At 40.3% G+C, this 144,179-nt stretch overlaps 4 protein-coding genes across 18 annotated transcripts; 1 reads left to right on the forward strand and 3 right to left on the reverse strand.

Moving 5' to 3' along the window:
• Positions 1-641: 641 nt before the first annotated feature.
• Positions 642-48,006, reverse strand: ccdc102a (coiled-coil domain containing 102A). 4 transcript variants are annotated; one of them, XM_069524869.1, is made up of 11 exons: positions 47,819-48,006; positions 39,672-39,764; positions 29,209-29,679; positions 27,109-27,498; positions 21,389-21,627; positions 19,678-19,786; positions 16,762-16,878; positions 14,769-14,978; positions 8,536-8,706; positions 8,073-8,176; positions 642-3,498 (listed from the first exon to the last, which is right to left on the reverse strand). In XM_069524869.1, exons 3-11 carry the CDS (start codon positions 29,569-29,571, stop codon positions 3,369-3,371), a joined length of 1,833 nt encoding a protein of 610 aa, XP_069380970.1. In that variant the 5' UTR covers positions 29,572-29,679; positions 39,672-39,764; positions 47,819-48,006; the 3' UTR covers positions 642-3,368. The 4 variants fall into 4 exon arrangements, with proteins under 4 accessions (XP_069380970.1, XP_019935879.2, XP_069381008.1 ...); XM_020080320.2 differs by lacking the exon at positions 39,672-39,764; XM_069524907.1 differs by lacking the exons at positions 39,672-39,764; positions 47,819-48,006 and adding an exon at positions 47,399-47,549.
• A 6,067-nt stretch (positions 48,007-54,073) lies between these two features.
• Positions 54,074-66,436, forward strand: LOC109624982 (gamma-taxilin-like). Of its 10 annotated transcripts, none has more exons than XM_069524966.1 (11): positions 54,074-54,211; positions 55,653-55,761; positions 56,753-56,927; positions 58,536-58,627; positions 59,437-59,607; positions 59,922-60,116; positions 60,481-60,600; positions 61,379-61,453; positions 61,785-61,877; positions 61,963-62,058; positions 63,553-66,436. In XM_069524966.1, exons 2-11 carry the CDS (start codon positions 55,669-55,671, stop codon positions 64,012-64,014), a joined length of 1,572 nt encoding a protein of 523 aa, XP_069381067.1. In that variant the 5' UTR covers positions 54,074-54,211; positions 55,653-55,668; the 3' UTR covers positions 64,015-66,436. The 10 variants fall into 10 exon arrangements, with proteins under 10 accessions (XP_069381067.1, XP_019935505.2, XP_069381172.1 ...); XM_020079946.2 differs by having other exon boundaries at positions 56,753-56,900; XM_069525071.1 differs by having other exon boundaries at positions 54,152-54,284.
• On the reverse strand, positions 66,327-78,598 carry rbb4l (retinoblastoma binding protein 4, like). Of its 2 annotated transcripts, none has more exons than XM_020079956.2 (12): positions 78,417-78,598; positions 77,654-77,798; positions 76,476-76,621; positions 72,451-72,624; positions 72,232-72,347; positions 71,395-71,555; positions 70,588-70,714; positions 70,394-70,471; positions 68,503-68,579; positions 68,308-68,365; positions 67,848-67,958; positions 66,327-67,408 (listed from the first exon to the last, which is right to left on the reverse strand). In XM_020079956.2, the coding sequence occupies exons 1-12, from the start codon at positions 78,430-78,432 to the stop codon at positions 67,337-67,339; spliced, it is 1,281 nt and encodes a 426-aa protein (XP_019935515.1). In that variant the 5' UTR covers positions 78,433-78,598; the 3' UTR covers positions 66,327-67,336. The 2 variants fall into 2 exon arrangements, with proteins under 2 accessions (XP_019935515.1, XP_019935514.1); XM_020079955.2 differs by having other exon boundaries at positions 72,451-72,627; positions 78,417-78,587.
• Positions 78,599-81,803: 3,205 nt separating this feature from the next.
• On the reverse strand, positions 81,804-92,773 carry hdgfl3 (HDGF like 3). Of its 2 annotated transcripts, none has more exons than XM_020079715.2 (6): positions 92,435-92,773; positions 91,668-91,744; positions 90,577-90,715; positions 90,160-90,321; positions 88,181-88,312; positions 81,804-86,549 (listed from the first exon to the last, which is right to left on the reverse strand). In XM_020079715.2, exons 1-6 carry the CDS (start codon positions 92,516-92,518, stop codon positions 86,523-86,525), a joined length of 621 nt encoding a protein of 206 aa, XP_019935274.1. In that variant the 5' UTR covers positions 92,519-92,773; the 3' UTR covers positions 81,804-86,522. The 2 variants fall into 2 exon arrangements, with proteins under 2 accessions (XP_019935274.1, XP_019935273.1); XM_020079714.2 differs by having other exon boundaries at positions 81,805-86,549; positions 88,181-88,315; positions 92,435-92,768.
• Between the last annotated feature and the right edge of the window lie 51,406 nt (positions 92,774-144,179).

Below are 144,179 nucleotides of genomic sequence, written 5' to 3' on the forward strand. Positions count from 1 at the left end.
TGGCGGGTGCTCACTTTTTTAGATTTGAGTGCACACACATGCCAAGTGCAGAGCTGAGTTGTGTTTTTGATTTCAGTCACTCTGACTACACAAGGGTAAAACCTTCATTATACGTCTTGGCTTCTCTCTCAGACACAGTAATGAATATGATCTCAGAGGGAGATGTGAGCTGCTCCCCCATCCTGTGTGGGGAGTTAGGCTGAGCTTCAGTCTCATTACTGTGTCGACTCTAAAGTACACCACAGTCTGCACTGCCGAGTTCACCACAAGAGTGCGTGGCTTTATTACTCTCACTTGTCCCAACCCCTTGTCTCTAATCTTCTCACTCTATTCTTCTTACCCTCGCTGTAATTACTGTAATCATTCTGCCTATTATTTTACCATATAGGTGTTACTTGTATTTATTTAAATGGAATCTTAAAAACATAACTTCCATTTTTTGGGGGGAAATACTAACATTGAATCACACGATTTTGCATCTTTCAACTCTCCTATCAGCTGTTTTCAGTGGAAGACTTTGACTGTCTGTGAACATGGAGCCCAACATGCCAATGCTTGGTTTACAGAGAGAAGACAGTGCTCTACAAATAAAAGATATACAAATACACACACAGTGGAGAAATAAAAGACACTTGACTCAATTTCTTTGTATGTACAGTTGACATTTATAGAGCTAATACAAAACCACTGTGGTACAGATCATTTATAAAAACTAAACCATAACAACATAAATAGTTCAGAATCCTAAAAAACATCTTAGTCTCTCTCCAGCGTCAGAGATGGTGGTGGAGGATTCATGAATGTTCTGTTGATTTTACAACTGCATCCATTCACTGGAGCTCTCTCACAGACAGGAGATTTACCCCAGCATCATTACCACCTCAGTCCAGCAGCCAGCGAATCCAAAACTCCTCCTACTGTTGAATACGTGGCTCGTTGTGAGAGAGCCTGGGCTTTAGTGAGAGTTTTCATTATCCCATAATGCTCTAAATGCTGCCCGGAAGGCTTTTACACCCAGACTGATCCTGAGGGATTTAATGGACACAAATATTTGGGATTTCAGGTTTTTCTTTTACAGGAAAATTTAAATATTTTGTAAAATACTAAATATCAGCATAAACAGTGCATAAAGCATCATCCCTGCACATTCCAATTCAGAACAGAACCACTGAACTTTGGATGTATAACTAGTCTTTGCTGTCTGGAATACTGGTGTGTAAAGTGTAGATCAGGATGTGGAACACAACAGTGAGGCCAGTCTTGGAAAAGGCGAACATCTGTGACTGACTCCCTCGGCGTTGAAGTGACACAATTGGTTTGGCTAGTTGGAGTTTCCCTGCTCTTTCAAAATGAATAGGTGCATAACAGTTTATATTACATTATCAGGAGTTTACAGGCACTTCTGCCAACTTAGCACCTTTGTCACAAGATTTACCAACTTTTCGAACTCCTCAAGTGACTTTTTTTCAAAGCACAACACTAAAAATGTAGTGACCGGACAAGGTCATCAGTACTGACCCACAAGCTTGAGGACAGCCCTACCTTCTCTATGCATCTCTTTCTACGGACCACATGGCAGCTGACATAGACGTGAATGAGCTTCTAATTTCTCTTTATTTTGTAAGTAAATACAGATGGAGCTGTGGTCCTTAATTTATCCGTCTGTGATTTTCGTCGGATGAGTTGTTGTGGACATTAAATCCAAATTTTATCAGAGTGGAGCAGCAGCTTGGAACTGTGTAGAAGTGACTGCTGCCCAACATGTCGTCTTAAGGGGCCATGTCTTAGTCACACTTTCATACTTGTTCTGTTGTCTGACAACTGAAACAGACAAAATGCAAATATGACACAATAATGCATGAATAGACTCGTTACACCATCTTGCAGCATTGAGCCACTGCTCAGGACTGAGCCCCTTTCTATTGAAAGTAGTTGTTGATAGTTTTTTACGTCCTCAATGTGTCACATTGACCACACACGGCCCAGACATGTAGGTTCTGACATGATCGTTATGCAAAAAAGGAAACTTCTATTTCAACAGTACTGGATCACACTTCACAGGCTGAAACTGAAAATTCAAACCTGACTTTGTTTGAGTGGAGTCTGATAGGTGACTGACAAATAAAAAAAACCTAACAGGAAGCTCCTGCTCCACACATCCTGAGGTCGTAATTCCTTCCATGTCACAGCTAAAATGAGGCTAATTGTTGTGTAGTGTGCTCGGCTGTGAACTTAAAATACATCACAAAAAGACTTTGAATCTTCTCCTAAAACATTAGGAGCTGTGTTAAAAGTTTTATATCGCTGATGGATATGTGGGGTCTGTTTGGACACAGGAGGACAGTTCAGGTTAGACAGCAGTAATGTTTGTGATATATGAAGTAAGAATGACTGTTAACACTGATGTGTGCGATTTGTTGGATGTTTGTCAGCAAGTCACTTAAAAAAAGATCCTCTTATTGAATGTAACTGTTCAGACGTCCTCGTAATCTCTGTCGCACCCCTGGTGGGTTTTACCCTGGTGTTTGTCTAATAATGAATATGGGACATTTTTGCAGTAAAGCTATTTACAGCCATTTGAGTGGAGTGTAGTGTTACTTTATCTCAATCCATGTTATTTATTTATATTTTGGTTTTTGTTCACATTTCTACATCAATGAATAGACACATGTAGCCTACTCTGAATACACGTTCTGCAGAATCCTGTACACATTCATAAAACATGTGTAATCAGATATGTAAATGTGTAAGGGAATCTCTAGTGTCCATTGAATGGAATCTTGAAATGTGTGTATTCAGAAAACAAGAGCGCAATCACATTTGTAAATGTGGAAAGAAATCTGATTACACATAAATTGATTGAGATACAGTTACACAATATTCCACTCTCATAGCTGTAAAAAGCTATACCAAAATAATGACCCCATACATGTCCCAGCATGTGTGAGTCTTAGTATGTTATTAGTCTATGTAAGGGTAAGGTATGTTTTACTGCTGCTGTGTGGAAACCTATTCATGTTTAATGCTTCATTGCTTTCTTGTTTGGTCTTTAATAACTCATAGATTTGTGATCATTATCATGGCCAGTTGATGAAATCACTTGATACTGCTCATTTGATTAGACACTGAGTGCAATGTTTAAAACTTTCGGATTGGTCCTTTAAACACTCACAGGCTGAGCTCCTTCCATTTGTAATACAATTTGCAATTTTTGAGTATAAAAAGTTTTTCATCCAGAGTAACAATATTTATCTTTGTTACAGTATATGATGTATCACAGTATGTGTGTGTGTGTGTGTGTGTGTGTGTGTGTGTGTGTGTGTGTGTGTGTGTGTGTGTGTGTGTGTGTTGAGTGGTGTGTGTCTGTGTCATGGGATCTGGAGCTGTTCCTCCTCCTCCTCATCCATATCGCTGCTGGGACTGTCAGGGTTTTCAGGAGTGAACCGAGCCGTTCGGATCTTCCCAAACAAGCCAGGACTTTGCTGCTGCCGCCGCAGTCTAGGGAGCAGAGGGGTGGGGGGGTGTTTAGACTTGTAAATAACTCATCTAACAGCAGAAATTTAAGGTGTACTGTCAGAGTACATGACGCAATTTCTTCAACGAACAAGTACTGTATAATATTTACAGTTTGATGGTTTCAGACAAACTATTGCACTGAACATGCAAGAAAACATTGCATTGCAAAGTTGGTATGAGCTTCAAATCCCCCCATTAAACTTGGACAGACAGTGCTGCATCACAATGTCTCCTGAGAATGGAAGCTATCTTAAATTCAGTTATAAGAAAAAAACTGAAATATCACTTTGACACAAGTATTCCTGGATTTTGTAAAGGAGGTGACCACGAGCCTGATGGTCCCTCTGTCGTAAAGCCCAGGTCAGTGGAGTGCTGCAGTAATGCTTGTCCTTCTGGACGTTTCTCCCATCTCCACACAGGATCTTTGGAGCTCAGCCAGTGACCATCGGGTTCTTGGTCCCCTCCCTTACAAAGGCCCTCCTCACCAGATGGCTCATTCTGGCCAAGCAGCCAGCTCTAGGAAGAGCCCTGGTTGTTTCACATTTTTTCCTTAAAGAATTATGGGGCCACTGTGCTAGCTCATAACTTGAATAACTGGAACCATGAAAGCGTTATACATTTCATGGCCTCCGTCCAACATTAGCTGAAAATGTTCAGCTGGACCAATCAAACTAAAGAGCACAAGCGTGGCTGAAAACAGTCACAGTCAACCTGTGTGATCAACTTAATAGCTTTTGTCCTCAATGATATCAGTTTTATCAGGTTTATTTGTGCTGTGGAGAGATGAATAGGGGTGTGATCTGCACCATTGATTATTTAAATTATATATATATTTTTTTTCCAATTGATTTACAACATTTTTTTTTTTTTCAAGGCAGGAAGCTATCTCTCTATTATGAAAATTTGAGGGTTTGAAGCTTCAGTTCTAGGTAAAGTAGACTGAGCTAAAATCCTCTTACATGTGTCTCACCAGACCCCTTATTGTTGAACACACTCTAAATAAGCCAAGGTGTTCCATATTTCCATACTTCACTGTGTCACTGTGTAAGAGAGGTTTTGAGCTGACCATGATTCATGTGACTTCAACCTACCCATGATGGAGGGAAACACAATGAGAAAGAGCCTGGCACAGAAAGACTACTCCCTAATGCAACAGAGTATGAGTACGCAGTTTGTCATTTCAACAAATGGATAAAATGACAAAAAGAAAAAGAACATGAAGAAGTGGAGATAAAACCTCAGGGCCTCAGACAAAAGCTTTAGTTGCTTCATCAGTAGAATTCTGACTGAACTGCTCTTTATTCAAGGGACAACTTATGATCATGAATTTACACATTTTGGTTGAATGAAGCTGCCTCCGCTGTGATCACATCATCACACCACATCAATAAAGGATAAAACCAGCAAACCACTGTTAGGTAGGTATGACTGGAGTCTGGACAGTGGGGGCTCAAATCCAAACTTCACGATGCAGGGTGACAATCAGTTTAACTGTCAAATGAATGAGTCAGTTCAGTGACACTATGAAAGAAGGCTGGTTTGTGACCGAAGCAGTGATTTTTCCCTGAATACTTAATACGAACTGAAGAGGTAAATCTACTTAAAAAAAAGTTTCAATAGAGAAAAAAACAAAGACAATAACTATACATAGTTTGAACCTGCGTAATAGTTTTTCCTCTTCAACTTGTTGATCATGTCCAGGGTCTGCTAGAAATTAACTATCTCATCATGATTGATGATGCACACTTTCCCATCTTGGCACACCTGGCCATTCGCTGCATGAAGTGAGCGTGCTTGTTGGATTGCTGACCCCTAACTAAGAGAGCTTTTGGTGACAAGAAAAAAAGTGACAACATAAACATGTGATCTCCTCAGCGGAAATAATACCTTACTCCCTGCCTTTGTCTGTTGCACCACCCCTCACCTTGATGCTCCAAAAATTCCTGTGCTGTTGTGAATGTGTCTGAGTGGACCATCTCCAGCTGCGTTAATCATAAACGACAGGCAAACTCCAGAGAAAGTCCTGACCCAATGCTGCGGACATCCTCCGGAGTTCATTTCTAAGATTTGGTGGTTTGTATGTTGTCAGTATCAAACATAACATTTTGTCACAGAATCATAAATACAATTGCTGATTGAACTTTTCATGATTGACTCAAAGTACTGTAGATGAAAATCATGGTACGTTCCTGGTAACCATGGAAACACGTCAGTATATGTGGGTCCTTGTTAAACTGATGATGCAGATTGACAGTTACTGAAACTGTCCCATCAATAATTTACATGTCAGTATATGTGACTTACCACCTCCTCTTCTCCCTCTTTATCACATTAGTGACTCATCAATACATATTGCTGACTTTACTTCTTCCTCAGAGTCCTTGTGCCTTATCGTTTTCAGATCCAGGGCTGCAGCACATCGAGGATCATGATGGTGGATCACAAATCAGAGATTATGATCACATAGGTGGAACATGTTGGCTGATCGTGATCTTATTGGAGGATCATATTGACAGATCCTGATCGTGGTGGCAGCTGATCGTGGACAGGGGTGGTGGATCATGACGATGGATTGTGGACTATGGTGGCATCTGATTGTGGGGGTGTGTCCTCATTGTGGTGGCAGCTGGTCATGGACTATGAACAAGACTGCTCGATATACAATATGTCTACTCAGATATTCGACCATTACCATTGGTTAATTGAATGATTGATTGACATGTTATCACTCGACACCAAGTTCCAAGTCAAAACTAAGCCATTACCATGACAACTCTGCAAACCATGTCCACATAAACAACTTGGGTTTCTGACTTTCCTCCACCACAGTATTTCTCGAAACACTGCTCTTTTTGATCTTTTCACCTTTTCTATCCTTAGAAATCAACAGTCAAGGTCAGAGCCAACAAGTATATTAACCATCATAACATTCATCCCACAAAACAAGCTCACTTCCTAAAAGCTTTCCAACTGAGCAGGAAGAGAGTGAGTCCAGAGGGAGAATGGAGAGACAGAGAAGCTGCCATCCAATTGTGTTGTGGTCACTTTTTCAATGAGCAATGACGAGAATGAATGGCTTTATCAACAGTGCAACCACGATGCACCAGATCATGTTTCCTACACCACAGATGGAAACACAAGCAGCTGCTGTATTGCTACAACAAAACGAAAAGTTTGCTTTCACTTTAAAGAGAACTTGCAAAAGAGAAAGAGTTTCTATAAATGTTGCTGCCGTGCTTGAGATCGGGAACCGCAACGTTCAACCAGAGAATGTCTGTTTCAGGGAAACAGGATTTGGACCCGAGGTTTGACACAGTTGCTGACCACTGCTGTAGTGTATCAGAGGACATACAAGAAGATATGCAAATGTTGGAACATCTACTTTCACTACTTCAACAATTCAGCATCACAGTTCCTTTAGGCTGAGGAATTCACAAACCCTAACCTTAGTCAAAGTCCACACGTCTTTACCTTAAAATCCAATGATTTGCATTATGGGGACACACTTTGTGTTCCCATTGGTAAGACACGTTCCCCCTAATTCCCACAACATGAATAATGAGTAATACCTTTTTTTATATCTTATATCTTCTTATATCTTTGTTAGGACACTCATAGCCTTAACCACCACAATTAAATGATTACTACTACCTCTAAACTAAACCTTATTCTATCTACCTAATCCTCACACACACACACATGCACATACACACGTGCACACACACACAAGCTGTTTCAGAGAATCGAAAGCTTAAGCTACAACCTTTACAGGAAAACACACAGATTTCAGTCAGTCTCTGAAGCTGTTACTATGCCGACACGCCTGTCACTCCTCCACACAGCCAAGCAACAACAGTGCTCCCTGTTACTATGCTGACCTGCAAATGGGTGCTCAGCAATTGGCTGTCGGGAGCAGCGACGTGGAGAGAATGGAGAGAAAGCAAAGGGAGGGGCAGAGAGCAACGAGCTGAGGACTGTGCAAAGCAGATAGAGTGTAAGAGCTAAAGTGAGTGACAAGTGATACACATACAGAGCAGAAGAAGCTAATCCCTAAATAGTAGGACAAGTAAGTACTGAGGCTCACAGCAAGCCTGTCTACTACAAGCAGGCTGTCAGCTTCACATCACATCACACACACACGTCTCTCTATAGTTGTGAGGACATTGACATAATGCATTCCCTAACCTTAACTATCACAACTAAATGCCTAACCCTAAACCTTATTCTAAACCCTAACCCTAAGGCCAAGTCTTGACCCTTGAACATATGAAGCTTTTTTCCCATCTTTATTCAAGAGCGTGGTCTTTCAGTTTGAGTGCATGACTTGTTGAATTTATGTTCAGATTGTGTATTACTTTTCATCAAAGCCCAAATAGCCCCTGTTTGCACTTAAATCTGCCTCTGCTCAAACTGTGTGCTTGCACTCAGATATTTTGGCACAGATTTCATATAAACAGCCCATTGAATTTGTGAGTCTTAGTTATTATTTATCTGAGTTTTTATTCCAATGTTCTGATATTCAGTGAGGAAACTTAAAATGTGTGTGTGTGTCTTACCTTGACTGTAAGTGTTCCAATTGTACCTGCAGGTTCTCAGTCTGCTCCACCTGCTCATCCAGAGACCTCTGCAGCTTCCTGGTCTGGTTATGAGACTCATCCAACTGCACACAAACACACACACACACACACACACACACACACACACACACACACACACACACACACGCACACACGCACACACACACACACACACACACACACACACACACACACACACACACACACACACAGATAATAGATATTATTAGATATATTCAGTTCTACAAGACAATCAAACAATTGTGGGTGTTTTCTATTATGTATGTAACTTCCATGGGAGTAAAATGATGTTACATAACAGTTGGTTTAATGAGAAGCAAGGTTTTGCATTAGTGGAGCAGTCAAACACAGAGAGCACAAAGACAGACCAACAGCCTGAATGTCTGACCGTTTTGCATTTTGAACAAACACATGCTCCTACCTCATCCTCAGCTTGTCCTAACTCTTTCTTAAGCTCCTCCACCCTCAGCCGTAGCTTTTTGACTTCAGTCTCATGACTCTCCACTCTCCGGTTGGCATGGACGAGCTCCGCCGTCTTCTCTTGGAACTGCTTCTTCAGCTTAGCGTGAATGTGGCGAAGGTCGTTCAGCTCCTAAGGACAAAGCAGACGGACAGAGAGGACAGACGCAGGCTTAGATAAGCCTCCATATTCACATCTCATTACTGCTGAATCAGCTGATTAATCAGTTCGTCCATCAGTTATACAAATTTAAAAAAAGAAACCTTGAGTTTCAGCAATAATATTTTCATTTGCATCATCTCCCCACACATGGAACTTTTCCACAGAATACAAATACATGTCAAATGATACAAACTGTAATATGTCTAATAGAGCCTGACTGAGACTGACAATGATAAGGATAAGGCTGAAACTACATTTTTTATTAAGCCACAAAGACCATGTTTTACAGGTCAAATCAGAATCTTTAGGATGTTGACTACATAAAGTCACAGATTCATTCTGTTTTTGTCTTTCCCCCCCAGAAAAATCACTACATTCAAAAGACTCAAGTTACTTAGATTTAGCTACACTAACAATTATGAGTGACATACAATTTGTCAATTTCTCATTGACATTTGTTGTTGCCTGTTGGTATCAGTTGACAGACACACCTTTGTGAAAGTGAAATCTGGGGATTGACCTGGGCTTATTTCCTCTCTGATATACTCAGATAAAGTGATTGCATGCCATTGCATGAGTCATCTTTAAAATAACAACAATAATAATATTAATAAATTATATGAATAAACTTTGTTTCTACAGTACCGTTCAAAACAATGTACAATGTACTTTACGATGGATGGATGGATGGATGGAAGGATGGAAGGAAGGCCAATCATTGTTCCAGGCTATGTGAGAGGCATTTTTTCTAGACGCCCCATTGGCAGATTAACACATTGTTCATATATATATATGTGTGTGTGTGTGTTTGTTTTGTAATGGCTCACTCTGGATGAAAAGCTGTGAGAAATGCTTCATGTATCCAGAGGAAACGAAAAGGCTGTAAATAAGGAAGGAAGCACTAAAAGTAAAAAAGCACTAAAAAGGGACTCATGGTCTCTAGATGTTAATGTCTTAATTGAAACATTTGGTTGTGTTCCAAACTATTTTAAAAAGGTTTTATGCACATCTGTAATTTCAGGTAATTGTGTTGCTGGTCATGTCTGAAACAACAAAAAGCCCTTTCCCACACGTTTGCCTTGGAATAACTCTGGAAAGGCTGCACTTGGAGCTAATGGAATTATCAATAATGCACCATTGTCACTCACTGCACTTTCATGTACAGTACTTTGATGGCAAAGATTCAGCCGGCCTCTCAGCTGCCTCACACTTAATGGCTCCCCAGACAGAGTAGCTTCCAAGAAGCTCTTCAGAATTTATACACCAATAGCGGCATATCTACAGGAACAATAAAAGGCCAAACCCATGCAGGTCAAAGAAATTGACAAGAATGCAGCCTTCATATGAGAAGGAGACATGGAATCCAGGAAGAAAATCAGATCTCCAGACCATCTGAAATTTGATGTTGGTTATGACGGTTTAGTAGTAGAGGCAGAAAAACGTAGAGGAAAAGTCTGGTGTTATTCTGTGTTTGTCTTAGTGTCTGTGACAAAAGAAAAACTAACAATGCGTTTGTGTGTTCCTCAATATTTTCGGACTTACCTACCCTGTCTATCTCTTAAATTCAAGCCCATTGGTGCTACTGACTTTTAAAAAAAGGCAAAGAGGGCTGTCATGCTCGAGTCAGATTGTGAAATAGTCCAGTCGGCTGATTGGTGCGCCTCAGATGAGCCTAGAGTCCCTGTAGACCAAACAGTTCCAGAGAATAGCCAGCTCCATTACGAATGATGACTCAAATCCTCTGCATGGGGAATTTCAGCTTCTACCCTCTGGTTGAAGGTTTGCAGTCCCGAGGGGTAAAACTAAACGCACAGAAATAGTTTTGTTCCATCTGCAATTGTTCACTTGAACGGGTTATAGCTATATTAGCACAATTGGCATTATACAATTTTCTATTGATAGCGAAGCACTTTAGCACTTTTTGTCATGGCCTTTTGTGTTCTTCTTTTCTGTCAGTGTGTTTGTCATTTTGAACTGTGTTTGGATGGATGCCTCCTCTTTTTTTTGGCTGCAAAACAAATCTTCCATATAAAGTACATATAAAGTAACCTAACCTAACATTTTCCTGAAACAGCGGGCTCTACTGAGAGCCTGCTTAAGTCTATCGGGAGGAAGTAGTGGATTTGTTGGACATATTTTCATCTATGAATTAATACACATTTGGGACTGTTACTCATATCTGGGATATCAACCACCTTTTTAGGAAAAAACTCTTTTGCATGGATACTCTATGAATATCAATTTGATAACTGAATACTTGACATAATTTGCGAAATAAAAAAGCAAATGATGATTTCATGAAATACTAATTTAACACAGGCTAAAATGGGGACACAATTCATATTCCACTGGTAAGTTTTGGTTACACAAGGCCTGTTAGTTTGGTTTGAACATATTTTTAACAGTAATTGTGGTTTTTCATGTATTTTGTCATTAATCATATGAAAACATGGAAAATAAAATTGAAACTAAAATGGCACATACCTCCACCAAGGCCGAACAGTCCCCTTATGAAACCACATTTAAATGAACTAGATCTGGATTTTTCTTTGGATCACTAAACATGCAGCAAATCTATATATCTTAGAAATCAATGAAAATGTTATAAAGCACCCTCTATTGCAGTGTTATAACATGCAAAAGATGCAAAAATGAAAAATAAACCATATCTCCAGGTGAAAGCGGTGACACACACCTGTAGAAGACACCAGCAAAGATGTCCCGCTGAGTTGTACATGTGTGAAAGGCAGACTGCCTGAAGCCAATTCTCCGGATTTTACCTGCTAGTCAGATAGTTTGTCTGTCTGCCTGTATGTTTGTCTGTCTACATGCCTGTCAGCCTGCCACATCTTTCTTTTGGATCAAAGTCCTGGCGGTTGTGTCTGGTGTGTAATCTGTCAGACAAAAGGTGCAATAAATAGAGCAGCTTTCTACTGTACGCCCCGCAGCAGACATGTAGAGCAGAAACCTCTGTATTCCCTGCAGTTTCATCACTTGAAAACAATAATGAAGAGGGCAGAGTGAGAAGGAAGAGACAGGAGCGAGGAGGGAGGATAAGACGATATGGGGGAGAAGCTGGGAGTCCCTGACTCTATTAAACGTGAGGGATTACTGAATGATCTGTGAACAATGAGTCTGTGTAAACCTTGGACCTATGTTTGAGTGAGTGTGAGTGTGTGTGTGAGTGTGTGCAGATTGAAAACAATCTGGATCTAGTGAACTGAAATAGTAGTATGAGCTCTACTGAGTGTTATATAACAATAACAATAATAATATTAATAATAAAATGTATTTATACAGCTCCTTTTGTACATAAGATGCACCACAAAGTGTTTTACAATAAATTCAAAGATATGAAATAAGATAGATCAATAAAAACAAGCAATTAACATTATTCTAGTTCATCTGGCCATGATATAGTCCTGCCTTCTCCTCTTACTGCACTTTCAATGGTCAAAGTATTTTAATTATGTATCGAAAACATTGAAAGTTATTTTTTTCATCTCCAGCAAGCAGGCAACATAATGCAGTAAATGCAAAGACATGATGACAGAGGGAAAATGAGACTGTTGGAATATCAATATTTTCCTCAGATATATTTATGGTATAAAATGTGTAGAATTTTGTGATATCTAGTGTTGAAGTTTCATGTTGCAGCTGAACACCCCTCACCTCACCCTTCCAAAAGTGAAAAAGAACCTGTGGTAGCCTTTAATTATAAAAACTCAAAAGGTGTTTAGTTTGTTCAGTCTGGACTAATGTAAAAAACATGGCGGCCTCCGTAGAGAGGGTCCCCTCCATGTAAACATAAAGTATTTAAATATAAAGGACCTTTTCTGGGGTAAAGAAAACTACAATTCATACAATTTAGATGAAACCAACTAGTGAAAACATCATGAGGATTATTCTACATTAAATTTCTGCCAATAGATCCCTTTCACCTAAATCTTACACACTGGACCTTTAAGTCTGAAGAAAACTATAGGAATAAAATGACATCATAAACTCAGAGCGCTTTTCTACTCAAACATAATGTATAGAGTAATCGCTGCCCTTCTCACTTTGATTCATTCTAGTGTGTGTCTGTGTGGTGCTAATTGTAGCATTAAATAAACCTGAGTGCTTCATAAATAACCCCATGGGGCAGGTGGTAATGGGGCCATTTACATTGACAAACACTTACACACATTGTACGTGCAAGACTGTGCCACCCACTCTGGGGTAATAGGCCCATTTAAAGAAGCAATAGATCATCACACACACACACACACACACACACACACACACACACACACACACACACACACACACACACACACACACACACACACACACACACACACACACACACACACACACACACACAGCATATTGGATAAACAACCCCACCTGGTGACTACAGGTGTCATAACAAGACATATACTAAGATATATATATATTTTCAAAACCTGTGTTGCTTTTATATGATTCATATCCAGGAATCATGATGAAGGGTGTCAACAAGGCAGTAAATCGAGAGCTTCGCCTTCTGGCAAACCTCATGGGGACCATAATACCAGTTCTGTCCAGACATCAGACTTCACTCAAATTTCATTTGCTGCACCCATTGTCTCATTTGCATGATCTGTGTTTAAAACATGATAATAACCTCTGCCATAAACACAGTATCCAATGGGAAACTTCTGGGTGAAATTATTCAACCAAGAGTGGACAACAAATGGACAATAAAAGAAAAATAAACAACAAAAACAAATGGTCCTACTGTTATTGTAAGTGAGATGTGCAGATAGACAGATACACAGAAAGAGCTATAGTGAGGAAAGTGGATGCTGGTTTCTCACTGATTTACACTGACTGTGTATCGCAGTGTGACAGCGAGCATCAATCTGTGCAGAGGCAGTGATGCCCAAATCTGTGCCTGTGGCTGAAGATGATTCTACTATCAATCAACCAAGTGTGCATCCAGTGTCTTAATCGCTTGTCTTGTTTCTCATTCTCTGTTCGGATCAATACTATTCAACACTGCTTTCATAATACAATCAATCTGTCTCTGTATTTTCTCAAACACACGGTCGGTGCGCAAAAGAGATTTCATCAGCATGTATGTACCAGTGTGGTAATAAAATGATTGTACAATCTGAAGTTCATCTCTCTTTTGTTGCTGCATGGAATATAAAGAATAACCCAGTTGTGTTTAAAAACCCTGCTTACTTGTTATTATAGACATGACGTACAATAGAATAAGACCAAAGTTGTAATACAATGGGATTTTCTATTAACAGCTTCATAGTTGGTAAAACTGAATTGAAGGAAACAAGACAAGAGAGCAGCTGCTGGAAAAGGTTTCTCAGCATAGTGAAAGCACAGGGAACTGAGCACTTCCCCACCTCTCTCTGCCCCCCCACACTCATTAATTTATTTTAATACATGTCAATAACTATGTTTCTTTTTTCTCCCATAGTCTCTCTCTCTCTCTCTCATTTCAGATATCCCTGATCACGGAACTGCAGGACGACATATACTACTATTATTACTATTATTAACAACAATACTTCAGTAATTAATTATTATATGAATTGTTACTGTTATCAATAATAATGAATAGTCTTTACACTGTTACTGTTTACATTTGAACTAGTCAGATCTGATACCTGATGGTGCTCAAGTGTTCCCGGTCTCTCTCGCCTCTCTCTCTCGCTCTCCTCCCCACTATCTCTCTCTCTTTTCTCCCCTCTTTTCCACCCATCTCTCCTCTCCTCCCCTTTTTCTTTGCTCCCCCCAACCGGTCGATGCAGATGATCGTCCACATTGAGTCTGGTTCTAGAGGTTTCTCTCTGTTAATGAGGGAGTTTTTCCTCCACAGTCTCCAAAGTGCTGCTCATTGTGGGAACTGTTGGGTTTCTCTATATTAATACGATTTTAAGGTCTTGACCTTCTATGTAAAGTGCCTTGAGATAATGTATATAATATGATTTGGTGCTATACAAATACAATTGAATTGAAAAAGAAAGTGTAAAAGAAGTCCTGCCCACCTTGTTTCTTTCGAACAGCTCACTCTGGATGGCCTTCAGGTCAGTGTCGAGTGCAGAGGCAGCCTGCCGGCGTTTCTTGGCCAGTTGTTCCTCCAGGTCTTCAGCTTGAGCCCGCAGCTTCTTGTTGTCCCTCTCCAAGGCCAGTTTCTCAGTTTCCAAACACTCCCTGCGCCCCCACTCTGCAGCGTTCTCCACCTGCAGCCTCTCCATCTAAAGACAATGAGAGGAAGAGGCCGACATGATGAAATGTTTTCTGGTGGTAGACTAAAAGTTACCGGGGGGCTGTATAACCTCAAACATCATCTCCAGTGGAAAAAACTGAGGATTGTGTGCAGAATAACACAAGCTGTTCATTTAGATCACGTGCAACAAAACGTGCAATCTTTTATAATGCACATGCAATTTGGAACTCTTTATTTGGGATCTTAGTAGATCAGGCCCTAAGTCTAATGTGATTGTGAGTAAGCCCAACATCCAACATTCAAACCTGCCATTGAACTGTCCCTGATTTCAGACCCTGATTGTATCAAGTTTACCCCTGGTGTTAATATGAGTGCAGACTGTCCAAACTGAGATACTTTTTAGATCAGACTGAGATCCATGTTCATGTCAGAACCTCCTCTAATTTGCACAGGTATACAAAACAACAAGCAGAGGAAAGAAGAAGAATAGAGGAAGATGGTAGCCATCCGTGATGTAGTGTTGTGTTTTTTTGCTTTTTAATTGGTCTCATCTTTACACAGGTGCCCTGACTGAGGGGAAGACTGCCTCCTGTGTTTACTGACTGATAGCTAATAGCTTACTGATAGATGTGGACTGACAACACAATCTAATTGAAACTTGTGTTCAACAGGGTCATGATGTTTCACTGACCACCTTCAGAGGTGGTTGGCCGATCGCATCACTATCTGTCCTCAATGTGACTTACTGATTTACACCTGAATGTTCTACCCGACTGTCGTCTGATCACCAAAAACAATTCTAATGCAGGTGTTTTCCTCCAACTACTGACCATGAAAACTACTTGTCTTTGCTATGGGCAATAGTGGAATGTTCATGGATGACATCCAATGTCCACAGATCTACATGAGTTATCATGTAAAAGACTAAGAGCATATTTATCTGTATATATTTACAGTTGCAATGCCCTTGTACTGTCACAGCAGCAGCTCAGTTCATTGCTGTCCTGCTCCATTCATTTGTTGTTATCTGTGAAGCTCCCGGGGATACTAACAAAACAATTCCTGTGTTAATTTCCTCTGGGTGTTTCACAAGAAATGCATTTTAATATCAAAACAGAGGAGGCCAGACCACTATGAAACACCCAGAGGAAATAACACTATAGCAATGCTCACTTGACTCCTTTCTCTGTAAATCTATATTTGCAGTTGTTGTAAGGGGACAGAGGGAAACTCTCATCCACACATGTTGTATCACCTCCACAATGCGAGAGGCTGTATCATGTTCCACCTTCCCAATAGAAAGTGTATTTGTTTATTATTTACTTATGATAAAGATCAATAGGAACAACATACAGTTTTAGAACTGACATCCAGGTGATATGTAATATAATACACAGTTAAGGGGCCACCCCTAAAAACTAGCTGTCATTAAACACTGTCTATTTTACTTGTATACCCAGCTGCGGTAAGAATGGATCATATAATAACCATTAGATGACAACTTAGGCAAGCTAGTAAGAGTGAGAATTGAAATCTCTATTTAATGTGAAGCAGGAGATTGCAATGTAGTTTCTTCAAATGAGGGTAAATAAACCAGATGGTTGAAATTAAGTCAAGTGATTTGACAAATTAATGGTAACAAATGGCACTGAATTAAGTTAAAGATGGCGATGCTAATGTAAGAAAACGGGTCTGCTTTCATTTGTGAGGGGCTGATATTTTGCCTGTACCTGCCCACCACTCACCTGTTCTTTCTTATGTTGCCACTGTTAACCATCTTCACCTTGTTCTCTGCTCTCCTGTTTCCTTACCTCAGCTCGTAGTTCAGCTAGTTTCCTGTCCATACTGGTCCGAGCTCCCAGCTCGTCCTCCAGGTCTTCAGATATACGGCCAAGTTCATCCTGGTGGATTTCCTTCAGCAGATTCAACTAGATGGTGTTAAGAAGAGGAGGAAAGACAAATACTGATGTGTTGCTGGGATCAAAATAAAGACTTAATTCAAAGAACAGGCCATGAGTAATACTACTACTACTTCCTGAGAACTCATGTGACAAAGCAGCAATGACTAGTCGGCATGGAGGCAGGTGTGATTACATCACAGGGTGGTCTCTAATTCAACTCTACAGTCAATACAATCTCTGACATATTATAATCTTAGTAAAATGTTATGCATGACAGGGAACACAACTTTGTAATTGCTTGACAGTTTTTGTGATTTGATCAGAAAGAAGAGACGTCTGGTCACTTCAAGAACAAAATGTCTGCTGTGATCTTGAATATCTGGGACCAGAGGGTAGATAAGTTTGACCCAATCTCCTCTCCCATCATCTTTCATCCCTCCTTGTTAGCACTGCATCCCCGCATCTGCCTCCTCTGCACCTTTAGCATTTCACCCTATCCTGCTTTCATCTTTATCTCCTCTATGCTGCTTATCTTCAAAACACCCGTCATCACGGTCCACACATCTCTCATATCTTCTGACCCACTCCATTCCTTTCTTTGCCTCTGTTGGTTTTATCAGACTGAATCTTTCATTTTTTGTTTGTTGTACCACCACCTTACCTCTCTCCTCTCTGCATGACTGGACTGCCCTCAAGTGGATTACCTCTGTCATAACATTAACCGCATTTATGGCCTTAGTCCATGAGCGACCCTACAGTCTATGAATTCTCCCTTGGTTCTAGACAGTAACAGTAAAAGAAAGTGGGCATTGTCAAAACCATATTTTACTACAATATTGCAGATTGTACTATACTATCCCACCTTATAATGTTTGTGCAAATATATATTACTGTTATGAACACACTGAGGTACCATCTTACTGGGTTTTGTTTTTCCTACTTGTCTGTATCCAATTCCAACCTAACTCTGGTCTGCTACTTATGTTACTGTAAAGCTTTCACTCCTGGCAATCCTTTAATTCCTGTCTTGTCTGAACAGCTTCTTGTCAGTGGCGGGTTGTACACAGTCTTATGACTGATGTATATGGCGTCACTAGCCACTCCCCACTCGCAAGTCTGGAAGATAGCAAACCATCTGTGTAGAAGCCTCACCCAAAAATTAGGAGTGGCAAAAAAATCTATTTATTTCAGTCAATTAATTTAAGCCTTGATCCACATAAATACAAATCCAGCAGATGGGTCCCTCATCCATTTTGGGATAACAAGCCACGGAAATGCTGTAAGCTGACCTGATTCATAAGATTGGTCTGGATTCTAGGATGACTGTGACAATTTGTATCATCTTTCTTTTGGGAAGTCTAAAATATAAATTTACTTGACTTTTGACTGAAAGATCTGACATCAGCCTAAGATAAGATGGACGCTTTTTCATCCCTCACTTCTTACTGCCAGATACAACTAAAGTTTTAAGTTTGGTTCATATTTGTTAATAAGAAGATATGTTTGTTTTGTATTAGGCACAAAGACATGTATGCTCAATCTACACAGAATCAAAGATTCTAAGACAATAAAATCTGTTTTTTTACTAGTGGATTGTATATTCTATAGTTCGGAGCAATTTTGAATAAATAATAAATCAAACATCGTTATTATGTTGATATTCTGTTTAACTTTGCTGTTCAAATGATTGTAAAATAATCCTAAATGTATTTCAGTCAGACAACTCATGTTTAACTGTTTATTGCAGCAGTAGAACATAGTTTGTGTTTGGCGTCTAGGCTCCGACTCAATCACTCCCCCGATATGATTTCACAGATATGATGGGAGTGACGAGCAAATACTTGTGACCCCCCCCGGTGGCTACAGGTGGCTGCTGGGGTGGTGGAGGGGCTGAAGCAACTGGTAGTGATACTGCAGCAGCAGTGCAAGCGAAGGGGTTTATGGGAAATGTCTCTCTGCTTAAATAGGCTGCCTAATAAGATGGGTGTGTCTAATAGATGATTGTGGAGAATGATGTATGTCACATGATGTGTGTCACATGATTGGAGCAGAGCAGCTCGAGTTGGCTGCCTGAACTAACTCGCAGGGTTCGCTCCATTAACACACCTTCTAAATGTTGCGATGTCCAGGGGAGCACAAAACGTCTTTGTGCTGCAATATTGTGCAGCATGCGTCTTGCATAGGGGTACACACAGATGACTGGCTGGACTTAATTTTCACCATGAAGCTATTCTCAGATAATTTCCCTAAAATTTACCATTTTCATATTGAACCATTTTTTCTTTATTTCACTGACAGTGGGATATGCAGGTGATACAGCATTGACAGTGCTACATTAGTCTGTCTCTTAATGATCTGCTGATGCTGCTAAAAAGTCTAGAATTTCCTCTATGCATCATTGAAACCAGGACTTTGATATTATATTATGCTATAATTCTACATCATGGCATTCATCATGTACCCACAGGTCATTCATACACTTTTCTGAAGTAGTGTCATGTTCAAATAAAGTCACCATACAACCTAATGTAGGTGAAGTTTAGGATAAGAATACGGACATGTTCTTCCATGAGGTCCAATAATACTATCTTTTTGAATTTAACAATAAACGTAGAACCTTGAATGAGTTGCTTGATTTAATCAAAAACTTAACAAACTAATTTGTTTGTGGAACCACCATCTACAGTTGGTGACCCTCTGTCAAGACAGAAAGTATGAACTAGACTAAACGCAGCAAGAGTGGGAAAATGTCTTCTGTGCATATACAGTAATCCAGACATTCATTGTAGCAGGCAGGGTGGCAGCCAGACGACACAGATAGCTTACCTGTTTGAGGGCCTCCTGCTTGCTCTTGCTGAGCTCCTCATATTTAAGTTTCCACTGACTGAGTTCAGCCTCCAGCCTCTCAATGCTCTTACTCAGAGCAAGTTTGTCACTGGAGAAGAGAGAAGACATCTCAGTCAGACTGCTATAGAGTCTGTGCGGTTCCATTTTTCATTTTGTACATTTTCATTCATTTTGTTTCATTTTAACATTGTTATCATCAGTGTTAATATTGTCCACAAATAATCACACTGAGAAATACTATACATATACAGTGTGAGAATACTTTGGTCTATTATGAAGCTATAGCAGGTCAGAGGATGTTAGCTGAGCAAACATACTTTGTGAGCCACCGTGACCTTTGACCACCAGATTCTATTTAGGTAATCCTTGAGTCTGAGTGAATGTTTGTACCACATGTAATGAAATTTAATTCGGGCATTCCTGATATATCGAGTTCAAAATGCACGATCATGTGACCTTGACCTTTTGACCTTCGACCACCAAAATCTATTCAGGTCATCTTTGAGTCCAAGTGAGTATTTCTACCAAATTTGAAGATATTCCCTCAAGCTGATCAAAGAAATACATTAGCATACTTTGTGAGGCCACTGGGACCACGGTGATTGAATCCTTGAGTCCCTGTGAATGTTTGTGCCAAATGTGAAAGGATTCCTTGATGGAAAGATCCCCTTCACAAGGCAAAATATTAACTTATGAGGTCACCATGATCTTGACTTTTGACTGTCAACCACCATTTAATCCTTGAGTCCAAGTGAATAGTTGTTCCAAATTTGAAGTAATTTCCTCAAGGCATTCTTGACAGATTGCATTCAGGAGAATGGGATGAACAAACAGACAACCCGAAAACGCCTCCAGGCCACTGGCTGTCGCCCGCACTGAGGCACACAACACACAATTGAGTGCAAAATAACAGTCTTCAACGAACCCACAAACATGTTCCCTGTCCATCCAGGAAGCATCCCCAAACAGAGCACTCACACATAGCTCCCAGAGAAGCAATAAACCAAGCTCAGCTCAACTACAGTGCCAAACATGGGTGATGGGAGTAAATTGTAAAACAAATTGACAGTCAAAAGTTGAAGTAAGTCATTTGAATAACAAAATTACAAATTGTGTATCATATGGTAAGGTAACCGTCTGTATAATTACATCTGTAGGAACTGTTGGGTTTCTCTATATTAATACGATTTTAAGGTCTTGACCTTCCACGTAAAGTGCCTTGAGATAATGTATATTATGATTTGGTGCTATACAAATAAAATTGAATTGAATTAAAATTGAATTGCAGCGTTGTGGGGAAGAGGAGATTGTGCTCCACCTTGAGCTCCCAGAGTGCACTCAAGATCTCACTGAATTCACGTCGCTGCCATATTATCTCAGGCTTGTTGTCTGCGATAACAAAGACCTTTTAGCCTATTTACTCCACTGAGCGTCGGCTATCAGTGAGAAATTTCCCTACAAAGAGTAACCATGACCTTGATGAGTAAAATGTAGTAAAATGAGTAAAATGTCCTTCAAAGTAAAACTACTCATCGCTAAGAGTAGCCTCTTTCAGTGTTCAGTGTTATATATAATTCAAATCAGAGTAGCCTTTAAATGTTACAGGGGGTGTGCGTGGAGATATTTTAATTGTCCAAAAAACAAAGATTAAAATTATTTTTTATTTCATGTAGTCATAGTTTTCTCTTACTCTCTTTCTTTCAACAGGACTTTCTGGGACTCATCCAGGCGAAGCTGGAGGGCGTTGAGTTTGCTGGAGTCGTCCTCCACTGTGCTCATGTCCTCCCACAGCTGCCTGCTGCGCTCCTGCCGGCTCATACCGCAGGATAAGCGTGAGCTGGCGGCGTTGACACCACGTCCATCCCAGGCCTCCTGACTGTCGGTGCCTGGGGCCCTGGAACGTAGAACAGACTCTAGCAGCTCCAAATCCTGACAGAGACAAAGACAAAAAATGTGATGAAAATACTAGTGTGCTGATATGAGGTGCATACTATACGCTGCGCTGTATAAAATACTGCTTTATTTTGTAATCTTAATGAATAATAAGAGCTTTACATTACGTTACCTTCACCCATTCATATGCTTCTAAGACTACATCATGGCGTTCATCATGTACCCACTGTAAGAATTTCTCTATCACACATTCCAGTCACACACTGCTGACGGTCATCAATGACAGTTTTGGGTTTCCGTGTCCAATGACAGATTACCATGCAGACTTGAGTAGTCAGGGTTCTAACCCCTCTACCCTCTGAGCCACAACCATTTATTAAACAATACTGAAAATCACTGAAACAGGTCAGGTCTTGTTTTTGGTGAATGTAGAGTCACCATAACCAAGGTTTAATAAACCCAAATGACCCTTTAAGCCAAACAGAGAATATAGGGTGATATATACAGTGATATATTAACAGATAAACTGGTTATATGAAGAAAATGGGAAACAGGTTAAAAAAAACAAAAAAAGTTTTAAGCAAAAAATAATTCTCTTCATGCAGTGCAGTTATAATGTATAGTGTACAACAGTATGTCATCAGGTAGTTTGGATCAGTGTCCCTGCAAACAATTCCAGTGAAAACAGTCATCTCTTGTAAGGTTTCATCAGAAGCTCTGTGTTTTTGAAGAGGCTGTCTGCTCTTATGTCTTCTTTTTCTACCTACCAAACTGTTTTACCCAGTGGGTCATCTAGGCTTTGTGCTGGAGTGTACTTACAGCCAATCTAAATATAATGGTAAATGTAGATTGTTTACCCCTTTTAACTTAAATCTGTTTGCTTTGGCAACAGTTTCCTCTCCCTGTGTATTTGATGACATTAACCTGATGTAAACAGTGAGGTGTCTGTTTGCCACAGGCTCCTTAGACCAAATTAGAAAATTGAAATAAAGCAGCAGTGTGGTGTCATCCAAGTTCCCCGACATTCATGCTCGACTCGAAACAAGGTAATTTCCACTGTGTTTTAAAGGTACAGTGTGTAGAATTTTGTGACATCTAGTGTTGAAATTGCACATTGCAGCTGAACACCCCTCACCTTAACCTCTCCTTCCAAACATGAAAAAGAAACTATGGTAGGCTTTAATTATCATAAAAACTCAAAAGGTGTTTAGTTTGTCCAGACTGGACTAATATAAAAAACATGGCAGCCTCTGTAGAGAGGGTCCCCTCGATGTAAATATAAAGGACCTTTTATGGGGTAAAGAAAACTACAATTCATACAATTTAGATGAAATGAACTAGTGAAAACATCATGAGGATTATTCTACATTACATTTCTGACAATAGTTCCCTTTCACCTAAATCTTACACACTGGACCTTTAAGCCTAAAAGTCCACCAGGTGTTTTTTTACGTCTGAAGATAAGTTACTAATATCTTCAGTTGTATTGGATTCTGCTGCTACACTTTTTTGCCCCTGAAAATCCAGAGGGGTTTTGTGGACTCAGACACTTCACTCACCCCTCCATCGGCATAGTGGTGAGTAGATAATGAGAGAATTTTCATTTTTGGGGTCAATGCTTAATATTTACTTTATTCACAAGCAAAAATCTAGCATGTTGACCTCGTCACATTGCTAATAAACATTAAGTACACAGTCTGGAGTATTGAACAAATATATTTTTGATGGGCTGGTGCCACAAGGGGAAATGTCAGAGAATCATCCAAGTCATTAGGACTTGTTGTGTGGTAAACTTGACATAGATTCAGATTGTTGAGATATGTAATATGATATATTATATATACATATACAATATATTAAAAATGAAGAGAACCTTCAGACCATAAAAGGAACAAAAGCTCAGAGCTGGCAAACAAATGAATCAACCAATAGTCTACAGCAACAATCGTTTTTTACCATGTTGATTTTGCATTATTTTTCATTTCATTACTAATCTTTTAGCAGAGCAACAAAACATGATGATTCCTATGTCAGTAGCACTTTCCTCCATGCTCCGTTACTTCCAGAACATATTAACGTGTGACAAAACAGCCCAGCATCGGGCTTAGAGCCTGACTTAATGCAAATCACATGAGCTGTGGCTGTGAAGCTGGTCCAAAGAATTTTTTCCCAACACACATGAATAGATTTATTTAATTTAAAAGACAGACTTGACCCAGATAGACCTGAAAATCATTGGACCTAATCCAAACTGCAGTGGATCAGAACAGGCTTAGAGAGGACAGAGGGAACATCAACAGTGGTAGTGGCATGATGATCATTAGTTAACAAGCAGCCACAGCATAAAGGAAAATCCGTACAATAATAATAATAAAACATAAGGACTTAATGGAGAAACTACATCCTTATTTATTGGTATGGCATTTTCACCTCTTCCACCAACAATGACAATAATCTGTAGCCAACTGTGGTGGACAAACAGAGGAGAAATGTGTTCTGACCAATATCTGTCCATCACATTTTAAATTACCTGTCATAGCACAGATCTCAGATCACTGACATAAAGGTTAAGGTTTGCCAAACTAATATACGACATGTCATGCTTCTGCTGTCATTACAGGTAACCCCCAACAGAGGGACCCAGTGTGTAAAGGATGCTGGTAACCAATCACACTGTGCAACATGTGGAAGTACTCAGTGTGTGTGGGAACCAGAACAATTGAGGGAGACAGGAAACGAGGCTGTACTGTGTTTGAGCAACAGTCAGCTGCTGCTCTAAGACCACCTCTGCTGCCGCTGACACATATAATCATGGTTTACTTGGAGCACCACAGCCTAAACGTGTATAACTCAGCCAGTGCATTGTATGTATGTATATGCATGTGTTACCATGGCAACGCTGCCAGAGGTAGCTGAAGGTTTAGTCTGACAGGCAATGATGGGAATATTTATTCTCTGCCCTTTTTAAACAAACACCTTCATTATGAGGTCAGAGCTCATGTACACATGGGTATGTATTGGTGTATTACTGTGTGTGTGAGAAAATATGCAACAGCCAAAAAAACAAAGGTACGCACTACTGCTAAAAACATATTAAAGCTCGGTGTCATCCAGCGTAACTGAAAAACACAGGAGGTCAAAGCAGCATCATCATAGGAACAAGTTCTACATTTGGTGACTGTACCAGCTCATTAAAACACATCAAATACAGTGGTGAACTTGGTTTTACTCTGAATGTTTCCAGAGACGGCAGCTCAACAGCAGTCAGAGGGGTGAGCATGCTGGAGAGTCCTCAGAAGAATGATTAATATAGAGTGATAAAGGCCCACCTGTTGAAGGCTTTTGGACTTTCTCACTCTGAGTGTATGGAATGCCTTTTTTTAATCAAAATTAAATAAATAAATATGGCTATGAAATAAACCCTGAAATAAAAATATATGGCAGTAAATATGCCTTTTTTTTTTGTTTATCTGGATGATATACTGGTAGCCAGGTCTACTAAAACAGAACACGTCTCTTGAGCGACTCGGTCCGAATGGCCTGATCATAAACCATGTTCACGTTTGCATGCACACACACCGCACAGAAAGAACTCAACACTCTTTCTTTTCTGTATGAACTACCTTCGACTGAGCTTTTCATTTTCAAGAGACTGCAATATGACCTTTCCCAGAAGTTTATGCCAACAACCTGTGTGCAAAGTAAGGGATCAATTGACACTTGAACTACCCCTGAAAGCCTCAAATTCTGGGGAGAACTCTGGAAAAAAGATTTACAAAAAGATTTCTCACTATAACTGTCATTACAATGTATTTTAAATGCGGTCTATATCCAGTATTGGGTATGCAGGGTTTTCACTACGTTTATTTTGCAGATGCAAAACCCTGCAACATGACCTCACTGACCCACTGACCTGCGCTCGCTTTACATGTTAACAATAAACACCAACACTACTCAGAAGTTAAGGACCACCACAGTACTGAAGTTTACTTTCATTTGATTCACTCTAGTTTAAGATACACGTATTTATACACAATTTGCTTCTCATGATCTTGTGTGTCTGAATAAATATAGCTTAGCAAAGCAGCAGTTCATTGTTTGTAAAGAACCATTTCTGCTTTAGGTTTAGTATGACCTGCACAAGCTGACAGAGAAGAACTACTGCAGTATCACTGAGCCCTCAGGGAGATGCCAGCATGGTGTGTGCATGTGTGTGTGTGTGTGTGTGTGTGTGTACCTGGTTAGCCATACTGTCTCTTAAATAGGACACCCCCCAACACATACATATTCTTCATGAGTGAGCTCACAGGGTGTGATTTTATTATCTTAGGGAAGACATGGGAAGACACAGCAACATGGCTGGCTTACCCTTACTCTGTCCATTAGAGATGCACAGATCAAGGTTTTTTATTTCATTTTTTAACCCTAACACAACATACCTACTCACCCACTATGGTCTAAAGACCAGGGAGGTTTGGCCTGCTGATGTGTGAACTACTAATGTCTACAACAAGCTGTTTCACTCCAATCCACCAGGCAGCAAGAGACTACACAACAATAATGATGCTATATGTATAAATAGAGCTACACTATAACAACAATAAACAGGGACGAGACACAACTGGAAAGAACAAATTTGATGCGTTTGTAGAGGCTGGCCATCTGAAATAAAACACTGCAGTACCCAAGTAATCAGGCTTCTTCAGCACTGCAAAGCCTATTGTTATTTATAACAGTCTAAGAGCTGCTTTGTTACTTTTCCACACCCGCCTGCAACAGTGTTTTCTGAAAATAAGTATCCAACACTGCACTCATCACTACCGTCCATATAACAGCTGACGACATGAGCTCACTGATACTGAAACAGGATCTCAAGCTGCAACCTTTTCATTATTTATTCATCTGTTAATCAATTTGAATCTTTTTTCATTTATGAAATGTTTGGACAAATGCAAACTTCACATGTCACCAGGCTGCAATTATCAATCTTAACATTAAGATTAAAGTCTACAGCCGATCTAGAAGCTCTTGGGGCCTGTGTTTAAATACTAAGGTCAGTATGCTAACATGCCCCTGGTGACATTGTTAATCAGCTGATGTTTAGCATGCTCACAATCTTAGTTTAGCATGTCTGGATTTGCTCAATGGCAAGAGATCCACCCAGAGAGTGACAGGAGTGTGTATTTGAATGGGAATCGAACCAGTGGTTGTAGGGATTTTTCAGGAAAAAAATGATTTGTGGTAAAGCAAGAAGAAAGATCAGGGGATGACCAATCTCATTAGGGTTCACATTTAATGACAGTCCATCCAAAAGTTAGTCCAACAGGTCACCTTTAACACAACCAACAATATTTTAGGTCAATACATCTTCCATCTTATATCAATCAGTCTGTTGCAAACAATTTAATCTACTTATGTTTCTGTTCTCAGGTCTGTGCAGACAAATACATTCCTGAAACTGATACTAGTTGATCAAATTAAATGATGAATTTAATTTAATGTACAGTGCAAACTCACCTGTTGCTGACCAAGCTTATCTCTTTCCAAGTCCACGTCCCTTACTGGTTCTGGTTCTGGAGACCCTGGGGCTGCCTCCCCCATCCGGCCCAGCTTGCTGTCGTCCTGAACCTGAGATGAAGAGGAAGCAGGGGAAGAGGGAGGAATGGATGGAGATGAGGAGGAGGATGCACCACAGGGGTGTGCAGGGGAGCAAGAAGGGGAGGTGGCGGATGGAGGACGAGCCGTGTGGTCGCCACGAAGATGCAGTGTCTGCTGCCGTAGCGCTTCATTCTCCGAGGCCAGTTCCTGCCTCTCCCGCCGAACACTTGTCAACTCTTTGGTGAGAGTGTCCAGCCGCTGTCTCAGCTGACGAACCTCGTCACGTGCTCGGTTACGCTCTGCGCGAACCTGCGAAACAAACAGCAATTGATACAGGATACACTGATCAGCCCCAGGCTCACTGCTTTCCGTGAAGATATAAAGTCACCAATATGTGGTTCATTGTTATTTAAGGTTCTCCTAAATACTTTCTCAGCTGAACATAATTTTTTACAAAATTTTCACATATGGTGCTCTTGTGAGTATTTCTGGCAGCAGGGCATAGTACAGAATAGCCATTTTCAAACATGACCTACAGAGGATGTCCGCAAAATTGGGTCAGAAGTTTGTCCTTCACACAAGAACAAAGCAGCTCAGACTCATTCACAAGAACACAGAAATGTCCAGAGCTTTCATCTGAGGGATGGTGCAGCTGGCAGAGGCAGGACTTTATGTTTTAATTCGGATGTCATGTGTTTTTCTTTACAAGCACATCAACGCTTGAAGCAGCTTTATCACCAAAAGCTCTCGACATTACTGGTGGTGTCTTCTACATGTATGGCACAGCTTTTTACGCCTCCGGGCCAGCGACAGCCAGGGGTTGCAGGCATTATGTTTTCTGGTTGTCCGTCCGTCCGTATGTCTGTATGTCCCATTCCTGTGAACACGATATCTCATGAATGCCTTGAGGCAATTTTTTAAAAATTATGTACAAATCTTGGACCCAAGGATGACCTGATTAGATTTTGGCGGTTAAAGGTCAAGGTCACTGTAACCTCACATAGTATTTTTTTCCCCCTCGCAAATGGGATTTCTCCAGAGCGCCTTGAGGGAGTTGTTTCACATTTGGCACAAACATTCTCTTGAACTTGAATTTGGTAGCCATGTGTCAAAGGTCAAGGTCACAGCCTCACAGAGTATGCTTCTGTTTTTCTTCAGATCAGCTTGAAGGAAATGTCTTCAAATTTGGTGCAAATGTTCACTCAAAGATGAACCGATAAGAATTTGGTGCCTAGAGGTAATAGGTCAAGGTCATGTTGTTGCCCTCACATCCTTGTTAATGTGATATATTAAGAGTGCCCATAGGGAATTTCATTACACCTGTTACAATTTACTTGGACTCAATTTTGGTGGTTAAAGGTCATGGTGACCTCAAAAACACATTGTCCTCTTAAATGTGATGTCTGAATGCTGCTTGAAGGACTTTCTTCAACTTTTGATCTGTTGTCACTTGGACTCAAAGACAAAGTGATTATGTTTCAGTTGTCAGAAGTCACAGTGAATTTATATGAATGTGGAAAAAGAAAAACTGAACATAACCATATATTTCCATCATACTTCAGTTCCAAAAAATGTCAATAGAAATAAAGAAAATTCAATTTTTAACATTAAAAAAATCAGTAGATATGTTGCGTAACTAACATTTTGAGATTGCAGATACGTCCAGTATATATTTTCCTTGATGTACCTTAAAAACAGTCGTTGATTATAATCACTGCAGAATGTTGTTACAGGACATATTTGTTAATGCAAATGAAATGGATATGAATGGTATGATTCAGGAACAGCATGATGGTGGAAGAGTTGTCAAAAAGTGTATTGTATGTAAGAATTAACTGACTGATAAGCTGGAACAGTGGGTTCACCTATGGATTGAATCATAAAGCTATTAAGTTAAATGTGTTCAATCCATTCTATCAAATAAATCCAATAAACGATTAGGATAAAAGCTTTGACTAAAATATACATATGCCTTGATAAATACATGCACAACCTATTGTTTAGTAACCAGCAGCCCACCTTGCTCCACTTCTCTCTCCAGTTGGCGGTGCAGTCAGACCACCATCTCATGGTCTTCTCCATCTGTGCTGCTCGGGCCCGAGCCTCCTCCAGCTCCCTGAGCCGCAGCTCCTCCCTGCTCTCCCAGTCGGCCCCAGCTCCTTCACCCATGGCACAGAGGGATCCTAGCCCAAGGCCTCCGAGCCCGGGTGACAGCAGCAGCGGGGGACTGGAGCTAGGGGTTTCCCCTGTGGGGCTGGGGGTGTGGGTGAGGCTGTCCGGGGAGCGGATCCCCCTGTCGGACCCCAGACCCAGGCTGCATAGCAGCCCGCCTCCAGCAGACCTACCACCTTCAGACAGGTGGGGGCTGGGAGTGTGGTTCATGATGAAGGCAGTGGTGAAGGCAGGATAAGGGCAGTGAGGAGAATGAAGGGTTGTGAGTGGGGGGTGGGTTTAGCTGAACATCCTCATCCTCTTCAGTCACTGATCAACCTGGGGACAAACAATCAACAACAAGCAATCAGAATAGTAAACACATGCATGTACGTATGCAACCCTCATGTACCTTGGAAATAAGCAATGTTCGAGCAAAAAACTATTCAAACAAGATCAGAAGAAATATAAATGTATTTTAAAACAAAGAAAGAAACCGGGGAAATCACTGCCAGACACTGAGCTGCTTTGGGGCAGAGACAGTCCTGGTCTGATATAGTAAATACAAAGACAGGCTGGGCAACTGCATCACATGTGGCTCAAACCACTTCTATTGCTTGATGCGAAGCAGCTCCATGTAAAATAAAAACCAAATGACCATGAGACGACAAACAGAAAGGAAGACATGTACTTTTTCAAATCTGAAACTAAGAAAGCGACCAGACGCACTTACAAAGGCATTACCACACACACACACACACACACACACACACACACACACACACACACACACACACACACACACAAACACACACACACATTGTTTTAATACAATGTTCGAAAAACAAATGTCGAAGGGACGTAAGGAGCAGAATGTGGCTGTGTCATATTGGCTGAGATTTAGATTAGATTTAGATTTACTTTATTGTCCCTCAGTGGGGAAATTCACGTTACAGCAGTAGCACAAGATTTAACTCCAAAGAGAGGACAAACAAACAAACAAACAAACAAGCAAACAGAAACACACAATATCAGGTAGAGAAACACACAATATCAGGTAGCTGCTTTTATGTGAGGTGAACTGTACTGGATCATGATGAACTGGGTTAAACAATAACTCTCACTATACATCGGATATTATTTCATAGTTTGTTTCCCATACTTTAGTTTTTTTATGATTACTGGAACTGTATTGATTCAAAAAACATTGAAACACCAGGTGGTTGACACTGGAACAGACCTGGTCCAACAGTGTGTGTCCACAGTTTAAGCATTCAGCTAAAGCTTAAACAAAGTAGTATTCCAATTATCGACAAAAGGAAATCATTAAAACAATTAATTAATAAGAAACAAAATTAAATAAATCATTTAAGGGTTCGAGGTTCTCAAGGGTGAGGATTTTCTGCTTCTATGGGTTTTAAATAATTGTATATCCTATAATTTAAGGCTGGTAATTTTATGCAGACTTCCTGCTTTGGGATATTGTGATTTTTATCTTCTTAGGAGGATGAAATAGAATTAAGAAGAAATTAATTATTGGACTCTGAATGCCAACCTCCTCCTAATACATTAGCTATGACTTTTATGAAGTGAAAATATATCAGTGGTGTATTTGCAGGTTGTTGCGCTGGCCTCAAGCTACTACAAATCTATTAATGTATCTTTAAGTATCGTGCATCTTATTTCACAAAAAAGAATACAGTATAGAGTTACATTAAACTGGAGATATACTGAGCTTGGCTTCTTCTTCTCTTTCAATAACTGCCTAGACAACATTCATAAATACTTAAGCAAAACATTGAGGCACTATAGATTTAATATCATACATTTATTTTTCATATGGGTTTAATGTATTTATTAGACATTGTGCAGATTTTATGTTTGTTATTTTACTTTTATCTTATTATAACCTACCAAAGTTGTTTTTCACTTTTCATTCGCATATTTATTTTGCCAATACTCAATAATCCCTTGCCAGACAACCTGTTTCTGTGTGCATGCTTTTTTAGTGGACCCTAAACACTAGTGAATCTACCCTCCGTGATCAGTGGGCTAACTTTGTTTATATGGCCACATATACTGCCAGCTTTTGGTTGAGAATATCTGGAAAGAAATCCAATTTCTGGCTGTGGTGAAGTTTGGCCTCAAACTCTCTGGGCCAAGACAAGCTCTCTTCCTTCCTGTTCCCCTTCCCCTGCGGCCTCCTCCCTCTCCTCCAGAGGAGGCAGGGGAGCTCTGGAACTGTGGGAATTCAAAGGGAACCAGAAGGAAAGAGGAAATTAAGGTTTTGCATTCTGGCCGATCAGGATAGGACACAACTAAGAACTTTTTTGCCTATGTTCCTTGACACAAATTAACAGGATTCAGTCCAGTTATTGATAATTATGAGTCTATATCGGACAGAGAGCTGATCAGCAGACATTAAGGAGTTAAACTTGATGACATACTGGCTCTAGTGTTAATAGCCTGTTTTTATGCCCATGCAAACAATATGTAGTTCTGGCAGAATCTATGCTATATATTATTTTGAGAGATCTGTTCCTTTCCAAAAATGATCTCCCAATTACCATAAAAAACAAGATTGTGTCTCTTGTGTACACTATGTACACATGACTTAGATGTTTGTGGAAAATTAAGTTAAATTGCTTTCAAACCCCATTATGTTGAACCTCTCAGCCTTGTTTTAACGGTTATCTAATTGTTACTGCAATACCATATGTGCACATTCACATATTTGTTTAGTTTTACCTACAGGATTTTCTTTCTCGCCAATACTCTCCCATATCATGTTTCTTTGAGTTATATTCATATTTCTTTGCTGTTGCTCAACATGTGTGTTTGCCTCTTACACTAACACCTCCAATTCCATGGCATTACATTTTGCTTTGCGTTTGCAGTCACTCTTCTCTCCATAATGCTCCATGGCAGAAACCAGTAACGCAAAACACTCATTTCAATACTACTGCCTCTACCATGTTTGCACCTGTTATCATATGCGCAATTATTTTTAATAAATCACCCACAAAACGCCCACCAACCAAACAGGCAATCTGTTATAATGCACATGCAATTTAGTACTCTTTATTTGGGATCTTAGTAGATCAGGCCCTTAGTGGCTTAAGCTGATCGATGAGACTGACACTCGACAACAGGTACATGAGCACAAACACATGAACAACACAATCAAATACCATAATGTTCTTGACTACCTTGATCAATAGTAAATCAACATTACAGAGTTTCATTATGGTAATTGTAGGATTTAGCAATTTGGGAGTCATCCTTAGATAGATCTATTTTGTCCATTTTATTTGTCTTGTGTGTGTACTCAAACATTTGGGTATAATTCTAAGTGAAAAACTAAATCACAGACACACTTAAAATGATAATGGTATTCCCATGACCATGAGTGAGTTGACAGAGTTATTGGTTGCTGTAAATGTTCCTCCTGTCCACACTGACCCAGCAGAGCTCCTTTTCTAAAGCCACTCTAATGCAGGAGATGGGGGACAATATACACGGTCCTCGCTCTGTGCAAAAATGCATTCCAGAGGTCAGCCAAAGGCGGTTTCAGTACAAAACACTGCCATTACATAGAGACAGACACACCCCGACTTTGTGACAAAAATAAGTGAAAAATTAAAGGACCAGAAAATTCCACATTTAAATGCAACAAATTTGCAAAATAAATTTTGTCCGTAGCTGCAGTTAAAAGACAACTAAAATCCATGTTCATCCACCATATTCAAATCTACCAGACTAGAGGTTAAACTCATGCATCAGTTTCCATATGAGAGCTGAATGGGGACTCCTAACTTTTATTCTTTCTTACCTTGATGTCTCTGTGACTTCAGTTATCACAGCTGAAGATGAATCACAAAACACAGCTTTTGCTGTTCATCCAAACAGTATTTTTTGTGAACTACACTTCAACTCTGTTGCTGTTCCTTTGTCTCTCAATTTGCTATTTCTCCCCTTTATTTGCCCAACCTCCATTTGAACCCCACCCTCACATGGGCCAATTAAATGCACAGCCAACCAGTGCATCAGGCTCCGGGGTAATAAAACTCTTTGACAGAACATCTGCCCTCACTGACCATATGTTATACAGCCCATACATTGACTAATGTTCAACTTCAACTCACATATTCTACATTACAAATAAATCATCAGATCATAGTTCTTGTGTTGGAAAACAGCATTGCGTCCACAACAATTACACACATCACACTTTATTTCACTTGTCATTGAAAATGACTTCTTTGTCGTCTGTTGTTGGAATGAGCAGCTGTCATGTCTGAGCAGAGTGGTCATGGCCAACACCATAGGCGACAGAGCGCTTGTGTGTTCACGGCAACTGATTTATGTGACTGTGACCATAAAGAGAAACAGCATGCTGCTACAAAGGATTTCCCCCAGTGCTAGCCAAATTCTGTGTGTTTGTGTGTGTTTGTGTGAGAGAGAGAGTAAATCTCTTCTCTAAATGAAAACAAATGAGCTCTGGTAGAGAATCACACTGGTATCTGACTTGCAGACTTCCGTCAATTGTCACAGTCTATTGGTAAATGGTTTGTATTTACATACTTATAAATATATTTATATACCTCTCAAAGTGCTTTAGTTTTCCATTCACACTTCGGCATGCAGATGGGGAAGACTGGGGATTGAACTGCCGACCTTCTGGCTGGAGGGCTCTACCCCTCGGCCACCCCGCCCTATTGTGTCTAATGTTGTGAAATACTCCCCTCGAGTAAATGGAGAAATATGTGAACCCATCACTGTCTGTCATTTCTCTATTTACTAGAAGCTTGGTATGTACAAATCCTGTGACCTTAACTAATTGGCTGTTACATGGTAAACACAGATCTGTATATCAGCTCATTTCATGCTGATGAAAGGTTTTTATCTTACTCTACATGAATTCCCTGTGGAGCATGTCTAAAACATGGTGACTAGGTCTGAAGGTTGTTGAGTTGCATCAGTGCAGATGATACAAGAAGAGGGGAATTCATTTCTTTGTAGAGGCACAGAGGGATGAGTGCAGGAGTGTTAGTGACGTATTGCGAGGAGAAGTCTATTTGTTTCACTCTCTGTGTAGGCTGGTATATCTTCTGGAGGTAAATTAAGAAAGTTGTTCAAACAGTTTTTAACTTTGGTTGACCCTGAAACTCAACATGACCTCCACCTTAGTTTGTGTGCATGATGTTGAAATTTGTGATTACAGCTGCTTTCAGACATGCACTTAACTCCGGAGATCCTCCGTGGTTTCTCGGAATTACGTGTATGTGTCAAAGCAAGTGTCCGAGTGAGAGCCTCTAGACTTTGTTTGGACATTCTCCATTTGGCCCCCAAATATAGAGCGCAGAAAGTCCAGAGGAGCTGATGTGACTGCACAGCAGATCTCCAGCAGAATATCCTGCAAGTGAGTTGGGGGGATAATGACACTTTTAAAACGTGACTGACGCAAAAAAAAAATGAAAACAAATATATCGGGATGAAAAAGTGGAGCCATATATGTAGAGGACATCGACGAAGATGTCATGGGAGTTTAAGGGTAGCAGATGAAAGTAAATTAAAATATGCAATCTCCACAGCGGTGTTAAACATTACATCCTGCCTCTGCCTGCTGCACCATTCTTCATCTCGTTCCTGCAAAGAATCTGTTTGCTGTTGAGAATGAGTCTTAACAGAGAACCCCCCCGCTGTGTTGTGCATGTGTGAAAGGTAAACTGCAGAGAAAGACCGGAACCAATTCTACGCAGTTCTTTCATAGGGCAGAACACAGTTTTTGAATGAACTATGACAACATCAATAACATAGTCTTTCAATTTACTACAGACATTCACATTCCACACAGGATAAATTTTACTTATCTTGGCAATCCAAATGTGAGGAAATTCCCTGAGAGGCATTCCTGAGATATCACCTTCATGAGAAGAAGAGAGACATGTGTGACCTTGACCTTCAACCACCAAAATGTAACCAGTTCATGTTTGTGTCCAAGTGAACATTGGTGCCAAACCTGAAGAAAAGTGACACTGAAAAATCCCATTTACCATTACATCCGTTTAAGTACATCAAGTGTTGTGGTTGTTGTACGCATGAGAAATCCACTATTGAGCAGTTTAACTCCATTCAGTTACACTGATCTGGCAACCTCATTATCCCAACATTCTGTAGTTACAAGTTGGCCTTTCAACACACGTCCAGTCTGTCACAACTACATGTCTTTTCCAACTGAATTTTGGACCAAGTATGATTTAGTCTCCTGGATTAATCTGAAACTGTCAACACTAACATGAAGCACTAAAGAAATATGCATAGCATATGTGAGATGGCCTACAAAAGACATTCATGAACTGGACTTGGTATGCAAGTGTTTCCAATTGGCCAAACTGCTTTGCATGCTTGGCACCATGCCAACCTCGAGCTTAGACCCCTAATAAAAAATGTCTGCCTCCCATTATAAACAGAAACTAATTCAGTTAGAAATAATGTAAGAAACATACAATTATCTGAGTGACATTGGTTCGAGGCAGTCCACAAAATGAGTGAAATAATTGACTCATTAAGATGCAGTCAGGTCAGTAAGTCAAGTAGATTAGAAAGTACAGAGATGAATTGCCATTTTCACAAACAGTATGACTTAGCTGATGTTTCTTTTGATGGAACAAAGTTTCCGGAAGCCCTCCCATTATATTTCAAATGGCAGTGCAGGTCCCCAGCTCTAATGTTAGCCATATCATATCAGTTTCAGCTTCAAACTTCTACTTTAAAACTCTTCCCTTTCTAACTCAGAGTTCTTGAAACAGAGCCAGTGGGAGATTTCCAAACATCAAAGCAGAGCTGGAAGAATTTTTCTTTTTTCCCCCAAATAAAAAAAACAGAGGTTTCCACAGGACCAACTCAAGATATGTAGTCTTGTAAACATTCTACTCGGTGAGATGACTAAGGCATAATCTTCTTAGTTACAATATCAAACAAAAAGATCTGAGAATTTTGAGCTACAACAATGTGGTGAAAAATAACTCACGATACCATACTTTACCCACAAAGGAAAACACCTGAATGTCCCAAGGCCTCAACTGTTGTGACGCAAGGTTTTATCATCTCTCTGTGTAAAGTGAAATGGTCATATTTGATACAACAATGTTGCATTGTTAGAAACGAACAAACTCTTTGTCCCTTCACCAATGGAGTGGGCTTGTTCTTCAAATGTCTTTCAATGTGACATTTCTTGTTGTTTGTCAACTTTTCACAGCAGTAGATCAATCTTGTAAACCCGGATGAAGTTGTGATGAAAGCAAACATATCTGTCCATGCACTATTCGATTTCTTTTCAATTCAAACATTCAAATGCAGGTGTAAATGCACCAAACAATAATTGAGGCGAGACAATGATCTGATTGGTGGTCAGGGACATATTGTGACTACATTCAAGTGTAAATGTACCTCCATTGTCAGTCAAAATACAACAAGTATGCGATGAAGTACGGCAGGAATAATAATCACACACAGCTGTTCAACAGTAGGCAGCTTGAGGCCGTGAGCCTAAACATAGGATAGAAGCTTGCGAGACTAAGTGCTTGCTTTAAATTTGGAAATTCATATAGCAACAGGCTTTTCCCTTTTAAAAGCAAGCAGACAAAATAACGCAGCTTCACAGATGGTGACAGTCTTCTTTTATTTTTTGATTGCTCTCTCTCTAGCTCATTACTACCCCTGCCAGCAAGGCAGCCAAGCAATGGACACCATACAAAGCAGCAACACAATGAAGAGTATGGAGTCCTGGACAAGAGTTTTATTACAGCTATCAATCACACGATTACAAGTGCTACAATTTACCCATTCCATACCTACTACCACAAAAAAACAGTCCGCTAGTAAGAAAATGTGTACACTTTCTGCTGTCCTGATGACAATGGGGGGCTGGTTCCACCATTTAGGTGCCAGGACAGCAAACAGTCTGGGGTGTAAGGTTTGACCATGTCCTGGATGTAGACTGGGCCCAATCCATTCACAGCATGGTAAGATAAATGGTTTGTATTTATATGGTGCTTCTCTAGTCTTGATGACTCTACAGTTAGCCATTCACCCATTCACACACACATTCATACAAGCATCTATTAGCATCACTTTTTGTTCGATGAGGGGCAATTCAGGTTTCAACATCTTGCCCATGGACACTTTGACATGCAAATGGGAAGCCTGGGGATCGTACTGCGACCTTCTGGTTGGAGAATGATCGCTCTACCCCTCAGCCACAGCCGCCCAAGTACTAGTGTTTTGAAACGGAGGTGGGCAGCCACTGGTAACACTGAAGGGAGCGGAGGAGACAGGTCTGTAGTTGATTACTTCAGACAGGTTGAGGGTGGGTTTACTTCAGGGGAGGGTTTACTCTTGCCTTCTTCAGAGAGTTAGGGAAACAGTCAGCTGACAGGGAAGTGATAATAAGATGGGTGAGAAAAGGAAGAATGTTGGGAGCAATAGACTGGAGGATGTGAGAAGGGATGGGGCAGGTGGTTGGGAGGGCAGAGGTTTGAAGGGTGGACGTTTCCAAGGTTTGCAACTTATCAGAACAGTTTCTCTCCATGGTGGTAGCTGATGGGGAGGGGTTGATCATTTTAAACTTAATGAACTGAACTTCAAACAAGATATACTATGGGTGTATGTAAGTATATATATATATATATATATATATATATATATATACCGTATATATGCACATGGGGGGCCCAGGTGTTATTGAAGCTGACGGCTCCACAGAGCAATTCATAGAGGACATTCCTGAACGGTGACTCTTCCTCCATCTCTCTCTGCCTCTACCCCTCTAATACACACTCTCTCTCCCGTGGTTCCACACAGCATACGCCCTATGTGCACAAACTTAAATCAAACATGCGCTAAACACACAGACCATGCAAGTAGCTCACAGTTTCACACAGGGTCAACTTACTAATCTCCTACATTACAGGACAGAGTGAGTGACTTCAAGGATAGAGTAGAATTTCTTTTAATATAAGTGAGGTTCGAGTGTAGTATCAGTGAGTTAGTGTCCAGCTCAGCTCAGGTTGGTGCTGCAGCACAACATTGCCATAATTTATTTAACAGAAGTGTGAAAGACAGAGTAGTGAGAAGGAGATGAATGTAGGTATAGTCTGGTGAAGGAGGAGGAGGATGGAGGGGAACATAAAGACACTTGCTGCATTTTGGTTTATGAGGCTTCAGGAACCAATAGAACAAATAACATCAGATCCTGATAATTAAGGTTAATCAATATGGCTTAAAAAATTATATTGCCATGTTTTTAGGCTGTATTGCGAAATACAAAACATTTCCTGATACTTTAACATCTCATATGGCACATACATACTCAATTTGACAACCATCAATATGATGATTCTAGCAGTCCCTGCAACATACTGTATATCCGTCTTGTCAATATTCATTACTGATTTTTATTGGTACTATTTTGAACTTTATGCAAAGAGGTGGAAAGTTTAATTGAACTAAACACTAATTATTCAAACCAAGCAGTTGCACAGATTGGCTTTCAGCTGATATTTCAAAAATAGATATCTGTATGTAATTGGGAGAGAGCGAAAGAATGAGATAATAAATCTAAAGCCAAAACAAGGAGAGGAGCCAAGCAGACACAATTGGAAACTAGAAAGTGACATTAAATAAAAATTTGCAGGGTTTTTACTGACATGAAACAACCAGACACAGAGTTTGTTAACTTAGACAATATATGGAGAGCTGGAGGAGATGGCGGGGTGCATTTGGTTTGGATTGATTCAGTTGGTAGAGCACAGAGCGAATGATAGAGACAGAGAGGAGCAGTAAATTACTGACAGTGCCAGTAAAAACTGTAAAACACAACTTTTTTGTATGAGAAGACCAAAAATTTACACTGTAAGCGAACATAGTGCATGGCTCCCTGTGTGTCTACCCCGGGCCTGGTACCCCCTCCCCCCAGCTGTTGAGAAGGCCAACTAAAAATGGTTCATTTCTGCAGGGCACAGTGGCTTCAAAGCTTCTCTTACTCTGAGAAGAGCAGAGAGATTTGCATAATGCAAGCTATTAGGTAAAGAGGTAGAGGATGTATGAGCATCTTCTTTTTCGGTACAGAAGTTTCTGAGGTGAAGGAGATGATGAAATTCCAAGAGAGAAATGGAAAGTCAAGAAATGAACGGTAGAGAAGCTTACATCCTCACAATAAAACTTCCCATCTTCCATAGTCATTGCCTACATGCCCGAAAGGATTAATGGCAAGTCTGTGATTTCCACTGAACAATACTCAATTGATATTTTTGTTAGTGTTACATTACCAGTGACGGGATGTGAAGCTCCCCTCAACTTCCCAGCTTTGGGCTGCTTATTGGTGAGTCTACTTTCTTCTGATTGGCTGCACACCCGGAAGCCTGTGATAAGTTGACATTAGTAGTAACCTGATTTAATGAGGACATTTGACATTGAAAGAAAAAGCATTACAGCTTGCCCTTAAGAATCTTCACCTCAGCATGGTTTCCAAAACAGTCATCCTTTAGGTTAAGTATAGTTTTTAGTACATTGCCTTAAAAGAGGTTCTCAAATTTAACTGTGCATGTAAGCTCATGACTCTATATAAAACCCCAATGACCTCAGCATTCTCTGCCAGCTGTGGCTTTTTCAACCTTTTCCCTAATGTGTGTTATAAACAGCACCAACGGTGGAAGATGATGTTGCAGATGAACAATTTGAACATGATATTAAAGCATAACATTTAACAACTGCGAATAAGACTGACAGTCAAACAGCCACAGCAAACACCCAAATATTTCCTCAGTATAAGTTGAATTGTCTGAATATCCTAAGATGACCATGTAATCTTTCTTTTTAATCTTTCACAGTCTGTGCAATGCAAAGCTCAGTGGGCAGCTGGACACAGTGGGTTGGAGGGGGGTTAACTAACTACTCTAATGAGCTTCAACCACTTATTAATGCAAGCAAATCAGCCAAACGGGCTAATACTGCAACGTAGGGACACATGGGAGCTTGGGCAGTCAGCTTATGATCTTCAAAACAGGGGGAAACACTGCCACCATGCACGGCAAGGGTAGTTCCTTACCTCTGTGGGTTCACTTGAAATGCACCTTGTTTTCCCCTTTGCTTGTTGACATGGAATCAAAAAAGCTGTGAAATGATGCCCCTGGAGGTTATTATAGATAGCATGCTCCAAATCAACACAACCGTATCAGTGTCCACAGGCATGAATTTGGCTCTGTGAAACCTCCACTGCTGGCATAAAGGTGGAACAACAATGTCATCTTATTCTGTATGGTTAGCCTTATATCCAGAATGCGAGGAGGAATAAAGGCGAAGCATTCCCACCTTGAACAGGCTGTGTAAAAGAGGTTTAAGTCATTGAGAACAACAATCATAGAAGAGTCGTAAACCCTGCTGTCATGCAGATGAGTGTGAAAGGGCCCTCTGAGGAGTCATTAATTACAAAGTGCTTTAAGGTTAATTAAGCATTCCAGTAGGTGAGGCAGAAAGGTCAGGCCTGAGCGATGCATCACAGCAAACATCGTCTCTCTGTCCCACCCACTGTTCATATTCACATCACATCGGACTCTCATCTAAATATGATTAAAGCTGGATTCCAGTGTTTCCCCTGCATGCTGATGAATTATGACTGGCGCTGCTGAGCTGACCTTTCTGTCATAACAACATAACAAGCACAGAGTTGGCCTGTCGCGATAATTACTATATGGACTTACGATCGTACGATAGATAAACATCAACTCAACAATTTTGCTGACCTTGATATATTGCGCATTGTGTATACATGAGTGTGAGTGTTTGACATGACATAAGAATGTCAGGACATTCAGTGAGTTGTGCCACTTCTCTATGTATCTGAGAGTGAGACAGAGTTTACACTCACACAGCTGGTCAGTGACATTGTTTCCTCTACGATCCAGATCTGCTCAATGATCAGGAAGCCCCGACATTTATATTCAATTCGAAACGAGGTCATTTACACCGTGTTTTAAGCTTAATGTCTGTTGATATCTTCCGATGAGGTGAATTCAGGGACTGAAATGCCACTTCCTGGGGACGTTTATGAATTAGACATTTGTACAGCAGTAGAGCTGCCACGGAGAAGAGACACATGAAGAGAGACAGGGAAGATGACACGCCAGAGCTGAGCTAACCCGAGAAAGAAAACTGCTGGTCGACAGTAATAACCTCCACAGAAAACGATAAAGCATTACCGTATCTGTTCATTCTGTTGCAGTGGTAACTGAATACTCCATAGAGGTAAGTAAGCTTGGTGTTGTCTGAGTACCAACAGAGATAATTCAGGGTTAAAGCCAATACGTAACCGATAAAGAAAGTTCAGATGGGTTCAGATACAACTTAATAATTATTCAAATTGGAAAAAATCACTGGGCCCTTCTGTTCTGGAGCTTTAGATCATATTGTATTCTATCACACATCCTATCAATAGATGGAGTTGGTCACAGTGATTTATTTCTCTCCTCTCTTTCTAGTATTGTTGTATATGGCATGGCAGTGATAAAGTGGAGTGACAGCGGTGTGGTTTTGGGACGTGCTCCACTAGCGCTGGATGCCTGCATGCGAATGCAGATTGCCACCACATATGAAAATATAACACTTGTGTTCCCATCCTTTGCTATCACAGAAAATGTGAGCTGCACTCTACAGCTATACACTGTAGTTTGCTCTATGTTGAATGATTTACCGAACCCCTTTTTGGGAAAGAAGGGTTTCCTCTCCTGTGGCTACTTCGGTCTGGTTTGCCCCGCACCTATCAGTGAGAAGTATTGAAATTCAATGTTACAATTTATTGCAATTTTTGTTTGCACTAAACTGTGGGATAAAGTTGAGTCATACACTTTAACATTTCCACTGTCCTATTTCCAAAAGCACATCATGTCTCAGTCAGTCTTTCTTTCTTTCAGTCTTTCTGAGTTTTATTTCCGTTTTCTGATAAATGAAAAAGTAAAGTTAAATAATGCATTTTTTTTAACCAAATAAAGAACTGTTTAAGCTTCCATTCAATCTTTGAGTTTTTGAAACACTGAATGCTTGTAATATTGTGCAATATTGGATCAAAACTGAAAACAAATAGATAAAACTTGACAAATATCTGTCCCTTTCAGTTGAGACCAAAACTAGGCCTAAACCAGGATGACCATGACCCCCCAACTGTTAGTGAATCAGAGCATTCCACTGACTCCACCCACCACAGCCATCTGTTGCTTCTATTCACCACATCTGGAAGACAGATCACCTAGAGGCCACCAGAGGCAACCACTGACATCATCTGGTGGTTCCACCCAAACAAGACAGCTGTGTGTGTGTGTATGTGTGTGTGTGTGTGTGTGTCACTCAATCAATCCAAACTGCACACTCATACCACAAAATATACGTCATTAAACACATCCACACAAGCTGGATCTAGTATTTATAAAGCCCATAGTTAAGTCTCAGTGACAGGAGCAGACTAAAGACATTCCTCTGCTTGCCCTAACTCAAACTCTGCTTCCAGCCATAATTACCAAGTACTAAACAAACACAGCTAAACATAGACAGACACACACAAACTTCCACTCAGATGGAAACACACACCCTTCAAGATTAAGACACTGCCTACACTCACAATGCGGCACTCTATTCTGCTTCTGTTTCTGTTTATCAACATTTGATGCAGTCAATAAGACCTCTGGGTTTCATCTACATCTACACTGGGCCATACACTTCAGCGTTACAGTGAATCATCTTACAGCTAAAAGGCTCAAGGTTCTAAAGCCCAGCTCCTGTTGGTGTGGGACAAAGTATTTTCCAGTCTTGATTTGAGCAGCTATATACTGGAATTACCCAGCATTCAAAGCAGTGCCGCTAAAGCAGAGCACAATCCCATTTCGCCCCTTCTCCATACCCCTTGTTTTCGAGGGTTATCTTGCCCCTTGAAACGGAGTCACAAGGGGAGTGGTTGAAATCTTCCTCTATGAATTGGGACAGCCCTTCAAGAAGCCATTACATCATCAGCACACTTCTACGAAAACCTGACACATCATCAGTAGTCGTCGGTGTAAACAGACGAGACAAAGTTATGGCAGGAATGTCATTGTAATAACATTGTTGACATCTTAAATAAACCAATGCTATTGTTTGCAGTTACTAAAGTGACAATCCTATAATATCCAAATAAAATCTGTGCTAATGCAGGTGAATAAATTACATTCAAAATCGAAAAGCTTGTATGCTCTGCATAATTTCACTTATGAATCAAAAGCACACAGACATTTCTTAATAAACCACCTTAGGAAATAGCATAACTAATAAAAATAACTAAAATAATAAATCTGGCTCAGACCTGAAGAATTGTGTGACTAAATGACTTGAACCTGACCCCAAACCCTGACTTTGTTAGAATCATATCCTTATATTAATGTTGTTAGATGATGGATGGACCTCAGGGGAGTTAGTCAATGAGAGCAACATCAAAAGTAAATGCAATAACGTTAACCCCAAATAGAGCTAGAAGTGATGTCATGTACCATTACTGGATGCATCCTTTAGAGTTAATGGTGAAGCTGAAAGTGTGAATGAGTGGAGGCCAGGATGCACTGCAAGGTCATTCAAAAAGCAGTTTTTGGATCACACAAGTCAGTTACGAAAACCTATGCTGACAAAGACTTGAATGCCAAGACTGGAAAGAGGCCTGACAGTCACTGAGCTGGAGAGAAAACACACAGAGATGGGAAGGGAGGGTGCAGAGCAACCAAGGAGAGACTGATTGAGAAATTGGAGGCAGAACAGTAACAACAAGTGAACTGAGGGAGAGTAAAAAAACAAAGAGGATGAGAGAGAAAAGAGATGCAGAGAGTAATCTAAACAATTTGAGAGGATTGGAATGTGTTTAACTAGGCACAGTGGCTGAGGGTACACCATCAGCCTGGCATACAAGCTCTCAGCTACATACTAACCACACCAGAACAAATAAGACCGCATTCTTACCATGGTGCAGTCCTAAAGAGGCTGATCTGCTTCACAGTTAGAAAAATGCACAGACTGTCTTCCACAGACATAAAAGGCGCAGTTTGAACGGACAAGGATTAGTTATGAGACAGAGAGTGTGTTGCAGCAGACAGAGGTAGTAAAGAGATTTGGCTACTTTGGTTTCACTGGGTGGGGTGAAGCATAAGAGGATGTTGATATTCCACACAGGAAGACAGACAAACAAAAGGTCTGGTGGATATTCACAGGCCACACAAAGACCAGACACGAAGACAAGCAGTGCTCAGAACTGTGTAGTTTTCATGGTAGAAACGTCTCTCAGTGAGTAATGACATTCTGTCCCATACATATAGCAATAGGCATGCAAACATTACATAAAAAAGAGTGTGTGAGTGTTGTTTGATGCCCACTTGAAGTATTAAACACATTGTGTCACCAAGACCAGCAAGTCGAGCACAGTTTGACCAGTTAAAGCTAAAGGCAGAAACCTGGTTGCAAAGGTGCCCAGCATACGGACTCTTGAGTGCTCCTGCAGCGGCCGCAGGTTCAGCTCCAACCCGGCCCTTTGCTCCATGTGTTCCCTGCCTTCTTACAGGCGTAAGTATGTTCATGGGAATAATACTGGTACAGAGAATATCTCCCAGCAGAGAGAGACTACAGTACGTCACCCAGGACAGCCTCTGAATTTAACACATTTGCTATCACCTCAGATTTATCTCATGACTTTTTTGGAATGGCCCCTAGTTTGTGAACTAGTGGACTGAACAACTACATAAATATTAAAGTAGATCCACTTTGATGTGCTACAACCTAATATTACTGCTTTATAATCACAAGGTACTTCTGTATCAGCTACAGAAACATCTATGATAGGAAATATATAATTACTATAATGTCTAATGTACATTTTACAAAGTATGAAAGCGTTTGACAACGCTAGCTACCTTTCCTAGCACTGGTACTTCCACTAAAGTTAGCGCTCTGTGTCTTCTTCCATCACATAAAATCTGCACCAACATTCCTGGAAATCCATATTTCAGTCAGCACACTGAAAATGTATATTAGTTGCAGCCTTATTAAAATGAATGTATCCATGGGCAAAAGCCACAATGTAATTCCTAGTAGTATTATGGTATTTTACTTCCAGGAACAAAACACATCAGGTAAAACTGAGAAAGACAATCTTCTGACATCACAACAGAAGGAAATAGTAGCTAACATAGACATCAAAAAGTATTCTTGTTGAGCCCATGTTAAACTGTCTATCCTGCAGGGGACCAGTCTATAATAGTACAGACAAAGAGAGAGATAGAGATCAGACATGGTGTCTGAAGAAGGAGCACATGTCTATTGCCTTCAGAGACTGTTTCCATGACAACCACAACTCACACAACAGTCTGAAGCCTGTGTGTCTGTGTGTCTGTGTGTGTGTGTGTGTGTGTGTGTGTGTGTGTGTGTGTGTGTGTGTGTGTGTGTGTGTGTGTGTGTGTGTGTGTGTGTGTGAGTTGCCTGCTCATTAGTGTATGTGTGTTTACAAGAGAGACAGATAAATAAGGGAGATGAAACTGAATCAAGTGGAGGACAGGAGAATGTGAGAGAGCTGGCGGTGGAGGATGAAATCGAAGACAGAGCAGCGCAGACTGTCCTCGTAGTCACACAAACACAGCAGTTAGCTACAGGAAGCAAAACAGATGGTGCTGTCTGCTGCGTTAAACCTCAGGACACCGTAGCATGATATACTGTGAGGAAAACCCCCACAGCTTCACGATCCATCTCGCATCTTAACATCAAATATTCCGATTAGAAACTAGCCTAAAGTTACTTTCTGTTGTTCTCATGATGCATCTTTTCCATTCCTTTTTGGTTAGGAGATGATGTAAGGACTTTTTTTAAACAGTCAGAGGCAAATCTAACCACCTCAAAAGCAAGGGGGTTTGGAAGATCAATATTTCAACAGCTGTCTACAGACAATCCGGTCTCCCAGGAAGTGACTTCAGCTGAAGGGTCGAGTCTTACTTTCTCTTACTAAATGTAAATATAAGCACTCGAGCAGAAATTGGTGGCAAGAAAAGGGGAATAAACCTGCAGTTTAATTAAATCTAGCAGTTTCATTGACACCTACAAAAGAACATCATTCAACTTAATCTGTGTATACATACTAGTATACATTTACCCAAAATATTTCATCACATTAATCAAAAGGTCAAAAGTGCCAAGAATTTTTAGACAACGTTCACACATACCTAATTTGCATTTGACCATGGTCCAGATAAAAAGTCCAAAAGTTTGTCCAACCAAAAGACTTGGTCTTGGTCTGGATCAAACAAACCATCATTCGGATCATTTACAGTGTCAAAACACTGTTTTGGATAGTTTGGAATTTGGACCAATTGCAGGAAGTTGAGACATTACGTAAGAAGAGAACAAGTGGAACCAAAGTGGCTCGCAGGATTGCTTGTGCCTGGACTTTCTACGGAGGTTGCCTTTCACATATAAACGACGCAGCAGGAGATTCTCCACAACACAGAAATCTCTGTCCAAGCATGGAGATTTAGGAGCAAAAAAGAGTAACCCGGATCATCGGAGTAAACCTGATTTACACCCTTGAGTGGAAACGCAGGGTTCCTGCAAAGGTTCCTAGCTCCTGGGGGAAAGTTCTTGTGGTGGAATTGCAGCTTTGGTTTTCCAGAGATTGATCTTGAATGTTAATGAGAGGCATAACATGGGGCAAGCCCTGTCCTACCTCCTTCACGTAAAAGCTCGTCCAGGACCACCACAACCGAGAAGATGGCATCTCAGCATATTTCCAATCATTGAAGGTGGTTTGCTCTGTTTTTTAAAGGAGCTGGGAGCCCGTGGTCAGGTTACATTTCACATTCCACAGTTTAGACATTCTGTCTTCTGGATTATTAGTGTAATTAACTCCAGCAGCTCCGGGAAAAATCCCTCATTAAATGCTGTCAACATTCGTGCACTGTTAGCCATGAGACTTTATGCAAGTAGCTAATGATTAAGCTACACTTACCTTCCAGCAATGGATTTTTCAGATTGTCTCTTCTGCAGAATAAGGCAGCTGTGACAATCTAACTGTGCCCTTTCAGGATCCACTGGACTCCCCCACTTTAACAACTACTATAGGCTACTCCTGGAACTCCCTGACCATGCTCCTTACATTGCAGGTCGACTTAAATCCATTAGAATGACTTCATATCATTCAGTAAAGAAAGGAGCCCGAGTGTGTAAACTTCCCAGTAGCTTCAAAAAACAAGAAAGGGCTGTCCCTGCACAGTTATCACTACAATCAAGGTCTGGTCTACACATGAATGTTGCATATATAGGAAACGAGAGGAGGATGATTCTCGTGTCATCTGACACCAGTGGGTCTCGGAGCAGAGGGCTCAGTCAAACTATCAAACCACTGAAACACAAGTAGGGGACGACGTACCGTGAGAGAAGTGGCGGTCCTGACAGCTGTGATCTCCCGCTGGAACATGAGTTTAATCCCGGGGAAGCAGCTCGGGATTCCCCTCTTTTCTTCCTCCCAGCCTTCCACCAGACTCCTTGTTTCCTGCTGGTTCCCCTTTTGCTCTGGATGGAGACAACGTCCTCACCGACTGGGAAAAAACAGGCGGGTCTCCAGCGTCAGCATAAGCTGACTGACCAATAGGCTGTCTGCATGGCAACAGTCTACTGCTTTCAACCAATCGGGTTCTGCTCCCAACACACAGCTCTGCGATAACTGGCTGGTGGAGCAAGGACCACCCTGTTGAAACTACTACAGGAGGAGGACGAGAGTGAGTGCAACGTGATATATACAGTATGTATATATATATATATATATATATATATATATATATATATATATATATATATATATATATATATATATATATATATATATATATATATATATATATATATATATATATATATATATATATATATGTGTATATATAACTCAATTAGCAGATGCTCCTTATTCTAGTTTACAGAAGAAAATTCAGAAACTTGACCAAATTTTTATTTTCAATTAAGAAAAATTCAATTTATAATTCTGGGTATATATTTTGTTTAGATTTAGTCATTCCAATTTTTCCAGCAGTGAACAATACATAATTAATTTTCTTATTACTTTGGCTGGATTTAACACTCATAATATGGCTATCCTACTAAACTCTTCAGCATTATGTGAATTTGGGTAATCTGGGAAATCTTTTGCAATTTTGACTTCTGTGACTTAATCTGGGACACTTGTATTAGTTTAAATCACCTTTTGCATTCCAAGATCAATATTACCAATTTGTATGCAAAAATGAATAAGTATATTAGTCATAGAAATGTCATCAATTCATATTAACACTTTAAAGTCAAATTACTTTTCATAAAGATGCCTATTTTAAATAAAGAAATTATAAAATTAAAACAAAAAAATTAAACATTATAGTAAAGGTGTATCACATTTAAAAAATATCAGTTAAAATGCAATCAACAGCAAGCAACAATAACAGATTATTAATTCAGTAATTCACCGTTCTATTGGGTCTACTCAGAAAACAAACAGTCCTTGGTGGGAGACTGTGCTTCTTGGATCATCTCTGTCCTAGAGAGCAAACTGTAATGTGCTAGTTAGTGAACCAGACAATCAGTTTAAACAATCAGTCTTACCATCAATCCAAATCCCAAAGATCTTCAGTTTGCAGAGATACAAACCATACAAATCAAGCTGGACCTGGGTACCACTTCATCAATTCACCCATTAGCTGTACCACTTATACTTTGAAGGTCGCAGGGGGAGCTGGAGCCAATCCCAGCTGATATTCAACACACATACTGGCCAAGTTGTAATCAAGTGCCACTCTTACAATTAATAAGTAAACACTAAACTACTAAGAGGACACAGCTGTTGTTGACAATAGAAATGTGTGAGATTCAATTAACTAAAACATGTTTGTCAAATGCATTGCAAAACACAACACTGGTGCCCCCTGATGGCAAACTAGGGACAGTGGTCAACAGTTCATATTGGATTTTATGCATGCATACCAGTAGTGGTCCCATTAAAATCTGTATAACAACTCATAATCCATGTCATGTTTGATTTTGATAATTGTTTAGGGGACTGATATGTATGAGTGCATGAAATTTGGTGTATATCTGAAAAAAAATCTGGATCTATTAAAATTCAGTCAATATTCACGAATCAGTTTTCCTCATAGGGCTTAACAAGGTGTGACAACCTCTGTCCTTAGCCCTCAGCAAGAGTGAGGAACAACTACCCCAAAAAAGTGTTTTCATGATAAGATTTGATGAGTTTCACAATCAAAACTGAAACTGTGTGGTTTATGTAGTAAGATTTGATGATTGTGTCGAATGGATATCCGAGTTCTGAAAGCATGGTCCCTTACAACCTCAACTTTGTCTAGTGACATAACTTTTCTGTGAAGTTACCCATAACTGTTGTAAGTGTTTCTGTTGAGTGATTAGCCCAAAATCCAAACTTACATTGAGTGCAGGGGGAAGGAGCTATTGTTTAAATAAGTAATGATTTGTTTGCCAACCTGTATTTTATATCCATTCCATACTATGGGTAAGACACTGATGGACCTGCAGTTGAGAGTCAGAAGAGGGTCACCCCCTATTGAGGGATTGATCTGTTTCAGCATTTATGTGTCCATACCATATACATCCATAGCCCTTGATTGCTTACGAAATGCACTTACCTTTAAAACCTCTGTCTGAGATACAGTTCTTGGTAGAAGTGCTGGTTTGTTGGTAGTGATGGTGCGTACATTGCTTTGGACTTGGAAACTCCAGGCTATGGCGGCCACTGACTCATCAAACAATTGGCTTTGTTAGTTCTCACCAGTCCGTTTGAATCAGACACCAAACTTTTTTAGTTACAAGCAGAATTTTCAATGATGTGATGATGTCTCCCTTCTCTTTTCTCAGTTATCTTATTACCCTGTCTGTTAGCATTGTAAATGTAGTTTAGTTTGTGAGCATTATCATTCATCTGGGAAAGAGTCGGTTTCATGTTTGTGTGTTTCATCTTAATTGAAAATTCAGTGATTATAGATTGTGATAGATATTTCTGTAAAGTTTTGACTTTTATAACGTTTAAAAAGAATTGAAATAAGCATTAAAGTTGTATCAACACTCAACCCTCTGTGTGGAAGAGACGGCAGCACCCGGAGTAAACCCACAGGTACCTGTATTTAATGATTTCACAATGTAGTGGGACTATTTGAAGGTAGCTTTTATTTCCGCTTTTAATATTAAAATGTGACAGCACATCATTTCAACATTTTTGGCACCACAGCAAAAAGTACCACATTTAAACATCATGAAAAATTACTTATCAACCTTTTGTGCTCGGTACAACACGAGACGCTCACAGTCAGGACAAATAAAAATGACCGGAGCGACATGCACCATTGATTAATAATTGAACACATGATTGTGACTTTGTTTCTAAATCATCCCATTAAAAAAAACTTTGAACTCGTTCTTTCTAAGTGTGAACTGGCACAACACTGCAAACAGCCACTTGCAGTGATGCTGCATTCAAGACCCAATTGTAAAGACTTTATGGCCAGGTACCATGTAGTTTAACCATCAGACATATGAGAGAATATCACTGAATTTAAAAATAGCAATGCACAGTCAGATTACAAGTCATTCCTTATCATCCAAACAGCCATATTTATTTCAAATCAAATTAGCAAATGATTGGGCAAAATAATGTCATGTTCGTGTCTCATGTTCCATGAATGACATCTTATTGGGTGGAGGTTCATTCATGGTTCAGAAATTCACTTGATCCACTTCCTAATTCACTCTCTAACTCATGACATGTAATTAGGTAATGTTTTGTGTTGACACCCTCTGTTTGTAACTTTGAAATATGCAGATGTTCACCAGAGGAGGAGGGTCTGACAACAACATGTGATTGATTACATTATTTTTTACCTCTGTCTGTGGACCCCAGAAATGGTATTTACATACTAATTAACTGCCACGTGTTTTCAAGGGGTATAACTCCAAGATATGTAATATCTGTTTCTGTCTTTGTATCTTAATGTATGGAGATGTGTACACACCTCTGTCTAAACCAATCACTTTACCATCAATAATGGAAAACAAAGTGAGTTATCACACCAGGGTCAGCACATATTTTTCATTATCTAATGACTGTGATGATAACGTGTTCTATGAAGCTGGTTATCAATTGTTTCAGTTAACTCTGGGTTTTCCGGCAAGAATTTGTTCATTTGACAGAGGTGAGGTCCTTAATTATGAGCAACAATGTCAAGATCATGAATAAATCATTGATATGAAATGCAAAGAAATTCTGATATCTGCACCAGTGGTATTTAAAAAAGTGAAATTTAAATACTGATCATATAAGGAGAAAAGGCAAGAGATACAATTAACCTGTATAAGCAACGGAATTTCATTAAGTTTAAATATATTTGCTCTTTAGACTGATGTGTAACATGTGATGCAGATAAATAAAGTTAAAATAATGTTATAGTGCAGGGGAGAGAATATACATTTGTGATGAGATCAGTCTGTCTAACATGTTCTTTTATAATTTTGAACAGTATGTGAATCATTTTTTTCTGTCATAAAAAATGTAGTTAAATTCAAATGAAGCTAGTTGTGATGTATTCATTTAATGAGATAAAGTCTCCTTGGCCATGGTCTACCTCCTGTGGCCATAATGATTTCACTACAATTTCAAATGAATTTGCTGAAACTTGATATGATATACTTGAGATATGTGCCCTAATAATGTAAACCACCAGAATAATTATTAAGTTGTTGTTCAGTTGCATGATAACAACATTGATGATGGGAGGATTTCGTGGTCCTTAAAACTGAAAAATCTAAATTTTTTCATAGAAAGCTCGAGTGAATCTCCTGTCAAAATTTAGGCTGGTAAACCTAAACACAAATAGCTCAAGTTAATGTCCGACTCACATTCCTAATGAAGGCTGAACCCACACAGGTAGTATCCACTGCAAAAGAGTTCAAAATATCAAACATATGGGATTGCTACCATTAATCTGATAATTCATCAGACCATTATGCCTAACTTCTTATGATTATTTGGATTATTAAAAAACATCCCTAATTCATGCATTTTATATATAATGAACATTTCTGTTTGTTCATACCCAGTACACAAAAAGTAGCTTTCATGCAGTCGTCTTTTCATTTTTCATATTGTATAAATTCCTGGAAAAAAGACACACAAAAAAGAGCTGGAAGTTAAAGTACTTATTTTGCAGCACAATGCCCGTCTTCATGTGGCCAGAGTGTGTAGGCAGTTCATGGATGACAAAGGCATTGATGCCATTGACTGGACCTCTCGTTCCCCTGACCTAAATCCAAGTGAGCACCTATGGGACATTATGTATCCGTGCATCCGATGCTGCCAAGTAACATCACAGACTGTGCAGGAGCTCACTGATGCCCTGATCCAGGTCTGGGAAAAGATCCCCCAGGACACCATCCGCCAACTCATCAGGAGCATGCCCAGACAGTGTCAGGAGTGCATACAGGCACGTGGGGGCCATACACTCTACTGAGTAACATTATGAGTTGGATCACCCTGTGATATCAGTTTTTATCTTTGATCTTCAGTGTGGTTTGAATCTAACCCTCAATGGGTTGATGTCTTTGGTTTCCATTGACCGTTGTTACATCATTTTGTTCTCAACAAATTATAGAATGAACATCAGTCAAGATTTTCAACTTGAATAGGTTGCTCATCAAGATCTGATGTGTGATTGAAGTCTTCCCTTCATTTTTTGAGCAGTTGTACAACATAACATAATTTTTTATGTCCACATCATGATCATCAGGAAAATGTTTTCATATATAAATTAATTATAGCTCCCTGACCCACTGTCTTTCCCAGAGTTCAGTCTTTGAGCTAAATGACTGTCAGAGGCTTTAAAGGAGGAGTTTGTTGAGGGACCCCAGCCACACTTTTGATGCATTGGCCAGTGACACATTTGATTGTAGTTAGTGACTTAAAATAAAACTAATAATACCACGAAGTAGAATTCACCAAATCTGAAAATCTTACTTAAAGAAAAATGTAATAATATTCAAGCTGATAATCCGATGTGAATTAAGTATTGATACTGTTCCTGATGACTTGATTCTATGAGTTGAATTATTGTCAATTAACAGATTGTTTCTTCTCTAATTGTATATACTGATAGTGTTGTCTGTGACAAAGCTCCTCTAATGACTTTTATATAAAGTTGAAAGTGTTATTGGAAATATGCAAGTTAACACAGGGTCAACAGTACAACGAAAGGTCAGGAAGGACAAGAAGCTAGGTAGAAAATGCTGACTGTAAAAAAAAGTCAGACACAATACAATACTAAAAGGACATGCATTCAAAGGTGCAGTGTGACATTCGATGCATATGTAGTGACAAGTTTAACCAGGAGCTAAACTATGGCTGTCTGATAATCAAAGTACAGTATAAGTAAAGTATGAGCACGAGAGGATAACACTGATGTAAAAAAAGTATCTTATATTTGAACTTTACAGTAGTATTCTGCTAAATGCACTTATTTACATTACAAACAGTAATCTCTTTTGTAGTCTTCTCGGCAAGAAACGGATACAAAATAATTGCAATGGCAGTGCTACGGAAGATGACAACAAACGGTATTTTATAAACGATAGAATAAAAAAAAACGTGTAACTCCTGTGTTTTATTGTGAAAGGTTTAACCGGACGTCGGGCTGTGTATGTGTCAGTTTGCCGCCAGCTTGCCATCGGTGTCCTGGCGGTGTCCACAGTGGAAACCCAGGTAAACGCTCTGCCTCCTCCATCAGCACATCTCACCCACTGGTGCTGGACCGCGCTGATTCGACCTCAGTGCTGTGTGCGTGTGAGACCTCTTCACTCTCAGTCCTTAGCTTCCTGTTTCCTCTCGCACATTTCTCAAAGTTTACTTCCAGTGTTAGCCGATGGGGGCTAGCCAGCAGCTAGCGTAGCGGTTAGCACAGGATTAGCCCTGCTAACAATAGCGAACCAGTTCCACGGCTAATAACAGTGGCTTCAGCCGCCGGGCTCTTTGCTGTCCGCGCTGTGTCTGAGTGGATACACTGACACCGCAAGTGGTTGCGTTCGTTGGTTGAGGGGGACAAATGCAGAAGTGCGTGCTGTGCGTTTAGCCCCAGAGCTAACACGACCCGAGTCGAAGGAACGTCATACCAGACTCCATTAACAGCTTGGAACAGTTAAGATTACCTTGTTCGTCTGCAAAACCACTTTGCTGCTATCATTTTAGTACATGGACATTGAACTGTAAGACGAGACATGCTTGGATTCGGCTCACGTAGCATACTTGAGTTTCTGTGAATTTTCCCACTTTGTGAAGTTCTACAGACGCAGCCAGCGGTGGTAGTACCGGGGCTTCCGAACGCTGGATGTTAAGTAACACGGCCCGGTGTGTGTCTCTGCTCAGTGGGACACATGTCAGGAGACAGCTGCCTCTTGTTCTCTAAAGGACACGGAGGGAGAAAAACGAGGGAACCACACGTAGTAATGCAGCGAACTGCGCGTTCTGCGCACCCGTCTGCACCATGTGGGTCAGTAAGCTATGCAGCGAACTAACGAGGTTCGCTCGAATATCAGACGACTAATCGCATCTGTTCAGAATCCATTCCGACAACTTCTCTTGACTGGAACTGTGGTCTCACACTCATCTATTCTTCAGTAGGCTGCTGTCATCCAGCGTCGATATATAAACAGTGTTCCTTTAGGTTAGCTTGACGTTGATTAGCCTGCAAGATGAGTTAGACTGTCCCCGGCTGTTGCTACTCACCTGTCGTGTGTGCCAGTCCACCGGCTCAACAACATGTAGCTCAGCGCTCTTCAACCAGTTGGAGTAATTGTGCATGAATGTTAGTGTGAGGCTAAAGCTAACCTGTTGTCGTGGAGAGGGAAGGCCCCAGACAGCTGACAGGGTGAGGTAGTGGGGATCGTTTGGATTGTGTGTTGTTACCGCGCATTGTGTAACTACAGTCAGAGGGTCACTCACATAGTTGAAGTGTGTGTGAATGGACACGAGTAGACTTGCTCTGTGCTGCGCTGACATGCTTCACTCCGGCAGCATGTTCAGGGCTGCTGCCGCTCTCCACACGTGGCTGACTTTCGCTGTCTGCTGATGAATTGGTGTTCTTGCTTATCTAGTGGATGGCCAGGCTGAGATTTTCTTCCAATTCTGGTTTTCTGTGAATGTGCAGGTTGTGATCAAGACAAATGGAGACAACAGGAGTTTGTGACATTGATTTGGCGTCCAGGAGAATAGTGGGAGGCAGTGATTCTCCTACAGACCTGGACAGCTCTTGTCAGGTAAACACTATCACTAAGTATTGTAAGGTGTGATGTTCTGTTTTTTTTGTCCTACTACAACTGTGTTACTGTCAGCCTTCCGGTTTTAATGTCTCCCAAGTGTCTTGTAAATAACAAGAGATTAGCTGGAACAGTGTTTTACGAATAGCAGGATTACAATTTTTGTGCCAATAACAAAGTGATACTTTTTCCCCAAATCCTTTTGGCTGAACCACAGCATCAGGAGCAGCACTACAAACATAACTGTCTACGTCTGCCTCACTGAAGACGTTTTCAGACATGACCTCTGGAGGAACATAGAGGGAGATTCTCTGCTCAGACGCGTTCACAAGAGCATCAACATCGGCTTCTGCTGACTTGATACTGGGGGGGGGGGGGGGGGGGGGCAGGCAGATAAAGTCCACAGAAACGTCAAAGGCTCTCACTTGGACATTTGCTTTCACACCTACAGTCCCTGCAGAGAAAAGTTCAGTGCATGTCTGAAAGCAGCTTGAGAGACTGTAAAGGAGTCCTCCGTGGTCAGCTGTTTTGCGTTGGACTTTTCTCACTGGCTGTTGCTCTGTCAAAAATGATTTTATATCAGCAGTCAGTATTATGCCTAAGGAGAGCAACTACTTTCTGTTGGACACAGTGAATGTCTGAGCTCTAGTGACAGGTGTTTGCAGAGTTCTTCCTGCCTGCTGACATCTTGATGCCTGTCACATTAACACCTACAGCAGACAGAAATCAGAAAACCTGTCAACAATCTGAATGTCTTTAATTGATCTTTTAGGATCCATAGCGACAATACATTTTTGAAATATTGTGCAGCCCTAAAAATGTCAGGAACATAAACATCTTAGTGCTCTGTGGCGTCACCTCACAGACAGATGGAGCCAGTCGTCCATGCATGGATATTCACCTGTTTGAAGCCTCAAATGTTGGAAAACTGAGGGAGGGTAAGAACTTATACCTGGTGTGTGTGTGTGTGTGTGTGTGTGTGTTTTAACAGGAAGAGGTTGCAGGGTTTGATTTGGGGTTGTGCTGTGCTGAGGAGGAGAGAGGGGAAACTCCAGGCAGAGAGGATAGTCCCAGTGATCTGGGGGAGGCTGAGCTTGATCCCGGAGGAGACCCCAAGAGTGGAGAGGACAAGGCCTTTGGTACGAACACTCCCCTCATTACATGCTGTATGTGTAATGGCAAATTTTTTTAATGTCTTTGATGTCCAAGTCATATCCCTGTTAAATGTATTGTAAATGTATCGTGTACCTGTCATTACCCAAACAGACAAAGCCCACACTGTATGTGAAAAGTGTTGCACAGAAGAGATGGGTCCAGTTATACTGGATAGGCAGGGCTCTGTGTCTTTCTGTGTCTTTCTGTAAACACATCCTATGTACTGACTGTGTATATCAGCAGCTTTAGTTTTCCAAGACAAAGATTAAAACGTCATTCCAAAATAATTTATGTACATTCAATGAAGACATCATTTTCTTTATTCAGCAACTCATATCTTAATCAGTTCAACATTGCTTATACAGTAGTTGTCTGATATCCTCCGTCTTTGTTCTATTTGAGTCATAAATACGTGACCAGAAACTACCTTTTGTCCACGATAATGCTTCGGTTTCAGGTTTTCCAAATTACTTATCTTTTACAGTCCTTTGTCAGTGCTGTTTCCACTGACATTACGTTGCTTTTTACAAAGCTTGTCAGGATATTTGATTATTATAGTTTAGCTCAATATTGGCTTTGCAAGGTTTTTTGTCGAATGTGGAGCATTTCAATATAGTTATCCACAAAAGACAGCAGTATGTCTTACACCATTGTGTGAGCTTTGACGTCATACTAGGGGTGGGCGATATATCCAATATACTCGGATGTATTGCCGCTTGCTCCACGTGCGATGTATGAAATGACTATATCGCGAGCATCGAGCATAAATTGTCACGTGATTGTTTCAAGCCGTCATCATGAAATTCTCTCTGAGTTTCCATTCTCTGGCTCTCTCTCTTCTCCCCCCTCACAGCAGACTGCTCACTCCCCCGCCCATCCAGAAAACTCTCCTGCCTGCATGCAGATTTTAGTATCAGGAGTAGGGAGAGACTCAGAGAGCATTGAGAGAGAGAAAGAAAGAGACGAGCACCAGCGAGTAGACGAGTGTTCAGAGACGGTTATTGACAGTTTGTTTAAATTCTTTTTGAACCCTGGACCGAACAAATCAGTTAACAAATGATGAATGTGAGAGTAAACGTCCCCACTCACTCCGCTGCACAGTGAGGCACCTGAAGTGAGTTTGTTGAAGAACAGTAGAAACAACATTCACGGACCATCGGAAATGCTAACACCCGCTAGCTTCACCACTTCCTGTGGACTTTTATGAATTAGACATTTGTACAGTGATTTAGAGGAGATTTCAAAATATCAAGAGATATATATCATGTATTGCAATATAGCCTAACAATATTGCGATACTTCTTTTGGGCCATATCGCCCAACCCTACGTCATACTGTTTTTGGTGTAGACATAACATCTGAGCCAGACAGGGATGTTGGTTTCTTCTTAAGACAATACTGTAGATTGACGGAAATGTTAGAGGCATCATTGTCCATTAATACAATTAGCAAAGTGATTCTGTATTGCTGACTACAAGACAGACACCTGTCCACCTAGTCATATATGACAGTATCACCACTTTAGCCTCAGGTTGTAGATTCTTAGGTTGTTGTATTCTCATTGAAAATCTACTTGAAATAATTCTCCTGAATGTTTTCTGTTGTGGTTTATGTTCCAGGGAAGGAGGTCACTCTGTTGATGCAGGCTCTGAATTCTCTGGCCACTCCTGAAGAGAAACTGGCTGCTTTGTGCAAGAAATATGCCGACCTGGTGAGCATCTGATTTAAAAAAAAAAAAAAACATGAAGCTGATCATCTTCTCTGCATTTGGATGCATAATTGCTCAAAATACTGCAAACGAAGAACAGTCATGTTGAAAAGTTCCGGGATTTTCAACAAAAGTTAATGCACCAATGTCAAAGTGTTACTGATATTACTGTTAGCAATGCTTAACATCTGCCACTGGTAGTCGAGGCTGATTTGGTTTTGCTTCTTCTGGAAAAGGGTCATGTACTATGAAGGTGACCAATCAGGGAAGCGTATGTCCTGACCGATGAGCTAAAACACAACTCTGTAGATTTTAACTCAAAATCGGGCCAGCAACATTCAAAAGTTTGTTTTAGGGGCTGGAAAACTCACAAGTAGTGCGGATGCCAGATGTAAAGAAAAGTGATTTCTTAAAACTGAAAAGTATTTGTATTTCTGCAGGTTCAGACTGCAGTCAACTGTTATTTTTTGATAATAAGAATATATAAAAAAAAATAGAAAAAGGCAGTAAGTCAGAAATGATTTCACAACTGGTCTATGACAGGATGTCAACTACATATCTTTTATGTTGTTCACCTGGACACAGTCCAGACAAATACTAGGTTGTTACCTCGTCTTGTGAAAACACAACGCAAACCTTGTCCAGATGTCTACTTTTTCATCAAGTCAGTTTCATTAAGATTTGTTTTGGAGCATGGGAAGGATATCAGGCTTTAATTGTTACCCCTTTTGTAATTGCAACATGTACAATCTAAAGACTGGAATTTCCCAAATTAATGTTGCGTGGATGTAATTTTCTGTGTGTGTGTTCAGCTGGAGGAGAGCCGTTGCATGCAGAAGCGACTGAAAGCTCTGCAGAAGAAGCAGTCTCAGATTGTGAAGGAGAAGATCCACCTGCAAGGGGAGCACAGCAAGGCCATCCTGGCCCGCAGCAAGCTGGAGAGTTTGTGCAGGGAGCTGCAGAGACACAACAAAACTCTGAAGGTACAACTCAACCCATAGCAACCACACTCCTCTGTGTCATTCCTATGTTTTCATCTTGTCTCGACAAACAGCATTATCGCTTGAGCATCAGGAAGTTGAACATATCTTTATTCAAACTGCATTCAAATAGTAGTTTACTGTCAATATAATGGATAAAACACAGTGTTTGTTTCAATGAAAAGGATACTATTTTATTTCTTGGCACTGTCAACTCTCTTGGACAAATTAGCCCTCGGATTTTGATAATTATTTTTTTTAATTTACCCCTGTGTTTCACTCTTCTCCCCTCAACGTCCACATGTGTCATCTGATAGGAGGAGAATGCTCAGCGGTCCAGGGAGTACGAGGAGCAGCGGAAGGAGGCCATGCTACACTTCCAGATGACCTTGAGCGACATTGAGGTGCAGATGGAGCAGCACAGCTCCCACAACACCAAGCTGAGGCAGGAGAACATGGAGCTGGCAGAGAAGCTGAAAAAGCTCATCGAGCAGTATGAGCTCAGAGAGGAGGTAAGATGTCACAAAAGAGCTTTTCCTTACACTGTTGCACAACTGTAGTCTGTTGCCATTGTGGCTATGGCATCAAGTACAAACCTCTGCAGTCATACTTCATCATTTGAGGTATCAACAAATGTCTCATTGTGGTATCGATAACTGGCATATGTGTAGAGTATCACCCCTGTGACAGAACAACCCTAACTAAACAGGTAGGATACATTTGTCAGTTCAGAATTCAGGTTTAAATCAACTGGTAGAAAATATTTGGAGTCACTGTTCATTAAAAATGTACAGCAGTTTAAAAACATTCAGGATAATGATTCTTTTATCGCATGTTGCATAGTCTAATGGAGATGTGATTGTGTCCTTCTTGCAGCATATAGACAAGGTGTTCAAGCACAAGGAGCTGCAGCAGCAGCTGATGGACGCCAAGCTGCAGACAATCACAGAGATGATGAAGGAAGTGGAAGAGAAGCAGCAGAGAGAGCGGGACTTTGTAAGTACTGTGTTCATTATATCAGCTGTAATGAGCACAATAAATTCATGTTTGTACTCAAACAGGGTTCCTGCGGCTCCTTAAAAAGTTTTGCATCGATATCAGCAAAATCTTAAATTGACCATAAATAAAGTCTTAAATTTACAGGCAGAGCTTTTAAGGCTAATGGGAAAATTTGAACGCACAGTGTCCTACCATTAAAAACTTTAGTCCAGAGACTCCGACAGTTTTATGTTTCTAATCGCAAAACACTTGATGGGTGTTGATTTCTAATAAACAAACAATAATAGCATAATAGTAACAATAACAAGAATGGTAATAACAATGATAATTGTAAATGAGCAGGATATTAACTACAAAAAGAACATAACATATACATGTGTGTGTATATAAACACTTATTTAATGTGTATAAAGTACGTTTTGCTTGCAATGTCACTATAATGGCGATTTGTCCTGCAAAAGAATAAAATAACACAAACAATATGACTGTTGTAGTATTATTTTTTATTAATATTGTTGTATACGCAACATAAATGCTTAATCTAACTAGTTATATCAAACAGCACTAAAACAAAAAGTTCACTCAATTTTATTATTCTGATATCTTACTAAGATTATAAATATGTTTAAATAAATTATCTTCTATCAAAGAAGGTGTTTCAAACTTTTTTGAAACACCTTCTTCAATTTGACTTTTAAAAATGGTGCAAGAAGCCTGTCCAAGTGTGTGTGCAGCCTGTGAGAGCATTACAACTAAATGTGCTGTTATGTTTCAGCTGCTGAAGGATGCCACTGAGTCCAGACGCAAGTGTGAGTTAATGAAGGAGCAGGAAACACAACTCAAACAACAGGTGAGCATGCACACACACACACACACACACACACACACACACACACACACACACACACACACACACACACAGAGACACAGTCACGGCATCAACACTGTATTTCTCTGGTAACATAAACGCTTGGTGTCCGGGGGTTGTGATTGGTCCATGTACTTTCCAGGCAAAATATAGAGATTGTGACATTTAATGACGTTCGCACTTTGTCTACTCTAATAGCATAGATCCAGGCTATGTTTACAAACCAACAAAATGCTGTCGGGCAGATGCCCACTACTGCTCGTGTTACGTTTGTGCACATCAGTTCTCACAGTTCTCGTCTTGTCCCTCTTAGCTCTCCTTGTACATGGACAAGTTCGAGGAGTTTCAGAGCACTCTGGCTAAAAGCAATGAGGTCTTCACCACTTTTAGACAAGAGATGGAAAAGGTAAGAATTGATAACCTGTTAGTGACAGACTGACTTCCTGTTGTTTGCCTTCATCAGTCATGAATAAGTGTGTTTTAATCTCCAGATGACAAAGAAGATCAAGAAACTGGAGAAGGAGACGACCCAGTGGAAGACCAAATGGGAGAGTAACAACCAGGCCCTGCTGCAGATGGCTGAGGAGGTGACTTTTAAACACACTGTCTTTTCTTTCAGAGGGCGATGTGTAAAGCGGAATCAGTGTCCATGTTTGTGGGTGTTAAATACTGATGTGAGATCAAGGAATGCATAGTCAAGCTTAGCACAGAGACTGGAATCAAACAGCCAGTGTTCCTTCCCTGGACTTCTCATCTAACTGTGGTTTACCAAATAGCTGCTAAACTGTTTACAGTGTTTAGTACATTTTAGCATGATAGCAGGCTACTAGTCACTTCTCTTTGTTCATTCAGATCACGCAGGTTTGTGGTCCCGGGGTTGTGATTGGATTGGAGGGTGAATGGTTTGGGATCATTAGAGCCCTGGTTGCAACCAGAGTTAAGTGTAATGTTAAGTAGACATGTGTGTTGATGTTTATGTCACCTCTTAGCAAGGCAACTATTTCAGTGCAGAGCTCAGGCACTGAGATGAGGCACCGAAATCTGCGTTGTGATTCGGTCCGGTTGCTACAGGCTGTGTGGGGACCAGTGCCTGGTTGGAACACTAGATATCAGCACCTGATCCTTGTGGTCAGTGTTAATATTGTGTTTGTGGCCACAAATAAATCAGGGGGTGAGAAACTGAGAAGTATAAAAATGCTTTGGTTCATTGTGAAAATGTAGCAGATCAAAGCAAGTCAGTTGAGTAGGTGGTCGCTCATACGCGGCCCGGGAAACAGCCACGTGTCGCAGACCACCTCTGAATGTGGACTGATTAAGTTTGATTTCAAATGTGTCCTCTATGTGGCTTGGCTGTGTTCAGACCTGAACTTGCGATCAGATCATTCCAGACAGACGTTAGTGTAGCTGAGACTGATGGACTGAATGGTAAAACCTCTCTCCTTCGGTATGTGTGGTCATGGTGGTTAACAAAGCTCGGGGATGTGGGCAGATGTTTCGCCAGAGTTTTTATGAGTCTTTTATTACAGTTTGTCTTTTTTCTCTCGAAAAGGGGATTCTGTTTGATTTCATTAAATTCCGTGTGTCCTTTCATATGAAACAATTTGACAGGATAATTGTTAGGTCAAGGTAAACTTTCTTATCCCAGAGGGGCAGTTTGTGTTACAGCCAGCAGAGAATAAAAGAAAGTAACACAAGAATAAACACAATGCAGTTGTTACTCAAAGTGCTTTACAGTACAGTTTGCCATTCACCCATTCATACAGTGCATCTATTAGCAGCACTCTTTTTGTTCTATGAGGGGCAATTCAGGGTTCAGCATCTTGCCCAAGGACACTTTGGCATGCAGATGGGGAAGCCTAGGATGGAACTGCTGACCTTCTGGTTGGAGGACGACCGCTCTACCCCTCATCCACAGCCGCCCACAATAACAATCCACTTACTTTTTTCATAGCTCTAGATTCTCATGCACAAGACCAAGAGATGTGGTTCTGATTTAACAATTTCTCATTCTATACTTTCCTCCAAACGCCCTGTCCAGTGTGAGAAAAATGACGCTAATGAAACTTTGTGTTTTGCTGTAGAAAACTCTGCGTGACGGCCACTTCAAGGCCCTGCAGGGGAAGCTGGAGCTGCTGGAGAGGCTGTGCCGAGCTCTGCAGAAGGAGAGGAACGATCTGAACAATCGGCTCAGCCTCCTGCAGGAGCAGGAAGACAAAGGGACCACAGCACCTACTGAAGACCAGCGACAGGAGCCTTCAGAGGAGGAGCAGGGGGAGGAGGAAGGGGATAAGGAGGAAGGGGATAAGGAGGAAGGGGATAAGGAGGAAGATGATAAGGAAGAAGGGGATAAGGAGGAAGATGAAAAGGAGGAAGGGGATAAGGAGGAAGAGAATGTGGAGGTGGGCTCGACACAGGGCGTCAGACAGGAGGCAGAGGGCATTCACCAAGATCCCAGTCTACCTGGACTTGACTCCTCTCCGGCTGCTACTGACAAAACCACTACTGCTACAACAAGCAGCCCTCCTGCAGACACACATAACTGAGCAAACCTACATGGTGTGTGTGAGTATAGATGAGAAGGTGCGATAGTAGGGCTCCACACGCCTCCAGCCTAGTTCCAGAACTAGCCAGACAAACCATCTTCAATGGAGATATAGATTTCCTGTTTTTTAAGTCTACACTTGCCTCTGCAGGTTTCTACACAGAAACTGAGCCTATATCTTTTTGTGTAATCGTTTAAGAAGAATAAAGTGACTATCAAAGATTCTATTGTAAGAGTTAGCCCACGTTTAGGTTGGTTGTAATAATTGGCTTTGTGGAGAGCACTTTGTACTCCATTTTCTACCATACGTGTATTTTCATAAGAAATTTCCATGCAGTCTAACTGAAGCAGTTCAAAGTCTTTAATTTCGTTCGTCAAACGGTCCATCCCTGTGGTGTCACGTCTCATCGGAAGTTCTCCAGTGATTCAGTCAGAATCACATGCTTTTCTTCACAGGTTAGTGTGTTAATGAAGCTCACAGTGAGAATGTGATCTGAGGAGGACGTAGTGTAGAGCAAGTACAAAGACTGAGTTGGCTTCTTTTTTTGTGTGTGTGTGGATAAGTTGGTCTTTTGGAGCCAAAAGTATCTTAGCAAAATGAATCTGTAAATCCATATAAAATGGCTACCTTGACCCACCTGTTTGTTAATAACTAGTTAGCAAGCTCCCATCACCACCAGGACCATCACGTTTCTGTTTAATAATGAAGTCTGAAAGCAAAATTCTGAAGTGTACAAGTGGAACAAGCTGCACAGTGTCGCTCTGACCTACACACCCTGTCATTATACCAGGCTAATGTTGCTGATGATTAGAAGGTTCTGCACATATCTCTTAGAGGAAAGTGATTTCATTGAACTCTGTTGTTGGTGTGAGAAGAGATAAGTGGAAACAGCTGACGATTACTAAAGGTAAATGACAGTATGTCACCAGAGTCTCAGGATAGTTAATGTAACTTGACTGGGCAGCTTCCAGTCAAAATCCTTATGAGTCATTTGTATCACATCCCTTTTTGTTGCTAGTTGTGGTTGGGGTTTTTCCCAGCAACAACACAATGTGGTTTGCTCAGTATGAGAATAAAGTCATAGAATAACTCCAATAACAGTGTAAAATGTTAGGATCAGATGTGATGCATTAGATAACAATGCACCATATATATTTCTGTTGTTTAAGCAAAAACCAAGAAAATGTTGATTTCTTCAGTTTTCCTCATTAAACTCCTCCTGTCGCCAAAGGGCTTCATTTTTTTTACAGAGGCATCAACAAGTTGAGAACGCCCTGCTAGACAAAACATTTGAACAGGTCGTCCAGTTTTGTTTGAATTTAAATGAGAAGTAATGGCTCAGGCCATCGTATCAACTAGACTCACTTAAACCCATGTTTCTCACTAGATTTAAATCAGCATCTCCACAATCCCCCTTCTTTTGAAATGAGCCCTGATTTCGATATGATCCATCATGCAGGGTGCGCAGAGAAGAGCTGAGTCGGGAGTGAAACGGCTTCATCCACTGGCTAATAACTTCCTGTAAATGTGTGAAAACTTAAATTGTGTTGATACATCAGAATAGAGGGCCTTAGCAACTTTGAAGCCTGAAAGTGGAAGAAAACCAAATGATTTGGTTCGAATACAAAAATTTTGTGATTCATTTTAACTAACAGAAGCTGCCAATACTGTGTGAGTGGAGTCCTGACGTGTAGGAAATGGGTCATTGGCAGGATGTATGATCTCTGTGGTTTTGAAACAAAAAGAATTCACACTTCATTCTATTCTCCTTCGCTCAGTTTGGGTCTACACTGCCTCATTGCAGCTGGTGTTCCAGCTCTGATAACTTAAAAAACATCATTCCCGATGCACAGCGTATCGCTCGGCCCTAAGAAAAGTTGAATTACTTATTTGGAATCCCAGTTTGTATAAATCAGTAAATAAGAGAAACTAAAAAGTGCAACGATTTGTCACTTGTCTTTTCTGAAATCTGCATCAGTCTGAGTAATGTCAGTGAGTCAGGTAGGGTTGTTTCAAACAGTTTTCCTTTAATATGTACTTGAACAGTTGGCCTGTTAACATGTCAACGAAATGTTCTTGAAGACGTTGCCTTGCCGTGCAGCTGACTTTCTTACTGAAGTTCTCCTCATGCATTTACCTTCACATTGTGTGGAGATGTGAACTCAAAGGTGTGCGTACTCCTCTGGTATTAAGTGGTGGACAGTTGTCATCACACCCCTGAGCAGCATGTTTCCTCTTTGCCCAGACTGACACTCAGGTAATGTCAGAATCTACCTCTGTAGAAATTGTGAAAGAAGAGGCACGAGTCACCACAGCTTCAGAAGGCTTTATTTTTACTGAAAAAGCCCACACCCTCTCTTTGATTGTACAATGTTCTTATATTCCTGTCTTTCTTTTCAATAAACATTTTGTAGAATTTGCACTTGATCTTTACAATGGATTTATTTCCTCTAACTAATGAGTCATTTTCTCAGAGGAGAGGAGTGAAGATTGTTCTGCCTCAGTCAAATTGGAGCCGAGGAGAACTGTAAATTTGACATTAATGAGAAACTTAGTTTTAAAAAGTTACAAAAGTATTCTTGTGATTTCAGGTTCAGGACACAGGGTGATTTATCATGTAACAAGAGAAGAGGAAAGAAAGGTGCACTTGTCAAGTCCCACACCTTTCACTTGAGTCACCCACTGAGCAATGTATGATCCTAGAGGAGAAAAACAACAGGGAATGTTCACAAGACAGTGATGTGTGCGCTAAATGCAAGGAAAATAACAGCCAACAATACTCAGGTGAAACACTAAGGTATGAAACTAAGAAAAGCTGCTAAACACTCAGAGTTCAAAGGGATGTAAGTCAGGTACTCTTCTGTTGTGCAACTTCTACTACATATTTATATCCAGGGAGTCTGTTTAGTGGTTTCCTAGATATTCATGAGTCCAAATGTAAAATGACACATTTCTTTGCATGAGCCCTCCTGACATGAACAGATTAACAGCTCTCAATGACTGGCACATGTTTTATGATCAAAGCACCGTCACCACAAAAATCCCCAGACACAGCGATGGTACAGAAATGGTCGAGTGTCGGCCTGGTCTGAGTGCTTACATGCTTCCGAGTACCTGAGCCATGGTGCACAGTAAAGAAGGCAGACTGAATCCATCTGTCTGTTAACAAGTCCACAATGTCTCTGACTCCACACTGTCCATTCCTGTGGAGAGCAGATGTTTTAATGTTGCACTTGAGTGAAGTAGAGAAGAGAGCATTAGGTGGGGCCGGGTTTTGGAGGAGGGGTCGTGCCGCGAGAGAGAGATGTGGTGCAGCACTGGGTTATGATCCCTGAGCCTCCAGCTCTGATGCAGGGGTGTTGTCTGGTTCCTCATCATTGTAGATGTTCTCTGCCTGGAAAATGGAAATATAAAATCACTTTTGAGTGGTCATCAAGACTAGAAAAGCTCTATATAATTACAGGCCATTAACAACATGAATAATCTGGCTCAGTTATGGTTCTGCAACAACACTTGGTGGATGAGTTTCGGTCCAAACAATCCTATCACACTTTTAATGTTTCTCAAGCTGCAGACAAAAACAAGTCGAAAGTTCTAACTAGTCCAATTCATTCAGACCCAGCTGCTGATTGATGAATTCAGTGTAATGTACTAAAAAGCTATCATGAATGAAACTAAACACTTCACATTGAAAGTCTTGCAGCCTCCTGGCTCCTCCTCATTGTATTTGTCCTCTGCCTGGGCAAGCTTTTTTAGGTGAAAACATGTGTTGGGGACGAAATCTCATAATGAGACAATGTGTGTGAGGCTTATGTGAGAGCAGCTGCACTCACCATCTGCCAGACTTGCATGATGTTGTCCTCAGACACAGAGCAGATAACCCAGGGTTCATTGGGGTTCCAGGAGAAGTCTGAGATCTTGGCGGTGTGGCCTCCGTGGATGAACTGGTGGAAGAAAGATGGAAAAGACAGGCGTGTTAATAACTAGAGGTGAAGTGGTGAACTGGAGAGTGTCACCACAGACATGTTCAAACTCCACTAACATGAAAGCTCAGCGCTTTGAAACAAACTAATAACATCTGTGGAGCCATTCAATTTTGAATGTGTTAATTCAGTGATGTGACGTTCTATTACTGTGCAGCAGCAGCCTGAAAAACCTGATCAACACATAATCACATTGCCTGCACAATTTGTTGTGTAAGAGAACACTGTAAGAACAAGGACCTGATGATGAGTGAGATGTGAAGGGAGTTTCAATGAAATCCCAGCTATTGCTTGTTTAGACATCACTTACCAGCAGTTCTGGTGGCCCATCCTCTGCATCTTCTGCCGACTGCTCCTCCCCAATTTTACTAGAGAAACAACAGACATTAACTCCACAATCAACTCTTAGTGCCAATGCCAATACACATACACACACACACACACACACACACACACACACACACACACACACACGTGTGGATATAAAGCGTTCAGAGGTTTTTACCTGAGATCCCAGACGTTGAGACGCCGGTCGGTGCCACTGGAGGCCAAGATGGTCTCATTGTGAGGAGACCATTGTACCTTATGAGTGGGACAGTCAAATGACAGCAGGTTAACATAATGCTCAGCAGCAAATAGCTCCCTATACTAAGGGGGGAAAAACACAACAATAACAATGGTGTTAATTTTGTCAGCTATTTAAAAATTTCATATAAAGTGTTTTTATCTCAAACTCACACTAAAAAAGAAAGAAAAACTTGACCAACAATCTGGAAAGATGCAGTAACATTCACAAAAGCAATGAAACTTAACATTTAAATTGTTGGTCGTGATGAGGAAAAAGACCCTTCCACTGAAATCACATTAAGGATACGGTACTAAAGCAGACTGAACACAAATGTCTCAATACACCTGCTAGATGAAGGTATTTACTCTCTGAGAGCCTTGTTTCATTTTCTATTTAGTCAAATTAGATTCAAAAATGACAATGATGTCATAGTGCTTTGGTTTTACTTCGGCATTGCTTCTAAGGGTAAATGATAAGAGCTATTTATGAAGACAAGTTTTTTTCCTTTTTCCCGTATTTTGTTCAAGAAACTGTACCTAATGCAAGTCATATGGCTCGTTCAGACTTAACATTATGATACTTATTTTGTCTCTACGTGGGAGATTTGTTCAAGAAACAACAGTCCCCTAAAACCCACAGCACTCGCTGTTAAGACAGGCAGCTACAGTAAAAGCTGCCGTTGGCAAGGTTTGCGGGAGCTCTCTTCAGTCAATGACCACTGAGCAGTTTACACGCTTTCTGGTGATTATGTTTTCTGCCATAAAGAAATCAAATTTCATTGTGGATTATAAAATATGCTGCATAGCTATGTGTAATGAGTATATGATCGTGTCATTATTTAATTTTTTTATGTAAATATTAGCACAAGACACTTAACCCTTAGCCTCTTAGCTAAACGTGTATCTAAGCCAATCAGCCAAGTGTTGCATTAGAGCAGCCTCAATAACACTCATGTTTTGGGTCCAAGCACTATCATGGACAGATTTATATTATGACTGGCTGGCCCCAGGTCATTGGTTATATCAGACCCTGCCTGAGACAGGAACAATGGTTCACGTTTTAGAATGGTCATCACCAGCGGCGGCTGGTCAATAGAGGGGGCTAGGGCGCCGCCCTCCCTTGTGGGGGGGAGTGTTTTGTTTTCATAGTGTTTGTTAATAGCACTGTGTATGTTTCAGGAATGTGTTCCTAGTAAACACTAGTAACCAGACTCAGTCTGTAGTCTAATGACGGACACTGTACTTACTGCCTGAACACAAGGGCAACAACTATTAATCATTTACATTATTTATCAAACGGCTGTTATTATTATTTTGATTTCGTTTTCAAAGTTTTGTTTTTTAAGTTCATTTGTGCAGTAGGCTTAAGCAGTAAACTGTTAGCTATGTGTTTTTGTATGAAAATGACTGACATGTTTATTACTGTTTATTGATTCAATAATCACCTACTGTTTCACAAAGAACTGGTATCCTGCAGTTTGTGTTAAATCGTAGTGGGATGATTACTGAAAACTGAGTATGGCTCGGCACAGCCCCACCAAGAATATTTTCACCAGCAGCCACTGGTCATCACCCAAAACAAGCAGCTAAGCCAGTGCTGAGTGTGTCCTGAAGAGTGGGGTGTTTTTACAGCCACCATAGACATCAGTATCCCAGAATCTACATGACACATACAATATGCAAAGACTTCTAAAAAAAAAAAAAGAAAAAAAAAAAGCGTTTTTTCAAATTTAACAAAATTGTGTAATTGTTTGTAATACATACAGTGTAGAGGATAAATGAGACAATATAACTTAAATTGTGTTTTCAATAAAAGCAGTTGAGGTTACCTGGAAGATTTCATCTTTGTGTGACTCAAAGGAGTGTAGCTTTAGCTTCAGGTTTCTTAGATCCCACAGGGCAACAGTCTAAAAAAACAAAGGAAAATTTGTCTTACATATTCCTTAATTTGTATTCTAAGGTATTGTTGTTATTGTCAGCCTGAACCTGACACAGTCCAGATGTGCTTTTGCTTTGTCTGTACCTTATCAGCAGAACCAGTGGCAAGAATGAACTCGCTGTAGGGGTTGAAGCTCAGACAGTTGACTTCAGCAGTGTGAGCATCTACCGCGTGGCTGGCTTTGGATGTGTTATTGGACCGAGTGTCCCATCTGGTGGAGGATGAAGAAGGGTGAGGAGGAGGCAAGGGCATAACTCACATACACTCGCCAAGCACTTTAATTGTACACCTGCTTATTCATATAGTTATCCAGTGAGAAACTGATCTCCAGAGATGTTCATACACAACAATCTCTAGAGTTTTTACTCAACATGGAGCCAAAAACAACTCCAGTGAGCAGCAGTTTTGGGCTGATGAGAAGTCAGAGAAGAATGGTCAGCCTGGTTGGAGCTGACAGAAAGGCTAAGGTAACTGAGATAGCCATTCACACACTTTGCGGTGGATGTTTCTAAAAGCACTGCAGGTTCCTCTCCTGTCAACCAACAGAAATGTGAGGCCGCAGTGACACAGACTCCCCAACACTGGACAGTTGAAGACTACTGTAGCCTGGTCTGATGAATGTGGATTTCTACTGAGGCTGTAGATGATAGAGTCATAATCTGACTGATGAAGGTAGAGTAATTGTGTGGGAAATGTTTTATATCAATCAATCAATCAGTTTATCTGACCAAATGATGTCACGTCAACACGCAGCAGAATCTCAGAAGAAAGTTTCCTGCATCTTGTGGATATTGATCCATGTGACAAGAAACTTAAAGTTGTTTTGAGAGCAAAGGGAGGAACGCCCTAATAAAAAATATATAAAGGAGACTATTTGTATGAACCACTTACATCATGAGCTTCTGGTCGTCGGCCACTGAGCCAAACAGGGATTCATGGAGCAAATGCCAGGACACATCTTCCACCACTGCTGTGTGGCCTGTGAAGATGGTTTTGGCATCCACAACCTTCCCTTCCTTTGGACCAGAACCGATGTCCCATAGACAGATGGTCTGGTGGGGAATGAAAGGGAGGGCACATTGTTATACACAGTTTATATTTTGTACATCCTCTTGCTTGGATTGATCTGTTATAATCAGGTAAATGCACAATTTATCCTCACAACCCATTTTCAAAAAAGTGCTGTGCTGTGCTGTGCATACAATGTTCAGGTGGAATAATGTAGGCCCTGATCAGACCTGGTATTACAATCTGTCCAGAGAGATCCCATCACAACTGGACTTGGTCAATTAGATGTGTTCACACCTGGTAAAAAAAATTGTGTTCTGAATGTGTCTCCTGTCACCACTTGTGATCGGATCTCACTTCCCTTCTCTATACGCAAATAAATACACATTTGTTAATTCCGTGCTCTGCTTTGTGAAAGCTGACACCCACCTAAAGGCCTGCAACTTTTGATTTGATTTAGCTATTTATATCAGTTTCGCCTAAAATGGTTTAAACCCAGAATCGATGCTTGTGACAATATGTTTAATAATCAATTAATCAATTAAGCCATTTTTAAAGTTCCTGATTTTCAAAAGAGCGCATGTGATGATTTTCTCTGTCTCACAAAACAAAACTTAAAGAGACATCATCTTGGGCTCAGGGGAACTATAACTGCTCACGTTCCAACCTACTCTGGATAACTCTGGTTATCCTGGTATTTTTCTTGTTCTCTTCACTTACATGGTCATCAGAGGCACTGAGAAGGTTGCCGCTGAGGTTGGGATTCCAAGAAAGACCATACCCTTCTTTCTGGTGACCTTTCAGCCTCATGTCAGGATTACATTCCCCGCTGGGATCTGAAATGCAGAACTACATTGAGCCTTCACCTAATGATATGCAATTCGCTGAAACATTCTGAGGCACATAGTCATAAGTTCATAATCACAGCAGAGATCCAACCTGGCTTAGGCGGGTGCTTTGTGTAGTCAAAGACCAAAACATCACATGTGGGAGTCTTGGTGGCGATGATGAAGGGATTCTGGGGCATGTAGCGGGCTCGGTTCACCTCTCCCTCGTGGTTGATTTTGATCTCGATCTCTATTTTCCCACTCACTGAACCAAATCCACCAAACTCTGGCAAAAGAACAGAATAAAACTGTAATACATCCATTGTAAGAAATGGTAAATGTACTGCATTTATAAAGCTGTTGTTCTAGTCTTATTGACTGCTCAAATCACTTTCCACTTCAAGTCATGTTCACTCATTTACTTTTCCATCACACTATATACACACTCTGACAGAATAGCCATCAAGTGCAATCAAGTAATAACGACGCATGCTAGTGTTAGCATGCATTATCATTATTTTTAAATCCCTATGGAGAAAATACTGTTCACACTTTGAAGGGTTTGGAGTGTGGTTCTGAAAAATGTCCGTTTCTAGGGTTGTAAAACCTGAACAGTTGGCCCTACCCCTCCATCCAGACAAGAATCAAGACATCCCTCCCCCACGTGTTGATACGCAAAACAGAAGGGAAGGACTAAGGGGTAGGGAGAAGGGGTGAAATGGGATTGACTGACTGCTCATTTAGTCTTTTACCTTTTCCTTTAGGGATGTTGCAATATGATGATGATGATGAAGATATATAGATTACTGGCTGATGAGAACTGTGGTTATTGCTGCAACAATATCAGCCAATAGCTCTGTGATGACACAGAGCCTTGGCAGAGAAGGCACACACTCCAGTTCTGAAAGTTGATTTCTGCCTCTCAGCCTTTCACTATATCTGTCTGCCAACATTTTACTCAACAACGTTGCTTGTGATCCAAACCTACAACCAAATCCCCTGATAAGGGAGACAATGCAGGCAATCGATACATGCCCTGCTAACTAAGCAGCGCATTAACATAGGACCAGTGCAGACTACAAACTTCGATATGACTGTCTGAATTAATTTCTGATATGACAGGGAATTATGAGAAGGGTACTGATCACATTATGAGCTGCGGCAGACACTGTCCATTTCACCAAATCATTTCATCAAAGCCCAAAACAAATTGCACTTTTACTGTTTGTTTGTCAATACGTAGATATTCTATCATTTATATGCATCTTTAAAAAATAAACAAAAACGATGATATGATAATGATATTTGAACATATGATTGTAAAGTTTGGTATCCCTAGACAAGACTCTTTTTCGCTATTTACAGATGTGCCACTATTACCATTACATGACAAAAAAAGCGGAGCTGCGGCAATGGAGAGTGACCTAAACTACTTTTGAGGGGGTAAAAAGTAGAGTATATAGTATAGTTTTATAGACATAAAAGTTGCAGAAGTGAACCAAAATTTTGGTTTTGATACTAATACCAAGTCATGAGTTTCAATAGGGATATTTGTCTTTAATACAAAATAAAGAGAGTCGCTCTATCTGAGCCATTGGCTTTCTGTCGTAAAAGAAAAAGGGTCAGAAAAATTAAGGGACAAATTTGTCATAGTTGTATTTGTTTGTGAGGCCACCAGTAGTGTGCAGGCTAATCCTGGGTTTGAGCTTCCTCACCATGAAATGCTAGTATTACAGTTTGATTTATGCTCATTATTTCCATGCTTATCTGTAAAGTTTTCTTGTTTGTTTGTATTCATGCATGTAGGTTATATATAATTATAGATTATTTTAAAGATCAAGATCATAACTTGTCATCTTTAATGACGTAACCATAAGCGGTTCTGCAGCCACTGTGTGCCAGGCATCATTCATAAAGTACTGATACCAATAAAATTAGGTATTGTATCTTTTTAACAAGTGATCCCTTTCTAGTATCGGTATACCGTGCAACACTAAAAGTGATGCCGTTTAAAACTAAAAGGTATTTGTGTGGATGGAGCCGACTTCTTTGCCTTCTTTGTTCTGATATGGATGCTGACTAGGTGTATTTATGATCAAGAATTTGGTATTTACCTTCAAATTGTTGTGGCCACATTAACAAACTTATACATACAAATGGCACCACACCAAAGGAACAGAGTCTTCAGCACACAGCTGGGCACCAATCAACATACCTGCTGGAAGAGAGAATATCACAATATCAGTATACAGACTAAATTCAATATTCAATGAGTGTGGACTCATGAATTAATTCCTTCACTTTATATACAATGGTCGCCTTCAATATTTTAGAAATTGGACATGTTATTGTGGGCACAATTAACAAAACCACTGAATGATTTCAATGTTTTTTTTGCCCCTTTCCCTCAGCGTGTTACAGCTGAATAAATGGGCAGATTGTTTCTCTCTCACTGCAGTTGAATTGAATCCTCTAAACCCACAACTCTAAACACATTCCTCCAAAGTTACTTTAAAAAAATCTGACCCTAATTAATATTACTTTACTGAATATGATCACTCTATCATTATCATCAGGATATTAACCTCAGTCCTTTAAGCTAGCCGTAATCAAAACCCTTCTCAAAAAACCCAGCCTGGACCTGGAGGTTTTAGCCTGACTCTAGGAAAGTCATGTATATGAAGATTTCAGTCTGGGTTTAGAGCTCATCACAGCACAGACACAGCCTTGGCAAAAGTCACTGATGATCTTCTAATAGCTTCAGATCAAGGGTTTGTGTCTGTCCTTGTCCTGTTAGATCTTAGTGCAGCATTCAACACCATTGATCATCAAATTCTATTACAGAGACTAGAACAGTTATTTGGCATTAAAGGAACCGCCCTAAACTGGTTTAAATCCTATTTTTCAGATTGATTCCAATTTGTGCAAATTAATGATGAGTCATCTGTGCGCACCAAAGTTAATCACGGTGTTCCTCAGGGTTCTGTGCTCGGCCCAATACTATTGTCATTATATATTCTTCCACTAGGAAACATTATCAGGACACACTTAGTAAATGTCCTCTGATATGCGGATGACACCCAGTTATACTTATCAATAAAACCAGAACAGTGTAATCAATTAACAAAACTTCAAGTATGTCTCAAGAACATAAAAAACCTGGCTGACCCAGAATGTTCTCTTATTAAACTCAGATAAAGCCCTAAACACCTTAGAGAGGACATTGCCCTGGCTTCCAATGAAGCAGTCAGGTATTTGGGATTCATCTCTGATCCTGATTTGTCCTTTGATTCTCAATTAAAAAAAGGACCTCCTTCTTTCACTTTCTTGTCCTGTCTCAAAAAGATGCAGAAAAACTAGTCCACGCCAAGCACCCTGCAGCTTGTCCTAAATGCTGCAGCACATGTCCTGACAAGAACCAGGAAAAGAGATCACATTTCTCTTTTATCAGCTTCAATGGCTACACTGGCTTCCAGTTCAATCAACAATAGAATTTAAAATTCTCCTCCTCACCTACAAGGCAACTTAATAATATGGCACCATCTTACCTTAAAGAGCTCATAGTACCATATCACCCCACTATAGCACTGCGCTCCCAGAATTCAGACTTACTTGTTGTCCCTAAAGTCTCTAAAAGTAGAGTAGGAGCGAGAGCTTTCAGCTATCAAGCTGCTCTCCTGTGGAATCATCTCCCAGTTTGAGTTTGGGAGGCAGACACCCTCTCTATGTTAAAGAGTAGGTTTAAAACCTTCCTTTATGATAAAGCTTATAGTTAGAGCTGGTCGAAGCCTATCTTAGACCTGCTCTTAGTTGTGTGTCAGCTCGAGGAGAAGAAATGAAGCTGGATCAGAGAAACATCTGGATGTGACATCAGTAAGTCTTGCTCTCAAACTGGAAAGTCGCACAGGATAACTTATGTAGCAATGAAGAATATAAAATAAACATCTTGAAACGGAGGGTGGGCACTGAACAGCTATGACTCTTTCTGTGACAAATAAATATTACATCATCCACTTGTGAGAATGCCATGTCTACAGCTATTCCCCTGTTCTTATATAGACATTCATCACAGAGCAATCAAGCATTAGAATGTATGTGAAAAGTATTCCAGTGCCGGATGACTCCTGGTGTATTTACCTCCTTTCTCGCTGTCATAGTGTGAGGCATCAAGCTGGGCATCATCATTTGGCACTTGGACGCTGGCAATCACAAGGTGGTTCTGCTCATCTGATGTATGGGTCCCTAAAACCAGCCTGTGGACAGCGTAGTCCTTGCCTTCTGGCCTGCAGAGATCCACATAAGAGAAAAAGGTTAATCTGTACTCAGCAGCAAATAGCTTTGCTGTCTAATTTAACTTTAACATAATATAACCTAATCTAACCCATGGGAGAGTTTGTGTCTGTTTGTCTTTATTAATGATAATAATAATAATTAGTGTCAGCCTTAGTGGGAAGCAGGAACTAACTGCTGTGACAGATAATCCATTGTATTGTCTCCATGACACACTGCAAAGAGAGTGGATTTGTTTTATATAAACACTCATTTAGCTCTAATGTCACATTTACCTTCCATTAACAATACCACTGTAGAACAGCTCACTTCTGTGTGACTGCTGAACACTGCTGCACTACCCTGGGCATATACTGCAACCGTACACTATCATTTGTTATAATTGCACTCAAATGTATGCTATTTTTTTTATACATATTTATTTTTATTCAATGCTATTTTTGATGTTGTTGGACACAGGCACATACTGGAATGGCCATGGTTTGTCTCCAAGACTCCTGTGCAGGAGCTGGGTTCAGCCCATAGACTGTATATAAAGAGGTTCAGCCACATCTGTAGGTCACTGCCAATAAAAAGCACTTTGAAGACAGCAGTCAGTAGTGTTGTTTAGATTTAAGTGTTTAATGTTTTAAAGGTTCAGTGTGTAGAATTGTGTGATATCTAGATATATTGCATGTTGCAGCTGAACACCTCACCTCACCCTCTCTTTCAAACATGAAAAAGAACCTGTGGTAGCTTCAGTTGTCATAAAAACTCAAAAGGTGTTTAGTTTGTCCAGTCTGGACTAATGTAAAAAACATGTGGGCCACCGTAGAGAGGGTCCCCTCCATGTAAATATAAAGTATTTAAATATAAAGGACATTTTCTGGGGTAAAAAAAACTACAATTCATACAATTTAGATGAAATGAACTAGTGAAAACATCATGAGGATTATTCTACATTACATTTCTGCCAATAGATCCTTTTCACCTAAATCTTACACAGTGGACCTTTAAGACGAGTACCATGTAGATAATGGAAATACCTGCGGACATCTGGGAGCCACTGGACAGTGAGGCTGGGCCACTCGAGTGCATGAGTCATCACCAGGTCGTACAAGAAAGGCGTGTTTTTCTTCCAGATCTTGTACTCTTCATTGATGACCCTTTCTTCCACTGCATCATCATACACTAACAACAAACAACAAGACCACGTCTTTGGGTTAAACGTGTAACTGGATATAACAGAAGCTACTGTGCATTCACTCTTAGTTGGGTGTGCAGTACATGTGCATCAGGAAGTTACGGCACAGTGAGGCAGTATGTGTAACTGTGATCCTCTCAGGAAGAGACGACAAGGCTGATGTGCGTCAAACCAAACTCCGTTTAAAAACGCACTAGTTTTCATAGCAACATGCTGCGACGTTACATGAACACAGAGAAAGGAGTGATAAGCCATCGCAGCTGGCTGGTGTTGTTTCTCTTCCTGGGTACAGAAGAGTGTATCACTCTGCGGTGTGATTAGGTGCAGGAGGTTCTGGCTGCGTAACAACCACACAACAATGTCTGAAGTTGAAAGAAGTTTAGTTTGATGGATTGGACATCTGGAAACATCCCGAAGTCCAACAACCAGTGTCCGACATGCCATTCTCTAGCAAGTTTAAAACCAAGAGCCACACAAAGGCAGACTAAGACCAGAGAGCCTACTGACAGCACTTAGCATGTCATGCTAGCACCCATGCCTGGGCTAAAGCAACACACGAGGAACACAGCCACCGCTTTGGAAGCTCAGTGGTTCGGGTGACCTACCTTCTTTATCCGCCATGTTCCAAGTCTGTGTCACGACGCTGGACAGCAAAGGAGCCGGGTGAAGGTTGGTTCAGGTGAATGCAGCTGATGCTCTTCCTGGCAGTGCTTGGCTTGGTCCCTGTTCAACTACAGTCCTTCCTTTTCACCGCCGAATCACTCTGCGCACACTGCGCATGCGCCAGTGCGCGCACACCTAATGGGACAAAACTGCGCGCGTAACCAACGAAACCAACTCTCCGAACACACACACACACACACACACACACACACACACACACACACACACACACAGTGAGTCTCACTCTGACAGTATCAGAGCATGTATATACAGTCTATGATCAGAACTGTCCGGTGTATAATTTCAAATTAAAAGCCCTCTTAATGATCATATTTTCAGTGTTTTTCCTCTATTTTCTAATTAACCTGGTTCCACTTACTTATTTCACTACAGAATGACAGATCATCGAATCAGGGTATCACTCTTACAATATCACAACCCTCCGATGTATAATTTCAAAGTAAAACCCCTTACAATTCCTAATGGCGTTTCAGAATACTTTTACAAAAGGCCCAATTTTCATTATCCCTCAATCTCATATATGTTTGACCTGAAATCACTGGAAATCAAAATAAACCATATAAAGGCAAATAAATACATGCATAAATAAATACACAAACACATGTACATTTATAAAAACTACCTGAATTGTAAAATATACAAACAGTGAAAATCGATGGGTTACTAAATGCAATGCACCTTTGCATGATCAACTATGGAAGCTCCAATGACACCATGTCTGTCCTTGACAGACAGGTCGGCCAGTGTGAGAGGACCGCCCACTCATATTATCACAGTCAGCCAGCCCCTTTAAACTGTTCCCCAGATTAGTATTACTTTAGAGTTAGGTAGTGTGTCATAGCATCATCTGATGTGCCCAGCTTGCATGCTAGCTAAACATAGTCACACATCACTGGCTAACCCTCAGATATGTTCACAATGTGTGGCCTAGCAGAGAAAATATTGTAAAAGAGACTGACAGTGGCTGTGGCTAACAATCACGACCTGTGTTTATCAACAGACCCCCCTGTGGCCACAATAAGCACCCATTTAGCTAATGCGAGCTGGGTGCACATGATGTAAATAGAGTCCCTGGACTAATTCCACATTTTGAGTTCCGAGTTGGAACTGGGCTGTGAGAATGCAAAGGATGATTCTAACTTTAACATCCTCAAGATAAATGATATGGAGGAGGACGACGATGACACTCCTTTTTAGCATGAAACCTCATTTAACTATAGTAAAGTCTGAGAAAGGAGAGTTGAAATGAATTAAGCATATCAGATCATTATTACTTGTACAAAATTTGACATACACTGTGACTCAACACTTCAGATTTATTTGTACAGTTGACTCTGCTATTTGTAGAATTATCTTGTTTAAATATGCCTGAGGGACATCATGAATTGAGAGAGGAAGGGGGCCCACAGACATGGATGTGTATAGGGCCCAGAATTTTGTGCTATGCCCCTGCCCACAGGGATCAAGAGCTGGCTTTGCTGCTTCAGCTGCAGCTGTGAGAGAGAAACATCGTGGCATCCGTCCACAAACACAACCGGGCCTACAGGCTAACTAGCCTGGCTGAAGCCATGAGGCACACACTCCTTTGCAGCAGAGGCAGCACGAAACCGCCCCTCCTGCCCCAGCAGAGGAAAAAAGAAGCGGGCAGCCAAGCGAGGTCGGCCTTTCCCTCTCCCCCTCCCACAAAGAAAAGGAGAGGAATGGAGATGGAGCAGGACTCCAAAGTTCAGGGCTCAGTGACCCTGGTCATTCACAGTTCTCCAGAGCAACTCATTCAGTCCAGATTTCCTCAGTTCCAAGACTCAGGGACTTCATTTCACCAAGCACATCCACCCTGTTCAAGAATAAAAATAACAGTGTTGTAGCTGGGCCCAGAGCCAAGGACAAAATGTTGACTGCAAATCAAAATAAGTCAATGCCTTGTCCCCTTAATCCCTACAGGGAGAGCTCATGCTCTTCTGACAGCGAACATTTCCCTCCGTGTCACAGAGATGACATCATCACAATGCGACAACCCACTGTCTGCCACGGCACACCAATGGTGCGCATACGAAGTTCACCCGTGGGTTTTGTCAACTATTTCCCTTGGTGTGACAAGTATTTAAGGATTGGTGTGAAGCAAGGCAATCAATTCCTTATCAGTGTTCAGTTGTGGATCTGTTGTGTTTTCTGCAAGAACTGGTAGAGAAGAGGAAGGCCTTTTATATAGTCAAAGTGTAACTAGCTGCCATCTCAGCTCATGTGGGTTTTGGGGATAAGCCCATGGGGGAGCATCCCTTTGTTTGTCGTTTCATGAAGGGGACACGCTACCAGTTTCCAGGTCCCTGGTTTCTTTGTGGGATCGGTCAGTGGTGCTGGATGCTTCTAGTCTCTAGTTACCCATTTGAGCATATAGAGGCGTTGGAAATAAAGTTTATGTCACTGACGACAAGAGGTGTGGCTCTTGGCTTTGACTACTGCAAAGCGGTTGAGTGACCTACAGGCTTTGTCCATACACCCCTTCTGTTTGCAGATCAGCCCAGGACTCTCCAAGGTCTGTTTACAGCCCAATCTAGCTTTTGTAAAGTGGTGGTCAGACTACAGACCCCCCAAAGTGGCTCCTGCATCCATTCTCCTCGCGGGAGGACAAGGAGCTCTGTGTGGGCTATTCATGTATACATGAGGGTTCAGGAAAGGTAATCGATTGTTTGTGTCCTGTACTACTCCTCATAAGGGAAAGCCATATTCCTGCCAGAGGCTGTCTCACTGGATTGTGGCGGCTATATCTCTGGGCTACAGTTGTAAAGGTTTGCAACCCCCTCAAGTCCTTCAGGGGCGTCCCCATAAAGGACATATGTGCTGCGGTGAGCTGGGCAACGGGCAACGCCTCAATCTTTAGTAAGGTTTTAGAGATTGGATGTCTCCGACCATCCCTTGCACAAGCAATGATAGAGGCAAACACATTGGGGTCTGGGTAAATGTTTTTACCTGGATTATTATTGTAAATGGATTCAGGACACTTATGCAATCCAGGAGTGGTCTATATCTATACAGAACGTGGGTTACTTAACAAAAGAAAGAAAGAAACCAGTCTATAATGAATCAAGAGGGCCTGGCTGACTGTGATAATATGAGGGGGAGGTCCTTTCAATGGTTGACCTGTCTGTCAAGGATAATATGATAATTCCAGGGGCTTTTACTTTGAAATTATACAACAGAGGGCTATATTATTAGAGTGAGACTCTGAGGTGGTGATCTGTTATTCTGAAGTGAAATAAGTCAGTGGAAACAAGTAGTTTATTTTTAATATCAATCTGAAATTAGAAGAACAAACAGTGAAAATATGATCATTCCAGGGGCTTTGACTTTGAAATTATACATCAGAAGGTTCTGATATTGACAGAGTGAGTCTCTGAACAACTGAAATAACACTGGACAGTTGAAGACTGAAAAACATAGCCTGGACTGATGAGTCTGGATTTCTGCTGAGGCTGCAGATGTAGAGTCACGATCTGGAGTCGACAGCATGAAACAATAGAGACAACCTGCCTCCAGACTCAACTACCAACATTGATGGTGTGGGGAATGTCTTCTTGACTTATTTTGACACCAGTCAGTCTTGGTTTTGAGTGTCACAGTTTATTGGACTCACGCTGCTGACCCTGCATAGCCACAGTTTACCGTCTTCTAATGGATAATGTGTCGAACTGGTTTCATGAACATGACAGTGAGTTTGGTGAACTTCAGTGACCTCCACAGTCACCAGATGTGAATCCAGTACAATCTTAAGGCTGTGCTAGAGGAGCTCGGCAGCATGAATGTGCAGCTGACAAATCTGCAGAAATGATGGGATGCAGCAATGTCAACATGGAGCAGAATCCCAGAAGAGAGTTTCCAGTGTCAAGTGAATTCCAAAGTAAAGGGAGGAACTACCCATTTTAAGTATGGTGTTCTTAATATAGTGTGTGGACAGTATATCATACTCTATGAATTATGTTATCCTGACTAATATACATTGTGTATTATCAGTAATGTCCAAAATGTGATGCATATATGACATATTCTATCCCTCTTTAAAAACAAGCTATAGTCCATAGTAATGGTTATTAGGAGTTATGAGCATGCTAATGTTACCATAGGAACATGGTAGCAATTAGCATGGTAATGTTAAGTGTCAAAAGTCTTTTCCTTTGGCACCACCCATAGGGAAATCTTATATATATTATCTGGCCAAAGTGGCAATATATTTCCATTTTAAACCCATGCATTAATTTAATTTTATAGTGTGTGATGAGCATTACAGCTTTTCTTGGAATTCCAATTAGTTTATTTTGTAAAAGTCTCCTCCATAAACAGCAAAACAGTTTACTGTAAATTACAAACCTTGAAAATGCAAAACATGTTTAAAAAATGAGCATAACAAAGGTTTAAAGGGAATAAAAAACATGAGTTTACATACAGAAGTTTTCTCATTCAGCAGTCATCAAAAATAAATAAATCTATATCTCATGACAATAGTTGGAGTAAAATAAAGGCAAGTTGCCCAGAGTGAAAGTCAAAGTAGACTGGTGTCATCAATCTAACAGGCTTGGAAACTATAAAATGCATTATCACACAGCATGTTGTTCACAAGGTTTGAGATAGAAAATCATCTCCACAACCGTGGTTCAGTTTACTGTCAGCTTTAAAAACTGAGACAAGGCAACAGAAAAATGTGGATTGTGTATTTTTACCTCCAATTCAATCACATACCAACAAATATCAGATTTAGACACTTTCATAAAAGAATGGTGTAGAGTACAACAGCAGAGCATGCCACTACAAAAGCTTTGAAATATACAGTGATCTATTCCACAGATACACAGAAGAACAGATGTGTCACTTGTTCCATAAAAAGATGAGCTGTTACCTAGCGCAGTCCCAGTAGAATAATGGACCTTTATTCTACAACAAAAGTTAAATATACATTTATAGTTAATATTGAGTTACAATGTGTAACCCAGTTGTGCACAACACTTCATACATCTATCCATGTAGTTCCATTCATATTTTTCTGGGTACATAAAAGAGTAGTATAGTGTGATGGATAATGTTTAACCGTTTCTAAATATTCCAGAAGTCTATCCCATGACACCCATGTAAAAAGACTATTTCCAGCTACATCTAGAGTGATCAGTACACCGCAATTCCCAACATATATATATGTATGTGGAAGTCTTATCAAATGCTTTTGTACACAGTGACAGGTGACCATAAGGGATACAATACAGACAGGTATGCACCAGTATAAATACTGACTGATGGCTATCTACGCTGTTTGATTTTATGAAGCCATGGAAAGAAGATGAACCACCTCAACCTCCTTATATCTGACCAACATATGAATGCAGTGTCGTTATGACATTATACTGTGTCACATACAGAATTGAGATACACACATACTGTGTTGTTTACTGGGACACAGACCTCACAAATTACTGTCAAGCTGACCTTCTGTGCAGATATATTAATTCGTTTTCAATACGAATCCCTGTAAAAAATAATCAGTCATCTTTTTTACTGTTCCAGAGCACACAATCAGGTAGGGACTGTCAGAGCTGTGGATGAAATGAGGTTCAAATAGCTGAACCAGGTGTGTGATGAAGAAGAGGTACTAGTAAAGATAAAGCAAATGATATCACATTTAGTTACAGAACGTTGGAGCCTGTATTGACTTTAATAATGCAAGTGGCCCAATATGTAACTGCATTACCACAAAGTTCTCATGTTATATTTTTAAGTTAAGCTTAAACAGCAGATTTTTCTAATTCAACTAACTTAGTATTAGTCTTAAGCTATCGAAGCTGTGTTACCGTCAGTGGAACAAAATCTTCTGTATTCGTGTATTTATTTACATAGGTTAGCATACCATCCAATTTTTGCTAATATACATTTCCAGTCGTCCTTTAAGACAGGGCGGAGAAACTCTACAGAAAATCCAGAAATCTAATTATGCAATTATCTGCAATTACAGAAACTGACAGAATATAATAGACTGAGATGTCCTTTAGGGTGGTGCATCATGACTGTATGAACCACTTCTGGATGAGTTTAGTTGGAAACATGCAGCTGAACTACATCATTTAAAGTTAAATAAATCTTATGTGAAGTTTAATGCTGAAAAATCAGCTATCACGAGACCACAGTCTGACTGCAACAGTGTGCAGGCATATTTTGTGGTGAGAGATCTAATAGCTAAACCTTATACAGAAGAAGAACTTGTGAAAAAGCCTTGTTAATGCTGTGGATCATTATCATCACTATCATTTCATTCCTCACCAAAAAAGCTGAACAGTTTATTATGGCACACAGAGGATGTAATAAAAAATGGAAATGGCCCCTTAAAGGGACAGTTCATTGAGAAATGAAAGTTCACTCATTATTTACTCAGCACTATGCTGATGGAGAGGTGGGTGAAGTGTTTGAGTCCACAAAACACTTTCGGAGTCTCAGGGGAAAACAATACAATTGAATTAACTGGTGACCACTTCTTTAAACTTAAAAAAATTACGCCGTTTTAAGTCAAATTTGAATGTCTGGATGAAACCACAGGAAACCAGAGGAGCAGCATGGAGGTATTTTCTGTTTTTATTCTGTTCATTTTTACTTTTGAAGAATCAGTCAACAGGTACTTTAATTGTATTGAACACTGTTTACCCCTGAAACTCCTTAAGTTTTGTGGACTCAAACACTTCACCCACCCCTTCATCAACATAGTGGTGGTAGATGATAACTGAATTGACATTATTCTGTGAACTATCCCTTTAAGAGGAAATATATTCTCTACCCCTGCTTTCAAACTTTAAAATCATTTTTTTTGTGAAGACAAATCCATGATGGATCTGTAATTGGGTGTAATTTTGGGTGTAAGCTGTGTTTCAAGAAAAGGTACCTGACATGTTTTGTCCCAGGAACTTTTTCGAGGATCTAAAAGTTTCCTAAAGACTGTTTTCACCTACATTTCCACAGCGGTCCAAAGACCAGGGCAGATTATAGGCAAATTTACCTTCTGAAGTGAACAACCATGGCTATAACAAGCTGTCCAATCCACCAGGCTGTGTTATGCAAAGACTAAACAACAATGACGCTATATATTTTTAGAAACAATACAACCACAGTAGACATGGAGGAGATCCACTGATAGTGTCGATCATAATTTTCAGCTTTGTCAATGGGATTACACTGGAAGAGATAAGCACTAGTAACAAAGTATCTTCAAAAACACCTGAAATACTTGACTTGAAGAAAAGACAATAAGAAATTGAGGGGCAAATCAGGCATCTCCAGCACTGCAAGCTCCACCCCAAAGGTTCCTGTACTTTGTTAAAGTACCCACCCCCCTAAAGTGGGACTTTTGGTGTGTAAAAAAACTAGCCCAGTACTTTTAAACCCTGGTCTGAGCAGTGGAAAAGCAGAGTTCCCGCACTTGGAAAGTCCTTCTGGTGGAAATGTAGCTTAAGTTTCTATGGAAATGGTCACCACCCAGCATTTGCTTAAGGTTCTGAAAGTGGTTTATCTGCTAGTTTAAAACACTTTTTAAATTTTTGACAGGGCTATTAATATGAAGATGTAAACATAGTTAACAATATCATAGGTCTTATTGGTTGTTAAGAGAATGATGAATTTTTCAAGAACTCAATGCCCCTTTGAATATCCTATACTATATAATTAATCTATTTGAAATGATAATATAAACAATCATTCATAGTCGCTGCGTAAAACCAATCAAAACTCACTTTTTACAGAGTTCAGAATTGCAGATGATTCACTTCTGAAATTAATCTAGATTTTAAGTAGAAAGGAACTGTATGACACATTGCCCAGTTTGACTAGTATCCGTGTGATAACTGGTACCAGTATCAGGGGGCATCTTTCAGATAAACTCAGTCCAGCAAAGAAGGAGTTGACAATGGCAGTCAGTAGATGGTGCTGATGAGAAATCATGTTGTGGGTTCACCTTTCCAACATCACAGCTACAAAGAATGATTTCCCTTTCATGCTTTCTTCTCTTAATGTTCTTCTATGAGCAGCTGGTTCTGGGGAGACACAATATTAAAAGATAGCATTATTGGTAGTAGTATGAGACAAAGATATTTAAAATACTATTGAATAATATAATAAACAGACAAACAATAATATGTTATCATTAGAAAGTTTGTTGTCATGCTTTGGGCCCTTTAATGTCAAACAATCATGGTTTAAATGTCCTAGCCTGAGTGTTGTTACTGACATGTTCATACCATTGTGGCCACATTTTACCATCTTCTTATGGACACTTCCAACAGGATAATGCCCCATGTCATAAAGTGAAAGTCAGTGGTTTCATAAATATGACAGTGAGTTCAGTGAACTTCCAACAGCACGCCCAGGAAAAAATTCTGTGAAAGCTCCATATAATACAATAGACCTAGTTATTATGTAGAACTGTGAAAACGTTTCAAAAACTGTTCTGTCATTCATACAAAAACTGCAGAATATTAAATCCTTACAGGACAGAAGACCAAGAAGCAGAACAACATTCAAACACGGTGAGGCATGTGAAGCCTTATTCAACAATATCTTCTCAGGAATTCATGACGCGCTCTTTAACTGCAGAATTGTTGTAAGTTGAAACAGTGTGTCAGTTTTTCCTAATTAGCGTAGGTAAACACCCGAGACTCAGAAATCACAGAGATTATAAAGAACATTTAAGAAGCCAGCACTGGACTCAAAAAGAGAAAAGGAAGGTGCACAGAGTTATCTGAGCTGGAGCAGCACATCATTGGAAACTCTGCTCAGCTGAGCATTTGTGGATACTCAACATTAAGCCTGAACATGACCAGATCCATCGGGATATGCCAGGTCGTGTTCAGACAAAATGTCCTGAATAATATTTGAGGTCAGGTACCGCTCGGTGCGCGGTGCTCACATGGTGCATCCACCGGTGCGCACTGTGTGTTGCGATTACATCTCTCATCCCAGTTTTAAGAATTTGCAAGCGACACTCGGATTGAACATTTTAGCTAAAATCTGTAGCACAGATTTAATTTGTAAACATCAGTGTGTAAAACCTAAAGTTGGGTGACAGTTTTTGTGACTAAATATTCTCCTCTTCATCATTTTCATGTATTTAAAAAGTGTTATCTTTTGCAGGATAGACCAAATATTCTGTGTGTGTTTGCCACAAACAATTATACTATGCATTGCAATGTCTTTTTTTAAGATCGAAATAATCAAATATTATGGTAATTAAAATGTTATTATGCTGTAGAATTAAAAGTAAAAAACACAAGAGCTGAAATTTTACACAAGCATTTCAGTCAAGTGTGTCAAGTGTGCATAAGAATGCTCTTCAGTGGCAATTGATTCTGTTCTTATAAGAGCATAAGAACCACTCACAAATAAGAAATCATTGGTGAATGTCAGAATCTTCGTAAAAACAGCACATGTGGGTTTTAAGAAGAAGTTTCTTCGTTGGTAATTGAGGCCCTTTGTTTGTCGCAAGTTGTCTTGCCATTGTAAGAACATCTATACTGTTCAGTGCCTCCTCTTTGAAAATAAATAAAAAGTAATGTTTGAGATAATGGGACATCCACCTTTAAACTGTGACCTGTTACCGTTCACCTGTGTCACATGAGCTCTGACAAACAATTAGGGTAATGAGTATGGAAGCGTTTATGAATCCCACCTTACTGTCTGTGGTATTTTGGATGATGTCGTTGTCAGGGTCCTCTCCCTCTGAGCCGCTCTTCTGGTCTTCATCTTTCCCGTCCTTCTCCAGGTCGTCCACTGCAGAGGAGATCCTTGACAACTTGGAGGACTTCTGCCAAAGACATGCAGATCAGGATGCAGGAACACTTGCTCAGTGTCATTTGCAACAGATAAACCAACACAGTCAGAAGAGGACAATTAGCGTTCACAGACATGATAAGAACCTGTTATAATTTTTAAATTAATTACCAGTTACACATATTTAAGAGTATTCCACAGATTTAGCATTGCAATCCAAGAACTGCTGTCTCCCGATGAACAGTTCAAAAGCAATATGATACATATAGTCAACATTTTTATAAGCAAACTGTTGAGACTTGACTTGTGGTGGTGGGTGGCGAGGCAATGTGCATGCAGACTCCTGCAGTTTAGAAAGGGAGTGTTTAACACCTGGTGGTTACAATATAAGGCTGTTCTCTAAATGCCTCACATACAGGCTATTGTTAAATCCAAGCTAAGTAGCCTCAAATCCCCACTCACTTACTGAAGCACACAAACACGTCAGACTGGTGAGACGCCAAAAGTGAGTTAGTTGAAATGAGTGAAATCGAATCCTAATGTAACATTTACCTGAGCTGAAACTAAACGATTTGTTTTACCTGGACCGGTCATAATCTGTTTGGGCAGGCTGCACAAGTAGAGCCTATGTGCGGGAGTCACTGCAGATTTGTGTTGACTCAAACAGGTCACATTTAATCTTTTGTTAGCTGAGGAGATTCCAGTTCTACGGCGTACCCCTTTTACACACACCAGCACAACACCCCCCAGCAGCGTCACATTCCTTCGGATGCACCACATGTGCTGTGCGTAATGGAGCCCAGTTGCCAGGCAACAGTGGTTGCTAAGTGATGAGCAGGATGCGTTTGACTTTTCAACCTGCACCCATTTACAGCAGCGATGGCTTGTGCACTAATACAGTAACACACTCTGGCAGTGCTCAGCTCTGCAGCACTCCATCCCTTCAACCCTAAAAGCTGAGAACATCATTATGAATACAGATGATCAAGGAATGATAATTGTACTGATTATATTAATATATCAGATCAGCCTGGTTTCCCCATTTAAAAAATCTTAAAGTGGAAGACTTAAACCACTTTACAGCCAATACTGTCTCCATAAACAGCACAGTGTCTGACCCATAGGGTTTCCATGTCCTTGCAGCAGATATGTGTTGGAGAATTAAGTCATAAACAACTACAGTGTGTGTGTGTGTTCCTGGTAATGATTGAACAGTACAACAGTGTGTCTCACTCGTGTGTTTTTAATGATGTGCTGTGTAAACAGAGGAATGTGATGCTTGTAGGATTTGTCTTTAGATGTGGTCAGATGACAAGTTGTACAAGCTAGTCTGTTGAAATGGGCAGGTGTGGTTCCGCAGGTGGAGCAGGTGATCCGCTTACCACCGACTCTTTGCGTCTCCAGTCTGCAAGCCAACTGTCCCACGTCCTTGGGCTAAACAACAACCCCCCAAAGTAACAACTGTGCCATTAAGACTAGAAGATAACTATATCAAACGCAGTCCATTTACCACCACACTGTGTGAGTGACACTGCTGGTGCCATTGTCAGCCTATTTGTACATGACACAACATTTGCTCCAAAGCACCGAGTTCATGCAGCCTTTTTCAGAGCAAATTACAATACTCAAAATCCAAAAGCACTGCATGTGTGCCTTCAGCTTCACAGATGGATAACCAAAGTAACTGAAAAACAGATTTTTACATCTGTGCCAAAAATGATACAGAGCCCAAATCTCAAAAAGACAAACACGAGATGAGAGGTGAACATAAGACTCCTTCTAGAGTCATGAAATCCTCTGAAATAATTTGCCGTTGTAATGTCAGCTTCAGTGCTCCTCACTTCTGTGTTAGCATGTTTCCCTGCTGAAGTAAAGTACCTTAGAGGTGGCTGTTTTTTTCCGTTTGGATCCAGTCTTATCTCCCTTCAGCTTTTCCTTGTCATCTTCCTCCTCAACAGAGTCACCCTCCTCGCCCTCACTGCTGCCATCAGCAGTGTTCCCCCCCTCTTCTGTCTCCGATGAACTCTGTTGCTGGATGGCCTGTGAATAGAAAAAAAAACCCATTAGTTGTGCAGAATCTAAAAGAAGAAATGGCTGATTCTAAAATGACTGACACCCCACATTTAAACATGTGAGGCTGTACGTTAAGAGACATTACTCCAGTTTTCTTATTCCAGCACTATTGGCTTAGAACAGTTCTTTGTGTCTTACGGCAACAATGAGCTTTTGTTGAGCATCAAGCCTGTTTGACATTTCTGCTGTTCTCTCTAAATCACATATATAATATCTATTGACCTGATAGCCTGTGAACTTGACTCTGGGGTTGTTCTCGATCTCCCACAGGCCCTCATTGAAGCCTTTCCTCTTGTTGGACTTGCCAAATTTGTCTTTGTACTCCTTGTACGGCAGAAGATCCTTGGGGCCTAAAAATGCACTAAACAGGATGAAGAGACATTTACTACAACAGTAAATTAAACAGTTTGGAAAACAACAAAATGATTCATAAGTAAATGGAAGATTAAATAACACAGAAAACAGTTTACTGAGAGTATCACAGTGTAAAAGGCTATAAATGTAAAACACGGCAGAACCTATTTATTTTAAAAAGTTGTTGCTTATACGTCTGTCTTTGGTTCCAAATCTCAGCACTGACAGAAATGTGTCTGTAACTCTGCGTATAAAGAATGATCAAGCACAAATTGAGTGCTGTATTCTTCTAGTAAATCATAGATATTTGCTCATCTACATCAGGATAATTATTACATTTGGACTGACTTGTTGTATCAATGCAAAGTTCCTCATTTAACCCAGAGGCTTTCAATGGCTTGTCATGTTATATGACAAAATAAAAACTATGAATAAAAGCTATATGATGACAGGTGTTGTTGTATTATCCTAATCACATGAACAAAGTCCTATTCTTAAGGTCATGTGATGTTTATGATGTGGTTGAAAGCTCCAGAAACATTATACTGGACCTTGAGTTAAAATAATCTTGTCAAACCATTTCCATGGTGAAGACTTAACTTTAGTGCTTGAGATAAAACCATGTTTCAAGGATGTTCTTTAAAGTATGGAACTGAAAATGATTTAATAATTAAAGGCAGTGCACTGGTATGGATAGAAAACAAGTGTGTGTGTGTGTGTGTGTCATTAATAATTACGGCTGCATGTGTCCACAGTGTGTAGCAGTCCATAGCAGCATTTAGTATTATACAAGGATATACTTCCATAGCTGAGTATATAACTGTATAAGCAGAGCTGAGTTCCAACAGTGCAACTCCATAACATTCATATTAATATGAGCATGGCAGCTGCTTCCCTGTTCAACAATGTAAGAATACAGTAAATGACACATCACATCCCGGACAGGAATAGGTGCTTACGTTTCGTGGGTCCCAAAGAAGAAGATGGGATACTTGTTGGCAGGGGGTTTGACAGCTCCCTCTGGAAGCTCATCAATCTGAAGGACAGGGGGGGGGGGGGGGGGGACAAACTGTTACTGAATATTTATTATACTCACTCCACATAATGCTGATCATTGTGATTTTCTTAGACTGCCACTCATCTGCTGATGTATACCCCATTACCCTAAATGGTGTCCTCTCACACATAAACAATAACGCGTGGGGAAGTTGTGAGAGCCCGCTGCACCGTGGACATGTCCCATATCTCACACCGACTTCACACTGTCTGTTGTTAGCGCTGCTGATATACTGACAGACACTGGTGTATTCTTAGTGCTGCTGAAGCCGATGGGGGTTACTCGAGGTCACCTGCTGGCTCCTCTGTTCCACGCGTGACAGTGAAATGCAAACATGACGAAAAGAGAAACACGTCGATCTGTTTGATAGGACATGTGTGCGCTAAACTGCGTTACAACTCCAGAAAGAGGTACATGGAGCAGGGCACGCGTTGAGGAAATCGCTCCTAACATATATGACTTGTATCTCTAATTTTTAAAAATGTCTACATTTCCCCTCAGTTTGGTGCGAAACGAAACCAAACAGCGGCGACATGAGAAACACGCACAGCAGACGTGGAGCTCCGGGCACCGTAGCATCCCTCCGGTTCCCCCAGCAGAGCAGCGGCTGTACAGTGAAAGCCAACCCCGCCTCCCTGCTCTCCCAGCCCGGCCGCAGCTCAGACTCACCCTCGCTGGCCAGTGCGGGTATCCCTTCATCTTAGCGAAAACCACATCTCCTGCCTTGTATTCCCGCGGCCGTGGTCGAGCCATGTCTCCGGATTCAGACTGAGGTGCGAGAAGACTTTCGAATCCTTTATTCTCCCCGGGACCCTCAACGCCGGGCTAAATTATCCACCATCAATGTTTTTATATCAAGACTGCAGTTTACACGGAAATAAATAATTAAAGAAAAACGCGGAAAACGGGGCCTGAGAGGGCTATTCCCTTACGCACAAATTCAGGTGTAAACGTGTTCGAGAATGGCCTCAGTTGGACAGTACCTGTGAGAAGCGCAACGTCTGTCGGAGGAGGACAAATCAAACTTCCGGTCTTAGAAATAAGAAATAAAAGCAACGCTGACGTGTCTGCATTTAAATAGATGGATTGAATGTATTCTTTAACCCCATCATGAGCAGACGAGCGAAGGTTGTTTTTTTAAGTAAAAACATAAAACAAATAATAAAAAGAGAAAGTGTGTGAATGTGTAAAACAAACCAACATAATGTTATAGAGTTAATAACACATGGTGCGAATTGTCTGAATCTTCAACAGTTTTTCATGAAGTGAATGTGTCATTGTGAAAAGCATCTGTCATACAAAATCTCTTTCAGCGACACAGTCCTGTTTCACACCGCTCCGGTTGAAAGGTCTGCTGCTTTATTGGTCACCCTGCAGTTTAATGACAGCTGGCTGCCACTTGGTGTAAGCATCTCTCAGTTTCAGTAAGATTCTGAAAGACAAGAATCAGAAATGGAGTAACGTCTTGTTTAGTGCAAGACAATTTGGAGATTTCTTCCTTTGAATATGAGGATCTCAGATTGAATTCTTCCAGATTTTCCTTTTAGAAAGTATGTACTCTAGACTTAATCATCTCCAAAGGTTTGATATAATTGTAGCCTCTCAACTTCCAGTCTGATTTAGATTCTCACCAGCACTGAGACTGCTGAGGTCTTCAGTGACATTTTCCCAAGTACACACAGTCGCAGAAATTATATTATATTATAGATTCAAGGCTTTATTGTCATGTGCACAACAATTACATTTAGTAGTCAATGACAATGAAATGCTTGGGTCACAGGCTCCCTTTCAGCCATGCTCAATATGTTACACAAGCAAAAACAAAATTGAATATAAAAAATCTAAAAAAAAATCTGAATTGTTAAAATAAAATATAATAAAATATATACATATACATAAAAAGCAGTGCAAATATTGTAATGACAATCATAATAATACAACATTATAAATAGCAATTTTATATTATATTATATTATTGTCACTGAATCTCACACCTCTTCCGATAGGTGTACTCAATATAATTTTATTTGTATTTACTTGTCATTTTATTAGTCTGTTGTATATTGTTTTTTATTAGGTTTGGTTTGTTTTTATTGTTGTGTATCTGTTTTTGTTTTTATTATTTGTACATGTAAGGTGTACTTGAGTGTCATGAAAGGCACCCATAAATAAAATGCATTATTATTATTATTATTATTATTGTTATTACAGATTAATGGCTAAAAAAGTATTTTGCTTCAAAAGCTGAAAAAACAGACAGGTCACCATTTTCTGCTTGGATGGGCCTCTCCTTGTTTTGTGACTTTTGCAAAACTTCTACCGTCGCAGCTCCTTAGAGAATACTTGGATCCTCACATAGAAAATTCTGTGTTTTCCGGAGTTACAGCCTTCATACCACTAGGGAGCAGTAGCACCCAGTGATTCCATGTTTGACAGTGCCAGACTGTATCTTTGTAACATCTGGTAACAAACAATGACAATGCATGTCTTCTATTAAAAACTTAAAAAAATAAAATCTGACAATAGCAAATCTGTAAAAACCTTTTTTTTTTAAATTGTGTGTGTGTGTGTTTGTGTGTGTGTGTGTGTGTGTCGGGGGGGTGGGGGAGAGAGAGAGAGAGTTTGCTGTCTGCTTGCTATTTGATGTCAATGTGACAAAATACTGCAGATGGATATAGTGGAAGTAGGATAAGTGAATGTAATATAAATATGCATTAAAACTTAACATTTAAAAAAAACAATATTTTGCATTTTATTATACTCTTACAGAGCCTTAATAGAGTTGTTGCACATACATCATTTGAAAATGAGTTAAAAAATAACCATTTACACAAAAATTCCACTGGGTAAATGAATTCCTATCACATCTTTAATCAGCAACATAAACTATTGATGTTTGACAAAATTATAATTTAACGTAATAGCAGTCAACTGGTTAGCAAGCACACGGCCTTGATTTAAAGATCTTAAGCATATTTTAATATAAATTCTTATTTTACAAATATGATGAATTATTCATGTTTTCTTGGGGTCATACCATTTGACATGTAACCAAAGCACAGTTGACCATAGCCTGAAAACATCACATTTTGTAATTCTTATCAAACACTTTTCTGTCATATAACTTCCTCTCACATGGTTTTCTTGCACAAATGGGCAAAATGGCTCCTTGAATGGTTATTGCACCACCATGCTATTTAGGAAGTTGATTCACTTGATTCCCAAAATTAATAATAATATTCTGAACAATGGTGTTGTATTTATTTCATTTAATATTAATCAACACAGATGTAAGATTATGCCATAAAGTTGATATGGTGTTTTACTGAGAATTTCACAGATTTTAAACAAGTTCAAATATTTGGTTTATTGTTAGACTACATTGACATTTTTGGCATCATCCCCCCAATCCCCCCGGTCAGGATGGATGGGTGGGGGTTTGTTCAATGCAGAAGATAAAGATCAATGACAACCTCAGTAGCTGAATCTGGGACATGCAGCAGGTCAGAGAGGAAAAACACAATTTTGTGTACAAGACTTATAGTGGAACATTGAACACTGAAGCTGTGTTTCTATGACAGAAAATCTAAAGCTTAATGTGGTATCATCAGAGGCTAACACAAAAGTGATTATGATTATGAATGATTCTACTGAAGACTGGAGGAGATTGGGGTGGAGGTTACACAGGTCTCTGAATGGCGGCTGACTGCAGTAGAGAGGAGAAGGGGTTTAAAGTTTGGCAACAGATGCATGATTGGCTGGAAGAGACTGTGGAAACGCCCACAATAAACTGATTAATAAGCATAGAGAGAGTGAGAGAATTGAGATTGATTGAATGGGGGGAAGTCTTTCTGACTGAACTTATGCTGAGCTTCATTAGTGTCTAAGTGTTTCAGTGTAAATCACCTCTTTACAGCAAGTGCCTGGATAATTGGTTCAGATGAAAACAATTTCAGTCTTTGGGGACATGTAAGGATTAGATACAGAACTGCTGCAGCCATCATAATGCACATGTTTCTGCTTCATTTTAATAAATGACTTCATAAAGTCCTCCAGCAGATGGCAGACAGATACAACCTACTTCACATGAAGCAAGCTGGAAAATGTGAAGTTGGAATATATTCTATGTTTCAAAATTGTGTGATTGTTCTCCTAAAATTATTTTACAAGAAAAACTCAAATCAAATGTATCTTTAATATATGAAAAGAAATCAGGCTTTTTCACGTTTGATCCCGTCTGTGCTGTGGCAGCTCCAAGCCCATAGAGTTTGTTCAGTGGGTGGCAGCAAAGGCTAGTACTAGACTGCTTGTCCTGCACTGGCTAATGGTGTTCTCATCTGCCTTCTGTAGATGTTTGTGGACTGCTTGAGCCAGTGTCGTGTACTGCTATTTCTACATCAGGAGGCCATTATCCCAAAACCATTACCTGCCTTCGCTCCAGCTATTTGTCTCTGAATACAAGCACTTATTCCTTTATCCAACCCTCTCAGCCACTAACACCTTGACAACAGGTGGTCAAATGAAAAGAAGGCATTTCTAAGGTGCTGTCATCTTTTTGGATCAGGCTTTTTACCGAACAGCATTAGCCTAGGTCACTGGTGTTTATCATGTCCTTGAAGTTCTGTTAAATTCAGAAATATTCAGAAACTATTTTTTTCCCTCTCACACTGTCTCTGCTGTTCATTGGTGCACAAAGCTCAGATAAATGTGGCTGATATGGCTGCCAGTAGAACACTGTCAACTCCCATGATCCTAAATAGCCATAGTCATAACAATGCCTGCGACCAGCCACAGTGCTTCACAGCCATAAAGCCCCCCTGGCATGCTCAATTTATCATACATTTTGCACTTTCACACTGTTCACAGGAAGACCTTCATGTGGCATTAGTGTTAGTTTGTGAAGAGGCCCTCTGACACCCAGCCTGATGCACCTTCCACGGCTCACATTCATGCCCAACCTGAAGGGAGAGGCACGAGGAGAAGACCCTGGCGCGCAAATGTGGGCAATTTGGTTTGCGGCTGACACCCGGCGCTCTGAATAAATGATCTAAATGTTCGCCAGAGATTATTTTGCCACTGCCGCCCCTCAGCGATGACACAAGGGGGGGCAACACCCCCCCCTGGCACTGCGATGGCCAGCCAGGATGAATATGAGGAAATGAGGCAGACATCCAGTAAATAATAGTTGCCATTGTGCCCCTCAGCAAGCGGCGGGGCCCAGGGTGGTCTAGAGGGAAGACGGGGGAGGGGGAGGCCTGCATGATATGCCAGGGCCTGACATGGCACCCAGACCCTGAGCTGTCACCCCTGCGGAAACATCACCCTCGCCTCCACAATTTGTGCACTTAACACTTCAGTTGGCACATGACAGGTGCTTATTTCCCCGTACTGGCTTTTCCCCCTCGCAGTGATGCCTCCGAGCTCAGGGCACACACGGCATCTGGTATGGGTGTCTGTCCACGATGCTGCTTGCAGTAAAAGTGTGTGACTATGCCAGCGATACTTTTCACATCCGCTCACACTGCATTTGCAGCCCACTGAGCATGGCTTTAGTGTGCATGTCTTATGTGTGTGCGTTCATGTGTGTATGCGTGCGAGGGACAGAGGGGTCCCATCATCATAAATCCAGCAGTTACACAAAACATGTCTCATACAAATAAAAGAAAGTGGTGAGGAAAAATGTTGTGTACACTTTCCCAACATTCATTTTCCTTGCTGTTGCTTTGAGCTGCAAAATTAATTGATTGACATTTTCTTTAGACCATACATGTGAAAATAAGCAGATTAGTAACATTTATTTTTTCATTGCTTTCTGTCTTTGAGTCAATACTGATACTTATGTATGTTAATGTAAAATGCATATTAAGATAAATCAAGATATCTGGCTGGATGTCTTCTTTTATTTCATCTATAAAAATAAAATATCCCACAGCAGGTGTAATTAGATTTTAACATTTTGCAGAACCTCAGTTTAACTAATCATACAGATAAGTCCAGCCACAATGAATTAGACTAGAGTCATGATGTATTGCTAAATATCTGATACTCCCCCAAATCACCCAATATGGGCTCAGTGAAAATATGCATTGTTTGTACTTGCTGCTTCAGAATGACACATTGAAGGCCCGAGTCAGTAGAAACAGGCTAGAGTCTTTAAACTAGTGAGGGCAGCAAAGCAGTGTCTGTTAAGGTGGTAAAGACACGAAAACAACGCAGCAATGACTGAGATGTTGATTAACTGAACATCGGTGTTAATGTTTGGTCATGGTCAGAAGAAGCATATGTGAACACTGGTGTCCCATTGTTTTCTTGGTTCTTTGTCACAGTAAAGTTCCTCCTGTGTTTCTGACAAACAGTCAACATGCTTCTGTCCACTTGGTATTTAAAAAAGATGTCAAAGTGTGCCTCTCTTTTTGGGAGGTCAGTGTCAGTGCACATGTTTTTAAACTGTGATGAAAGTATTCTTATTCTTACTAAAGTATAAGAAACAACATCACAATGTGAAAAAAACTTAAACACAAGTTAAAGCTCTCATCATCAGAACGGCTTCTTTCAGTGTTTTATTACTGAACCCCCAGTAACTGTTTCATATCTTGTTTGGGCTTGCTATTGATTATCTGTGAGCATCTTATGTATCAAGATAAAAAAGTCTATCCCTTTTCTGACTTATAGGGTTCTTCTGTTAATTAATGATAATCCTTTACAACTTCATTACTCTTGTTATGACACCGAGTAAGGAGGCCAAATGTAAATCGTGGCAAAGCTTTGCAAGGCTCCAACTCCAACCTGAGGGGGACACAATAACTGAAACATCTGTACAACTATGCAGGGCCTTTAATATCAACATTGGAAAACTGTGTTCCGGAGAAAGAGGACACCAGCTCAGCAAGTGGCCCACAATGACATATGTATTTGTATAAGAGATAAACTGAGGCCAACTAGTGACTGCAGGGATTATGACAGGAGCAAAGAGGAAGTCAGGTGAGGTTACAAAATCCACAGACAATCAAGGATTCAATTCAGTCAATTCAATTTTATTTTTATAGCACCAAATCATAATATACATTATCTCAAGGCACTTTACACAGAAGGTCAAGACCTTAAAATCATATTAATATAGAGAAACCCAACAGTTCCCACAATGAGCAGCACTTTGGAGACTGTGGAGGAAAAACTCCCTCATTAACAGGGAGAAACCTCTAGAACCAGACTCAATGTGGGCGGTCATCTGCCTCGACTGGTTGGGGGGAGCAAAGAAAAAGGGGAGGAGAGGAGAGATGGGTGGAAAAGAGGGGAGAGAAGAGAAAGAGATGGTGGAGAGGGGGAGAGAGAGGTGAGAGAGACCGGGAACATTTGAGCACCATCAGGTATCAGATCTGACTAGTTCAAATGTAAACAGTAACAGTTTAAAGACTATTCATTATTATTGATAACAGGCACAATTCATATAATAATTAATCACTAATAAGCATTGTTAATAATAACAATAATAATAACAATAGTAATAATGACAATTATAATAATAATATAATAAATATAATATTAAACTGTTGTTGTCCTGCAGTTCTGGAGTCAGTGATATCTGAAATGAGAGAGAAAAAGAGAGAGAGGGACTATGGGAGAAAAAAGTAACATAGTTATTGACATGTATTAAAATAAATAAATGAGTGTGGGGGGGCAGAGAGACAGAGAGAAGTGCTCAGTGGATGATGGGAGTTCCCCCAGCAGTCTAGACCTATAGCAGCATAACTAAGTGATGGTTCAGGACTCACCTGATCCAGAACTAACTATAGGCTTTATCAGAAAGGAACGTTTTAAGTTAAGCTTTAAATGTAGAGATGGTGTCTGCCTCCTGAACCCAGAGTGGGTGCTGGTTTTCACAGGAGAGGAGCCTGGTAGCTGGATGCTCTACCTCCTGTTCTGCGTATATCTCCTGTGTTGATGACTCAACAACATGTTGGACTTACACATTTTTCTATTCACAGTTGTTGTTTTTAAATGCATGACTTTAAATACTATGTTAGATTAACAACATTTATCTATTGTAACCATGACAATGAAGTTCCTCAACAAATGTTTTAACCCAAACAAATATTACTGTTAATAAGCGGTTTCTGAGTCACAAATTAATCTTTAATTTAGTTAAACCACTGCAGGGTAAAATTTGGTCATAAAATTCTGAAATTAAATTATTAAAAAATTAAGTGTGTGTTAGATCAGTTTCGTGGAGATAAAAGTACAGTGTTACCATCTGAAATGAACTGGAGTAGAAATTTTAAGTAGCATAAATTGGAACTTTTCAGTAAAGTAAATGTAAGTCATGATATTGTTAAAGTGGAGTACTTTCATCTTTTACCAGAAACTGTAAGCGTGTATTCATCCCACAAGACTGAGTCTACACGTAGAGAGTATGAAATGATGTGATGTTGTCATGCTCGGGAAGATCAGCGTTGATTGATTAACACTTTTAAGCTGAGACTCACATACATACAAATGATGAAACATAGCACAGTTTAGGCTGAATCCTGGAGACCCTGGAGGTAAAAGCATTTACATGCGGCTTCTCTCTTTGTGAGAACACACTACTACATTTTTATACTGAGTCTTCCACCTAAGCTGTTCATTTTTCTGCCTAGTTAAGTAAGGCACAATAACCATACGACTTAATCACTGAACTTGAATGGAAGCAGCGGGGTGTGTATTCACCTCCCCAGCAGCTATGGAATTAGACCCGCATGTTGAAAATGTGGTGGATTTCAAAGCGTATATGCTGTGTGAAATAAAATCTCCCTGCAATATTTCCACAGGTCTCATATCAGGACTGCATAATTGATTACTTACCTCTATGACAAAAGCCTCATGACACTCGGTGGTCTGTCCATGTCAGGCTGACTTCGGATAACTGTGGTTTTGATCAAGTGAAGTTGGGTGACATACCATTTATTTCAAACCGTTCAATTGGATCTCTAATGTGTGGTGTTGGTGTTGCTAAAGTATCTAAAATACACCTTCCTTGAAGTGAGCTCTTTGGCCTTGAAAGTACCCACTCTCTCCAGTGTTATAAATAATTAAGTGTCCTGTTGAGACTGCCTCTTACCTTGACGCCCTAAATGACTTTCCTGGATAATGTAATCACACTTGTCATGCTTAAGTCCTTTATTTCTTGTAGTCAAAGTCACGGTTTCATCCTTTATTCTCAAATCCCATGGCTGCAGTTGACAATTCAAAAACAGAAGTGGGACTACTCCTCCTTTTGTCCTTGTCAATCACATGGAGTCTGACTCTTCTCCTGCAGGCCACAGTCAAGACTGCAGGGAGCGATTGTCAGGTGGCATTACTGTCCCACTAACGCTACTAAAAGCCAGCTTTTTTACATAACAAAAAAAAAATGCTGATGCATTATTTAACACAGAGATCAGGCTCAATTTCTAGAAGGATCTTGAGTTTTAAAATGGACAGTTGTAGCAAAGACTGCGGGTAATAGTGAGGCAGATGGGAGGCACTATGACAGGACGACTTCAGTTGCTTCCACACACACACACACACACACACACACACACACACACACACACACACACACACACACACATGCACAGAGAGACATCATCTGTCTCTCCTAAAAACACTCACCCAACCCCTGAGATTTTTAACGTGAAGCTGCTTTATTCAATGTTTTTACTGGACTTTATCAGCAGGTCTGTTTGTTTTGGAGGGGAGGAGATCTCCAGGGAGAATTCAATTCCTAGTAAACAGGAATCCTGATCGGGAGAAGCTGACAGCAATGCTGGCAAAGAACAACTCCCATTATCCCATGCTAATTGATAATCTCTTTTCTTATTTTATTTATATTAAATATCTCCATGTTCAAAAGCTCATGGAGCAATTGCATTTAAGATGTGTCCAAATATATATATATATTAGGTTGAGAGCATGCTCTGAATCTAACAGTACAATACTGTGTAACCAGCCCCAGACCAATGTTTTTGTTAAAGTGTACTCACTTTCTGTCGGCTGTTCGATCCCCAGTCTTCCCATCTGCATGCCGAAGTGTCCTTGGGCAAGATGCTGAACCCTGAATTGCCCCTCATAGAACAAAAATGTGCCACTAATAGATGCACTGTATGAATGTGTGTGTGAATGGGTGAATGGCAAACTGTAGTGTAAAGAGCTTTGAGTGGTCATCAAGACTAGAAAAGCTCTATATAAATACAACCATTTACCATTTCTACCAAACAACAGTGCACCTGACAACAGGTTGTTATGAGAAAAAATGCCCATCAGCGCTCTGATGAGTGCAAGTGCATTTGCCAATCAGACCACATGGATACTGGTTTCAGTACTAGAACCTAGTTTCTAAAACTATCGAACCTCTTTAGCCTTTAGGTGGAAACTAGGGGCCTTAGTGTCAGTGACAGATCACATTACAAATGTAATATCTGCATTGCTTTTATTTAATGAACTATCATTCTATTGCTCATGATCCAGGGAGACAGCTGTCACAAGTTTATCTCTGTTAGCAGTGTGGTTCCATAGAACCACACACCAGAGAAAATACATATAAGGTAGACTACCTCCTTATTACTGTGCATACACATGCTCCTTCTCTTTTTCATACCCCTTTGTACACATTCTTTTCATTCACTTTTCAAGGAATCAATTAAATGATGATGATCAATAAATTCAAGTGATACTAATCCTCCGAAGCTTAGATCAACATTTGCAGTTCATTGGTCAACCCTTACACTTTACATAGACAGTCGCATGTTGAAGGTGAATTGTGATTTGTGAATATGGTTCTATACAAATAAAATTTGATTGATTGATTGACTAAAAGTGATACTATACTAGCCTTAACATGGATACACAACAATAAAAAAACTCTGTGTCTGCTGTGTGTACGACATTGACTCATAATATACTACAGTGTGTGTTCATTGTAAAACCCCCCAGTGCAGGAATGTGTTTCACTGATGTATTTTCATCATTTTTGCACGTTGAACAGGTTTTGGACTTTCATGGGTTAAGTTGGACAAGAGAAACATATATGTCACCAGGTTTATCCTTTAAAGCTAAACTGTGTTGCCACTGGGAACAATGTACAGGAAGGAAAACAAAGAAGGAAAGAAAAACAGTGTACCCGTTAACCCTGGCAGACTTCACTGAAATTGTGGTGAAAGTCAGTAATGGTCTACTTATAGTTTTATATGGTATATGACCTCTAACGGCTGCAACAACACAGCTAGAGTAAATGTGATAAAATGATACCTTTAGAACTGAACTAAATACATTTATATTCATTATTATCAATAAATATCTCACCCTCACCAAAAAGCAACATGTGTTAATTTATGCCAAGCTGACAAGTATATGTATGACGTCTTTACAAACAGCATGCCAAACACATATTTGGGGTCAGTAAACCGTTCCTAATAAAATAATTTCCATCTCTTGTTTTTGGTTGTTTCAATGCAGAAGTTTGTTGAATCAACAATTAAATAATGAATGCAGCAGCGGGTCTTGAGTTCATTGAAAGTAATCCCCTTTATTAAAAATAAAAACAATGCCATGTTTGCTTTGGAATGAGGAGAAGCTTTGTCCTTCTCAGCAATAACTATTCTACATTAAAGTGGCATAAAATCACCACTCGAAATAATTTCCCTTAAATTAAATTAACAAAAGCAACACTATGCTGTTAAATAATCTATAGTACACTGTAAAGATACAGTGTGTTAATGTTAACAGATAGATGGGTGATTCTGTCTCATAGTTAATTAATTCTCCACTTCTCCATTTTATACACAGGTTAGCCTTGTAAAATTGATTAGTTTTGAATATACTGATGTTTTTTCTCTCTTTCACATCAGATGAGGAAATTACTTTTTCTATCTATCAGTGTTTTTCATCATCTACAGGGAATAAGTCTTTTTACAAAACAGGTTCAAGTACGGCGACTTACAGACATGAAGAAAAAAACCTTTTTCTAAATCTAATCTGAACCCATTTTTTTCTCATCTAATTGTAATCCAAAACTAAATACACAAAGCAGAACTATCAGATTATCTGCCACTTCTCAAAAATGACCTCCCAGTCAGTCAAAGCGGTGGACTGAAGAAATAATTCACACACAATAAGTGAAGAGCGTGTCATTAATAAACCATAGTCAAAGCAGGTTTGACGTTTCAGCCTTCCAGCTCCAAGTGTGGAACACAGGGTGTAGTGAGAGGCCTGGTCCTGACAGGTAGAGAGGAGAGGACAGCTGTGAGCGAAAGCCAGGTGGTCCCAGTCCCACACCCTTCCACCACATCAGCCCACCGCTGGTCTGATTGGCATTAATTGGCAGGTGGCGGGGGAAGGGGTCAAGGGACAAAAGAGGGTGGGGAGGTAAAGGGGTAGCAAAAGAAAAAGAGGAAGATTCGAAAGAGAGACAGGCGAGGTGCAGAAGCCTAAGAGTGTAAAATTCAACAGAAGCAATGTGGTTAGGATCATTTCTTAATGGTACAGCACCCTCATAAAGAGTATTTCTGATTGTTTATCTGAGCATGTTCCTAACCTTTCCCTCAGATCTTCTTACAAAATATCCCAAAAATGAACAACAAAACGTTTGGAGAAGCATCTTTGGAACAAACTCCTATCACACATCAGACAAGCTTCTTCTGTTGATTTTAAGAAACAACTCAGGATCTATTTCTATGATCTTGCTTATAATTAATTTGATCATGTTTAAACACCATTGTCTTTATTGTACATTTCTTTGTATACCTTTTACTAGTTTTATGCTTTTCCCCTAAGTTTTAAATCACTATTAACATATTCTTATTGATCTATCTTACTTCATGTCTTTGATTTTATTGTAAAGCATGGGCACCTTTAAATGTAAACTTAGGATCCTTAACAATGCCAAGAAAATGTGGTCTTCTATATGGAACAGCATGTTACAAACAATATGACATTTATAACAGTAAGTTATGTACTCCTGTTCACTTTTCCTCCCATTTTCTGCTTGAGTTTTGAGGTACACCACTATCACATGACTTCCGTGTCACCACCACTAATTATTCAACTTGGGATATATTGAAGTGCTTCTCTTCCTGTTATAAAGTTACAGATCGATTGGAGGAGTAGAAACTAGTGAGCAGATCTTACACAAATTGTCACACACACTTGAGGTGTTGAGCTTGACTTGAGCTTGTGTAAACCACATACATTATTTTGAGCTAATAACAACAACAAAAAACCTGTTCACAAAAAGACTTTAGGGAACCTTAAAGGTACAGTGTGTAGAATTGTGTGATATTTAGTGTGGAAATTGCATGTTGCAGCTGAACACCCCTCACCTCCCCCTCTCCTTCCAAACATGAAAAAGAACCTGTGGTAAACTTCACTTGATATAAAAACTCAAAAAGTGTTTAGTTTGTTCAGTCTGGACTAATGTAAAAAACATGTTGGCCTCCGTAGAGAGGGTCCCCTCCATGTAAATATAAAGTATTTAAATATAAAGGACCTTTTCTGGGGTAAAGAAAACTATAATTCATACAATTTAGATGGAATGAACTAGTGAAAACATCATGAGGATTATTCTACATTACATTTCTCCCAATAGTTTCCTTTCACCTAAATATTACACACTGGACCTTTAAATGATCTGTATTTATGTAACGCTTTTCTAGTCTTGATGACCACTCAAAGCGCTTTACAGTACAGTTTTTACATTCACCCATTCTTACATACAGTATATTCATACACACATTCATACAGTGCATCTATGGGCAGCACTTGAGGGACAATTCAGGGTTCAGTATCTTGTCCAAAGACACTTCGGCAAAGCAAAGCTGTATAGCTATTGATCTGCTGGTTCAGCCAGAGAGACAGTGGGAAATGGCACATAGCTTTATTTATATTGTTATTTGGTTCATTCTCTTCTCCGTAGTCTCTGCTGTGTTTTCTATTCTGTGTGAATGTGGAGAGCCAGGCCTGTTATCAGAGAAAACCATACATTTCACCAATCTCACTCACTGGTATCAATAATTGTTACAATGGTCCAGGTTATTACAAATGTATAACTGGTTCTACTGCAGAACCAGGAACATGTGCCTGTACCTATATTCAAAACTGGAACATGAAACATTGTTTTAATGGTAAATGGTCTGTATTTAAAAAGTACTTTTCTAGTCTTGATGACCACTCTTACAGTTTTGTACATTACATTAGCTGGTAGGCTTATCACAGTTGGCAAGCCAGTGGTATTCAACAGCCCAGATGAGCACTCAAAAAGCTTTGCAGTACAGTTTTGACAGTGATGCACTGTATGAATGTGTGTGTGAAGGGATGAATGGCAAAACTTTGGCAGACAGAATGGAGGAGACATGGAATGGACCGCCAATGTGTGTTGGGCCACAGCCACCAGTATTCGTTACTGGTGACTCTTGCTTGTTTGTCTGGGCTCCTTCATATTTTAGGGCTGACACTTGGAGATATACCTCCTGTGCTTTCCTCTGATGTTGAATCACTCCAGCCCCACACCAAAAAATAGATTAATTAGTATGTACATTGTTTGCACCAGATGAGTAGTTCTGACTCGCTTGTGTTTTATCTTTCAATCCAAGGGCTGAATGTCTGAGTTAAACCCCAATAAAGAGCTGGAGCTGCTTCAGAGTAACTTGAACAGACAGTGGGTCGCACGCCATCAGCTTCCTGCTCAACATCAGCTGCTACATTGAACAGGAATCAATACTGAGACCTAACATCACAAGTTTATGAAGCAGATGTACTTGCCACTTAAACTCACCATGGCTTTTAAGGCAGCTCCTCACAGGCCTGGTCTCAAGATAAACATAACCCTCATGACTCCCTGTAATTGTTTGTTGAACAGTTCAGACAAACCGGCTGAATGAACGGAGGCTCTCAATGCTGTCTCCTTGTCACTCCAGTGACAGTTACTTTGCAGTAACTGAAAAACATGTTTTTCTCTCTCTTTCTCAAGAAAATCCTTTTATCCATATGTTTTTACCCATTTTTTGAGCCTGAACCTGAGTGACTCAATCTTTTCTTCCTTCTGGGCTAAATTGATGGCAGTGCAGGAGTTAATTGTTCAGGCATGTGCTTGGCTTCCTGATGGAGAGTGGATGCGGATCAGGGTGGGGTCAGGGTTCACAATGACATGTTTTTTTCTCTGTGCTGGAAATGGAGACGGGGCCATGGGAGAGTGCTGAACATGGAGGTGAATATGAGTTCCACCAAGGCACTTAAACCTGTCTCTATACAGCAGTCAACAAAAGAGAAAAATCATCTTACACATCACAGACGATAGTATATCCAATGAGAGACACTGCTTCATAGAAACTTTGTTAAAATGCAGGACACACAAAGAGCATCTATTTGTCGGCATGAAAGAAATGTGTCATACAGTAAAATAACCACTGAGCGGCTGGCTTTCAACAGTGAACTCTTAGAAAACTTCGAAAACTTTTGAAGAATTTGATTTCTTTTTGTTGGTTTTAGGTTGGTTTTACTCCGAAAGGTCTAGTTATAACCAAGTTAAAAGCAAAGACAGATTGAATAAAAGCGTAAAAAAACCCACTCACTGACTTATTAAATAAATACCAGGGAATTACAGTGCTATTTCTTTCCGAAGGAAAAGGAATTTCTAATCAAGTTATTGGAGATGTCCTGAGTAAATAGTTGAAATGACCATGATCATCAAATCCACTGAAAAGATGTGAACAAACAATTAATTACCTTCTAAGGAGTATTGTTTCATGCTATCCCACTGAACCAAAGTCCATTAGAGTCCAAATTAAAACAAGTTAGATCTTTCTTTATCATCATGAAGATGATCAAATATAAACCTTTCAGACAACTCCTTTACTATTTTGAATTTGTAGAAAAATACTGCAAAAAATACAATGCAAAGAAATTAACAAATCCTCTCTCTAAATAGACAGAATGAGCTGCAAACATCTTGGTGTTTTTGTATTTGCTGTGCTTTATGATGTCTACATGATCAACCCTAGTATTGAATTAATGAATGTCTTTTGGTTTTTTATTATTCATCATATATAATTTTATTTCCATTATTGTGACACATTGTCAAATATGTTGTCTTTATTTGCTTTTTTCCCCCCATTTGTTTGTGTGTTGTTAGCTGTGTTCATTTCGCTCTCATGGGCTAGGTTACCAGAACTAAATATTTATCAATCCTCAATATTAAACAGTCCAAATAGATTGCTGTATTTAAACTCGTTTGAGTAAAACAAATGGCCAGCTGTTGAAGTGAGCTATTTCTTTTCTTTTTTTAAATAAATGATTGCTATTATTATAACAAATTTGTTTTAGTTGGAAAAGGATGACATTCAAGAATGCTAATCTTATAATTTAAAATGGTTTAATATGAAAAAGCAATGACAGCCTTAAACAAAAGAAATTATTAAAATGAAAAATATTTGCATCTGCCAAATGTGTTTTTTAACATTTAAGATCTGCAGATGAATTCTGCAGCATAAGTGCGCCCACTGGAGATGTTACTGCATGCAAGAGAGAAAGCAAAGGCAGGAAATATTGAATTGATTGTATCCCAACACATGCAGTCTTGGACATATAAGCTTGTCTTTTTGTGGGCATGTGTTTTGGTGTCAGCTTCGGCCAAGAATGGGCACTTGGGTGAGTGAACAGGATGAAAGGAGCTCCCCAGTTGGCGAGGCAACACAGCTTTGTAGTGGTCACCATGGGGGCAATGACCAGCCCTCCTCATCAGACCCGGGACAGCCTATATCAGGCAGCACAAGTCTAGCATCTTGTAGTATTACTTCAGCCAGCTTAAGACATCTTAAGACACCAAAATGCACTCTAGCTGGACAATGATCTGGGGCTATTTGTCTCAGCGGCTGTTGTTTGGTTCCTTTAACTTAGTTCAGTGTCAGTGTGGGGTGAGTCAGGAAATCACAGGGGTATTTAACAAGGCTTGTGTAATTGATTGTGGCAGATCCTGCCAGCAAACAGCAGGTCCACAGCCCCTTTCACTGAGCCCAGCAGAGGGCCTGCATTGATGTGGATAAGGGAATTATCTCTACTCTGGTGACTCAGAGTGGAGGATACTGGAAATTCAATTAAAACAATCTATGTTCTCAATATCCAGAGCCTGTGTCCAGACTGTAAGGCTGGATTTCTATATCTACAAAAGGCTAAATGGCTGTTAGTGTTGGTGCTGTACGTTTGAAATGAAATGGAATGATACATTGCATTCAGGAGTCAATTAATACATATTTTAAAAAGTCAAACCATTAATTCTCTCATGATGTAGATTTGTAAAGCATGAACCAGTCTGTGCAGTGTTGAGGGTGAGTAAACCACGAGATACTCAGGTGGAGCTATCCACTGTGTGCAGCCATGGAGAACAATGCAGATGGTTGTGTCTAAGGCCGCCGTGCTTTCACATTCAAAGGTTATTCAGCAGGCAAACGGAGACAGCTCAAAGCAGTCATGATCAAAATGTTAACCCAATGTGATGGACACATTCATATTATAAACAAGCTTCAGAATTATTACAGAATTTTGAAGATTGAGGTGGTTTTTATTCCTTGTGCTCCAAAAGAACACCAGTTAGAATAGTGAGAAACACTGGCACACGAAGGCTGTTTTTCACTTTGAAATATAATGTAAAATTATATATAAGATTTCTATTTGTCAAGATTTATTCAATAGATTACCTTTTTTTCAGGTTTATTGATATTATGATTTATGCATTACTCAATAAATACTTACTATAGATTACAGTTTATGTAGGAACATTACATGGTGCACACTGCTTGTACTTTGGGGATGGTTAAGATTGGGAGAGTGATATGATACAAGGTGTTCATTCTACAATTGAAGCAGATATCAAAACATTAAAAGTTTAACAGATGAAGCTGCATGTTGCTTTAACCATGGCCCAAAATGAGTTGTATTCACTTATAAACATGCTTTTGCCAAGTGTAACAAGTATTGCAATAGAATTAAACAATTTCAGGTGGAGTTACATCCAGTGGCATAAGAAAGTATCTGGACTCCTTTACTCTTTGTACAGTTCATTGTGATAGAGATAATATTTTAAGGCAGTAAAGTAAAACCTTATCTACATTAAAAATGTATGTTATGATGAAAATATGGTTTTAGAATACTATAAATGAAATATAATACATTTACTAAACACAGGCCTCTGCAATAAAACAGATCAGGGCAAGTTACGAAGGTAACTATGGTTCTGTGAATGCCTCAATGGCTGCCAGTGGCAGTAAACAAAGTGGATGTGTCTCCTTGCGCTGGTCCCCCCTTGACTGCTGGCATGAAACACAGTCTAAATGTTGTCTGTCCAAATAAGCACATACTTCCCCTTGAGAAAGTGCATGAAGTGGTTCAGCACCAAGTAGACAGTCCAGAGTTCTGGGATGTTAGAACTCTTCAGGACTCCAAACTCCTTGGACTGACTTCTTCTGCTACACTGCCCCATCCATGAGGTGAGGCATTGGCAGGTGAGGCATGGGGAGACTGTCTGAAGGACATTGATTGATCACAGCTTGTCGTTTAGCCTTAGGTCTAAAATAGGCTTGAGAGAGTTGCCTTTCTTTGGTATTGGGAAATATGTTGAGTTAAAGACATTGTGCTATGTTTGTGGGTGATCCAAATTGTTAATTTCTGTTTTTATATAGTGCCTTCCTAGTCTTGCTGAACAATCAAACCACACTTATTTACCCATTTACCCATTCACTGCGAAGGGCTTTTTTTTATCCAGAGGTGGCTATCACCTGAGACCAACGTCATCTTGACCCTTGAAGGTGGTGGGGGCCAGAGGTGGAATTGGAGCCTGTTATGGTGTAGGACAGATACTGCTGTTAAAACCGGCTCACCACTGGCCCGAAGCCCTAAGTCTATACCTTGACACTTATTTGAGGGCTTGGGGGTATTGGTTGTGCCCCTGTACAAGGGGTGGCAAAATGGAGGCAACTCCTTGCTGAGCTGACACCAACCACAGTGCGGAGCCGGAGGTCCCATGCCTCTACCCTGGTGCCCCTAGGCCTCTGCAGCTTGACTTGACTGCTCCCTGTGCTCCCATAATTTTTCTGCCTCTGGCCAAAACAACTGGCTTAGCACAACAGGGGGCTTCCACAGTATTTTCCTGCAAACATCAGACATATCCTTGGTACTTGTTCGAGCCACACCTGATGTCTTGTCACAACAAGGTTGGACATGAGGTGGCTAATCTATCTGGACATCATACCAAATGCCTGTAGTGCTGCATCATTCATGTCACCATTCTCCTTTTCCTTCATCCTGTAACATCTAAAACTGTGCAATGAGGAGCACAGAAAGGGAATACCAATACAGACCATTTGGGCAGTGGTGTCATAAGCCCTTGAGAGAAGTGACACTGCACCGTGGCCTGGACTTTGTCTTTCAGTGCCTCATCTGATGAAAGGACAAATAAAGCACGTCATTGGTCTACAGGAGGCACAAGCTCAATTCTATGTTATCCTGTGTTGCACATGGAGGCCAGTGCCCATTCATCCCTCCATGGTTTGCAAATGACCTTGGACCTACCCAGCAACACTCCTCTACAAAGCCAGGTGAGGCTGGGACTTCAAGGGGTGGGGTCAAATGAGTCCGTCAAAAGAATGGATTGACATCGAGGTGAGAAACCAGTCATCTAGCCAGATCTTAGCCAGGGCTACATGCAACATTCCTCACAATGGGCAAGATCCCTCTCCGTGCTCTGTTTTCCCAAAGGTCCTTAGGGAAGTCTTCGAGTTATCCTTAGCTTACATGCACTACATTACAGGCTCTTCCCTTTGGAAATTTGACAGTTCCTTCCTGGGGCTAAGCGCACCTTCCATAAACTGAAATGTTGAGTTTGATGCCCTTATTTATATTGTATCGTTGTCATCTGAATCCCAGGCAACCCCCTGAGGGGCATATGGGGAAGGTGGAACCTGCACCAATGCTTTAAACTGTTCTATTTCAGCTCTCAAAGCCTCAATTCCCTGGCAAGAGGAAGCTTGCCTCTGTACCTTCTTTTGTTTTAGGCTATGTTTTATAAACTCAACACACAAATGGCATGCTAGTCAAGCTAATCCAACCTGCTGCTAGCTTGTTATCCTCATAGCCAGGTAATCCAAGCAAGAACTGTGGCTAACCACAGAATGCGATTGAATTGCCCAGCAGACTTGAATTTCCTTTACCTGTGTATTTTAATGCAACAAGCCAACCAAATAGCCACTCAGTAAAGCTAAGCCAATCTGCTTCTAGCCTGTTAGCATGAGTTGTGTATAGAGCCAAGCTAAGAAACCCAGACCACAGAGTCAGCTAACACAAGCAACTGTTAAAGACAGTAAGTGTAGCTGGTGAGGGAGCCAGCACAAGACAAAGATGCTCAAAAACATCTTGAAAGGAAGAGACAGGTAGAATAGCTTGTCAAACACTGAACACCCTGGACCTGCAAAACAATACAGAACAGAAACACGAATTAGCTGAGCATTTGACCTGTGAAGTATGCCAGGCTAATCAAGAGAAGATCAAAGTGGCCAGATATGGGCGACCATGGAGTATTGGAAGTGGGTGCATGCTGGTAGCTAACATTACTTTGTTCACATAACATCTCAACCCATGCAGAGTGGAAGGAGATATATCATAATGGCATTAAATTCTTCACAATAGCATTGGCTAGTCTGGAATTTTTTTTCAGAATTAAAATTAATCAATTAATTACCACTCCCATTATATTGGCTGTTAGCAAAGCACTCACATATAGTGTTTTTTTTTAATCATATATCAAGATGCATAGTTTTGTGGACCGGTTAATCATACATTAGCTCATTTTAATGTTATATGTTATGCAGTATTATAAGATACATAAGGAATAACAGTCTGAGGTCAATTCAATCACACTGCATTTACACAGCATTGATTTTTTAATATTTGACTAAGTATCACAGGTTCTAGTGATAAATGTCACCCAGAGGTGTCTGGCAGAGGTTTATTTGATCATGTTTAATTGACGAATAGAGTGCATGTCTCCACAACTGCAGGGCGATAACTCAATAAAGTTTGACTGGCACTCCCCTCTGCTCCCATGTGTTGTGTTACACTAGTCAAGTACTAACTGCATATTAATTCTTATGTTTCAACTTTCAGATTGAATCACTATTCAGGACCTGTGCTGTTTACCCACTACCAGTAAGTGAATAAAAAGAACAGAATGATAAAGAAACATCTGGATCTAATAATGAATGAGACTCTGGTTTTATTTGATGTTAGGACATTGATGTGTTTTTATTGTTATTGCATTTTAAGAGATAGTTCACCGAAAAATTTTAATGTTCTCATTATCGACTCACCACTATGCCGATGGAGGGGTGGGTGAAGTGTTGGAGTCCAAAAAAACTTCTGGAGTATCAGGGGTAAACAGTGTTTCAGCCAAATCCAATACAATTGAAGTCAAATCAAAAAATCTAATCAAATTTTATTTGTATAGCCCAAATTCACAAAACACATTTTGCCTCAGAGGGCTTTACAATCTGTACACTTAGTGACACCCTCTGTCCTTACACCCTCGGTTCGAGTGAGGAAAAACCTGCCCACAAAAATCCCTTTTAACAGGGAAAAGAAGGTGGAAGAAACCTAAGGGAGAGCCACAGAGGAGGGATCCCTCTCCCAGGACGGACAGACGTGCGATGGATGTCACGTGTACAGAACAATGCAACTGAAACATATTGTACAATTACAATGAAAAACAATGATTACAGTAGCAGTGGTGGTAATATGTAACAATGCTACAATAATAAACAAGTTGATATTGTTAATGTCATTTTGACTAATTATGACTAATAGTAATAACAAGAGTGGATGTCAGGCAGGGCCATGGCAGTAGTGGGAACCACGATCCAATACAGGGAGCAGCCATGATCCATGAGAACCTGCTGAGTGCATATTTTTAGATTACATTTTTGTCCAAGTAACTTATTCCAAGTAAAGTTTAGTCATCTTTATATGTGTATATATAAACAAATATTGTCTTAGACATACACACATCTCCATCTAGATGAGTATTTGGCTCCCTATCAGAAATAATCTCCATCCATACAAAGGCAATTGTTTTGGACAAACTTGTGACTATGTGGTACACCTCAATGTGTCTTTTTACATTTTTATTTTTTTCCCACTGATTATGCAGCTGCAAGTACTATATAAACAAAGTTATTATTATTATAAAGATATTAAGTCTTCCCTACAAACAATTTATTTGCCCATTCAACAACTTTTAATAACTTTACTTTAATAACTTACTTTTTGTCTCAGCAGCACACTGAAGTGGCTCCAAATTCTGAATCCTTGTTCCTTATTGAGTTTTCCATTCTTTTCACATGATAATGTCCATACTCCATAGTGGTAAAACTCCCTACATTAGCTATGACCAGAAAAAGGTGTTCTGGAATAAGATGTGATGTAAATGTACAGTATTTATATTCAGATTTTCCATTCTTATCGACCACACAAAGCAGTGTCATTCAACCATTTGCACAAAGTCATTTGCTTCTGTACATAGGGGTTTTTCAATCTTGCACTACTCATACACTATTGGCAAAGCTGTCAGTAGGTGTCGATAGTCTCAGTCAGTCTCAGCTATCAATTAAAACATTTCACCCAATTTCTGTTGCATCAAAATTAATGAACACCAAACGTGTCGTAAAAGTATTGTTTGAAAGGAACTACCTAAAATGACAGAAACCATCTTTGACAAAAATTTGATGTGTACTTTTTTAGTTTGGTCCATGTCCCTTCCACTTACATGGATGAGGCCAGGTTTTTTGACCAGTGCTGGAGCTATGCAGCAGGGGGCAATTGAGATGCTTTGGCTTTACTTTTGAGGAGTTGTCATGTCATCCATCTTTATACACCTTACTGTATGTAACATAACTGTTTCAACATCCTCTCCCGCTCTGCCAGCTCTACAATTGTACACAGACACTGAATTGGCTCTGTGACAACTCCACTGTCACCATAAAGGCAGAACATCAATGCCCCTCCTATTTTATGTTTGTCCCTTTTATACAGAACAGCGAGGTGGAATAAAGGGACAACATTCCCGCCTTGAACTGACTGTATAAAAGGGTCTCTCTCTCTCTTTCTCTCTCATTCAGTCTTACTCATTCACAGACACACACACACACACGCACGCACATATACACACACACACACACACACACACACACACGCATATATACACACACAACAGTAGCCACCATCCCCCCTCACGTTTGCGGGTAATGGATTTTTATCAGGGCAACAGTATCAGGGCTGATTTTGACGAGTCCCTAGGCTGCTCTACAATTCCTTTTGAAATCCCTTTCTTTAGTAGTCTTGTTCAAGTAGCCTGCGGCCATGGCCCTCCGAGATCACAATGTTATTAACACAAACATGTCAAACCGCATGCTGAAATTCAAAACAGAGGTGCCAAAATGTCAAGGTGTCAAACTGCTGAAATATAAATTATGCTTTAATATTCCTAAGCACGACACAAAATATGCGTCAGTGCATAAAAAGCATGATGCGCAGAGGTGTTTAATATTTCAGTGTAATGTCACCAATTGCAGCAGCGGAGGGGATTTTCTGACGGCCCCAGCCCAGGCTGTGATGTGAAATTTGGAGAATTTTACAGGATTAATGTGCGGACTTGGTTTGCCACCCTGCACCTCCCCACCCTGATGCAGCATGTGATCCTCCTGTAGAAAAATCCGAGAACAAAACTGTTGCTAATCATCATCTAATATTCTCCATTTCTTTATTTGCTCATGTACATTCTCACTGTTGTTTAAGGGATTTGATTTTTAAGCCATGAATTCCAGTTTGGAAAATAAAGATCTCATGTTTTCTGCTGCAGTTAAAAAGAATTTATTATATTAAGGCTGAATTTAGGAATATCATGAATAAACTAGTTGTGAAATGTTGATGTTAATCATTGTCAGTCCGTGTTTTCTGACGCGCAACTTGTAGACAAACATCAAAGAAAAAGTAAAAATTCACTGTGTATCTAATGAGTATCATCTACAAAGCATGATAATGTCGGTTAGATATTTTTGATCGTCATTGACATTTTATGTTTTGTAGGATATTTATTTTTTGTAGGGCATCAGAATGTTTAATGATTAGTTGAGTAATATTTGTTGGTTAGTAGTTAATTCTAATGTCCTTTATTAATAGATCTTCTCAATTGTGAAAATTCCCCAGCACAGAGCATCGAGCCCTCCTCTAACAGTTCTACAATATACTGTTCCTTTTTATTGTTTGTGTGCTGGATATAAATGTCTATGGTGCTGAGTGAAGTTAGAAAACGTTTACCGCAGGATGTTTTCAATAGAAGGAAATTAAATGTGCTTACCGTAATGGGTGTTCATGAGTTTTTATACATTACATATCGGCTTTTTGAGAGGTCTGTTGAGCAACCGAGACAATCTTCAGACCCAAGCTCACACCTTTTCAAAATAAAATCTGTGTAATTCATCTCGATGTAAAACATAAAGAAAAGAAAAAGCAAAAAACATTATTTGCCAAACAGTAAGGAATTCTACAAACATCGTTGTTGTGACAGAGATTAGCACCTGGGCTGTGTATCTGTGTCAGTCTGATATGTTGAAAAAGAAAAAGAATTATCAAAATGATCTGGCAGCAATTCAACCCAGTTGCTGACCAATGCTGCAGTTTATCTGAAGACACATAGAAGTGAGATTCATTCAACTCGGTCACAGAACCCATTGACTACTATAGAGCGCTGGTCACCTGTAAATTGAATTCTTATTATCTATCTATCTAGAAAATATAAGTACATTTATAGAAATATATCTATATCTATATTATAATAATTTTAACAAATGTTAATGACTGTATTTATAGTAGTCCACTGATGAAGCATTGGACTCCATACAATTGTCGGACTAATGAGCACAAAAAGATATAAATGCAATGCTACTTAAACACACGCATGCGCACACAAACTCACACACACAAACTCACACACACACACACACACACACACACATACAAAACAACAACAACAAAACAAACAACAAAATACAGGAGTAAATGACAGCGAATCACAATATCGATACTTGTTGTTCTGGGTCTTTACCCTCATGGTTGAGGCACTTATTGTAATCCCCTTTGGATAAAAGTGTCAGCTAAATGAAATGTAATGTAATGTATCCTCTTTATTCAGCCCTGATATGAGACATTGGTGCTGTTTAATTACCTCGTTTTTCAATGTGTGCAGTTAAAATGAATAGAAACACTAAACTGTTGTCATCAACAGTGCCACTAATGAGCTTTGCTTTCTTAACTATGCTCTCCTTTTCTCCTGACATCTGTCCATTCTGCACATGAGCACTTAATTGCTTTAATGACCTCTGATGATGATGGGAGTCTGGTTACAATATTTATGGATGAGTTTTTGGTAGCTACCAGTTGGCATCTGCTGCACTAGTTAACAACCAGTTAAACACCTCCAATGCACACGTCCTACCTAGGAAAGGTTCCTGTCACTATCAATGACCATTAATGTCTGACGTGTAGGCATCTTGCATCTGTGACATGAGAGGGTGGGAACCATCCATAAAGGCAATGTTACCTGATGTGTTTTGTCACCTCTTCCGCTTGCCTGAGCAGGCATTTGTGTTGGTGAATTTGCTCCGGGGAATGGGAGTGTCGGACTGCATCTGCTGTGGCTGCTCTCCCCCTGCCAGCTCCTCTTCATGACATCTGAAACAAGCCAGACTAGTACTGGTTTACACATGAAATGCTCAGGCCACTCAGCCCTGTGAGAGCAAACTGTCAGTCAGCCAGTGTAGGACCTTGAAGCGCTGACCTGCTTGCTGAACTGAGCTGCACTTCAAACCTCTCCTGCACTGGGATTGAGAGGAAGAGTATATGACCCTGTTCCTACCTGGTATACACATGTGTCTTGGGTGATCTGATCACAAGTGGACAGCTCCTAGTGCATCAATTCAGAACTGGTATTAGAATGCATATCAAATGGTCAATTGTGATTGGATCTCAGTTTCCCACTCTATTTGTAAATATATACATAAATTATTTATGTTTGAAAGATCGAAATATCATGTTGTATTTAACCAGTGGGAGGCAACAAACTATTTTCTGTGCCAATCCTGAAAATAGAAAAAGAAATCAAAATAGTAGAGAATTGATCCATTCCTTTCTATGTTCCAGGCAAACAAAGTTGACCGAGATGGGTCATGCAATGATGATACATCTATTGGCTTTTCAAATTTTAGACATTGTAGCAAAAGACTGTTTAAACACAAACCCTTTGATGTACTTCCTCTAATGAGTAGTGTGTCAGTGTGGTCCAGTACTCATTTCAGATTCAGACTTTTTATTCATCCCACAGAGGGACATTTCCTTACTGCAGTTGCATAAAGTACAAATATGTAGAAAAAAATGAAATGAAAATGAATAAAAATATCAAATCATAAACATCAGACAGAAACTAAGTTATACATATACGTGATCTGTGTGTCTTGGATGCATTCCCAACTGTACATTTTGCAAACCACTTGTGACCAGATCACTGAGGATGGATGTTAATACCAGATCTGAACAAGATCTGTGATATACAGTCAAAATGTATTTGATTGTTTCTTTCTCTTCATTATGAATGGAATTTGGCATAATGATTAGCTTTACTTGAAGAGCAACCATCCTGAGCTGCCAAAATCTGTCCATAAAGACTGGTTTGGTTTTGTTTGTCCAGGTTTTGAGGTGTCATTGAGATTTATTCCTTCAACAAAATACTCTGTAGGTAAATGTACATGATGTTTGTTGTTCATAACATGTTAAACGCTTTCTCTGTCCAAAAAAACCTGTCTTGATATCCACAGATTACACTTTCAGCAGTTTATTGTAACTTATTTCCTCTTCACATTTTGGCACATGTTATGAATCTGCACACAAACAAAAATGTCAAAACAGATAATTTGTTCCTGTCAGTAACAACCTTTAATGTGTGTGCACCTTTATAGAACCTTGTGAGGTTGCCAGTTATCAAGTTATTCTAAAACTTGCGATCACTGACTGCTGAGATGCTGGGGGGGGGGGGGGTCTTACATTCTATTTACTTTCAGCTCTTAGATTCTATTTCTCTGCATAGATTTCATATTTATAACTCATTGTTGAACTCGGTCAGACTACTTTTATATTTTAAGGGATTGATAATCCAAGTGATACCAATGATGATCACTTCTCTCAGTAATATGTAAGTAAGTTGTAATGATGGATGGACTTGACAGACCAAACAAGGAAACTGGATAGCTTGTGTGTGTGTGTGTGTGTGTGTGTGTGTGTGTGTGTGTGTGTGTGTGTGTGTGTGTGTGTGTGTGTGTTTCTGTGATGTATGTGTGTGCACGTACTGCCATTAAGAAAAGAGGTCTGGCAGTAAGAAAAAAGAGTAACAGAGCCAGACACAGCAGATCACCCCAAACCACTGAACCTTACATTCCTCCTGAGTCCTGACACACTTATCTCCAACACATACCACTCTGTCAGGGGTCAGCTGCAAGCAGAGAGACTGGGAAGAAGAGAGACCGAGGGTGAGTTTGGTGATAGGAGGATGTTTGAAGGGAGTAGGTGTGTTGCGTCCCTTTGTACCCCTGTACCCCTCCAAAAGAAGAAGAGGTAAGTGTTGTTTCAGAGATGAAGCCTTAATTGTGTGTGTGTGTTGGTTGGGTGTCAGATCTGGTCTATTGCTCTGTGAGGGCAATAGCAAGGTTTATAATCCAGTTAGAGGTAAAGGGGCTGGGGAGGTGTTTAGCCCCCAGCCCAACAGCAGGCTGGCTCACAGGTCATTGAACCCCCCTCTCCTCTTCCATCTTCCTCCTTGTTCCTTAGCGCCCCCCCCACCCACCACTCCCACCTCAACTGCCTCACCTCCCCCTCTTCAGCCTCCCATCGGGGGAGATTACTGAGGAGAGAATATCTGAGGTCAACAGATAAACAACAGCCTGAAAAATGTACAGTCCATCTCTACCCCCTCTCTTTTTCATTATATTTATATCTTATATGGCAAAGGACCGATGGGAAGTGTTGGATCCTGTTAAGTTAAGTCCATTGTATTCACTGAGAGCTCAACTAAGCTCTTAAGGGACATACCTACAGGGGTCCTTGCTGTTGATAGTGAGGATGTGGTGGAATTTGAAAATGCGGGGGGAGATGCAAACAGATGCATACTCTACGGGCCCAGTCCTCCCATCTTGTTTAAGGCTTACAAAATTGTTGTGAAATTGTGGGGAGATTTTCAAAATTATCCCCAAATGCACCGATGTACTTCAAAAGTGACATCAAAATACTTTGATTCAACACATATATCTTTCAAAGTTGGTAATATTTGATATAAGTGCCTTTAGCATTCATGTAAACAACACAGATGTGACCAAAGCGGCATGATGCTGGTCTTTGATCCCGGCGTCTCTGCTTTGATCTGGCTCACAGAGTAAAACATGTATTTTCCGAGGGGGAATACAGGCAGGCGCTGCAGTGAAATGGCTTAGGCAGCATTAGCTAAACATCGACTTAAGCTGTGGAAGCAAACTGCCAACATGCAACCTGACAAATTAACTAAACATTTTTACCAGTCTCACATGTTTAGGGCAGCATGCCCTGTGAGCCTTGAAATTGTGAGCTGCTTCTCTTCTAATAATGCATTTACAGAACCCCCCTGCAAGACATTGGGAGATTAATGTGGGGAGGTTGACATGGGTTATTCTCGATAGCCTATTTGTAGAAGTAGACACCGGAAAGAGCTTACAGAGCCACTGAGCTAATACATCTGACCTCCAGGACACCTCCACCGACAAACCCTGGGTTTTTACCACCAGCATGGTCGCAAATAATTTGTGCTAACTGGCTTTGAAGGCAATTACTGCAGAGAGAAGACACAGAGGAGGAATGCTGGGGAGAAGGCAGTGCAGGATGAAATGCATATTGATGGTTAGCATCAAAAGCAGGCCTCTTTGAAGTGCTGCTGTGGTGTCAGCATGTGATGGGAGAGCTGATAGAAAAACTGGACAGGAGACAGGTTCTTCTTAAGCACATGGCTGGCTGCTAGGAGAGGTCAACTATTCACAGCAGTGTGTGTGTGTGTGTGTGTGTGTGTGTGTGAGAGAGAGGGAGAGAGGGAGCGAGAGGGAGAGAGAGGAAATATGCATGTTTTTGGAGATGCTCTACAGAATGTACTTAAAGGTCTAAGAGCTTATATAAAAAATGTAGATATTTATAAATACATATGATATGATGTAGCCCTCCTGAGTTTTCCTGTAACACATGAAAAAGGCAGCAGGAGATTTTCCACCCGGACGCTTTAACAACAGTACAGAAACACTCAGTGTTCAGGTGAGGGGTGGAGCAGCAGGCAGATCGTTGGTGTCTTTTACATGTATGGCTCCGCCTTTTCATCCTGAGGTATTTGCAATCTTTTGGAGTTATTATTCAATTTGCGCCTATCACACATTACGAAAGTCATCAACACACACACTTGCTTATGGTGAATCCTCCAGAGATTCTCCTGCTGTGTTCTCACATTGGCCCATTTGGACATTCTACAAAGTTTTTACTCAGCAGCAAGAGAAACTTTAAAAAAAATTTAAGGAGGCTCTCACTCACATTGTTGAGTTCATGTCTGAAAATAGCTTATCTGTGCTAAGCTTAGTCAAGGAGTTTGTGATAATTCCTTAAAGGTCCAGTGTGTAAGATTTAGGTGAAAGGGATGTTTTCAATAGTCTGTTTCAAAAAATTGTACAAATTGTTGTTTTCTTTATCCTAGAATGAGCCCTTTGTATTTAAATTGTTTATCAGGAGATGGTCCTCTTTACGGAGGCCGCCATGTTTTTTTACAGTAACCCAGACTGGACAAACTACCTTGAGTTTTTATGACAACTGAAGGCTACCACAGGTTCTCTTTCAAGGTGAGGTTGAATTGAGGGGTATTCAGCTGCAACATGCGATCCCACCAGTAGATGTCACTAAATTCTACACACTGAATCTTTAATGGCGGACACCGTTTTTAAATATGGAACTCAACACAAAAAAATGTGTCGCTGTGTTACGACCAATTAGCCAATTAGCGCATGAGCTTCCACTAACACTGTGCTTGGGTGCAATGTTTTGCCTTTTACCAGTGTTATGTTTATTTTATAGAATTTGAACTGATGAACGAGCAGACATCAGCCCTCAGTGTCTGTCACTCTGACTCAGTTGCTAAGCTCTGCTGTAGCTGGTAATTTCTCTCCCCTCTCTTGCCCCTGGAGGGCAACAATAGGCCCATAAACCCAATGAGAACAGGGTAGTGCAGTGAGAGCTCAAAAAAAGAGAGATAATGTGTGTATGTGTTACTGCGTGTCTGTGTGTGTCAGAGAGCCTGGTTGCGTCCTCCGAAGCTGTCAGTGTGCCTTTCCTCTGGGCAGAATACGGGTCTCAGCTTGACAGCCGACACTGTAATTCCCCATCGTGACCCCTGATAGGCAGGGTCAGTACAATATCACCATCACACTGGCCGCCATGGGCCAGACTGTGGAGAGGTGGAGTTTGTTCTCTGCTTCCCTTCACAGACACAATGTGAATCCAATTACCCGCTTTGTCTCTGGACAGAGTGCAATCCAAAATGCATGGTAGTGAAACGCTGGGTGAGGAAGAATAACAGTGCTGTCGACGCAATTTCACAACCCACTCTAAACACTTTTCTATCTTTAATGTGACTATACGTGGGGAGATTTAATTTGTTGCAGAAACACTAGGGTTGGGGAATATATATTACTATGCTTTCATATTTCAAATATACATTTTCATGTGTTTCCACTTTTTAACTCTTCTTAATGCATGATACAGTTTATTGTATATTTTTATCATTTAAATTTTACAGATGCCATTGAGTGTACAAACTGCTTGCCCTTGATGACTGAAAAAAAAGAATGAGGTCCATTTCAGGTCCATTTATCGACTTATTTTTGTCTTACAACTACACATGCACTTGGAGGCCCATCTTTGACAAGTGCTCTGAACAAGCTGTGCCTTACAGCAAAGTAAATATCACAGGCTCATGTTTCTGCAGCCGCCTCTCTCTGACCCAACTTATTGATTTCCCCCTTTTGAAAAATACATTTAAAAAGAGCCTTAAGCTATCTGACACCACTGAGGGATCTGACACACACTGGCTAGGCTTGGGGCCCTCTAGGTATTTCATGAGACCCCAAGCAGCTCTGGCAAGAGGAGAGGTCAGGGGTCATCCTGTCAGGCCATGTCCTGCAGGTCCTCCACCCCCTCCCCAACTAATGTCCAAGTAAATCTCAAGGCCCCCACTCTCAACGGTGAAACGTAAAAAAGGGCAGAGCCATTACTGCCAGTTACAACAACAGACAAGCACCACCCCTTTGTTTAAATTTTACTCCAATATCCTCGTCCTTCCTCCAGCTCTCCTCCTTTTCAGCCCATCCCTCCTCCTCCTGATTCACTCCTCTGATTCTTGACTGTCTTTCCTTCCTACGCCTGGAGAAACTGACCTTGGACAGTCAGTCTGCTCTGAGAGAACAAACGTGGGTACAGTGGAGCTCTGTGGCTTTTTGTGCCCCTCTATGTAAGCGCAACACTTACAACATCTCAGGGTTTTCCACTCACTAGCTATGAATACCCAGTATACAGGAATGGTCATATGATATATGTTTACAGTTGTGTCAGTATGAACAGAGATTATTCCTGATACAGAGCTAGATGCTCAGAGATCATAGTGTAGACTCAAAGAAAGGACCCTGCTTGTACTCGCAGGGGTACAAGAACCGGTAGGTTGGGGCTTGCAGTGCTGTAGACTGGTGGAGTACATAGCAGCTGCTCCCCACAATAGCTTGTAAATTCTTTTTAATTTTGAGTTGTTTTAATAAGTTTTATGTCTCCTGAAAATCTCCTTTTCAGAGACAAGCTATTTAATGTCCATGTCCATGTTTACTGTGTTTCTCAATTTATACATTATTTTAATTTTATAGTCCTCTGCATTACCGCCCTGTGGTGGACTGGAGAGTGAAGGCTTGTTCAGCTCTCGCTTGTTCATATGTCAGCGGGCTAAATTTCCCCTGATCTTTAGGCCAAGGTGGAAATGCAGGCAATCAACAGTCTACTGGAATCTTTTAGTTGTTGCTGTTAATTATTTTGGATGCTGACAAAAGCTTTCACCTGCCTTTCCAAACTGTCTGCCAGCTGTATAAATGACACTATACCATCTTCAATAGTGTTACTGATGTGTGACAAGCTTGCTTTACGCAGTATAGAATCTTGTTTTGCCCTTTGGGGCTTAATGTAGTAGTGTGCTCCTGCTGCTGAGTCTGTTCACCACTGAGGACCTGTAAACTCGACTCAGCTGCTGCTTGAGCAGACTTGCTGAGCTCAACACTTGCTGTAAGAGCTGAACTGCAGCCTATTTTCAAATGAATGCCAAAAAGACCATTTGGCAGCTTCATGCTCACCAGATTACTTCATGTTACAGAATCGGACAGTAGACTCCTGTTTTCTGCAGCCTGTAAATTGAGGAGAGACTTTCTGCCACAGTTTATGAAGTTACTCTTGCCTGAGTGCATTTTGATGTAATAGTCCATTTGAGTCACATCCAGGTTGTTTGTCAAGTCCTGTCATGAACTAGCTGGTGTTGCCATCTTATTGTCTAATTGGTCACGTCAAGTCAAGTAGAGTCAATTTATTTGTAAAGCATGTTTAGAAAGAACAGACATTGATGTGCTGTACAGCTAAAATAGGGGAGGTAAAGTCAAAAGTGCAAAGAGGTAAACTCTCCAGAGCTTTAAAAACAATACAATACAATTTTGAAATGAACAGGGAAGCCAGTACAAATAAAATGTGATGTTGCTTGTGTGTGCCTATTAAAACAAGCTGCAGCATTTTGTACTACCTGCTACTATCCACTGAATTAAAAGAGTGAATGACCTTCTCTTGGATTCAGAACTTGAAAAAAGCTGGCTATGAAAACTGCATTTATTTATTTTTTAAGAGAGAGTTTTCAGACCACACCCACCTTTTTAGCTGAATATTTACAATAAGGCAGCAAAGGACAAAGGGCATTGCTAACAGTAGCCAGGAGGGTTGAAGGATCTAAAATATGACCACCCCAGTTTTTTGTTCATTCAGGTTCAGAGAGTTTTGTGCTATCCAAGTTTTTATGCTGTCTAGGCTGTTCATCAGGGTCTTCATTGGGGTTGTAGCTTGGCACTTAAGTGGCAGATATATTTGTGTGTCATCTGTATAGCAATGGAACATATATAAGATGGAGCCCAATGGAAGCATATATAATGAAAATAGAACAGAGCTATGGACCCCTGTTGGGCCCCACATGTGAGGGGAGTTGAGGAAGATGATGACTCGCTCAGTCTAATTGAGAAACTCCTGCCAGTTAGATATGAACAACTTCAATGCAGTTCTTTTATACAACAATTCTCTAGCTGAGAGTTGAGGATGCCATAATCCACCTCATCAAATGCAGCACTAAAATCTAAAAGCACTCAAATCGGAGAATCACCAGAAGTAACTACTGCTCTTACCCCATACCTGGTGACATCTTACAGTGTGAATCACCAAAAGATTATCCACAGGGGATTGATACAGTTATCTGTCCATTTCACTCAAATTAGATTTAACATCTTAAAACATACACCTTCACACTGTCACACCAAAACATTTTGTGAAGGATTTCACTAAAGTAGAAATAGTCAAGGATCCTCAATCTTTGGTGCTCATTTCCTTCCCGTCTTTCTTTTCTTTTTGATGCAGACCAACTTGTTTTTGCAAAACTTAATTTATCAACCTGCAAAAGGCGATTATAAAACTGTTTTCCTATGAAAATGACATTAGTTGTTTCGTGAAAACGACATATTAGCGGCTCCGTGGCGTAATGAGATCGTCATCAGGCCAGAAGCTCAAACTGCTTCAGCTCGTCATTTGGGGAGGCAGTAGCTCAGTCCATAGCGACTTGGCTTTGGAAATTGGAGGGTGGCCGGTTCAAGTCCAGCATGGACAGAAGTTGGAGAGGTGCCAGTTCACCTCCTGGGCACTGCCGAGGTGCCCTTGAACAAGGCATCAAACCCCCCAATTGCTCCCCGGGCGCCTCCTGGGCAGTACCGAGGTGCCCTGGAGCAAGGCACCAAACCCCGAATTGCTCCCCGGGCACTTTCATGGCTGCCCACTGTTCCGTGTGGTCACTGTGTGGATTATGTTCCATGTTCCGTGTGTGCTGTGTTCACACGGATGGGTTACATACAGAGGTCAAATTTCCCCATGTTTGCATGTTGCATGCTGTGTGTGGGACCATTAAGAGGAATCTTAATCTTAATATGCAAAGGTTCGAGTGACAAGGCCCTCTAGTGGCCACTGTAATTAACTGTTATTACAGGAGCAAAGGAGACAGTCACGTGACGCTACTATAAAGTGACAAAATCCATCAGACTGCTGCTCAATTTGTTTGCTACCAACACTAAATATGTGGTCCTTTTAACCATGACTACACCGCACTTACATGAATCCTTTAAAGGTCCAGTGTGTAAGATTAAGTGGAAAGGGATCTATTGGCAGAAATTGAATACAGAATAATCCTACTGATGTTTTCACTTGTGTGTTTCATCAAAATTGTATAAATTGTTGATTTCTTTACTCCAGAATGGAATTTATATTTACATCGAGGAGGTCCTCTCTATGGAGGACGCCATGTTTTTAAAAGTAGTCCAGATGGGACAAATTAAACACCTTCTGAGTTTTTATGAAAACTGAAGGCTTCCACAGGTTATTTTTCATGTTTGGAAGGAGAGGGTGAGGTGAGGGATGTTCAGCTGCAACATTTCCCCACTATATGTCACTCAATTTTACACACTGTACCTTTAATTTTAAGTAAACCTAACCATTAAGAAATAGTTTTATTGCTTAAATATAACATACATTTGCCACAGCATTGTCTCATCATACCCTAAATGGGCTCTGATTGTGCAGTCCCACTTACTAAATTGAAGACGGACAAACAGTTTATATTCTTTATGTTCCCTACCAGAGTTGGAAGTGCTCTCACTGGAAGACACAGGCTGTTTTTCTTATTCAAATTCAGTATATTATCAGAACGGTTATGAAGCCGTGCTTTTAGGTACAATAGTTGATAGTTGATGTTGCCTCAAGTGAAACAAACAATAGAAACTCTAACATAACTTGCATATAGTACAAGTTATGTTAAAGTTTCTATTGTTTATGAATGACCATGGTTTTTCCTCCCTCTTTAGTATCCATATATAGAAAGTTTATGTTTTAGTTAAATAGTGAAATATATAATAATAAAATAACAATCCGATTCATTCAACTGTGCTTCATCAGTACTTTATATTATCATACAGATATTAAGTTGTTAGGGTATGCTTCCTAACACTAGGAAGATATATTTAGTTTGTTTAGTCCTGTATTTTTGCTGCACTTCACCCTTATGAGCTTTAAAAATCCAGACCACCTGTAGCACCATGACTTAATGATTGCAAACTGGCCACTGGAGTGAAAAGAGGTTGGTTGTGTCAGTTCTATGCATTGACTGGGCTGTCTACAGGTGGTACATTGATATATCTGACTGACTTTACTGAGAGAGGCGAGCAACCAGACTATCTGTCCAAAGTCATTAACTTGTTTTGTACATGATTGTGTCAGTATTCGCATCTATTGATATTTTTGGAAGAGCATGAGGGGAGATTGCCATGACTGCCCCAACATATCAATAAATCAAGCCAAACCACACATTACACTCCTACCATGTATTATATGGAAAGCGGTGGCTGACAGTATTAAAATGAAGTCAAGATAAGACAGAATCCATTGACATTTGAAGTGTCATTTCAAAATCCGACAAAAAATACACATAGATTAATTTACCTCCAAAAGACAAATAAAAAAATGGAAACATTTGGACATTGCAGATTTCAAAACATTGCAAATCATTCTCACATGATCTTTTATGAGTTGGTGGAGAGATTGGAACTGTACATGGTTCAGTTGCCTACTTTTGATTCAAATGTGTCAGCCAACTATAAACCCACAGTATGTCCACCCTCCCCTTTGTTTATAACATCTTTGAAAATGCTTTTGCAAAACAATTATGTGATGAAGTGCACTGGAAGATTGAAGATTTTCAGTCCATCCTAGCACAGAAAACATGCTGATAAAGTTACTAACAACCTTCTCATGGCCTAAGATAATGGACTTGTCTCTGTACTCATCCTGCTGGATCGTAATGCTGCATCTGACACCATATATAGACTTTTATTACAAAGACCCTGTTCAGATCTGGTTTTAACATCCCTCTAGAGTGATCCAATCACAAGTGGTCCGTGCAAGGTATAGGTCTGAACGAACCCAAATCGGTCCTTAATGCAGCTGATCACTCTCAGACCAAATTCAGATGTAGTTTGGGACATCAAACACTATGAATGCTTAAAAACCTAAGACTGCTAAGTGGGAAAATAGAGCAAATACTGTTCATTTACAAAACTACTGCAGACAGAATTTTCCATTACTAATGTGCAAAGTTACTGCTTTACACTTGATTACTGAGTAAGTGATGTGTTTGTCCTTGCCATATCATTAATTATGGTAAAATATAATCATATTTAATGCACTGAACAATAAGCAGCAGTTCCAGTGGGTCCAGTTAGGGCAAAAGTGTCAGACCAAGCACATGGCAGTTTGAAGAGAGAGGTCAAATGGTTAAGTCTAACAGTGGAAAAAAAACAAATGAAGACCTCTTTCAATCAAAGGGGAGGCAGTGAAAACATGGTGATTTCCGCCCACAATTCCATACGCCAGAGAGCAGTACCTCACACTGCTCAGCCATATGTGTTACTCTTAGCTGCTGCAAAAACACACACTGCAGAGCGTGTCCCTGTCTGAGCCCATAAGTCACATTTTAGTCCTGACCTATGAGTGCTGAGAGTGATGGCTTCAGGAAAGGGGGACTTCCTCTGAGAGTAAAGAAGAGCAGAGGGGTGGTGACGAGACATTAGTGGGGCAGGAAGCATTGTGTGTGGTTAAGCTGTAGGATGGACTGTTCAACGCTTGTCTCTCTTTGTGGCCATGTGCATGTGCTACTGGAACTCAAAGGGGGCTCGGGGGAGCAGAGACACAGACCCAAGGGAGGATGGAGACACCAGAGAGAAGTCTAATTTATATACCCTTGTATACCAAAATATGCCACAAAGGACTCTTTTCTTTGGTTGTCACATGTATGTTGATCGGAATTCAGAGAGAACACAGCTCAGGACACACTGGGAGAGAAAGCATGAGGTGGGAGAAGTTTAAAATAGACAGATCATGTTGCTCTTAGCTGTATGAATCACCAATCCACAACAACTGCACTGTGAAAGGAAAATAACAAAGAGCATCTCCAGGCAGTAACAAGTGGCTGAAGAAGGTGCTTCTCATAAAAAGAACAACAAAGATTATCATTTGTAAAGATATTTTCAATTTATTCCTCAATTTCTAACTGAAGTTGGTTACAGCAGCAAAGGTGGCCATGACTATTAGAACTGATGATGATTCAGCTTTTTCAACATGCTCTACACCTTGTGACCATGGGTAACACAAAAACTACACTGAGGGAGAAGATTTCGGGGGTACAGGTGCAAATTCCCTGAATTGTGCACCTCTTCATCATCAGCGAGGAAAAAGATCCATGAGGAAACATTTTTGAGGCAACATCAGCTTAAAAGTGGAACCAATATTCTATTTTAACAAAAGTATCAATCTGCTGTGAGAACAAAGGGGTCTCTCATACAGATGATTATTATTATTATATTATTGCTATAATATGAACCTCTCCATGGCTTTACACAAGATTCAGCACATTGTCTGGTCCACAAATCTACTGTTTTGGTTCACTCTCACAATGTCATTTTCACATGAGGCACCTTTGTTGCTTTAAGCAAAATAGCTCTACAATCCCAAATGTACACAAAATGCTCAGCACCAAACGACAAACAGAAACAGTTAGCAGCTGACTAGTAAATAAGTATAAGTAAGTAAGTAAAGTTTATTTAATATAGGACATTTTTTCAAAGTTCTTCACAAACTGTTAAAAATAAATTTAGAGCAAAAAAAACAAACAAAATAAACGTCACTAGTAAACATAGAAGAGATATTTAACCCAAAAAATGTCGATGGAGGGTAGGGTGAAGTGTTTGAGTCCACAAAACACTTTTGGGGGTAAACAGTGTTGCAGCTGAATCCAATACAATTGAAGTAACTCATGACTGATTCTTCAGATGTGAAAAAAAAACCTGAAAAAAAGTGTGGAGTCATATGGTGTCCATAATCCCCAATATTCAAATTTAACTCAAAATGGTGTAATTTACCCCCCCCTTCCCCGAGGGGTGGGACGCAATGATATGCATTTATCACAGCGGACATTTAGGCAAAAAAAATTGGTGTAAATGACCTTGTTTCAAGTCGAACATGAATGTTTGGGCTTACGGTCACTTGAATGACACCACAGGAGCAGTATGGATGCATTTCATGTCTTTTTCTGTTGTTTTTTACATTTGAAGAATCGGTTACCCAGTTAATTCAAGTGCATTTTTGGCTGCGACGCTGTTTACCCCTGAACCCTAAAAAAGTATTTTGTGGAGTCAAACACTTCACCCAACCCTCCATCGGCATAGTGGTTCATAGATTATGAGTGAGTGAAGTCATTTTTGGGTGAACTATCCCTTTCCAGAGTTAGAGAGAGAACATTAAACTAATATTTACCAGGGACCTAAAACATGACTCAAAATGTAATGCAAATATTTCTCCATAATGACTGATTTGTAAAAATACACAGCTCTTTCCTGAGAGGTTTGCCACATTGACTTAAAACATGATAATATCTCAGTATGATGTGTTACTGCTGCCTCGAAGTAGCCAGAAACTTTCAGCAACTGATTCTCCAGTCTGAGCCAATTGTATCATTGTCCACTTTAATTCAGCATGTGTTGAGATTAGAGTGGGTGGATAACATCACTCTAGAGTTTATGGTATGTGTTGGAACACTCGACAGTCATCTGTCCCTTACTGCCAACATTACTGCAACAACCCTCTCGTGTAGATACGTGCTGCACAACATCAGGAGAATACGTCCCCTTCTCACTCAGAAGGCAGCACAGGTTCTGGTCCAGGCTCTTGTCATCTCACAAAACACTAGTACTTGTTTACCGTGCTGTGAATGGTTCGGGCCCAGTCTAAATCCAGGAAATGGTCAAACCTTACACCCCAGCCCTTCCACTCCACTCTGCATCTGCCAGTTTGCTTGCTGCTCTCTCACTGCGAGCAAATCGCCAAACAAAATCTCAACTGTTTGCTGTCCTGGCTACTAGATGGTGGAACAAGCTCCCCATTGACACAGGACAGCAGAAAGTCTTCATATCTTCCACCACAGACTAAAGACACATCTCTTCCGACTAGACCTTGGTGAAGATGAGGTCTAAATAGATCTAAAGAGAGATGCATATGTCTGCATATGTACCAGTAAAATAAATGATATACAGCTCAACCACTCGTGAACTTTGTTCTGACTGTCTGTATCTGGCATATAGCCATTGATACAGCAGTAAAGTACTGGGAGAAGCTGTTGTTTGTCAAGAAATAGATACAGCACATAACTCCAATTTATATTTGTGTTTGGATTTAACAAGAAAAAAATTGTTCAGCTTTATCTATTTTTTTACATTTTGTTTCCTCTGCTTCCAGACTTCACGCTACGCTAGGTTAATTGTCTCCCTGCTTGTTGCATTATCATTTAATAAACACATTATATCACATTTAATGACACTAGTCATTTGTCTGTCTTCACACAGAATTGTAAAGCTTGAGACTGAACGTGCTGCTGCAGATAAATAATGAAGAGAGATTCTTAACAATCATTCTACCAACACCCTCTGAATGTCAAGTGACTCTCAAGTCCTGAACCAAAAGGTCTTCATCAAAGACTAAAGCCTGATGGTCTTGACAAGCTCTCTGCCCAAGTCTAAACATCTTCCTCGTGCCTGGTCTGTTCTGGTCCTTTACCCAGACAGCCCCCTCCAAAGCAAAGTGAATCTTTTTTCGCGTCTTTCTCTCTCTCATCCTCTCTTGAGATCTACCAGGATTCTGCAGGTTGCCTTTACTGATCTGTCCCATGGGAGGTGTTGGGGGGTTGGGTAAGAAAGACAGGTGAGATGAAACTAGGAGTGAGGGTGAAAGGGGTGACAGGGTATAGAGAATGAGAGGGGACTGCAGAGTGAGCAGAAATGGCAGTAAGAGATAATGGGGGAGGTGAGGGATAAAAGGATGAGGGACGGAGGGCGGGGTGGGGTGGGGGGTTAAGGAGTGCTGTGCATGTGCTTGGTGTCATCTGACTTTCAGGCTGGCTTGCTGATCTCCTCTGATGTACAGTATATGACATTGGCCTGGAAGCCCAGCCCCTAATCAAGGCAACAGCAGCTGCAGTCCTACACCCCTCACCCTCCCCCTTGCCTCTACACAGCCAGTGCCCACGGGAAGGAGGCAAGAAACCAGCAGCTGCTCACCTCCTCTCCCTCCTCTCCTCCAGTCAGGTGGAATGAGGGGATTGGAGAGGACTGGAAGTGGAACAGAAGGGTATCGGAGTAAAGCCGGAGACATTTGCATGCCTCCCAATGCTTCAGAGCCTCCAATTAGCATTGGAGGCCCCGCTGCTGGCTGCAAGACCAAACCACGATTCGGCCAGTGGTGGCATTCCTGGGCCTGAGGAGGATTAACACACCCCGCCTCTGGACGGGGATGGGCTAGTGCTACGACCCGACCATGACCCTGTAACCAGCATGCATAAGGTCACACTCTGCTCGGCAACATTAAGGTGAATGCTGTGTGTCTTAGTCATGAATAAGTCCTTAAATTAACAAAACTTCAATAAAACCTAACAACACTTAAACCCAGCTCTGAGGAGGACAATCCCTTTTATTGTTACTTTTACAACTTATACAATTTATGAGCAAAAGAACATCAGACACTATTTTTGTTTTTCAGACCCACAGGATTTTCAGCGTCATTTATCATATGTGCATTCTGTTCTAGTCTCTCTTGCAATGGGACCCATAGTCTGTCCTCCTTAGATTGGAGCTGGATTTATTTCTTTTTTACTGGACATCTTAGTAACATCTCATCACATTAAAGCAATGCAACATTCATGGAATACTATTTTAGAGTTTAAAGAAATACTGATGCAGCTTCAGACATTCAATTAGCATTTTTTTTTTAAGAGTAGACAAGGATTTGTGTTTAGCCCACACATACACTAGGCTACAGTATGTACTTTATCCTGTCTGAAGATATGCCCATTCTAGGTCATGAGCCAGTTGTGCTTCAGCAGACAGATATTAGTATGTCGACCATCTTAGTCATTATTTCTTGCTGTTGGGCTTCAGTTATGCGTTGTGAAATGCGTCTCTCTCCATTTTCTTCTTTTGCAGCCATGCGTGCATACTTTCTTGTCTTTCTTCTCGCTTCAACCTTAAATTTTCCATATATTTCTTTATAATTACTTTTCAACACCCAAGTGAAAATTTTATAGGTAAGATATTTTCATGCCATACAACTTTATTGTGTGTATTTGTGAAGTATTTCAAATTGCCATTGATAGGACATTTTCACCATCACAGAATGAAACACTTGGGTGAGCGCAGTCCTCCACTAAGATCTTACAGTAGAAATATAAAAGAAAAAAAAATCCTACCTCTTAATCCACATCACACTAAAAAATGATGAGTACCTCATTGGCCCAGGCCCCATCACTCCAGCAAGTTTGGTGGAAATTAGTTGAGTAGAGTTTACATAATCTGTCTAACAAATTAGATAGAGGTGTGAAAACATAACTTTCTTGGCAGAGGTAAAGCTTCTCAAAAGTCTGATATTTTTTCATAAATTCCACGATTGTTACACTTCTTCTGGGTGTGAAGTTATCAATATATTTGCTCACACATTAGCAACACCACCTTAATGTGCTGATGTCAGTGTTGTGTGTACAGCTTGTGCTCTGCACAAAACCCAAATTTGAATGCAGCTTCCCACAGTGATCAGAAATAGTCAAAGCTATTATATGCATAAAAGTGGGTATTTTAAGGGGAGATATAGACATAGAACATGGGATATTAGGGACAGTTTTTATTTTTGTCAATATTCGTCAATGTCTCTCATTCCCAATCCACAGTCTCTTTTATGTATGTGAGGACAACCTTTTCCTGTCTGGGTTCTTATTGTTGTATGGAGCTGTCAAGCAAGAATACATTGAAGCAATGTGAATAAGGAACATGGATATAACGTGCACCTCTGTTCAAGGCACGACCCCAGAGGAACACATCCAGCAGAGTACAGCACAGGTACAAAGACTGGATTTGAAGGGACTCAAGTTCCCAGAATCACCACTTTGGGAGTAGAAGCAGAGAAGAAATGAGTACCTGTAGCTGAAACATCAATACTGTCACTGAAGAATGGCACCGCTCTAAGATCTAAAAACACCTTAGAGAAAGGATTCTCTCCAGTGTGTGCATCTGGTAGGACAGAGTATGTTTCATGTGCATTTTATATTCAAGCATGAACATGTGCATGCGTGCACTTTATGCTTTTGTCAAGTCTGTGAAGTGACATATCTCTGAGGGACAAAAACACTGTCTTGATTACAGCACACACATGAAAGATGTTCCTGAAGCTTAGCCTGCACCTTACCCAGCTCTCAAACATGTAGAGAAGAAAGTGCTGTTAGTAATGCTCATGTAATGCTGGCAGATCTATACAATTCGATATTGTTTTTCAGAAGCCTGTGTTTATTCTTTACTGGCTAAAGATGTAATGTTTAATATATATTTATTATTGTTAAATCTAATTACCATAAACAAGACCTTGGCTTTGGCTCAACTAAAGAGGACTAGTAAGTGATGATTATCAACAGCAAATGTACAATGACATTTTTCAAGAGGAAAAGTAATAATAATAATTTCAGTGCAATTTAGTAGTAACATTTTTATTAAGATGGACAATATCATTCATTTCAGGAATTTTTTTTTAAGGAGGTAATCAATATGATTCACTTCCCCTCGCAGTGTTTTTAATGCTGACTGATGTAAATTTATGATGCTAATTCAACATTGATTGCAGTGTTTAAATCAAAATAGTTATATTAATAGTCTGTACCTCCCAAATACTGCCCATCTGGACACCAACATACTACACAGGTAAACTGAAATTATAGGAACAAAAAATAACTGTGTTCACAGCAATACATCCAGAAGTTAAGATGCTGTATTTCATGTGAATCAGTGTGGTGGACTTTCCATAGAAACAAGTGCTGCTGGCATAGCTAGAGATACGAAAGAAAAAAAGATGACCAGACTAAGACAATTTGGTGGATTTAATACAGTCAGGATAAAAGAGATAAAAGAGAAGGCCAGAATAATGAATTAAGCATAGAATTAGATATATACATGCTATGTTCCTACAGTCATTATTTTCGTAACAGTAATGCATTTTTACACTACAATGGCAGTTTTGTACTGCCATATGTTTACATTGGATCAGTATTTTCCAGTAGAACGCTTGTATCTGTCCAGCGACACCTCAGTAATAAAGGTGGAGATTCAACTGTCACTTTCCAATCACCTGAGCTGCAGTTGCTAAATACCAGAGCTACCTTGTGCAAAGATGTGGCTGCCTTATACATAGTTTGTAGCCATGCCAGGAGGCAGCATCCTAAACAAGGAATGTCATTGTTGAGTGATACATTGAATTCCAGTCAAACTAATGTTTTTAATTTATTTACTATTTCTATTTTCTCCACCAAAAGTATATACGTCCCTAAGTCCCACTTTGTGGGTGATGTATGTCATGTTTCTCTTCATATCTTTTACACGCATTTAATTCAAAGAAGTCAGGTACTGATAGCCTGTGATAGTGGTTTCAAACATTTTGTGAGTTGCCCCAATCCCAAAAACTGTTATATGATAATTTCTCTGTCAAGACAACCTTGTTAATAGCAGGTTGACCATAAATCAAAATCAATCCCTTGGCCCCATGAATATTCATCAAACCATCAGTGATGTGAATGTGTTTTATTTTTATTTTTCATGGCATCAAGGAAAGTAAAAAATATACAGTGTTAAAACTTCAAAACCAGTTTTAGTGTTGTGGCTGATTGCTGTATAGATATATTCACAAACTGATATAGACATCTTATGAAAAATATTTTTTTGCTTTAAACATTACTCTCTCATGAGGAATTCATTCTTTTGTCAACAGTTTTCATTTGCATATTTATGGCAACAGGATATCAGGAACCAGCTTAATAATGACAATAATTATATCAATAATAATAATACAATGTTCATGATGCAGGGACATATCAGTTGCTGTGGCTCATTTAAAGATCTATACAGTACAGACGAATAAGATAATTAGAATTTGACGAACAATAGGATATGTTCATTGTTGGTTTGGTTCTACATATGGGACTTTGCATTTGGATTTTGTTTTGTTTGTTTTTCTTTTGCAGCTGCTTACTCTGCTTGTACCTTTTTATCTATAGACTATACAGCCTACATTGTCTGTATCTGCCCATGTGAGGGACTTTAGAAGGGGGAGTCCAGGAACAGTTGTGTAACCAACCTTGAAACTGTTGTCAAATCTAGATCCTGCAGACCTGCAGAATATGAGAGGGAGAGCAAACTATGGGAGGGAAAAAACACAAAGTTAGCGATGTGTAGTAAAATAAATTTAGAGGAGCAAAGGCAAGGAGAGAGAGAAACTGCTCAGTGCATGTTGGGAGGAGGTGCATGTGCGAAATCAAATGTCCGAGTGAGACGCTTTGCAGTTTCTACAGACTTTCTCAGCCTGACCTCCCAGTATAAAGTCTGTAGAAATCCAGAAGAAGTCAGTGTGAACACAGCAGGGGATCCCTGGGTTGATGCTTCTAACATGCTACAGATACAAAAAAAACAAAAAGAAAACAAATATCTCCCAGTGAAAAAGCAGTGCCATACACACTGAAGACACTGACAATGATGTTAAGAGTTTGGTGATAAGAGCTGACGAAGGTGTCGGGGTGCCGAAAACATGATCAAGTGATCTCGGGAGTGGAGTTAATACCAGAGGATTTGATGCTGTTGTGAACGTGTCTGTGCTAAGAACCTCCCACTGTGATGTGCATGTGTGAAAGGTAAATTCTGGGTAAACTCCATAGCTGGAATTTACCCGGAGGTCATGTCGGGAAACGGCTTTACAGAAACTAGGAGTCACTAGAGAGCCTGTATTTTGGGAGCGAAGTGATCTACAGTGCTATAAGTGTTTTATATATGATGAGGCTTTGATTGTTAAGGGCTTTGTATGTGAGGAGCAGGATCTTGAATTCTATCCTGAATTTTACAGGGAGCCAATGCAGAGAAACTAAGTAGTGTAATATGATCTCTCCTTCTAGTTCCTGTCAGCACTCATGCTGCAGCATTTTGGACCAACTGGAGACTTTTCACAGACTTCCTGGGACATCCTGATAATAAAGAGTTACAGTAATCTAGTCTAGAGGTAACACATGTGTGGACTAGTTTCTCAGCATCCTTCTGAGACAGGATGTTTCTAATTTTCCTGATATTTCACAGGTAAAACAAGGCTGCCCTAGATATTTGTTTATGTGTGGGTCAAATTGTGAATGGTAAATGGTTTGTATTTATATCTAGTCTTGATGACCACTGAAAGCGCTACAGTACTTTCCTTTGCATCTATGGGCTGCACTTTTTTTCTATGAGGGGCAATTTTGCATGCAAATGAGGAAGACTGGGATCGAAAGGTTGACATTCTCGTTAGCGGTCATTTCTCCTCACAGTAGAACTGGGGGCCTGCATTGTCCAAGGCCATTGGAAAATTGTTGACAACTTTTAAAATTGTTGTTCTGTGCTGTGATGGATTCTAAATCCTGATTGACTTTCCAACAGACCATTTTTGTGCAAATAATCACACCACTGGTTTTCAACAGCTTTTTAGAGGATTTTGGAAATAAAGGAAAGGTTCGATGTGGGTCAATAATTAGATAAAACATCTGAAACAAGAGGGATTTTTAAGTAGAGGTTTAAATACAGCTACCTTAAAAGCCTATGGTACATACCAGTTAATAGAGACATTTGAATCTAATATAGAAAATATATTAAAATATATTTGAATATAGAACTGTTGTTTCGAGGAAAAACTTCTATAAAAAGTCTAGTTGGGACAGAGTCTAATAGACAAGTTGATGGTTTAGACTCCTTGAAAATTAAAAGTAACAGTGCAGTTTGGCTGGGGACCAGTTGTAGGTATCACCACTGCTAGCCTTACACTATCATTGTTGTTGTTGTAGTCAAAACTTCAGAAAAGAACAGCCAGAGTGTCGGAGAGCAGAGTTAATATTTCAGCATGGTTAGAGGCATTAGTGGTGTCATTATATTATGTGTGTGTTAGGGTAGGGTGGAAGTGGGGGTAGCAGATAGCGGAGCAGAGCACATCTGCTGGTGAGGTTGGGGGTGTTAAGGGTGGAGGTGGCGGGTGGGGGCCCAGGGTGCAGCCTGTGGCAGCTCCCCTTTCCGTACCAGCCTCCAGAAGGGAGCTGTCGCAGGCTGATTTATACACGGCTAATGTCAGAGGATAGCAATGTGGAAACTGTGGCATAAACACCAAATACCAGCGAGTTTAGAGATTATCATTTTTGTGTCTGGGAGGACTGCTCCTCCAACACTGCTATGCTTGCTTCCTCTCTCCCTCTCTCTCTCTCTCTCTCTCTCTCACACACACACACACACACACACACACACACACACACACACACACACACACACACGTGCTGACACACACCAGCAATCTCCTGTTGTGAGGGTTTATCTCAACAGTGACCTACAGTTTGCATATTTTTTTTACTATTCCCTTGCCTCTTTCTGTCTGGTTCAGGTAATGCTTACAGAACTCTACCATCTTGTTTTGCTCTTTGTGTTAAATGTTACATCATGCAAAACCCGACTGATGACCGTGAGAATGGTTCAAAGTCAGCATTCAGCAAAAAGTTGTCGGTACTTGCTGAATCAGGTATGGGAGTCTTTGGTTGACTGTCCAAAATATGTGAGGAAACACAAAGTGTTGTTGTTACGTCCTTTTCTTTGCTATTCTTGAGTGAATGTGTGTGAACCTACAAGCTACACAGCTGCCTCTTCTGTGCATGTGTTTGCTGCTTATTGTGCAAGGCTCTGAGGCCCAGAGTACAGCAAGCCAGGCAACGCGTTCTCGCAGCATCTGAAACATTAATGCAGAAACCCGATTAGCCATCCCATCACAGGCCTCCTGATCCTTGTGTATTGATTTTCCTTCCGTTCGCCCTCCCCCTTCAAAAAGCCGGGAGGGGAGTCTCTGAAGAGCCAGAGCACCTCTTCTCCTCTCCAAGGCCTTCTCTGGCCCAGGCCTTCTCACTGATCCAGCCTGGCTGATTTCTACTGAGACTTCGGAGGGGCTATAGACTTCTGACGAGAACCCTAGGTGCTGTAGGAGAGGGCTGGAGGATGGAAGATAGAGAGGGGAGGGGGTGGGGGCCCCACTTGTCAGTCAGTCTGTGAGCTGCAGTGATCATGGAGGGCTGAATCGAGCTGATCAGTATGCCGGGGTGGAGAAGTGTACACTCCAGAGAGAGAAGCTGTGTAATCAGAGATGAAAGTTGTTCAGGGTCTGGTCAGCTTGACTCTCTCTCTCCCCTTTGGTTTCACTGACCTGGAGCACTTTTACTGAAGGGAGGGATGAACATCTCTGATGGCTTAGCCCAGAGACATGCTCTATCCATACGCTCCTCTAGCTCTACGCTGCTCTTCGGGGAACTTGGCTGGAGTTCCTTGGCAAATAAGGTGCATTGTGAATGTAAACTAGAATCCTTTGGAACTTTTCAAAAAAGTAACTACAGGCTCAACAGTTTTGCTGAGCATACAATGCTTTGGCCATGTTTGTGTAAAACACAATTTTTTTTGATTTGGAAAAAGTAGGTTGTTGAAAACAATAAGCGTTCAGACTGGAACGGTCATATAGATTTGTCCCAACCCATAGGCATGTTTCTTAAAAAGCAACCCTTCAGAAGCATGCATCGTTAAACCTTTGACTTCACAGTCAAGTAAATATTTACAAGTAATAAGATGATATTTTTTCTTCGTATGATTAAAAGTGTCTGTAGCCCTCTGTGTGTATTCTCATATATAATACAACCTGCAATGATCTTGGGCTTGTGGGAAATGGAATTCATTAAAGACCATCACGATTTGAAATCTTAAAATTGCATTAATTAATATTTTCTAATTAACAATGGATTTAACGCTTATGTAATTGGAAAGAAGGTTCAGCGTGTAAGATTTAGGTGAAAGGGAAACTGAACCTAAAATACCCCCAGTGATGTTTTCACTAGTGCGTTTCATCTAAATTGCACAAATTGTTGTTTTCTTTACAATAGAATGGGTCCTTTACATTTAAATACTTTATTTACATCGGGAGGGAGGTCCTCTCTACGGAGGCCACCATTGTTTTTTACAGTAGTCCAGAATGGACAAACCAAACCCCCTTTAAGTTTTTATGACAACTGAAGGCTGCCACAGGTCCTCTTTCATGTTTGGAAGGAGAGGGTGAGGGGTACTCAGCTGCAACATGAAACTTTACCACGAGATGTCACTAAATTCTACACACTGAACCTTTAAGATTAAGAATTAAAAAAAAGGAAAATGAACGAAAAACTTTAAATGTCCTCAGGATCAGACAGTTTGTAGGAGAATAGTTTCACTTAACACCTCTTGCCTAGCTTAGAATAGACTGTAACAAGACAAGCCACCTGAATGTAAATTCAGTTTGTGCTGCACAGATGGGACTGTGACAATGATTGGACCAGATAACTCACTGAAAGTGCTGTGGATTTTTCTGGTTGCTAGTGTCTTATGCATAAACAAACTGTGTGTAGGCGTATTCAAGTAGCTGTTACTCTGCCTCATGAACATGAGCCACACTCCACAGACAGATCTACATGCAAAAAAGCAGAGGCTGGGAGGAGCAGCCTCCATTCCTCGATGTGTACTCCAGAACACAGCTAAACTGATCCAGAGCCTACAGTGAACTACGAAATTGTGTCTGTGTGTATGACAGAGAATGGGGTAGAGATGAGGGCAGCCAGGGAAAACCTGTGCTAAAACATCATTGCTCAAGGCGTAATCGCTGTTAAACAGGTTTTTGACATACACTGTGGGCTGTGCACAAACTTCTCATTTGGCCAATTATCCCCTTTGTTGAAGTAGTGTGGTCTAAAGGAAGAGGGCGGGCCGAAATTTGGCAGAGACAGAGGGAGTTACTCTCTCCTATGCTGTGTTAATGGAGTTTCCAGATGTGCCTTAAAGGAAGAGGAGCAGGAGCAATGGGTGACTTGCCACATGTGTATGTACATTGTGTGTGTGTGTGTGTGTGTGTGAGAGAGCAAACCTTTGTCCATGACCGTGACTATATGTGTGCAGGTGTACATGGAGACTGATGTTTAGCGGACCACCCCAGGGTGTTACTCACCACGACAACCTCCTCCCTTTAAACTCCCTCAGCCACCCCACTACTAACACCTACACATGGGCAGAGAGGAGCAATCGTTTCCAGTTGCACTTGAAAAACGATCCAATGATTGATGATCCTCAGCACAATGTGATGACTCACTGCAAATTTAGCTTTTATCAGTGTTTGCATTCTATCTGTTTCTGGGACTGATAATTGAATAAAAGTGGGATGTTGTGTGTTGTGCACCGGAGAAGACAGTCAGGCCATAATAGATATGTGTTTAAAACCTGAGTGCTTTTTTGATCTTCTGATGGTGTCTGTGATTACCCAGTAGTGATAAATAGCTTGTAGAAAAGCCCCCTACCCCCAACCCCCAGACAGCAGACCCCTCCTGCTGTAATCAATGACATGTTAAGCTGGCAGGCTTTTGAAGTGAGGGGTTTCCAGAGGGGTGCTGAAGGGGTGACGTGTGTGTGTGTGTGCGTGACAGAGAAGTTGAGTGGTATTGATGATGTGCGGAGATGTGACAAAAGGCAGAAAAAAGAGGGAGGCCATCGCAGTTTTTTTTTATTTGAGGGGGGGGGGGGCTTGTCACGTGAACTGGAGTGACTGGACAGCCGATGGTTCGCCCGGGTGTTTCCAAACAGGTCACTCTCAAACCCAACCCACTCCTTTTTTCCCCCTATCATTTTTTGACACATTAATCTTTGTGCCATTTGTGTATTTAGAATCCACATCCAAGAGTTCTTCCATGTGTTCATAAGACATATATATTATATATATATTTACTGTATGTCATAAAATGCTTTGCATTATAGATGTTGGAGGAAATGTAATTGTGTGGAACAAATTTAAATAAAGTTATTTCTAATCCAGCAAACTAAAGGTAAGAGGATTGAGTGGATGGTGGACGTCTCGGACTGGATTCATTTGTTGTATGGTGTGTAATTAAATTGAGAGCAACTACAACTCTTTGTTGAAGGTTCAAAAAAAGACCGTAGTTTTCATTGTTCTTTCTTCAGTAAATTAAATAATGGAGTAAATGGTTTATAACCTATAAAGTGGTACATGCTGATCTGATTTTCAGAACCCTTGAAAGCTAGTTCATTTTTTTTAACACTACCATTAATGATTGGTGAATGGGTTAGGCACAAACCCACATTGGTTAGGACAAGGACAGATCATGGCTTGAGCTGAAATTAATTCATTAAAAATTAAATTAATTAAATGAAGTTAGAGGGCTTGTCATCCAGGATACAGTAATATACACGTGGTAAGGGTTGAGGATCAATTGTAGTCATCTAATGTGTTAAGTGTTTGACATCATACACTCAAACATCTCTCTGCTGAGTTTGTGTCTTGTCAGTCAGTAAATCAGGTGGTTTTAGAAAACAAATATTGTCGCTCTGGCAGGTCAGGGGAGAAACAAATAATCCAAGAATTCAAATAGGGACTGGAACACATTGGACAATGACTGAAAACCAAACAAATCTACAATAATTATTAATTCACATTTAATAATCAGAGCATTCATATTACGGTAATCAGTCAGAATCAGCATAACATCTGTTTATGCCTTGCAGCGCCCTCTCGTTGATTATTCACATCTTCACAATCATTCCCTTCCCTGCCTAAGGATCAGGTACATGGGGTAAAATTGGAACCTTAGAACCATAAAAAGTAAGAAGGCTAAAGAACCAAACTAAAAGACGTGTTCTGTCTGTCTATCAATCTCCTCCACTCCGTAGACTATCACAACACTGCACATCAGGCTTGCATGAGTGACTTTCATAGGATTTAAAATGCACTAACAACATGATCATTCTTTTACCTATCCAAGTGCTGTACGTTGTCCAAACAAAGCCATGAAAGTTCATATTTACTGAATCTATGATTCCTCTCAACTGACTGAGGGCACTAATTACTTAGATTCATAGAGTATCCTGGAGTTAATGAACATAAAGTACTTCTGATGAATTATAGTTGATGTTCAACTGCCAAAGATGCAAAAGTAAAATGTAAACAAAAACAATAAAGGTAAAATAAAGATTAAATCATAAAAATGTTGTGACGCAATGACAACTTTCAGGAACACTTTGCCAAGCAGCTTAACCACAGACCTGTGGTTACGTTTTATTGTTAGGTGACCTAGTGAAGATACTGATTATATTGGGAGCAAAGGAGGAAGTCAGGTTTTAGTTTTGGAGGGGCCTGACCCCCTAGGGTGGAAACCTGCTGATAATACCTCTGCATTTTTACTTACAACTGTAATGTTGGTGCATTTAATGTACTGTACTTGCACTGGACTGGTCACAACAATAAAATGAAAGCACCAGGTGCAGATTTCGAGTCATGTCTCCTTCCTCCACGATGGGGTTCACAATATTACACTTCCTATCACAACAATATATTTAATTGCTGACCACATAATAATAACTGGACTAACCTCAACTCGGCATAGCTCACAAGTGTCCCAAGCAATGGGGACTGTTGAGGGGTTTCAGGAGGCATTGATGTTTTCTTTACCACGGAAAGTTAGTTGAACCAATTTGTGAACCAATTTATGACCCTAAAGATTTTGACCCTTTTAAAAATTGCTATTAATTTTGGAATCAGAATTTGTTAGTATACTGAAGTAACACCATACTGCAACATTTGCTGCAGTATGGTGATGAATCAGAGACAAAGAAATCAATTTTGCTGGTGATATTCCCTCTCCATTTCTCTGTACTCTCTCTGTAGCATGTTATAGGATATTTGT

The sequence above is a fragment of the Paralichthys olivaceus genome, chromosome 1, assembly GCF_024713975.1.
Source record: "Paralichthys olivaceus isolate ysfri-2021 chromosome 1, ASM2471397v2, whole genome shotgun sequence".
Taxonomy (NCBI): Eukaryota; Metazoa; Chordata; class Actinopteri; order Pleuronectiformes; family Paralichthyidae; genus Paralichthys; species Paralichthys olivaceus.

What these genes read in the sequence shown, in the direction of transcription:
- rbb4l (XM_020079955.2), bottom strand. An exon ending in CTATGACAGCGAGAAAGGAG is followed by an intron (nt 72,628 to 76,475) that starts GTAAATACACCA and finishes CTGTTCTTTTGC; the next exon opens with CAGAGTTTGGTGGATTTGGT. An exon ending in ATGGGCCACCAGAACTGCTG is followed by an intron (nt 67,959 to 68,307) that starts GTAAGTGATGTC and finishes TTCTTCCACCAG; the next exon opens with TTCATCCACGGAGGCCACAC.
- LOC109624982 (XM_069524966.1), top strand. Translation starts at nt 55,669, where the DNA reads ATGGAGACAACAGGAGTTTGTGACATTGATTTGGCGTCCAGGAGAATA. An exon ending in ACCTGGACAGCTCTTGTCAG is followed by an intron (nt 55,762 to 56,752) that starts GTAAACACTATC and finishes GTGTTTTAACAG; the next exon opens with GAAGAGGTTGCAGGGTTTGA. An exon ending in AGTATGAGCTCAGAGAGGAG is followed by an intron (nt 60,117 to 60,480) that starts GTAAGATGTCAC and finishes TCCTTCTTGCAG; the next exon opens with CATATAGACAAGGTGTTCAA.
- hdgfl3 (XM_020079714.2), bottom strand. Translation starts at nt 92,518, where the DNA reads ATGGCTCGACCACGGCCGCGGGAATACAAGGCAGGAGATGTGGTTTTC. An exon ending in ACCCGCACTGGCCAGCGAGG is followed by an intron (nt 91,745 to 92,434) that starts GTGAGTCTGAGC and finishes CCTGTCCTTCAG; the next exon opens with ATTGATGAGCTTCCAGAGGG. An exon ending in TCAAGTTCACAGGCTATCAG is followed by an intron (nt 90,322 to 90,576) that starts GTCAATAGATAT and finishes TTCTATTCACAG; the next exon opens with GCCATCCAGCAACAGAGTTC.
- ccdc102a (XM_020080320.2), bottom strand. Translation starts at nt 29,571, where the DNA reads ATGAACCACACTCCCAGCCCCCACCTGTCTGAAGGTGGTAGGTCTGCT. An exon ending in GGAGAGAGAAGTGGAGCAAG is followed by an intron (nt 27,499 to 29,208) that starts GTGGGCTGCTGG and finishes TTTGTTTCGCAG; the next exon opens with GTTCGCGCAGAGCGTAACCG. An exon ending in ATAAGCTTGGTCAGCAACAG is followed by an intron (nt 21,628 to 27,108) that starts GTGAGTTTGCAC and finishes TGTCTCTGTCAG; the next exon opens with GATTTGGAGCTGCTAGAGTC.